Genomic DNA, 144,179 nt, shown 5'->3' on the forward strand with positions numbered 1-144,179 from the left:
AGCTAGACTCCAGTAGTATGTGAATCGAGAACTACCAGAAGTACTGGCAGGATTTCAAAGAGGCAGAGGAACTATGCTGGATCATGGAGAAAGCTTAGAGAGTTCCAGAAAAACATCTACTTCTGCTTCATTGACTATGCTAAAGCCTTCGATTGTGTGGATCATAACAAACTGTGGCAAGTTCTTAAAGAGATGGGAGTACCAGACCATCTTATTTGTCTCATGAGAAACCTATATGTGGGCCAAGAAGCAACAGTGAGAACTGGGCACGGAACCACTGATTGGTTCAAAATTGGGAAAGGAGTCTGGCAAGGCTGTATACTGTTGCCCTGCCTATTTAACTTATATGTAGAGCACATCATGAGAAAGGCAGGGCTAGATGAATCAAAAGTTGGAATTAAGATTGCCGGAAGAAATATCAACAACCTAAGATATGCAGATGATACCACTCTAATGACAGAAAGTGAAGAACTAAAGAGCCTCTTGTTGCGGGTGAAGAAGGAGAGTGCAAAAGTTGGGTTGAAACTTAACATTAAGAAAACCAAGATCATGGCATCCAGCCCTCTCAATTCTTGGCAAATGGGGAAGAAATGGAGGTAGTGACAGATTTTATTTTCCTGGGCTCCAAGATCACTGCAGATGGGGACTGTAGCCAAGAAATTAAAAGACGCTTGCTCCTCGGGACGAAAGCCATGGCAAATCTAGACAGCACACTAAAAAGCAGAAATATCAGCCTGTCAACAAAAGTGCGTATAGTCAAGGCTATGGTCTTCCCAGTTGCATTGTATGGCAGTGAAAGCTGGACCATAAAAAAGGCTGAGTGCCAAAGAATTGAGGCCTTTGAACTATGGTGCTGGAGAAGACTCCTGTGAGTCCCTTGGACTGCAAGGCGATCAAACTGGTCAGTCCTAGGGGAGATCAAACCTGACTGTTCTTTAGAAGGCCAGATCCTAAAGCTAAAACTCAAATACTTTGGCCACCTAATGAGAAGGAAGGACTCTCTGGAGAAGAGCCTAATGCTGGGAAAGATTGAGGGCAAGAGAAGAAGGGGACGACAGAGAATGAGGTGGCTGGATGGAGTCACTGAAGCAGTAGGCGTGAGCTTAAAAGGACTCCAGAAGATGGTAGAGGACAGGAAGGCCTGGAGGAACATTGTCCATAGGGTTGCGATGGGTCAGACACGACTTCGCAGCTAACAACAACAACAACAACAAAGTGTCCTAGTGGACAATCACTTAGATATGAGCCAGAGTGTGCTGCAGCTGCCAAAAAAGCCAACACAGTGCTAGGTTGCATTAACCTGCCTGAGCAGGGGCTTGGACTAGATGACTTCCAAGGTCTCTTCCAACATCATCATCATCATCATCATCATCATCATCATCATCATCATCATCATTATTATTATTAAACTTTTATTCATAAAACATGAAACTCAGTCAACTGAACACTCAAATTGACTGGCAGTAATGGTTGACACGGGTTGCTGCCAGCGTCCTAGGTATCAACCAGGTATCTCCTTAAAATGTAAGATGTTCCGAGAAACACAGTTTTTTGTAGCTTTGCTGGAGTTATTGCAGGAATATTGCAATTTCTTGATGTATTTTGCAAAGTTTTTGGACATAGTTCCCAGTGCCCCAATGACAATGGGTACTACTACTAGTAGTAGTCGTAGTAGTAGTAGTAGTAGTAGTACTTTTATTTTTGCTACCTAGAAATGAATGAAAGTGTCTCACCCAAAGAGAAAAAAAATAGAAAAAGGTATTTCCTATCTCATTGATCTAAATGGCCCAGAAACATCTTCCAGATAAAGATGCATCACACTATAGTCATTCAGTTCTTTCCTCCAGAACACCAGGGGTGTTATAAACTTAAATCCATCTTCTGCACATTTCTAATTTTGGTTATTTGCTTTATTTTGTTTCCATAATGTTAACAGCAGGACCAATGCAGGATGTTGGACCTAGTTTTGAGAGCGCTCCATTTAGGCCATGGAGCCCAACCTCCTGATCAATGTAGAAATTCAATCAAAGCATCCCAGATGGCTGCCTACCTTTAGTTGTATAGTAAAAAACAAACAAACCTAGCAACCCACATATTGTTTCAACCACCTTAAATCCAATCCCTGTCCAACGCCTATCTTTAATCCAAATTTTACTAAAACAGCATTGCCTCAACAACCTTCCTGAATATTAATAAAACTAACTGTGGGAAGGAGACTATTCCAAAGTTAGTGGAATGACTTCTGCATACCCACCACTATGGAGATTTTGGGGAGGGGGAAGAATCCACAAAATGTCCTTCCATCAAGTGCAAATTCAACAGGCAGATTCTACCTGGAGGAGGTGGTTCTGATTGTAACAAGGAGGTGTGTTTTATAGGTAATACCATCATCCTGAAATGAACCTAGAAGCCCACTGACAGCAATGCACCTCCTACAAAGTTAGTGTTTTACTGCAGTATTGCCTCTTACTCATGAGCAAGCAGGGAGATGCATTTTGATCAGCTCCTACTTCCGAATCATCCTTCAAGTATTTCCATATAGAGTGAATCCAAATGCAAGATGATAAAACTGTAAATTACTGTTGTGAAAGTGTAATGGAATATATTCGTGGCCTTGAGGAAAGACAAGGAGAGATGCTACCTAGGAAATAACCAGACAGAAGGATGGGAACATGCAATCACTTAATGGTCACAGAAATAAACCGTGAAAGGTCCTGCCTAGCAAGATTCTCTTTATGTAGCCTTACACTTAATTAGAATTAGTTCATCTAGTCCTGTTTGCTGTCTGATTTACCTAGGAGGACTGACATCAATCTTGCAAGCCTGAAAATGCCTGCCACTTTTAGCTGCCTAATTCATTCACTACGCCAAGAACCCTGATGGCACAATGGTTAGATTGCAGTATTGTAGGCTAACTCTGCCCAACTGACAGGAATTCAAGGTTGACTCAACTTTCCATCCTTCTGAAGTGGGTAAAATAGGGACGAGATTGTTGGGGGCAACATGCGGACTCTGCAAACCACTCAGAGTGTGCTGTAAAGCAGACATGTCAAACTCGCGACATCACATGACATCTCACAACGTATCGGGACGGTTTTGCCATTGCTAGCAATGGGGTGGGCGCAGCTTGTGGAAGACGCGTCCAGCCCACGGGCCAGCAGTTTGACACCCCTGCTGTAAAGCATTACAGAGTGGTATATAAGTCTAAGTGCTATTGCTATTAGGGCAGGTCCTTTCTCAGTTACTTTTTTTGGTAACTGTTAAGCTATTGTGAGCTCCTTATCCAGTCCTCTTGTCTGATGGTTTCCTTGGCAGCATTTCTCCTTCTCTTTCCACAAGACCACTAATGCATTCCATTATAGAAAGCCTCTAGAAAGGTCTAGGTGATGTATCCATCAAAGCTTGGCAAAGAGTCTCATGGCCACAGCCTCTACCTGTTCTGTAGCAGGAGCTATGAGATCAGTGGGACCCCCAGATTGTAAACTTGCTACTTCAGGAGTAGTGCGGATCTTGCCCTTTTCCTAGGCTGAGAGAAGCTGCATTGATGCCTAAGGTAGGACTAGAACTCACAATCTCCCAGTTTCTAGCTTGATGCTTTAACCACTATACTAGATTGCCCCCCCTCTGCACCCTTAAATTGCTTGGTTGCTTCCTAACCAAGTAGTAGCCATTCCTGCCCTACTTGGCTTTCCTAAGATCTGGTGAGGTCAGTTAACTACAGCCAGTCTTGTAACACAAAGGTAATTACAGGGGGGGGGGGAACGTAGCTGCCTATCTGCCTGAAGCATTATCGTATCTTTGGCTGTAGAAAATATCTAGTGTGTCTGTAAACCCTAAATGACTAGTTTTGTTAACTCCAAAGTTTTTACTGTTAAAATTGGTTTGTCTCTCTTTCTCTATACATACTTTATCTCTCTGTCTATACATGTTTGTCCGTGTGTGTGTGTGTCCATGCTTATTGTGTGTGGGTGTGCATATAGAGGGGTTAATTTGCAAGAATTTGTTCACATTTTCTGACATAATGCATTTTGGGAAACCAACTTGACGTGGGTGACCTGCACAGAGGCCAGATCAAAAGCAGAGATGGATACACCTTTCCACATATTAAGTGTTGGTAAGAGATGGTATTTAGCATCAGCTTTGTTGTCTTTATTATTGATACAGGTAACTAAGAACCAATTTTCAGAAAGGTTTCTATACATTTCCTTAATAGCTGCTTTATGCCTGATCGTTACTTGCTTTGTTTTTCATTCCTATTTTATGGCAACATCGCTAAGCCCCATCAGTATTCAAGTTAGCACTCTAAAATGAAACTATAAATTTCAATTTAGAAGAAATAAGCCCTTATTCGGGCTCATAAGTTTTAAATAACACATTACCGTGGGCTACATTAAGTTTGCATTTCTAATGTTATTTTATGCATTTGACAATAGATGTTCCACTCTGCACAGGAGTAAGGAGCAAATGCATGTGAAATGTAAGACTGCTTAAAATGTAGGAATTTATTAGAGCTGTCAGTCAGCAATGACAAGAGAGCTAAATTATTTCTGCAGATTTTTAGTGGATTTTTTTTGCAGTCTTTCCTATCTTGCTCTCAAGTTTCAGAAATATGCATAATTGGTTGTGTTTTAAATATTTATTCCCGTTTTGATGAAATTCTATCTGTTTTCGTAAAGAGAGAGAGAGGGAGAAATAAAAAAAACATTTTGAGAAGATGTCATTATGATGATTACAGTGAATTTATTGGTTTCAGTAGGCATTTCTCAATGGGTTGCTGGGTATGGAACAGTCTTGTCAGAGAAAACTAAATGGATGACATACAATTCATGTTCTTTATATCATGAACCCGTAAAGACTGAATGGAATTACCTAAGTTTATCTAGCACCAACTTTTAAGGAATATCTGAAGTAGGGCTATGGTGCTAGACAAGACATAGAGAAATGATATCAAATGAGACATGCATTTGATCAGCTATTGTTTTACTATAATTAGTAAAACAATAAGGTCAAGAATGCCTTTGGATAAGTACTAGCTAGTACTTATCCAAAGGCATTCTTGACCTTATTGTTTTACTAATTATAGTCAGCGATGTCTAACATCACCCTATTATTTTGTAGCAAAGCAAGAATAAAGAGTGCCTTTCCCCTAATCCTCCAGGAAAATAGAACACATTAACAGGTAGGCCTCGGCTTACAACCACCCTTGAGCCCAAAGTTTATGTCGCTAACTGAGACATTTGTTAAGTGAATTTTGCCCCATTTTACAACCGTTCTTGCCACGAAGTGTTAAGTGAATCTCTGCAGTTATTAGGTTAGTGACATGGTTGTTAAGTGAAAGTGGCTTCTCCATTGACATTGCTTATCAGAAGGTTGCAAAAGGTGATCACATGACTCCAGGACACTGCAACCCATCATAAGTACGAGTCGATTACCAAGTGTCCAAATTTTGATCATGTGACCATAGGGAGGCTGCAATGGTTGTAAGTGCGGAAAATGGTCATAAGTCACTTTTCCCAGTGCCGTTATAAATTTGAACAGTCACTAAATGAACTGTGGTAAGTTGAGGACCGCCTGTATTAATACCATCATTAGGTAAAGGTAAAGGTTCCCCCACACATGCATGCTAGTCGTTTCTGACTCTAGGGGCCAGTGCTCATCTCCATTTCAAAGCCGAAGAGCCAGCATTTGTCCGAGGATGTCTTCCGTGGTCATGTGGCCAGCATGACTAGATGCCAAAGGCGCACGGAACGCTGTTACCTTCCCACCGTAGTGGTCCCTATTATTACCTTATATGAAACTAATTCCGGACAGCATTGGTTCTCCTCCTCAACCCTTTACCATCAAGCTCCATTGTTCAGCTTCTTCTGCTAAGGATCTTGTACAATGTCAAGTGTCATCTATCATCATTTTAAATAATCATGTATTTAGATATTTTTAGATATCCATCTATTTTCAAGGGTCTTGATGGGGTCAGATGTATGTTAGTAGAGATTACTTACTACTTATTCATTAGATCTTCATCCTCTTTCATTTGCTTGTGATAGCACCTACATTGCTCCCTCCTTCTATGTTTATCCACAACAAAAGTGAAGTACGTTGGGCTGAGAGGAAGAGAATGGTCCCGAATCACTCACTAAACCTCCATGGTTCAGCCTAGATAAGAACTGAGATGTCCCTACTTTGGGTTCAACAACTTATACTATCCTGTCTCCGGTCAAATTCCTAATTTTTTGAGCTTGCGTATGGGAGGGCAAGGGTTGGGATGAGGGAGAAAAAGAGTACACATGGAATATCTATAAGATAAAGTTTTTTTAAAAGATTATTCTTTGGGGAAGGGTTACATTCATCTTACACAATTTATATGCATAATTTTGGTCAGAGACAGATCAACAAACCCAGAATCTTTTAGGGCCATGGATTAAGTCAGCTTGGACAGATCCATCTGCTCCCGTAAAATGTTTGATGATGGTCTTATTTTAAATCCCTAAATTTTATTACTGAATTTGTGGGTCCTCATGACTAGTGAGACTTGCTACAGAAGCAAAGGATTTGTAAGATTCATAACTGATATGGTGGGGATGGGGGAGGAGAAGAGATACCTAATGTTATTTAGCTTAATATAAATAAAAGTAAATACATACTAGAATTGCTGTTATTGTTTGCATTTTCATCTCCATATATTACAGCTTTCCCTTAAATCCAAAAAGATCTCTGCAGATGGCTTTGGTTCTAGCATTTCACACAGAGGGAAGATGTGCAGGTAGTTGGGTTTCCCTATATATATGCAGGAGATGATTGTAAATTATCATTATCAGAGAACCATACAGCCAACATTAACCTGGACTAGGTTACCTACGGAACTGTCTTCATCCCATTACATCAGCCTGCCCTACCCTGTCAGTCACAGGAGGTATATTGTAGACCCCGTCAGCCAAAGAATTCTAACTGGTGGGATCCATGAAGAGATCCTTCTCTGCCATTGGCCTCACCCTATGGAACACTTTCTCCACCCAGAGGCAAGGCAGGACCCCACAAGTCCAAAAACATGAAGAGCACACAGCCATGAGGCTGGTTTGCACCCTAAAAGCCATCCTCCCCAGCTTTTAATTAATCTTTAACATTGTTTGCCTGTTTTAAATTTTATACACTGTTTTCATGTTTTTAATATTTCATTTGTATACCACCCAGAGTCCCTCTGTGTGGGAACTAGGCAGTTTTAAAATTTGAATAAAATAAAAATAAAACAAAAACAAAAAAAACATCTAAGTCACATTGTTTTCATTTGCTAGGTTACAATTGAGTTATCTCTTTCACACCTACCCCTTTTAAATATGAAGATTAGACTGCCTTAGCATGATGGCTTTGGGTATCTAACAACAAACCACAAAACTAAAATAGTTAACTGGCAGCCAAGGTTAAAAAAAAACAACAACAACCCTGTGTCATGGGGTATAAATGTCAATCTGATCCCAAGCTGAGGAATACAGCCATATCTTCATGGTCTTATCAACAGGGTTGGACCAATCCTGATCTCCAGGTGGATGATGTTCCACAGGAGAGGTACTAGAACAAATATATCTATATAGATTGCAAGAGACCAGAGGTAATAATTGTCAGGAAGTCAAGTTTGGGGAATCCTGTGGATTTTGGAATACTATACTAATGAATAATAACTGTAATTGTAATTCAATCATAATTATATTGGGATGTGATGCTATTAAAATCCTATTACATGTTATTGAATATTATACAATGCAAATCAATAGCATCCAGATTCAGATGAGGTTTATACAGAACTGAGTTTGATTTTACACCACATTGTAAGAGTAGTTGTAGTATATTTGTTAAGAATTGCTTATAACTAAGCTCAGGATGACATAGTATAGTATAGGATACTATAATCAACTGTAAAGAAACAAAATAAACCAAGAACCTTTAGATTAAAAGGCCCATCTACAATTTCTGGTGGAAATCAGTTTAAACCAATTGGCACAAAAAAAGAATATAAATACTGAATGAATCTCAGATTGATTAAATTGTTTCAAATTCTCAGTATTCATATACTCCAAAATTTGGGGCATTCACTCATAGTCATATATGTACTTCTTCTGATAATAACAATGAATAATATTAATATAACCTAAATAAGTTCCAGAAATATTACTGTCATTCTTATTTTATTGCATTGTCTGCTTTCATTCTCTTATGCCTTTCTACATTATTAACAGCATCAAGATAGCAATGGCAGATCTGCTTCTTCCTCGCACAGCAGACAACATTCTGTATGGAAACTAATCTAAAAATAATCCCAAAGCATGCACGTAAAATTCAATTACAGAAGAAAAAGCTATTCGGTATGAAATTACAATGATTTATTCAGAGTTCTCTTGCCACGAATTGTTACAGAAATTTTATTTTTGCCAGTAAACTTCAGAAAAGCAGTCAACAGCATTGTTAATGGCCAGTATTTAAAACCTCTCACTCTTATAGTTTAAAAAGTCAAGTTAGTGTAAGCTACAGTCAGGAGTTGTCAAGTATACTTTTAAGCAATCACAGCTAATCAAAAATCTGTCCTGCAATAGATCAGGGGCTGACTTTTGCAGAGAAGGAAGAGACAGATGAGAGGTTTCTGTCTATCCTTGTCTGTATCAGCCACTAGGAAGCTGTTAACACAAACCGTATGCAGTCAAATGTGGTTGAATTACACAGGTATCAAGCATTCTTCCTCTTTGTTTGTTTTAATGTTTGACTGTGCACATCTCAAAAGTTCGAACCCACTGGGCATTGCCAAGAAGAGACTATGTAAATCAGCTACCCCCTGACAAAGGAACACAGTAATTCACTTTTTTGTTAAGCAATGTGTGATTACCATCCCAGTCTTTTGAACTCCAGCCAGCTTGCTCTTTTCCGTCAACTTCAAACAGGTGTTTTGTTGTTGCTAGGCCAGGAACACAGCTCTGTATTGGAGTCTTTTAAGTGCACTAGCTGCGCTGATGAATTTTGCCTCCAAATTTTCCTCAGGCAATGAACTGACTAGTCCAACATGCTCACAGCAATGCTAATCTTGCTCAGGGACATTTGCTGCAGCACACAAAAGGTGGTTTTTTTTCCCCTTCCATAATTTTTAACTGATACAATTTTCCCATTTTTCCTTCCTTCTGAGTGGGCTCCCTCTATCCTGATAAGCTCAAAACGAAATGCCAAGAGTTCACCCAGATAATGGGGGCATGGTGGGATTGAACAAGGGGAAAAATGGAAAGTAGAAAGCATAAAAGCCCACGGGGAAAATATGACAGACAAATTATCTTGGCTGGATCTTCTAAACCAGTGTTTCTCAACCTCAGTCACTTTAACATGTGGAACTTCAACTCCCAAAGTTTTGAGAGTTGAAAGTCACACATCTTAAAGTGGCTAAGGTTGAAAAACAGTGTTCTGGGGGAAAAAAAAGCTCTGTAAAGCTTCCAAAAGTCATCCAGTAAAAGGTGGGTTGATCCAATATTCCCTCAAATCAGATCTTTGAATGGAAGCATCTCGAGGTGTTTTGAGATGTTGAATTTAAAAAGTTGTCCTCAAATTATGACAGAGAATGACGTACCAACGAAAACAACATTTTTAGATGTGGGAAGAATCATTAATTCTTGCAGCTTTCCTACACACACACACAGTTCTTACACACACACACACACACACACACACACACAGAGAGAGAGAGAGAGAGAGAGAGAGAGAGAGAGAGAGAGAGAGAGAGAGAGAGAGAGAGAGAGAGAGAGAGAGAGAGAGAGAGAGAGAGAGAGAGAGAGAGAGAGAGGAGACCTGGGGTTAGGTTCCCAGGTTGTCTGGGAGCATTTGTCTGATACCTTTAATTTTTCCATAGATCCTTCCTTTTGGATTGCTTGACAGAATATTCTGTACAATTTCTCACACTTCTGCTAGAATTTGTTTAGGCAGATATGTTTGGAAGCACAGAAACACAGCGCAGATGAGAGAGTCAGGTTTGTTCTGATGAATCTTTAAAAAAAATAGCTAGCTGGCTTGCTTCTTTCTGGTGTTCTACTTTTTCTCAACTCCGCACCTACTTACCTTTTTTCTTCTTTGCACAATCAGCACACCATGCAAACTCCCAAAAGAAGTCTAACTTCGCCAATGATGAACCATGTTAATAGTCTTGCCGGCAAGATCTGAGTGGTCAGCAAGTGGTGGACATTTTAGTTTTTAGTTGGGAGCTTTCTGGTTAAAAATATATATTTTTTTAAGTTTTATTTTTCAAGTAAAAAAGAATATTCTAAGTACTGCTCCAGCACAAGTTCTTTGGAAGCCGATGATCTGTCCTTTTCTTATTCTTGCTATTTGGGCCTTGAAATAAATAAAACAGGAAATATTTCAAAACTGTACAGCAATGAAACCCTTCAAAATATCTAACTGTTGTTGTCTCCTTTTTTTGGGGTAGGATTTCTATCTTCTAAAGGATCTGCCATACCTAGTATTTTCATTCTATTCTGCCAAAAAAATGGAACAGCAGGTATTTTGATGTTTTTTCCATTACCGCCTAAAGCTCAATCTTATACAGAAACTCAAATCTGTTCAGATCAAATTTTGTTGCCTTCAGATCCTGACTTTCAAAGCCAAATCAGATCTTGTCATCACCAGATCTGGAACCAAAAATGAATATTGGATGCTATTCCCTTAATATTTATGTCCATTGTTTTAGTTTTGTTGTATGCTCCCCAGAGTCATTTACACATGAGATGGGTGGCTCTATAAATTAGATAAATAAAATAAAATAAAATAATAAAATAAAATAAAATATAGAAGTGTGTTTTTTTCTTTCCTCAAATCACAGAGGAAAATGTATATGAGAAATATTTTGTAGATCTTCAGCATCCAGGAAAATCTTGACTGGTATCTATCCATTTTCAGATCCCTTAAACTGAGGCTGAAATTAAGTAGTACCATCAAAGATAATTGCTGCTTTGGGGGGAATGTGCAAGGATGCTGAAGCCCTGGCTTTTCTTGAAACAACTCCATTTCCTAACCTTGCTTTTCTTGCCAGTCAAATAAAATACACCTCTTGCTAGCTTAATACAATTTGTAATATTCTCTCTGGGGGATCTGGGAGGAAAAAGCAAAGAATGCTGATCTAAATCTGGCTATTATATGCAATGCTGTCCAAGAATGTGTTTTCAAAAGCCATATTTAAATAGTGTCCATGTTAATTTAAACTGGAGTTGAGCAACTATATTGATTTGGATTACATTAATATTCATGATTTATTAATGCCTGCTGTGTGGAGATATATGTTTCAGTGTTGAATATTGTTAATAAGTAGAATTCACTTTTGCACAATAGATAAATTTCTGCCAACTGAAAACCTCATTTTATAAAATAATTTCTCTTTAGATCTTGTTTGAAAATGTTAACAAAAAACTGGGTGTAATGGTATTTGTCAGGAACTGCATGTAACAAATTAAAAATTCATTCAGAATTTAGGAATAAACTTGGAAGGTAACTTTTATTATTCGGACGATAACGTTTTACTCATCCCCTGTGCATTTTTCTTCTTTCTTCATCAGGCTTATATTCTTTCTTTTCTACAAGCCCTCAGAACAAGGTACATCATTCTTCCACCTAACTTTAATACCTGGGGAAAATTGAGAACTCTATATGCACCTCTGTCTGCTAAAACTGTCCTGTTTTAATTAAATGTTTTCCAAATTTTATTATAATAATTATGGGAGTAGGTTTTGACTTAAAGATAGCAACTATGCTATTGAGTCCAGAGTTAAAGAGATGTTTAAATCCAGGTTTCTTTGCTGTTTTCTTGTGTAGCCATGATATTCTCATGAGTTTCCTACAAAACAAAATTTGAAAAATATACTTTCTATCATGCTATCTCTACCATAAAGTCTTCCCCAACTGACAAATTCCAAACTTAGCCAGACCAAGGGCTGTGATAGGGGTAAGGAGTTTAAAAAGTCAAGGTGGCAGCCACAACTTCATGATTGAAGCCAAGCTCTTTTTATATCATGCAATGTACCCACACAGCCATGGCTGCCATCTTGACCTATTGATTACTTCTGTGGATATTCCTAATGCAGACAGCTTGGCATAAATTTAGGGGATTATTTAGTATCTATATAATTCTTTGGCTATTATTACAGAGGTAGATCTCAAGGTGCTCATCATCAGGATATATTTTATGTTAACTAACATTGTCTTTTTTATTGCTTTTATGAAAACATATATTTAAACAAAAAATACATATAAAAAACGAGACATAACATAATACAATACAATCAACAAAAATACAAAAAAAAATACTTAACTTCCATTATTCCTAATCTTTCTAATCATTTTCAGGTGACTTCCTCAAGTCCCCCCTATCTGCGTTTCTTCGTAAATCATCATTAGCAATTTCTATTTCATAATTTTAAATCATATTTAATATCTATCTATATTTAATTTCTTATCATTTAACAATCATTGTTTCATATTATCCTTAATACTAAACATTAAACTCTAAAACTACAACCTATAAATACTTCCAAGCCCATTTCAAACTAGTTGATATAACAATATTTCTTCAAATAGTCCTGCCATTCGTCCACCGTTGGTATTTCTTGTGTCTTCCAATTCTTGGCTATCAAAATTCTCGCCGCTGTTGTGGCATACAGAAAGAAAGTAACATCTTTTTTGGGAATTTCTTTTCCGACTATACCCAATAAGAAGGCTTCTGGTTTCTTAGTAAATGTGTTTTTCAAAACTTTCTTTAATTCATTATAAATCTTTTCCCAGAAGTCTTTTACTATGGGGCAAGTCCACCACATGTGGTAAAAGGTTCCTTCTACAGCTTTACATTTCCAGCATTTATTACCATATGTATGATAAATTTTTGCAAGTTTAACCAGTGTTAAATACCACCTATGCATCATCTTCATCATATTTTCTTTCAAAACATTGCATGCTGTAAACTTAACACCCTTTTTTCCACATCCTCTCCCAGTCCTCCATCATAATGTTATGCCCCACATCATTAGCCCAATCAATCATCACTGATTTCACTTGTTCATCTTCCGTGTGCCACTCCAGCAATAAATTATACATCTTGGAAAGATTCTTTGATTTTGTATCTAACAGTAATGTTTCCAACAGCATTTTCTTTTCTATCAAGGGTTCCTTGTTGTATTATAAAGGATTTGAGGGCATCATTTTGGCTTGGCTAATTCATGCAAAATCATTTCTTGCCCTATGGGTTATCATTATTGATGACTCTTGAATATACCAGGTCCCCTCCTGGTGTGGAAGGCTGGTCATGATAAACAATGTGTCTTTGAAGTACACATTTCTGTAACTCTTCGGCATTAAGAGGATTTTTTTAATAAATTCCAAGCATAATGATTCTGTTGTATGAAGTGTACCTATATAAAGACTTGCTGAGTTGTCATTCCAAATTTTTTGTATGGTGAAATTGCTTAAATTAGTGTTATGTGTTTATGTGTAAAGAAATGAATATATAACAACATGTAGCAGTTACCTCTTCCAAAGCTGGGTTTGTTTGGTTTTCCTGCTGGATTTTTTTAAACTTATGAAGGCTGTGGTATCACTGGTGCAGAAATAATCACTATTTGGGAAAGAGTAAAAGAATGAAAGCTTGGGCATTTCTAAGATTCTCTTATTGACTGTTTAGTAAATAAATCTTTGGCTTGAATTGCCATGTGTCAGAAAGAGCTTACTGAGTGAGCAAAAGGTGACAGGCGCTGAATGTGGGAACATCACAGGACAGCTGTTTGGTCTGGCAAAGGCCTCCATGTGCTTGTACTATATATCCAGAGCGGCCTTTTGGATTCCATGTACATAGTAACAATTAAAAGTACACAATGACTGAACAATGTTCACTGTGACAGACTGCAGGTTGGCTGCTTCCCATAACAGCCTCCCAGGCAGAGAGGAACAAAGAACTGGGGCCCATCTGTACTCTGGCGCTGAATGCCTCATGTTCCAAAGAGTGCTCTTTGTTCCTCCAAACGCCCCAGGAAGCTCTTCAACAAACAAAACTCAGAGGACCGGAGGAGTCCCATCATGACATTAATATGATAATATATTCAGAATGTCTCTGACAGATTTGACATAGAAATAGATTCTTTTTGATAATAAGTTGTCGGGTTGATTGGACAGAATTTGTTTGACTCTCAAATAATTATTGCAACTATTTTCATTGTCTTAGTGCTCCTTTGCCAAACTTCGTTCTTGATATATCAAAGCCCTAGTATACCCCCTGCTTTATGTACTGAATGCAGGAAGCATTGTGCAATGCTGGGCTGAACAGAAAATAGAGGGATGTTTATGGATCAATTTTATAGGGGCTACCACATCCCAATTGCTTTCTGGGACTCTTTCAAGATTCAAGAAGTTAGCATAGTCATTAACAATTGAGTGTCCTACAAAACTAGTAAAAAAGATTGAGGAATTTGTGATCCAAAACTTTTGGAAGATTTCCAGGTTTCTATTTTATCTAGCCTCTTGGAGTTTTAGACAAGACTAAAGTATAAGCAACTCATAATTTTGGTTCTGCATTGGTTGTTAGCAAACACATTTGGTTTTCAAGATTAAATATACCAGATAATCTACTGTAGTGAATGGTGAAATGATTTATCTAATCAAGATTCATACTGCTGCTCATTTAATGACCTTGAACTTGGACACTGGGTAAGGCATAAAAATCAAAATTCAGCTTGCACCCTTCCCCTCTTTTCCCCATACTTTTCCTGTCCTACATCTGAGAAAGAAAAAAAACCTAACTTTTTTCTTTCCAGTTGCATACCTCCCAATGATTCATAATTTGGTTTTGTTGCTAGAATGGTTTAATCAATCTGTGGTTTCAGATGCAAGGCTTGTTTTGTCCTTAACTAGAGTTAGTTAGTTAGTTAGTTAGGGACGCGGTGGCTCAGTGGGTTAGGACGCTGAACTTGTCGATCAGATGGTCGGCAGTTTGGCGGGTCAAATCTCAAGTGCCGCATAACAGAGTGAGCACCTGTTACTCGTCCCAGCTTCTGCCAACCTAGCAGTTCGAAAGCACATAAAAATGCAAGTAGAAAAATAGGGACCACTAGGGTGGGAAGGTAACAGCGTTCCATGCGCCTTTGGCATCTAGTCATGCCAGCCACATAACCACAGAGACGTCCTCGGACAAGCGTTGGCTCTTCAGCTTTGAAACAGAGATGAGCACCAGTCCCTAGAGTTGGAAACGACTAGCACGCATGTGCGGGGGAACCTTTACCTTTACCTTAGAGTTAGTTTAAAAATGAAGGGGTGTGGGGTGGGGATGGAATTCTTTGCAGGCAGTAGATGTGTCTGCATGGTTTGGTCAAAAAGGCAGCATGGTGGCTGCAATGGATGAATTTGAAATTCCAGCTGTTTTGTAGGTGCACCATTGTAGTCACCACTTGATTGTTTTGACCACATCCTCAAAACACTCTCACAATACAGGCTGAAAGAAAGAGAGGGAAGACCATGTAAACCAGGGGTGTCAAACTGCCGGCCCATGGGCCAGATGCACCAGGAAGAAACCACGCCCAGCCCATTACCGGCTATGATGAAAAAGCTCTGATACGTTGTGCGATGTCACATGACATCACGAGTTTGACATGTCTGATGTAAACACAAAGATAATTCACACATGAAAGAAATTCAGAATTTGTCATTGTGTGAGTTAGCTCACTGTTTCTGACCTTATGGGCTTTTTGGTTTGCTATCTCCAAATATCATTTTGACAATAGGCAAAGTACAAATGAATGTGCTTGTTTTAATCTAAATGCAGTTTGAAATATTGTACAATGTCCGTTCAATGACAATACAGACTTTATTAAATCCCTAGTATAAAGATGAAGGGCTACGTTCGGTTTGTTGTGCAAGTCTGATACAGGTACCAATAGAAGCTCATTGGTAATAAAACAGTACAAGCTGAAAACTTTCCAACCAGTGATCTTCCAAGTCCCCCTCATCTGCTTACTGCTAAGCTTGTAAGCCGCCCTGAGTCTTCGGAGAAGGGCGGGATATAAATGGAATTTTAAAAAAAATCTACTACTAAATGTATCGTAACTTAAGGAGTTTAAGTTTCAGTGTACACATTCACTACATACCCAATATCCATCATGCTATTTCCTTATATGGTTATGAAGTAGAATTTTAGGAGGATTTTTAGAGAAATCCCAATAATACATATTAAACCACATTTAGAGTAGAATCATTAAGACAGTAGGCAATAGGCTATTTATAGATTCAAGAGATGCTTGGACTTCCCAGCCACAGTTAAGGTAACAAAGTGCTAACAAGATAAGTGAACGTATTAATTGCAAAAATGTAGCCAGTCACTGAGAATGGATTAGAAATTTGTGGCCAATGCTGGGAACCGTGGCTTTAAAATAAACTAACCAATTTAAATACATTCAATGGGATATTGTTTCTATAAAAGCATCTGTTGCATAATGGAAAATACTCTCATTTATACTGCCCCTTACTAGAAATATTAATATTTTTAAAGCAATCCATGAGAGTAATTTTATTAATATATTACGACAAGAAATAATATTATTGACAATCAATTCCAAGTATAATAAATCAATCAGATAGAAGAATTAGTTTGCATAAATCTATAAAGGGAGACTGTACCTCATTCCTTTTGAGGCCCCAATTGCCTCCAGCATTATCAACCAATTTCTGCTCCAATATAAAGTGTCTTGGTCTCTGACCTAAATGAACCCCTTTGCAAGAAAGATTTTTTTTCTGCTAGTTACTAATGTTATACGTAAGAAAGGAATATGAGTTAAAACAATGAAATGAATGAGGTTGAAAAAGAGAAAGAAATATAATTCTGAATTTAATTTACACTATATCATTTACTGGGACGCAGTGGCTCAGTGGGTTAGGACGCTGAGCTTCTCGATCAGAAGGTCGGCAGATTGGGGGGTCGAATCCCGAGTGCTGCGTAGCAGAGTGAGCGCCTGTTACTCGTTCCAGCTTCTGCCAACCTAGCAGTTCGAAAGCACGTAAAAATGAAAGTAGAAAAATAGGAACCACTCCGGTGGGAAGGTAACAGCGTTCCGTGCACCTTTGGCATCTAGTCATGCCGGCCACATGACCACAGAGATGTCCTTGGACAAGCACTGGCTCTTCAGCTTTGAAACAGAGATGAGCACTGGCCCCTAGAGTTGGAAACGACTAGCACACATGTGCGGGGAAACCTTTACCTTTATATCATTTACTATATCTCTTCTTGTAAATGAGCCTTCTTTCCACCATGATCACATCAGTTCATATATTACCTTTTATTTCTTTTGTTAAACTTTTCACCTTTCTCTTTCTAAATATCTTACTGATTCCATGCAAGCCTGACTTTAGCAGCCTTCTCCTTCCTCTTGACCCATTCACTCTTCTTTCTTTTGAAATTTGATTCCTGTTCATTCTATATGCTCAAACTATGTGTGTGCTGCTTGCTTTTCTTGTTCAATACACATTCATTCAGTTTCATTCATTCTTGACGCTATATCTTTTTGTGCTCCATTTCCACTTCATTCAGCTTAGTGATATATTTGTCCTAACATTCCCAACTGTCACTTCCCTAACAGAAATTGAGCACAAACGTTCTCTAGTATACAGTGATTTCACTTTTCTTGGCATTCATTTCTCATCAGAGACCACATTCTATTTGCTATATTTAGAGTATTTGTGTAACTTCAAATTTATATATTGTGACAGAATGCTTATTAAAGCTAAGAGACATTTTAAGATACATAGATACCACTAATTTCTCATCCCAAATCATTTTTATTTTTAATTCCATTAACTTTTGCTAAAGCTCCTTGTTTAGCCCTTTTCATTCAGTTTGAAAACAATTTTGATTTGCTTTTCATCAAAATCACATGTTTCTGTCTCTTCTAGTCAGAGTTATCTCTGCTCTTGTATAGTTGCAAAAATTACTTGCCAATGATGTATATTTTTTCCAAAATATCTTACACTATATATTTTTCTCATTCTTATTTTTAAGCAATCATTGTCTTACAGTATATATGTTTTTCCTTATGCATGGCCCTTTGCATTTCACATTTCTACAAAATTGTGTGGGAATTGACCAACTGTATTAAAGATATTATTATATATACACATCATGGAATGTGTCCTGACATTTAAAGGCAAAACAAAACAAAGAATGGTTATCACCCTCTTGGAAATACCCAAGATTTTTTGCTAGTTTTCCAGTTGGCATGATTTAATAAGAACTTAACACTTTTAAGAAGGACTCTAACAGAATACTAACACATTTTACTTCATGTTGAACTTTTAAATACAAATATGATAGTGCTTGAACTCCTAGAGATTATTGTTTAATTCTAGGCAGGCTACAGTAAACCCTGCTTTCTAAGTAAAAGAGAAATATCTTTTCATGGTATTACAATGTTTCAAATAGAAATAATTTTCCTATTCTGCAAATCTTGCTTGTCAGAAGAGGGAAGGGCATTCATTCATAGGCTATACACCAACACACCACATCTTCTTTTGGGGAAACTAATTTCCCGTTTCTTCTATTGGCTGCTAAAATCAGTTTGTGGTGAAAGTAGAACCATATCTACCAGCTACCTTCATTTGACCTGGATACTCAGTTTTTGGAGAGTCATAACATTTGAAAAAATTGGCACTGTCAAATGCTTGACCTGTTTCTTGATTGTAGCAGGACACTGTGCTGATATAAAGCTACTGAAATATACAAAATATACAAAATGCAGAGGTGTGAAAAACTACAGTTGCCAGAAAGGTCAATCATCTGAAATAGATATCTCTATGCTCTAAACCCTTGGCAGTTTAGAGTTTAGAGTTTAGAGTTTTATTTGATTTATATACCGCCCTTCTCCTTGGTAGGGACTCAGGGCGGTTCACAGGGCATATATAAAAAAGACAATACAAAAATTAAAAAAGATTAAACCCATGCCCAATTAAAACAGTAATACAAATTTAAAAACAATTAAAAACCCATAATCCCCCATCAGGCCAGACCAGCTATTTCAAACAGGTGGGTCTTCAGGCCCCGACGGAAAGTTCGGAGGTCTGGTGTCATCCGGAGCTCCACCGGCAGTTGGTTCCATAATGCCGGAGCTCCCACAGAGAAGGCCATGAATTTCTATGGCCCATCCTTACTTCAGAGTTCTAGGATTATAAAATCTTAGAGGTGGGCTATATCACATTTTCTCATCAACAACAATTTGATTGCCTGTTCGCCTTTCATGGGAAACCATTCACTGTATATAAAACACCTGCTTCTGAATCTTGTTTAAGACTTTCAACCAGTGGTGAGATTCAGCCAGTTCTCACCACTTCGTTAGAAGTGGTAGCTAATTTTTTGTTGCCCAAGCCCAGAATGGACTTCTGGAAGCAGGATTCATACAGAGAACCAATTTATTCACATATTTAAATCCCACCACTACTTTCAACTCTTACACAAGCCATTGTAGGATGTTTTAAATGAAATATAAAAGAAATAAAATTGGTAGTGGTTGTTAACATTCATAAAGTATTACTATTTGTGTACTTGTGTGATTAAATATTTATCAAAATTCCTCCCAAAATTCATATATTCAGTCAGTTTCCATGAAGGTGATAATTTGCATTGCAGATCTCCTGGATTGATATTAACAAAGTTCTGACCCTAATTATCCAATTCCCATGTTTCAACTCTTATTCAGCAGGTTGCATAAATTACTAGGTAATCTCTGCCATTAATGTTTTCATTATAAATGCTGTAATTAGAATGATTAGAATTATATTTGTATTTGTATAATTCCTAACAAATTAAATCCTTGTTTATTTGGAAATACCCTAGCTTGTCCAATGAGGCACATGTATCCATAGGAAAATGGTGACAATGACAAGATGCCTTCAGGTGGGTCTTCTGTCCTACATGGTCTTCCATTTGAGAGTATTTTCTACTTTTGAGTCTATCTGAATTTTCTCCCTTATCCCATAATTGCTATATGCAAAAGGAGAATCCTATTTCCAACTGTTAATATTTACAGAAATCATATGATAATGCTGTACATAGGCTGAATATGCACAACACACTTAGTTTAGAACAGAAATGGGGAGTTGAAGATTGCACGATTTTAGCAAGTTATATGAACCATACAATCATAATGTAGGGGCATGATATGTAAACTGCAAAGGTCCAGACAACCATTAAATGACAGCAAAGAGATCTGGACTAGTGGTCATCAAGATATTTGAAGCCCTGATCTGGTAGTTCCAAATGAGATAATAGAATTTTGTGTTTTGCTAACCTGAGAACTTAGTGTGTTCTGTGTAGTGAATGGTGATTCATTAGTCATGAAAAAAGCCATTTTTGGTAGGTGTCCTTTTATGTCTGTGAGTGCTCTAAGAGGAGAAATAAAAGTCATGTTACAAAAAAATAAGCATTTCTGTTACTGGATTTCAAGCAGCATATACCTGTATGTGTTTATGTGTGTGTTCTAAATGTTGCTAAATGAGAACTCAAGGTTCACATATTGACCATGGGTGATATATTGTTTACTATATCTTGTGACATAACTGACCACTCTACATTATAATAAAGACAAGAAAAAGGTCTTTGTGGTCACTAACACAGGCCCAATTTTTTAAAAAATTATTTTTCGGATATATTTGCCATGCATCTCATGGTTCAGGCAACCCAATAAATAATTCTCAATGTCACCAGCTTTCACATTCATTTGCTTTCTCTGGTAGTTGTTTAGGCAGTTCCCAAGCTTCAGGACCTTGGAGAGAGATCATGAAATCAAATAGTGCCATTGAGAGGTCACAGGATTATAATTTTGAGTGTTTGGTGTGTTTACATGTATAATTTCATGAACTTATTTCCATATCCTTAAGGTTGAACAGTTATTACTATCTTCTTATTATCAGGGAGTGGATGGGCTGAAGAAGAATGGTTTGCTTAAGGCCACTTCAGAAAGATGTGAATAAGCAGTGGTGGGATTCAGCCAGTTCGCACCACTTCAGCAGAACCAGTAGTAGCTATTTTTTGTTGCCCAGGCCCAGAATGGACTTCCAGAAGCGCCATCCACACAGAGAACCAGTTGTTCACATATTTGGATCCCACCCCTGTGAATAAGGTACTGAGATATAAGACACTGTGCTTCATTGCTGCCTTGAACTCTTCAACATTTCTGTTGTTAGACTCTTCTGTTCTATTCTGTTCTTCACATAGAATAGAATGAGTTTCCTTTCCTCTCGAATGAATTTCCCCCAAAATCTGGATGTTTCCCACTCTGCTCTTGTTTAGAAGAACTGTGAAGACCTGACTGTCACATCCAGGCCTTTTGCAAGGGAGAGTGAATTCCTTCACTTCATTGCACTTGGCATCTTTTACGTTTATTTTGTATTGTAATTTCTTTGTTGTGAGTCATCTAGACAGTTGTTGTTGTTGTTGTTCATTATTTCCTGGACAGGCTACAAATAATACTGTACTTATATATTTATTTTGTTACTCTGGAGTTTACATATATCCCATGTCAATTTCTCTCTTAGTCTTTTTTAAATGCAGAGAGGATTGATAATATTCTTGCTACATTAACATGATATAAACTATGGCAAAGAGGTTATACAACTTGCATCTTTTGCATCCTTCATTACAACTCTGTTTGGCAGTTTGCAAAATAAGTTTTTATTAACTTGGTCATTTGTATTTCAAGGGGAGAGGGGGAGGAGGGGGAGGAAGAAGACAGGATGGTTGTTATGTCAGAGATAGTTTTTCCCACCCATGCCTGGGGAATTCTGGAAGTTGAATGACAGGGGAATTCTGTGAATTGATGTCCAACCATCTTAAATATGCCTCTCTTCCTTCTCCTCCTCTGGAAGAAAAGGAAAAGGAACAACAGAAACATCTTTAATGCCACCTTTGCCTTCCCTTCACAGGGAAACCTGTTTCTGCTGCTTCCAGCAGCAACTCAATATTGTTTGTTGCTGTGTGACTGTGGCACAATGTGTTATGCATTAGTGTTTAAGAGGATATTGCTCCCCATGATTGCCCTCTCTCCAGAGGATGACAAACTGCATTAGTCTGAATTACCAAATTCAAACTTTATGGGCAGCCATTCTCCCTGCAAAGGCTTTAGCATTTTTATGTCATAATCCATCTATTATCCTCTTCCTCACATGCTTTATAATGATTAAGTTATTGAAAAAAAATCTCAACAGATGTCACCTGAAGATGAATGTTAGTGGGCCAATCGGTATCAAGCCTAGTATCAGTATATTGCTCAGCTTCACTAAAAATGTCAGGAAGAGAACAGTGGGGTTCATTTCACTATTGGCTGCTTTCATAATAATTCTAGCTGGGCTTTCTCTGGAGTGACAGTGTGTAGAAAAGCTGCAAGTTCCTACTTTCCTGCCTTGTTGAGTTTGCATGCAGAGTAAGGCATCCAAACTTCATACCATTTTAAAAAGATTGCTTATCACTACAGCTTAATCCTGAACTTTTTTTCATTTTGCAAAGAAAGAAGTGGAATCAGCGGTCAATAGCAATCTCACCTCCGCTTTGCTGCCCCTTCTATAAAAGCAAAAAAAAAAATGATGGAGGGAAGAACCCAACAAAGAAACTCCCAGGCTCTATACTCTATGAGGTTTATAAGCTTTGACATTTCTCTGCAATGTAACTATAAACTTGATCATAGAAGCAGCCACCTCATTCTCTTGCTCATGATAGTGTCTCTCTGTGTCTCTCTCCCCTCTCTTAGTTAGAGAGGTTGAGTGAGTAGCAGAGATAGATGCGAGTCAGCCCTGATTTGATTTGAAGTGGAGATTCACAAATTCAGGAGGATGTGATTCGATTCGTGTTTGCACTTCTAGTGCATTTAAGCCATTTAGAGATGTGATGTTTGATAAGGAAAAAATATCCAGAGGCTGTAATCCTTGTTTGCTCTTGAAAGTAGCTTCAGGCTACTTCACCAGGCTATTTTCAAGAATATCTCTTTGAGATATCTCTTTTACTTCTTTCAAAGCAGAGATAGCCTGGAGGAAAAAGAGGAAGAACCTAAGCTGTGCATGTAGAAAGAGCCATGGTGGCGCAATAGTTACTATAGAATGCAGTTTTGCAGACTAATTCTAGTTAGCCTGCTAGTTCGGCAGTTGAAGTCTTGTGGGCTCAAGGTTGACTCAGCTTTCCATCCTTCCGAGGTCAGTAAAATGAGGTCCCAGATTGTTGGAGGCAATAGGCAGAATCTGTAAACTGCTTAGAGAGGGCTATAAAGCACTACGTAGTGGTATATAAGTCAACAAACAAACAAATAAATGTAAATAGTATTTTTCCCACTCATTTTTCAGGTGGGAAGACAAGCTTCTTAAGAACTATGATTGACTTAATTTATGGGGTGGTGAGGATCATGTCTTTAGTCCCTAGGCTTCGAGGAATGCCCAGAAGGATGGCATAGTTGGCTGACAAGTTGGCTTCTCCTGGGAAGATTTTGATGGAAGACCAGATTGCCTTTTCTGTGCAGGGCTTGGTTGTTCTTGCTGGCAGCATTGTGTCTTAGAAGAGGCATAAGAAGCAGATTAGGTCAGTGAAATGAACCACCACAGAGAGAAACAGCCCATTGAGAAAGAAACTGGCACAGACATAAGGGCATTCAGAATCTTGTCTTCTCTTATTCTTAAAGTCAGTAAGCATTTAAGCCAGCACCTGTATATGATAGTTTAGTATCCATTATGCACTTATTGCCAAGTAAGTTAAAGCTACATCACCATGTAGAATTTAAAATAAGATTGACCCAAAAATCCTTTTTAGAAATCAACCTGAACCCTATATTCAAAGTGCTGAGAGTTGTTATGAGTTCTTAGTTGGGCAGCAGGATGAAAACAGAAGTGTAATATTCCATTAGCACAAAAGAAAGCAAAGTTAACACTTCTTGCTAGCTATCTTCGAGAAAATAAGAACTGGAGAGAATGAAAACCAAAGCAATCTTACTGTAGCTTTGTCATAAATTTATTAATTATGTCAAACTCTGAGAGCACTCACACTGCTCACTCCCACCATTGTTCTTTATTGTATTTTCTTTCCTGTAGAAAACTTAAAGTCTACAAAATTTCAAAATGGCATGATGTGTTTCAAGGCCATTTGATTTGATTTGCTGTACCAAAGTGAGTTTCTGTTTTGGTTTGTGGATCTGTTTTGATCAAAGCTTCTTTCAACAGAAACATTTTTCTAAAGTTTTTCACCAACCCAGTGATCACTGCTCCTAAAAGCTTCTTTGCTTCCTGTAGATGGCTTAGTCCAATTCCTTCTAGTAATATTCTTAAATCAAGGATGAACAATCTGAAGACCCACTATTGTGGGTGATCCTTAAGCCCTTTTTTATCCCTACCCAGGATACCTCCACCTACAGCAGACATGTCAAACACAAGGCCCGGGGGCCGGATCCGGCCCACAACGTGGTTTCATGTGGCCCGCGAAGCCACCCTGGAAATAGTGAGGGACCGGCCCCCACTGCCTTGGCCCTGGCCCAGAGACTCTCCTTGTACAAGAAACCCCCAGATCTGTCCCACTCCTGCCCAGGCCCCCATAGGCACCCTTGATGCGAACGATGTAGAGCTGGCCACGCCCACCCAGTAGGACATACGCACTCTAGCCACGCCCACCCAGCAGGCCACGCCCACCCTGGCCACACCCACCCAGCCCCTTGAGGGCAACCGCAATGCTGATGTGGCCCTCAATGAAATTGAGTTTGACACCCCTGACCTACAGGATACCTCCACCTACCATTGGAGAAATTCTGCAATTGGTTTAATCAAATTTGGTTTGAAAATCCAGGTATGTTAAACTGCCAGCCCACAGGCCTGATGTGTCACTCCGAAACCACACCCACCCCATTGGCGGCAACGGGGAAAAAGTCGCAATGCGTCACACAACATCACGTGATGTTTCAAGTTTGACATGCCTAATCTAATCTAATTAATTTTGGAAAAATTATATAGCCACCTACTCACTCACAGCAACTCTAGGAGACATACAGAAAATAAAAACACAATGTAGAAGGAATAAAAATAATAAATAATAATAAATTAATAATATGGGCATAATATGAAGTGTGACATAATCATCATTTTCTAAATGAAAAAGTAGGAAGTCTTTCTATTTCAAGCTGGAAATAATAATAAAAAAGGATTCTATACTAACTGAGCAGTTGAATCTCCAAACCTATGAGGAAATTGTGAATAAACCTAATTTAAAAAGAAACCTGAAACAGAAAGACACGTTGCAGAATCACATGTAGCAATTTTAAAACTGGTCATGCCAACTTCCCAAAGCAGAACCTACCAGGTTGCATCATAGCTGAATACCCCTGAAACCCTACATTGTTTTTGTGCTGGGGTTTTATTTGGTATCTTAATCCTTGATTTTTCTTTTGGATTTATTCATAAATATTTATTTTTGCCACAACTGAAAGTTTTATATTAGCACAGTGGTTCTCTTTTCTTCACCTTGGACACCTTTTAAATATCTTTTGTGGCCCCTAAGACTTAACTCTTTAAGACTTTAACTCAGTATGTAAATCATAACATTTCTTCAAGCCTTTGAAGACTCCCTGTGCTGACATTGCAGCCCGCCAGGGGTCTGCAGACCATAGATTGGGAACCACTGTGTTAGCATATTTAATTTTGTAATTAATGTTGGTACTTACCTTTAAAGCCCTACATGGCCTAGGCCTGGGATATTTGCAGGACCGTCTACTGCCGGGAATGACTTCCCATTGCCCAGTGTGCTCACACAGGGAGGGCCTCCTCAGGGTGCCGTCGGCTAGACAATGTCGGCTGGCGACACCCAGGGGGAGGGCCTTCTCTGTGGGAGCGCCAGCCCTGTGGAACCAACTTCCTCTTGAGCTCCGGATGGCCCCGGATCTCCGATCCTTTCGCCGTGGCCTTAAAACATTTCTTTTCCATCAGGCTGACCTGGACTGACAGGGATTTTTAAAATGTTTTTAACTTATTATTGGGGCTGCTAGTTTAATTATTTTTAAAAACTTTTGTATTATTGTATTTTTATTGTTGTTAGCCACCCTGAGTCCTTTGGGAGATAGGGTGGCATATAAGTCCCAAAAATAAATAAATAAATTGGTTTTCATAGACCTGACAAAATGCCACAGACTTGATTTTCTTAACAAGAAACTAGTTAGAGCAAAATAGTTTCTCCTGCCCCCCTTATTTAAGAGATCTCAAAGTTTGCAGTTTCTACAGATCTGCTACCTTGGATTCTGAAATTCAACTGGCAGGAGTCCATAAGTTGCTAGATATTTCATGTTGTTCTCTATTAATGCTGCTAATTAAAGAGGAAAAGCTGGAAGGTCCACGTTAAACACAAAGCACTGGTATACCTGGGGTTATTCACCACTTACCACCCTCTCCTTTCTTCTGAAGCAGAAATGAATAGCCTATAGACTGCAAGCTGCATATAATCCCCCAGAGTCCCATTTGTGGCTCTAAGAGTCCTCAGAACTACCTCTGAGTAGGAAGATTTTTGGAACACGTTTGCATTTTAGTTGATGAATTTAATGGGGAAAATAAATGGTTTAAGCACCCACTGAACGTATTAAAATTCTGGTGCTGTGTACTGCCAAATTTGGGGTAGGCTTTAAATCCTTCCTAAGATAATCCAAGATGCAGATTTGATATAGCCCCCTAAACTGAAACAATTTTCCACCAAAAAGAATCTTTTAAATGCAGGTGGGATGAGTCCTACCGATCATTTTCACTCTTGCTGACCTTTGTTTGTTGAAAATATAATAAATTAACTGATGTTCTCCCCACAGTTGACCACTAGGAAAGTAAGAAAAGAAAAGAAAAAAAGAAGCCATGTAATCAATACCCTACCCAAATTGGTGCTGGTCCAAGAACCTTTGTCTCTCACATAAAGCTAGGGCATCCTCCATATTTGTAGATGTCCATGTGCAATTTTCAGGGCATTTGCATAAAATAAAATAAATTCAAGCATGTACAATGGGATGATTTTTTTTCCTAAAATCCTACTGAGAGTTCTAAAGGTGTGACAATAGTATTAATTTTGTATCCAGGCATTTCTCTTAAAACTTCCAGTCTTGCTTGTAGACTGCTGCAACAGTTGAGATAAGGAGAAAAAAAAGTAAGAATTTCTAAATAGAATTCCAGTAGAGTCACCAACCAATATGACTTTATTGTGCTTTTCTGTAACAATAAGACCAAAGACAAATGAACAGTCTTTCATCTGCTAGATGCTGAGGAAGTAGCTAAACCTCATGATCCTCTAGATGTGCCCTAAGGAGATGTTTCTCTTTGGTGTAACTGTATAATAGATAATAGCAGCATTGTACTGCTGTAGGGAAGACTCGGTTCATTCAGCTGAAGATGACTGAATATTAAAAATAACTTCAAGTGACTGGTGGGAAGGGTAAGTTTTATGACCAGGAGGGTTGATCTATCATCACTGAGAACTTTTATTCCAAAGCTTTCCTAAATAATATAAAAGCACGTTGCTGAGAGATAGTAAGTCTCCAATTTAGTATTTTAAGGCAATTAACCGACAAAAGATAAGATATTAGCACTAGTTTATTCCAGTTATATTCTCTGCCATCCTCAGAAATGCCTGTGCTGAATCATTTTAGAAAGGTCCACCACTGCAAATTTTGCTGTGATTACTTAACTAAGTTTTCATAATTTCTGCATTTGTTTTATTATACATTAGGTGGAAAATAAAACTCCAAAAAGTTTGTTGTTTTTGTAAAAATAGGCCAGCCCGAGATGTACTTGCTGGACAGATGCTGGCAAGATGATGCCTGATATTGAAACATAAAAATAGCATGTACAAATTTGCATCTTCTTTTATCCTTGCTCTTTTGGGGGGAGAGGCCATATACACATACACAGAGAGACAAAATATAGAATAACAGTTGAAAGGGACCTTGGAGGTCTTCTAGTCCAACCTGCTGCCCAAACAGAAGATCCTATGTCCATACATAAATATAATAGTGATATTCAAAAATCACTTACAATAGTGCTCAGTAAAATATCAGATTACTAGTATTATTATGAATAGGCCTGATCAATCCCATGATTTCATAATTCTTGCCAAGCGTTCATGCATATAGCAATTTGTATTTGATTTCATTTCTGTATTGTGTTTTACTTATTTTTATGATTGTTTGCTGACCAGACTCAATGGTTTGAGATAGGCAGTTATACAGATTGAACAAACAAACAAACAAACAAATAAATTGCTGCTTCTAATCTATAAAACCATACATGTGTATGGCACCTACTCACTTTTAGAATTGCCTTCTTATGCATAGAAATGGCCTACCCTATTCATCCATTGTACATATATTACCAGTATCTCTTAATGTTCCTCAAGTACTGAAGTAAAAGTAATGGAGGCTTGTATAAGTTTATTATTATTATTATTATTATTATTATTGTTGTTGTTGTTGTTGTTGTTGTTGTTGTTGTTGTTGTTGTTGTTGTTGTTATTCATCACACAGTCAGCCAGATGTTCAGAGTGAGTTTGGCATTTTTGTCTATTTATTATTATTGTTGTTGTTAATGTTGTTGTCGCTGTCATCATCATCATTATCATTATTATTATTGTTGTTGTTGTTGTTGTTGTTGTTATTATTGTTGTTGTTATTATTATTATTATTATTATTATTATTATTATTATTATTATTATTATTATTCATCGCACAGTCAGCCAGATGTTCAGAGTGAGTTTGGCATTTTTGTCTATTTATTATTATTGTTGTTGTTAATGTTGTTGTCGCTGTCATCATCATCATTATCATCATCATCATTATCATTATCATCATTTTTAGTGCCCATATTTTGAAACAGTCTCTATCTGGAAATTAGACTGCCATCCTCATTGTTGGCTTTCCAGAACTAATAAAAGTGGGCTTGTTCTATGAAGTCTGTGAATGAATGGCAACTGCTCTACCTATTGTATTATGAGAATTTGGGCTTGTCTTTTGGATTTTTAAAAATATGTAAACCATGAAGCATTGTTTTTTAAGCCCAGCATCATCTAAACATGCTAAATAAATAAATATCATTCTATGTCTGAAGAAAATGATTGGAAACTGACCAAAGAGAGAAGCAACCTAGAATTAAGGAGAAGCTTCCTAACAGTGAGGACAATTAACCAGTGGAACAGCTTGCCTCAGAAATCTTGGGCACTCCATCACTGGAGGTTTTTTAAGAAGAGACTAGACAGTCACTTGTCTGAAATGGTATAGGTTCTCCTGCTCGAACAGGGGGCTAGACTAGAAGACCTCCAAGGTCCCTTCCAGCTCTATTTTATTCTAAAATACACTGTCAGACAATCAGTGAATCTAGATTAAGAGTTTCCACTTCAAGTCCTTATACAACAATTATCGCTACAAAAAAATTGCTTCTTTTCATTCATTCATTCATGCATGCCTACATACATACATTTTATTTCAGCACAACCTGACAGCTGACCAATTCTGCTTTTTCTTACAGCACTGTTCTGGGAAAGGCTACTTGTAACTTAAAGTTATGGGATATCTGGGACTGTGTAGACTTTCATCTCAGATATGAAGCCTACAAATTACTTGCTGTAAGTTCCATACACAACAAGTTGACTGCCTTTAATTAATGTAAGGTTAATATGAAGAAACTTGTCTTTATTCTGAAAGACTAAATTTCATATTTTGGTACTGCAAAAATAGAATCCTAAACCAGTTGAAATAAGAGGGGAACTTTTTTTAAAAAAAGAACATTAAATAACCAGAGACAACCATGTATATTAATCAGAATTTGGGCTTTATTTATTTGTTTAGTTATTCAATTACTATAGTCGCCCATATTAAGTGGCTTAATATATTGCCAAACAAAATGTTTGTTTGTTTGTTTGTTTATTTATTTATTTATTTATTTATTTATTTGTTTGTTTATTTATTTGTTTATTTATTTATTTATTTATTTATTTATTTATTTTGTCAGCTATGTCACTATCTGAAATGACTTGTAATATTGTCAAATAGTCTGCAATGGGAAGAAATAATTTATTCCTCTCTGCTGGTAGAAAGACTTAGTATTTTTTCAAAAACTTTGCCTCTGTCAGCCTGTGATCTTTTTCCCTATGTGTCACAATCTCAGGGAATGAGTTCAAGAAACAGATATACTTTATCCTACCAAGGAGGTTTTATTTGTTCTGGCTTCAGAGTCATCTAAAGAAACTCTGTGAGAGAAATACCCATTTCCACGCATGCCATAGATTTCATCTGGCCTCTTGGATATACAGGCTGTCCCCAGATTAAGAACTAGTTCCTTTCCTAAATCTGTCTTTAACTTGAATTTGTATGTGAATCGGAATTCATGCTTACAGGCTGCTTATTACTAAAAATGACAGACAGCACATTCTTCTCTCCAAAAGACAAACTGCTGAAGCCACACAGTGTTTTTATGAATCACTAAAAACAGGCTGTATAATAAAAATGTGTGACTTCAGTGGTTCATAAAACACTGCACGGCTTCAGCAGTTCATCAGCTCAAGGAAGGACAGCTCTGCCCACCAATTTTAGCAATAAACAGCCTGTTTATAACTCAAGGTTCTCCTTAAGTTGGACATTCTTAACCCAGGGACTTTCTGGATATCAGAATTCTGGAAAAAAAAGAATCATTATTTTGTGGATCAGAGTTACCCAGCAGTATTGATTTAACAAAATTTAATGAAAATTGAGAAGCAATTATTGTGACTCACATTCTCAATCTCTTTTAGGACAAACTGGATGCTATCTTCAGAAGCATTTTAAATGGTTCATCAAAATCTGTAAAAAATGAAACAATGGCTCACTTGCCATTATTGTGATATTTTCTCTGATATCAGATCCCCATCCCATCCCAATTTACAATGCTTTCTTTAAACTATTCATTATCCTTGTCACTGGAGATAATACTAATTTAGTTTATCAAAAACATCAATAGAGTACCCTGTGGATTTTTATTATTGTCAAGAAATTAATGAAAATTGACTCAACAACATAATATTCAACATTTTTTAATATTTAGACAATGCTACAAATCTATGAAATAAGAATTAAATGTTACTGTTTTACACAGTTGAATTTGGTTCTTTAAATGTTTTATAAGCAGATTAGATTTCCAAAGCAGAATGCTTGTAAAGAAATAAATACAAGGGTTTCTTAATCTATTCCTTGATATATTTAGCCTCTGTATCAGAAATACATACAAACATATATCACCATTATGCTAAATGCATTGTACTTTGTTCATATGTGTGCTGAGACAGAAGGGATGAAATTTAAAAACCTGTAATTAACAAACTAGTCAGTCATTCGCTTAGGAAGGATGGAGCAGAAGAAACTAAATGCAGCTCCTGAAGACCTTTTGTTAATATTACTTCATTGCAATTACCGGTACCAATTTTCTAACTGGTTTCCATGCTTTCCTGGTAGATGGACATTGTTTATCTGGTTCTTTATTTAATGATTAATGTGTATGCCAAAGCTGATTTCTTTCTCTGCATATTTACTGACTGGTTTATTATTTATTTATCGGATTAGTTTGCCACACCCTTAAAGTTCTCTATACGTAAGCAAGTATAAAAGCAATTTAAGTAAAAGGATGTGGCATAATAACTTGCCTAATACCTATATTACGGCTCAATAGAGTCTGTATGTCTGCATATCTTATTGCTAACTCTTTTTCTAAATCTTACATTTTATTAATCCTACTTGTTTACCAATTATTGTTGATATATTGGTATATTATGTTTTGTGAACTAGCGTACACTTGGTTTTAAGAAATGAAATAATGGTATACAAATAGACTAGTCAAACAGCTAGGACTGATGCATTCTTAAAAGCTATAGCTATAGCTGTAATATGATTTATAAGCATAGCAAGGTATATACTTAATTGTGGTAACAAAAGCAAATTGTGTATTTTTTTAGTAATACTGAAACACAAAATAATATTTAGTTACCCATATTCACATTGGCTAATGTAGATTAAGAATGCAGTGCTTCCGTCCAATATTACCAACTGTATCTTTTTGTTTAAGAATGGAAAATAATTATTTTCCTGATTGAGAATAAAATGGAATGCTAATAACTTCTGTGTGCGTTTGTGTGAATGTGTGTGTAAATTGAAATAACTGTAGCAAAGGGGGAAAAAATAACGAGCAAAATTACCTATCTGAAAACTATTCAGTTATAAAAGCAAACAATTTTCAGATTGCCTTTGGATAGCCCGTTTGATTTTCCTTTTCTATACAGCAAAAAAAAAAATCCAGATAGGCCTAAATGACAATAAACTCAAAATCATTTCCCTGACCCCCAAATCTGATTTTCAATCTATATCTGCCATTTAAATAGGAAAATAGAAGGTTGGTGTAACATAAGATAAACTGTGCTTCTCTGCAGACTCCTGAAATAGAAAGAAGCTAAGTCTTATTTTAGCCAAAGGCATAAGAAATAGATAAAAGAAAGATAAAAGCTTTCAGAAGGTGGACAGTAATGAATATAAGACAGAATAAATACAAAGAAAGGGGAATGCCAAAATAACGAGTAACTTTTTCAGAAAAAAACAAAAAGCATAGCAATTTTTTTTTAAAAAAATCCTCACTCTACTTTTCTTCAAAAAAAGCAAAAAAAAGAAAAGAAAAATCATATCATGCTCTTTCATTCTTAATAAAGCATTTAAAAGAATTGCTCTATGCTCTCTGACTCTTACAGGGAATGTTTTACCTTTGACATAAAGTCCTACAGTAGTGAGTTGTTGTGTTTAATAAGATGCAGGGTCATTTCCTCTAGGCTATTTACTGGACCTCTCCAGCTTCAAAATGTGATTGTTCCCTCAGAAGTGCCTAAAGCTGATTATTAACCATGATTCATAAATTCTTCAGAAGATGATCAAGTTAAGTTTATAAATTCTGGCTGTGACAGAATAGTCTCCTCCTGAATTTGTAAATTCTCAGAACAGCTAGAAGCTTTCAGAAAAAACATTTGGTTTGGTTTTCCTAATATTGTTTATTATTTGGGGGGATTAGTAACAGGAAAAACAAGAAAACAAATATTCTGTAGAAATAAGTAATGTTTAATAAATACAAACATAGGGTTTAAAGTATGACACATATGAAGATTCTAATTTCTCTTATTAGGCTCAGAGATTTAAAGCAAGCTTTTTGAAGAACAGAAATGCAGTAAACAAAATAATAAAAAATAATAAAGAAACAGATACGAATGATGGGTGGGAGAACTATGTTCTTCGTTAAAGGCTAGCAGATATACTTTATAATAAAGGTACACTTAGACAACTAATTCAACACACATCCAATGAGGTGCACAAAATATTGTGGGTAAATGAATGAATGAACCTTTTATTGTAAAAGTACAACCATGTATACATTCAGATTGGCTGAGCCTCCCTTTGTGCCCCCACCCCCCAACTTACGGTGACACAAACCCTCTATCTTATTACACCATGTGAACTAAATTTGCTTAGTCCTGATAGCCAAACTCTAATTTACCTCAGTAAGGTGGCCCATGAGTGATGCAATCCTTGTAGCTTTAATATGGAACAAATTAAGGAACATAATTGGTAGATTTCTTGACAGTGGAAAAAATATTCTTCAATAACTGGGATACAGATAGAGGTTAGAGAAAAGATGGATTTTGACAGATATATGGATCCATATGTTTACCCATTTGTCAAACCCTGATCCTAATTATCCATATCTGTTTCTTTCTTATTTTGTTTACTGCACTTCTGTTCTTAAAGAAGCTTGCTTCAGATCTTTGAGCCCAATAATAGAAGTCAGAATGTGCTTGTTACTATCCCCCACAATATTCAGGTTTATTTATTTTTTAATTATTTTTGTCTGTTCACCAAGTAAACAACCTTCATTTTCTCAAAGTTGATGTATACAACATGATTCTACAGAGGTAGGGCTCCTTAGATTTACTGAGATCTGTAATGAAACTACTACTTTTTCTTTAGGTAACAGTGCTGGTGTAGTTTTAGAGGCTATGTTTAGAAGAGGATGTTGTAATATCCCAGTATTAAGTTGATTTTTGTAATTAAAATATTTATTTCAACTGATGGTTTAACTCATTTTTTACTTCCTCAGTTGGATAGGTATATCTGATAGACCATATAATGTGTTGTGCACATTAACCTTATTTACCTGAGATCACCTAAAGAATACATTTTATTTTGTTGTTTTGTACTACTAAATTTTAAGAAAAAATAGTAACTAAGAATAGATAATAATAAACAAGTAGGGATGCCTTGATGAAACTTTTAGTTCCCTCCTTTGTCTTGAACAATTAATTCTTAGTTTCACATATGCTTAATTTGATAAAATGAACTTTAAGTTAAAGTCTTCACCTTCATGCATTGCACAAACATGTTGCTTGAATAAGGTAACTTATACATTCAAATATTAAAATACAGTATATATTAAGTCTTGATGGATTTTCCTACATCTCATGAAAATTCATGGAAAAACAATTTCAGAATTTAAAGATGCATATAAAAAGAAAAGTCAGTCTGCTGCAAACATTTGTTTTTAAATTCTAGCAATATCTTAATACCAACTGAAGTTGTAACTCCAGGAACATTATCATTACTGTAATGGAAGAAATAGAAAATAAACTAAATTGGTAGCCACTGTTTGTATTATCTGTTACTTTTCTCTCCCTTTCTCTTGGTAAGAGTGTTTCTATATATACATTAGCTTTTGCTTTCCTCTATCTTCATGGCATTACCCAAAGATGGATACTTTCCCCAATATATAGTAAGACCAGTTGTAACTTCCATTATATTTTCAAAATACTATTGAGGCTTTAAAGCATGATCAGAAGCCACTATCAATATTTGGAATTCTGGTTTGTGTTATTTTAATTCTCCTAGGCTAATATGTTCAATATATTCAGGCAGGAGGAATTAAAACTCAGAATCCCAGTGTATTAAAAAAAAGGATGTGGGAGATTTGTGAGTATGCTAGGTATTCCATTATGTTGGAAGGTATCACTAAAAGCTGGGCCTCTGACATCATGTTTAGCCTTGAAAGAAATAGAAAGTTAAAAAGAAAGCAAATTCTGTAAAAAGGGCTTTCTATGATTAGCTAGTTAAATTATATTTCTGCTTTTATGGATGGCACAGTTTAGATTCTTATAACTTCTGGGCTACACATCAAATTGAAGAGAGTCAAGATTTACCTTTCTTTGATATATTTTTATAACTTCAGCTAAAAGTAAAATTATACAGATTGATAATAGCTAATGAACTAAAGAGATTGTTTTCCAAAGGTTATTGTGTCATATCAAAAACAGCTGTATTAGCTAGGAAAATTACATTGGTGCATTGAAGAAAAAATGACCAATTCTTAGCCTATAAAATTTCTAAAGAATTAAAAAGCTGATCAGACAATGCCAGAAAAATTTTCTTGACCATAACAATTTCTTAATATCAGATCTTAACTAGTTAAAATTTGACATAATTTGAGTTCCCATTTTCTACATAATTTTGATGCATTTGAACTCAATGCCACTTGATTACTTAGCATCTTGTATACTTCATAGTTTGAGAATTAAGTGCTTTAATTAGAACATCTCTATTAAAAACATTTTGTTTGAAGTGAATGAAATGAATAAATCTTTCTCTATATGGAATGTCAAAGAATAATTGATGTCACAGTTGTTTAGATGAATATGGATTTTTTGAAATAAGTTCATACACTAAGTCAGACATGTCAAACACAAGGCCCGGGGGCCGGATCCGGCCCGCAAAGTGGTTTCATGTGGCCCGTGAAGCCATCCTGGAAACAGTGAGGGAATGGCCCCCGCAATGGCCCCTGCTGCCTTGGCCCTGGCCCAGAGACTGTCCTTCTGCCAGAGACCCTCAGATCTGTCCCACTCCTGCCCAGGCTCCCATAGGCACCCTTGATGCGAACAATGTAGAGCTGGCCATGCCTACCCAGTAGGCCATATGCACTCTAGCCACGCCCACCCAGTAGGCCACGCCTACCCTGGCCATACCCACCCGGCCCCCTGAGGGCAACCGCAATGCTGACGCGGCCCTCAATGAAATTGAGTTTGACACCCCTGCACTAAGTTTAAATATATTTCTAATTTGCCTGGATGTGTAGACATTTTAATCTGGAATATAGTAGGGGTGGAGATTGAAAAAGAAATTATAAGAAACAACTATTTATCCTTGACTTATTTCACAATATCTACAAGTTAACTAGCTATTACACTAATATCTGTCACTATGATTCTAATATATCATATATTATATTCAGACAAGTAACATTTCTTAGACAGGTGACTGAATGCAGAGCCAACTATAATACACCATATGAGCAATGTAGAAAGTGCTCCTAAATATTAAAAGTTATTCTGAATGCTATTGGAACCATGGAGTGGTTGGTTAAGTTTTTTTTTTTTTTTTTTTTTGATGGAATGAATGTCCCTCCCAAAGGTTGAAATCTTGTTAATCAATCACTTCTTTCTATCCTTCCTATTCCTGAAATGGAATTGCTCAGTAAGTAAGAGAGACTTGTGGGCCTCTCCTGTATCTAGGAAGTAAGTCTAGCAGCACCTGATTTTTATGATAGTTGATCTTCACAATGACAGATACAGCCAGCATTAGTCTTCTGAAAACAAAAAGATCCATCAGGTATTTTTATCATCTGATTCCTTAATGAAAATGGAATTTAGTCTTGAAGCCTTTTAAATGATGTGAGATAAAAAATAAGCAATTTTAGAAAAACTTGACAAACTTCCTTTATTTCACTTTATATAGATTCTGACTTTCCAATAGACTTGACTAATATTTCTTTTGTATTACAAAAGGCTGTATTAGCAGCTCATCTTTTTAGCAGTGCAATAAGAAAAAATGGATGCGGCACAGAGGGAGGGCAACATGGATAATTTTATCTTGAAGTCCCTTGATGAGGCAATCACATAGCAAGCAGTCAGGATATCATAAAAGTGCTGTTTTCATAATACCTGCCTTGCTTTCAAGTGATTTCCTAATCATGATTTCAGAAACAACTATTTATCCTTGGCTTACTTGACAATACTCCAGAAAGACCTAAGGGATAACAAATGATCATGAACACATATATGTCTTCAGCAAAACAACCAAATCAGCAGAGGTCTTAATGCTCCATGCAACTGCACAACAGGAAATATTTTCACCCACAGCCAGTGAGCAAAATTGCATGCTCCTGTACTGCCCCTTCTGTTTTATTAGCTTCCAAATAATAATATCCTCTTTCTGGATAAAGAGTCCCAAGATGCTGTCTCACTCACATTAAATCCTTCTATAGATCCAAATGCAGTCATATTATTCATAGCACCAATGCAGACAATATAAAAAAATATTGATATGATTCTCATAATTTAAGGATATCCTTCCTTGTTACAGTGATCCTTACATAAAAGGAACACAGAGTCACTAGATTTCTCCCCCAAAACTGGATTTCAGCACAAGTTATGCCTTCTGGTTTGCATTTTAGTGACAACAGATTCACTTTCAGGAATTGACGTTCATCCCATTCAATATTTTTAAGAAATAGAAAACAACATACAAAATCTGGATTTCAACACAGGTTATGCCTTCTGCTTTGCATTTAGTGACAACAGATTCACTTTCAAGCATTCAGTATTTTTAGCATATAGAAAACAAATAAGATATAAAATCAGGAAAAAATAAAATGATACTGTATGTTTCTTTGAATGTGTATTATTTTTAGTGTTCAGAAATATAAACTCCAGGCTAATAAGTACCAAAAAGGACTATTACAGAATATATATTATTTCTTTCTCTTCCCAAAGAGACACAAAATTTCTCCATGATATAAAGTGACATCTTATGTGTATAGTGAGACTCTTTATTGGTATAAAAGGCAGAAACATTACTTCTCAAAATCTACTTTTATTTCCTCACTTTAAAGTTACACATCCTATCTCCCACAAAAAAAAAAAAAAAACATTTGTTGACAACTAAGTACATTTGGAGAGTACTGGAAAAAAATTAGAAAACATCATAATTATCATTTAGATCAGGGTATAAAAAGAATCTAAAGAAGCGCATTTATGATAGAATAAAGTATATGTATTGTATTGGAGGCATTTACAAAGAAATCAGGGGGAAACTATCATCAAATCCTCTCAAACAATTGCTCCATCTCCGCAGTCATATGTTCCAACTCTGGGTGAAGTTCATGCAAATAACCCATTAAATTTAGAAGGATTTTAGAGAATCCATTGTCTTGCTTTAATGCCAGTCTCCTTGATTGCCCATTGGCTGTTATTTTTTCTGTTTCTTGTTAGCTCTTTTTTGCAGCTCTGTTTTGATGTGAACTGACTTTGGAGGGTCAGGCAGGTTAAATGCCGTTTGATTAAAATCAGAATCCTGCACAACTACTGTTTCATAGTTTGCTTTGGCTGGCCTCTTCATCTGGGAATTTCGGAAGATGCCGTTAGCTTTAAGAAAGCAGCCTTTTCCTTGCCATGGTTTAAAAAGAAACAAAGAGCAGGACAGAATGGAGAGCTGCATTGTCTCTGTTTTGCTGGCAATAGGTCTGCCACTGTTTATCAAGCCAAGGCAAATCCAATTAGCCTGTGGCCTGCCTCCCAACCTTATTAACCTGCTCAGCTGTGAGAGACTCAACAGCCCCTGCCAATATCTCATTTCTCCTGTGGCTGATAAGATCAGCTCAAGATATTCAATGGGGTTTTCCTTTTCACTTCAGCTTCATCCTAGTCACACTGGCATCTTAAGCAGAGCGGCTGGGCCTTCTTATTTTCCTCTCATTTACTACATGAAATAGGACAGCAGCTCCAAGGCCTGTGTTAGTGTTGTAGGAACAAACGCTGATCAGGCCTTCATACCGTTTGACAGGATGGGCTGATTTTCCTTATCATGGGCTGCCCACAAAGGGCCAGGCCAGGCCTGGATTATTAGCATTCCTTGGTGAAACGCGTCAGGCCCTATTTCTGTCAGACAGACAGATTGAGCCTTTCACTCAGGCTTGCGAATGAGTGACACATGGCCTGGCTGGGAGGACAACATTGTTATTTGAGTTAAGAAATCAATTTGTATCAAATGTACACTGTAATTTATTTGTTGGCTTTGAAGGGAACCTGGCTGAGATAAATGTGAATGGGCTACTTTTTTTCCCTTACACCCCTCTGCTGAGCTGATAAAGTTCTTGTGAAGCTCTAGATAGTTCCAGTCAGAGTCAAAGTGACAAAAACGTTTAAAGTTGCACAGTGATCTTTAAATCTCAAAAAGAACACCTTGTTGGACATGATAGAACATTTTTCTACCTTTCCCCTCTATCTGTCAGAAAACTGCTGTGACACATTGCTTTGGTATTTTTGCTGACATTTTCTTTATCAAGCCCATCTGTTTGTGGTCAAAAGATGCTTATTCCTATATTCTTCACTCGGCTGCAGCTTCTGTATTGCCCAAAAAAGAAGCAAAAAAATAAGTTGTTCTGACTAGCAATAAGGATGGCACAGTTGCTAAAATAGTGGTAATTTTTAAATATTCCAGGATTCTTGCTTTTGAGTTTTTTTTAAAAGTTATTTGACAAGTGTATTTGTTTCTCTGATACAGTGAATTGTTATTTGGGAAATCGTATCAAGCACTTACATTGAACTTAAGATTGGGGATTTATCATAGACCACTGTGCTTTTTTTAAGAGCATCCTTTTTAACTTTCTGAAATTCTGAATTCAACCCATTTTCAAGACATTTAAAGGTTTTAAAAGAGAGAACAGTTTTATCTTCTGTTTGACCTACAAAAATGAGAGAAGGAAGTAAAATGCTTTATAGAAAACATAGTTTATGGTTGTTAAGATACAATTAGAGTAAATTTAATATATATGTTTTAGCATACCGTATTTTCCGGCATATAAGATGACTTTTTAACCCATGAAAATCTTCTCAAAAGTTGAGGGGTCATCTTATATGCCCAGTCGTCTTATACGCCGGAAAATAGTACATAAATCAATCGAGCGTCCCCGTTCTTGCAAAGCAACTTCAAGCCTCCTTAGTCCAGCCCCCCCTCCAACGTGACTCTCCCTTCCCACCCCCAAGAGCCTCTAAGCCCCTTCCCCTCCCCCTTGCAAACACCAGACCCCGGGAGTGGCAGGAAGCCCCTCCCCCTCGCCCAAGCGGCATCTGAGCATAAGCAGAGCGTGCCCTGCTACCCGCTATCTCTCCCGGAAGTCTGGACAATGGTACTTGGTGGCCTGGCACCCCTCTCGCCCGCAGACCACGCAGCGGCCCTTGCCAGCCGGCCTCGTCATGGATGCCCCAAGCCCGGCTATCCAGCATGTCTTCCGGGCCCGCCTGACTGACCGCCTCCTGGGCGGGGCTCGGCTCCAGACATGGTGGCTGCTCCGTCTGCAAATGTGCTCTCAAAGCCAGATTGCGCTCAGTTGTGCAGGCTGCCGAAAGGCGGGGACTCAGAGTTCCCACGGTGGTTGCAGCTTCTGGCGTGCCGTTTGTAGAGTCTGGCCTGGAAGAGTGCGTCATGTGAATGCAGCTCTTGCGTTTATTCCAAAGGGTGGGTGGAAGGAAAAGACCCTTTGGGTTTCAAAAGGGAGGCTTTGCACCATCTGCATCAGACGGGGCTGAATCGGGCTTGTGTCAGACACTTGGCAACTGGCATGTAAGAATTTTCCGGCGTATAAGACGAAAAATCTTGAAAATCTTCTCAAAAGTCGGGGGTCGTCTTATATGCTGAGTCGTCTTATACGCCGGAAAATACGGTATATGCTTTTCTATATGTTAATTGATACTGACTGTATTTGGTTTCCCTATCAAAATAATTCCTGATCCTATGTCTATTTTATGTAGTATCAATAACTGTAATTCAAATGCCATAAAAAAGTAAAAACTGCATTTTGGACTTTAGGAACATATGTGCAGTTATATCTCTGTAACGAAGAAATGCCAGCAAAACTGTAGCCAAGGGCAAAATATCTTGTTGAAATTTCAGGGCAATAATTCCATTTTTTTCCCTCTACTTTTTTCTGCTATTTTCACAAATGTATCAATGTAATGTGTCATGTAAATAACTGAATAACATTTACTGCAAATGCAACTAGTTTTATTTCTCTTGTTAAGCATTTACAACATACCAAATATTCCCAGTTCTGTTTAGAATGTGGAAGTCAGACTAAAGCCATTCATGCAAAGTGCAGAACATCCTTCCACATGAGGAAAATGCTGCAGTCATGTAAATCACACTAGAACATTGATCACCCATCAATAAAGTGCAAAACCTTTCCATACAGGGCAAGCTTTTTCCTATAATAGAAAGCTTTCAATGAGTGTGAATCTTGATGTGCAGAATTCAGGACAAATGCTTGCATTTTCATGTATAATTCTACACATGAAGGCTTCTCCATTGAAGACTATCATGGTGTATGTATGAACAAGAAATATCACAGTGAGACTTGCAAAGGGATAGGCGCTGATCACCACTGCCCACATAATTAGATTTATATAGGCCCACATTGTCTGAGCAGAGTCTCAGCTGTCTATGATTTGAGAAACTGATGGATACATATGATATAAGGAGAGCCCTGGTTGGTACAGTGGTTAGAATGCAGTATTGCAGGCTAACTCTGTCCACAGCCTGGAGTTCGATCCTGACACAGGCTCAAGGTTGACTCAGGCTTCCAATCTTCTGAGGTCAGTAAAACGAGGACCCTGATTGCTGAGAGCAATATGGTGACATAGTAAACCCCTCAGAGCACTATGAAGCGGTATGTAAGTGCTATAGCTATATAAATGTTTTCCACTTCTGAACTTGATACATTAGTAATTTTTATCTCTTGACAGAAGGGCTATGTGAATCATTTGGAGAGTCACTTCATGAAGTAACCAGAACACATTTTGAAGATGATGTTCTCTTCCAAATCTTTTGTGCAGTTTATTTATTTATTTATTTATTTATTTATTTAGATTTATATACCGCCCTTTCCCGAAGGACTCAGGGCGGTTTACAGGGCATTTAAAAGAAAGTCAATACAAACGTTAAAACAAATTAAAAAAGATTAAATAGAACCCTGAGAAAATTAAAACCCAGTTAAAATAAAATTAAAAAATTCTCAGCCTGGGCCAGAGAGCTCGAAGAGCCAGGTCTTCAGGTCCCGGCGGAATGAACGGAGGTTGGGGGCAGTCCTAAGCTCCGCAGGCAGCTGGTTCCACAGGGCAGGCGCGCCCCTGGGTGTTACCCGCTGGCAGTCTTTAACCGGCGGCACCCTGAGGAGACCCTCCCTGTGGGAGAGCACTGGACGAAGGGAACTTGATGCTGGCAGCAGGTGTTCCCTCAAACATCCCAGACCCTCACCATTTAGGGCTTTATAGGTCATCACCAGCACCTTGAATCTCACCCGAAGGGCAACTGGAAGCCAATGCAGCTCGCAGAGTAGAGGTGTTACATGGGAGTATCGGGAGACCCCCATCACAACTCGCGCAGCTGCATTCTGCACCAGCTGAAGCCTCCGGGTGGTCCTCAAGGGCAGCCCCATGTAGAAAGCGTTGCAGTAGTCTAAACGGGAGGTCACAAGCACATGAGTGACTGTGCGTAGGGCATCTCGGTCCAGGTAGGGTCGCAACTGGCGCACCAGGCGAACCTGGGCAAAAGCCCCCCTGGTCACGGCTCCTATATGGTCTTCAAAAGTGAGCTGCGAATCCAGAAGGACGCCCAAGTTGCGAGCCCTATCAACGGGGGGGTAACACCTCACCCCCCATCGTTAGAGATGGAATAGTCTGGTTAACCCGAGATGCCGGTATGCACAGCCACTCAGTCTTGGCAGGATTGAGACGAAGTCTGTTTCTCCCCATCCAGACCCGGACCGCTTCCAGGCAACGGGACATCACGGCGAGGGCATCGCTGGGTTGGTTTGGGGTGGAGAAAAAAAGTTGGGTATCATCAGCATACTGATGATACCCCACCCCAAAACCACGAATGATCTCGCCCAGCGGCTTCATATAGATGTTGAACAGGAGGGGCGAGAGAACCGACCCCTGAGGAACTCCACAAACAAGAGGCCTCGGGGCGGACCTCTGCCCTCCCGTCAACACCGACTGCGAGCGGCCCAGGAGATAGGAGGAGAACCACCGCAAAACAGTGCCTCCCACTCCCAACCCCCTGAGACGCCGCAGTAGGATACCATGGTCGATGGTATCAAAAGCCGCTGAGTTGCATTGAGGACCTCTCAAATTCCATTCTAGAATATGCATGGTGACACATGCAGTACATTTGAAGTCTTTAAAGTTGTTGAGCCTTCCATACAATGTAGTGCTTCAATATTTTGAGAAGCAGATTTTCAGGACTGCTTCAAACATTTGCGTAGTGTTCCTCTGAGAGAGTTGTATAGCCCAACTTGATTGACTTCAAATATATTTCATGTATAGTATTTTTCCCATTTTCATGACATTTGTGGGGGGGAGGGAGGGAAGAAAGCCTAGTATTTTCTATATTTTGTAACACACCAATTTTATTTTATTTTTGTCAATCAGCACTCAGCTTTGTCTTCTTTTCTTTTTCTTTTTTTCTTTTTAAAAAGATTTTATTCCTGTTTTAAGATGGTAGTATTGTCAGAAAAGTCTTTATTGTAATTATTATACTCTTCTCCATTGTTTTTTTTTAAAAAAAGCTCTCCAACATTGTATTATTCTAGGGAATACTTAACTGCCATTCCTTTCCTCACTCCAAAAATCCTAAAAAGACATTTGCTCTGGAGTATCGCAGGGAGAATTAGTACCCATGAGTCTACATTCAATGTCAAGCTTCCAATAATTTCAGATATACAGTATTATAGCTAAAAGTCAAACAATTCCAGATAGCATGTGGCTATAATTCCAGGAGTTCTAAGGAAAGATTAGGGGAAAGGAAGCAACTGAATGTGACTGAGACTTCCATTTATGTCCATTTCATTTTCCCTTCATTCCTTATTGTTGGAGAAGTAAAAATTGAACAGAACAGAAAATTACCACCCAGTTAGGTTTCAGCTCATCTTAAAACAAATGCAAGATAGCCAATGAAAGCATTCAGAAAAAATAGCTGAATCATCTTTATATCTTTGCATTTTGTGTGGAAGTTCCAAAAGTTGTTTCTTCATAGTTATTTTTTTTCTTCTTTTTTTGACACATTTTCATCTCCAGTGTTAAATGATTAACTGCACAAGGAAACTCCTTTTATTTTCCAAATGGTCACACACATTCTTCTTTAGGCATAAAGAAAATGCACAATTATCCATTTTGCATGTTTCCCTGGATCTGAAAAACAGCAATTATTACTATTCAGTATTTTAGCATTTGATGTTTCTTGATATGGAAAATCTCTATCAGAGTGAAAGGATCCCACTATAAAGAGACAATGGGTGTTAGTGAAGGAATAGAAAGTGGACTATTTATCATAGAAATGGGCATTAACTAGTTCTGAAAAATGAAAAAGGGAATTTACTCAACTCAGTTTTAATTATAATGAAGTTAATAGATACAAAGCAAAGCGTTCATGTATAATCACAAAAAAGCTTGTCTTCTACTTTCCCAAAGATGCATACTGAAGGAAAATCCATAATTTCAGCCACAGGCATAGGCTTGTAGTATTAAGTAGTACAGAATGTACTATTCTCAGCATTGGATTAAACTCAGTTGAAACTACTGGATAACAGCAGGCCATCCAATCTTCTTCTGATTAAATGTGTGTTACATTGTGTGACTGTAAAGTAGTATTTCCAATCTGTTAGGAAAGCAGTAAAGGTTTGGCTGCGGTCAAAGAAATACAGATTGATGCCTGAATCAAAACACCATTAGAGGATATGAATAAATGATAATAAATTAGAAGCTACATGATTGACTTGAGAGGAGGGGGATGTGGAGAGATTTTTAGATTTGAGAGATTGAGTATACTTCTCTTATGTGGCTGTATGTTAGAGCTGTAAAAAGGTTTGAAAAGACATTTACCGTATTTCCCGGCGTATAAGACTACTTTTTAACCCATGAATATCTTCTCAAAAGTCAGGGGTCGTCTTATACGCCGGGTGCTGAAAATTTAGGGACAGGGCTGGCTGGAAAACCTGGAGCGGATCTCCCATTTAGTCTGTGCAGGGAAAGCGGGACCAATTGGAGAAGAAGCTGCAGTCTGTGATTTTTTACAGGCTGGGGTCTGGGCGTCTTTCCTTCTAAAGTTGAAGAGCAGCTGTAGTATATCCCAACTTGAAAGGCAGGCGGGGAAGGCAGCAGCCAGAGCAGCGGCTTAGCTCTAAGGACACATTTGACTCAGGAACTGGGTGGGCTGGCTGGAAAACCTGGAGCGGATCTCCCATTAGGTCTTTTTTTTTAAATCCCATTTATATCCCGTCCTTCTCCGAAGACTCAGGGTGGCTTACAATTTAAAGCACAAATCAATGTGCTTAGCAATAGCCTTCATTCTGTGTATATGCCTGTTTATTAGGGCTTTCACCACCTCCCCAAGCAGCATTATTACAAAGTCAGCTTATTGCCCCCAACAATCTGGGTCCTCATTTTACCTACCTTGGAAGGATGGAAAGCTGAGTCAACCTTGAGCCTGGTGGGATGCAAACCTGCACTAATTGCAGGCAGCTGGTGTTACTTAAGGCTCTGCGCAGGGAAAGCTTTAGAGTGAATTAGGAAAAGTGAAAAAGTGAATTAGGAAAATAGGGAATGGTTGCTGCAATTGGGTATGTGTAGTTTAACGAAGAGAAGGGTGAGGGGTGACATGATAGCAGTGATCCAATATCTCAGGGGCTGCCACAAAGCAGAGGGAGCCAAGCTATTCTCCAAAGCACCTGAAAGCAGGACAAGAAGCAATGGATGGAAACTAGTCAAGGAGAGAAGCAACCTAGAACTAAGGAGAAACTTCCTGACAGTTAGAACAATTAACCAGTGGAACAACCTGCCTCCAGAAGCGGTGAATGCTCCAACACTGGAAGTTTTTAAGAAGAGACTGGACAGCCATTTGTCTGAAATGGTATAGGGTTTCCTGCCTTAGCAGGGGGTTGGACTAGATGACCTCCAAGGTCCCCTCCAAATTATTATTATTATTATTATTATTATTATTATTATTATTATTATTATTATTATTATTATTATTATTATTATTATTATTATTATTATAGTTTAATCCACTTGCACTGTTTTATGTTTACATGTTTGATGACAAACAGCCTTAGGTTTATAAGTGACAGTTTTCCTACTAAGCACCTGCAAGTCATAAGCATTTGAATTAAAATTACCATATTAAAATCAAATCTGATGTTTTTTAATTTTTATTTGGTGTGCGTTGGAAGAGGGGTAGTCTTATACGGCGAGTATAGCCCAAACCCTATAATTTAACAGGAAATGTAGGGGGTCGTCTTATACGCCCAGTCGTCTTATACGCCAGAAAATATGGTAAGTTCAAATGATATTCAGTTGAAACCCCTTTAAATTAGAACCTTTGAATTGCTTCTAAAGTTTTAAACATCATTTGGAGACTCAGTGGACTTTCTTATGCTATTTTCAACACATGCTGCCCCCCAAATGAGGAAACTGTTGGCAATTTTATGCCTCCCTATTACAACTTATGGTTGAATGTAACTGATGTAAATACGTAAGTTGCAGCATTTATGTACAGATAGTCCTCAATCCATGACAGTAATGCAGTTTGCCGATTATAGTCATAGGTCATGATAGTTGTTAAACAAGGCAACCGTATGATTACTTAATGACAATGATTTTTGGTCTCCCTGATGGCAATCATTAATTGACTGCATGAGTTGTTAAGCAAAGCATGGGAGGCCTCAGGGCTGGAAGAAACTCTGGGAGATCTAGTACAGGCCTGCCCCAGGCCTCCCCTACCACCTGAGTTACCTTGTTCTCCATTTCCTGCCCCTCAGGATCCTCACTCTGAAAATGGTGCCTGCTTCCAGAATAGAGCCACACAGCCTAGGGAAGCCAAGGGACAGAGAGGTCTAACATTCTCCCTCAGGAAGTTTCAGAGGAAAGTGATGCGAGGTGAAGAAGAGGGAGTGGGGCTTGGTGAGGTGAGAAACAGGCAACCAGTGGAGGTGGGGGAAGTAGGTTCAATCCCTGCTGGGACCTGGTGAGGCAGGATGGGAGAGAAATACGTGGGTGGGCCATGGCAGCGTCCATATGGTTGGTCCTAAGGGCAAATTACTGCAGGAACCCTGCAGCAGCTGTAACTTTGAAACCAGGCTGTCAGTAGCTTTTTTTTTTTTTGAGGTGGGGTGGGGTCCATTGTAATTTTGAACAGTCACTAAGTGACCAGTCATAAGTCAAGGATTATCTATTATGACATCATTTGCCCTCCTTAGTCCTCCTGGGGATGATCATATGAATGGCTGTAATATATTGATTGGTGAGATAGGTTAAGTTAAAAAAAAACAACCCTTAGTGTAAGAACGACAGTAGAAATGAATATTAAGTTCTTCTATATTAAAACTCTGAGAAACAAGATAATAATAACATCACTGGAAGCATCTTCGTTATACCAGATTGAAATTAGAATTAATGAAAGTTTAGATGTTTGCTATCAACCTTTGCAAATCAAGATATTAACATTAATTATTGCAGTGCGGCTTGTGGTTGTTGTTGGGTTTTTTTTTTAATCTGAGTGCCTGTTTCGTGATGTTTATATTCTTTGGGTAAACAAATAGGCAAGAAGTGGGGCTTTCTTATTGTAGAGTGAAGTTTTCATTAAAAAAAATTGAATGGGCTGTCAGTAGATGAACCTAGGAGGCTTTTTAAGGTTTTGCTCAGTGCTGAGAAAGGAAAAAGGCTGGCAATTTGAGGTTATTCTGCTAAGAGAAAGTCTAGCCAGATTTGTGTAGGGTTGAGGTGCTGGCCTAGAAACCGTGAATTCTAACCCCACTTTAGGCATGGAAAACACTCTGGTGACTTTGGGTCAGTCACTTTCTCTCACCCCAAGTCACCTCTCAGATTTATTGGTGTGGGGAAGACAGGAGGAAGAAGAAGTATTACTATGTTTGCCACCTTGATTGTATATTTAAAAAGTGGAATAAAAATCTGAGCAAAAAAAAAGAGGAGAGAGAGATGAAAGCAGGGATCCTTGGTGCTGCTCTGAGCCTGCTTGTTTTCTTGCAGATGTTTCATTACTCAGACTAGGTAAGATCATCGGAATTCCAATTCTCCAATACCTGGGATTAGCAATAGCCCACAAACTCACAGCCAAACTCTGTCAGGAATTATCTGGAACCAAAGACAAGATACGGAAGGATGAAAGAATGTAATCTACAACATCAACTGTAACCATTGCAACCAATTCTACATGGGACAAATATCACATCAATTAAAAACCAGGATCCACAAATTTCGGCTGGCAATCAAATGCCATGATCCCAAATCCTTAATCTCTACACACACTGACACCAAACAACACCAGTTCAATGGGAGCAACACAAAAATCGTCGATCACACTACCACCCACCATGCTTGTGAGTTCATCGAAGCCTGACACTCCTCAAACCATTTCATCAACAGACACATTGACCTACAACCAGTCTATGAACCCCTCAGAATCCAAATCGGCCACACAGTACCGACCCTCAAGCCCCCCTCTTTTCCCACCAGCAGTTCACCTCCAAATGACCCTGACCAGATGTAACCTCCCCATCACAAGCTTGGAGAACAAACCTTCACCTTCATATTTAAGAATCATTACCAAGGCAAAGGCTGAAAGGCTGATACATTTTTTTTCCAGAGCAATGAAGTAATATTCAGAAGTTGCTAAGGCAGACACCTCCCTAATCCACTATGAAGGGGGTATATACTACAGTAGGCTTCCAAAATTCTGTTGTTATAGCCAATCTCAATAAAACTAGATTTAGCTTTCATGTTTATTTTAGCTTTCATGTTTATTTTTGCAAAGTATTATTAAAAATGTGTTACAAAATCAATTTAACTATACCTTATAATGGTTTTTGTTTGTTTGTTTGTTTAAAGTAGAGCCTATATGAGTGGCTTGATGGGGGAACTATTTGGCATTTTAAAACTGTTACAGTAGAGAAACATCAGAAAGACTCATTAGTGGACTACATTGTAAGATGGGCCTCAACACAGTAACAAGCTGAAGAGTAGAAGCAGCAAACAGAAAAAAAGGAAAGAAAAACAACTTTGAAATTGTGTACTGATTAATATGCTCAAGTAGTTTCCAGTGCCTGTTACAAAAAAAGTTAATTAAAGAGTTTACGTTTTATCATGCACAGTAAAGAACTCCTGACAGGCATTGTAATAATATGAAATGCTTCAGTTTCCAGTAGAGTTTAATTTAGAGCAACAACAAAGGGAAGAGATGGGAAATAAAACAATTGAAATGTTGCAAACAGACTGACTTAAACTCAAGGGAAGCCTTTCAGAGAATTGTTCTGTGCTAGCAAAGCAGCCTCCCTCATACTCGGGGGATATTTTTTTTCCTATTTTGTTTTCAGGTTGAAATGTTTATAGGATAGAGTTTATATCCTATGTAAGTAATTGGCTAGCATATTGTAGAGCTGATAATGTAAATTAAAGAATTTCCAGATATGCTAGTACAATATGGTGACCTATGTAGTAGGGATAAAAATCAATACCTGCCCAAGATGTTGTCAATCATTTTTTTAAGAACTTGGCTCTGATCCAATTGGATTTTGTTCATATAATCCTCAAATAAGCACAGATCACATGATCTGCTGTCCATCAGGGAGAGAAGGACAGATGAAACTCATCCTTTCAGCGTCCTGAACAATTCATCGGCATACTGTGAATTTATTTGAGATGGTAACACAATTATTCACATCCTTGGAATATGGACTGTGGAAAGAAGTTTAAGATGAATTTTCCCCCACATTTCATAAAATTGAATGTGATATCTCTTTTATGGCAACATACAAGCATCTATGTAAAATATCCCTGTCATATATTACATTAAGCGTTAAGTGGAAAGTATCTGTCCCTTCCGCTCTCATGAACACAACGTTTACTCTAAGCATAGGCCCTAAACGTGGCTACAGACTGTCTAAATTAGACTGGTAACTCTGCAATGAATAATGATAGAGAAATGATAGGCAGACATACAAACACACCTTTGCACTTGGACCAATTTCACATGTGTTACAAATCCCTTTTTGAATAATGATAGCATAAATTGAGACTTGAAGGAGCTCATTAATTTATCATTTAAATACTTCTCCCAAAGGCAGTGACATGGTGGAAAGCACCTGCTAATCTTTTAAGAAGAACCTTTTGCTTCATTATTGGTATGCTATAGTAGTTGAGTATAAGAAAAGATTTCAATTTAAATTATGTTTTAGTTATTGAGCATCCTGACTGGCCTTGAACAAATTACCATTCAGTTTTTACAGGCTTGTTGGGAGGATAAAGTGGAATATTTATATTATGCATTGTTTTAATTGTGCATTTTTAACACTTATGTAAAAAGACATTGTTCTGGCTAACCAAAAGATTCTCATAGTATGGGATGCTTTTTTAAAGCTCTATCTGTCTGTTTTAAAGTGTAGTTTTAACTTACAACCAGTATTAATTCTACATTTGCTCTGGTTTTCTGTTTTGTTCTTGTTTTTTTTTTATTTTAAGAAATATTCCTACAGTCTTTATTTCTGGCCTGTTCAACTTTATGCTCAAGTTTATTGTTCATGTATGTATATATACACACAGTAGCATTTATCACTGGCTCAAAAGATTGACATCTAATAATTTACTGGAGGCTTTGTTTACAAATATTCAGCTAGACCACTGCTAGGGCTTTGAAAGCAAAGTTCCCTAATCTTAAAATTAAAAGGAAAAAAAATCCTTTAAGATCTTCCTATCTCAGGGCAGAGTGTTTGCTTCCTCCACCCCCAGGCGATTCACTAGCAGCTTTCACATTGACACACATGATTGAGTTGCCTATGGGCACCCAGGCTTCCATTGCTTCCATAATTCAATATGTTTAAAAAATAATGTGAAAGAAAGAAAGAAAGGAAGAAAGAAAGGAAGAAAGAAAGAAAGAAAGAAAGAAAAAGAAAGAAAGAAAGAAAGAAAGAAAGAAAGAAAGAAAGAAAGAAAGAAAGAAAGAAAGAAAGAAAGAAAGAAAGAAAGAAAGAAAGAAAGAAAGAAAGAAAGATGGGTGAAAATATTTAGCCAACATCATGTAAACTTTATCAAAATCTATTTGTGCTCTACGAAATATTTTTTTGCATATTTGCTACTAAATGCTATCTATTTCATGGGTTGTTACTTATAAACACCAGAATGTATGCTTACCTCATAAACAAGTTTATCCAACTTCCAATTTATCAGTGTTAAAAAAATTAATTGCCCCTTAGATGCAATAAATGCTTGTACTGCTTTTAGCAGTTATAATTGCAACCCACACTACTTATACTTGGTTTCAGTTTTTCACATTACTGTACAGGAATTTTATTCATTCCTCCATTGCAAACTGTTTCAATTTAGTAACATTTGAGACTTTTCTAACATTAATGACTCACTTCCGATCCTGCCACCAAGTGCCTAGGGCAGGGGTAGGCAACCTTGGCTCTTTTATGACTCGTGGACTTCAACTCCCAGAATTCCTGAGCCAGCTGTGCAAAATTCATGCTTCCATCAGTTATATCAAACTGTGCAGGTCCCAAGGCAATGAAGCACTGCCAAACCTTGGCACTATCCTATCCATTTTTGGATCTTTTCTCCAGTGAGTTGAGATTAGATCTGCAATAGAGGCAAAGAGCCTTGGTGGAGCAGTGGGCTAATGCCTCCTTAAGTAACACCAGCTGCCTGCAATTAGTGCAGGTTCGCATCCCACCAGGCTCAAGGTTGACTCAGCCTTCCATCCTTCCGAGGTAGGTAAAATGAGGACCCAGATTGTTGGGGGCAATTAAGCTGACTTTGCAATAATGCCGCTTGGGGGGTGGTGAAAGCCCTAATAAGCAGGCATATACATAGAATGAAGGCTACTGCTAAGCTTGTAAGCCGCCCTGAGTCTTCGGAGAAGGGCGGGATATAAATGGAATTAATAATAATAATAATAATAATAATAATAGTGGATTTCTCCAGCTTGTGGTCTGCTTCTAGCATCAGTTGCATTTTCAAAGGGAGCTTCATATAGAGCATGTTGTAGTAGTCCATTTGTGTGGTGATGAAGGTGTGAGTTACAATTACCAAGCCTTTCTGGCTATGGGCTATATCTTTAGCATATTTAATTTCAATATCTTCAGTCAGCAAGGGGAGGCGATGGGTTTTTTTTGCATGCAACCTAATACCACGCATGTGCAAATGAAGCTTCACATGCTCCCCCACCCCTTGTGCGGCCTGGTTTCCAACAGGCCATGGACCAGTACCAGGTTAGGGACCACTGTGCTAAAACATTTAGCCCAATTTTTCTTAACATTTGTAGGTGAATTATTTTTATTTTTTATTTTAATTCCATTTATATCCCGCCCTTCTCCGAAGACTCAGGGCGGCTTACAAGCTTAGCAGTAGCCTTCATTCGATGTATATGCCTGCTTATTAGGGCTTTCATACACCCCCCAAGCAGCATTATTACAAAGTCAGCTTAATTGCCCCCAACAATCTGGGTCCTCATTTTACCTACCTCGGAAGGATGGAAGGCTGAGTCAACCTTGAGCCTGGTGGGATGCGAACCTGCACTAATTGCAGGCAGCTGGTGTTACTTAAGGAGGCATTAGCCCACTGCTGACTTGGCATGCTCAGCAACATGGCCATCATTCCCCACCCACCCCCGCAAAAAAATGTTCCATCAAATACCTCTGAGAATAATGCAACATCATTACCAAAGTATTCTTGTCTTCATTTTGAAAGAGATTGGGAGCAAAGCCATTAATTTCAGCTGAGTTGCCACTTTAAATGTTTAAATGAAAAGACAAGGATGATCAACCCCACATTAAGGGTAAATGCATACCCTGAATGCTTACTTTTCTCTTCCCCCAAAGCAATGAATAATCTTGCAGCCTACATTTTGTTTAGGAGAGAAATAATGCTACTAAGAAAGGGCAATATAATCTGTAGTTAAAATGTGTTCCTGCAATGCAAGGGATGATCCTGTAGAACAGGGGTCCCCACTCCCTGGTCTGTGGACCAGTACCGGGCCGTGGCATGCCAGCAACCAGGCTTTACAAACAAACAAAGTCACATCCGTGGAATGTAGGAAACACACAAAACCACGCACCTTCTGGTCTGCAGAAAAACCTCTCTCCATAGAACCGGTCCCTGGTGCCCAAAAGACTGGGGACCTCTGCTGTAGAAGAGGATCTCATAAATAATGTCAGAGAATTATTTTAAAAAAAAAAGAATAGAAAGAACCAATTATTTCAGTGTTTTTTGAGATCATGAAAAGGGTAGTGTTCAAATCTATATTTCAGTATTGTCATTTTTTTTAATCTGTTTTTAACTTTTGTATCTTTGTTTTTTAATCACCCTGTAAACCGCCCTGAGTTCTTCGGGAAAGGGCGGTATATAAATGTAATAAAATAAATAAATAAATAAATAAATAAATTTTCTATCCTGTACATTATTGCATCAATAACTGAAAGCAAATGTTATCGTATTTATTTATACTTGTGTTATTTCTGCAGAAATTATTTTTTGACCAATCAAATCCCGCCATATACATTTTTTCTACTTTCAAATGGTACAAGAAAATACCTTGTCGAAACTGGGGGGACAATATACAAATTCTACTATTCCACAATACATTATGCATAGACAAATGGACAAAGTGATAGATAGCCTGATATCAACCATCAATCGACACATCAAAATTAACCTTATTTACACACCACTCAAGAGACAGTAAAAAAGCTAAGAAGGAAGCAAAAAGACCAGAACACATGTCTCCAGCAGCCAATGCCTAGTTAAGCAGGCATTAATATCACACAAGCAACAGAAAACAATACCCTAATCAAGGAAATACGAAGGAGAGAACCACACTTCCACCAACACTGTTTATATACAGTAGCAGGGCAAGCTACTATATATAAACAGTGCACTTATACAAACTAAAGATGTTACCTACTTGGGTAATGAAGCTCTGCAAGCAATCAAGTTTATAGAACGCCAGGATTCTAGAACACATGTACACATACGCGCAAAATGAGAGAGAAGGGGGAAGGATGGCTCATTTTTACAATTGAACTAACTAAATAAAATAAATTAAAAAACAAGAATGACCCTAGAATGCGGTTGTTGTTGTTGTTTTCCTGGTAACTACACATAGAGTATTTTGTATTATCTGAACTTTTGGTTTTAAAAAAGAGACTATCTTGAAATAAAATTATCAAAACTGCTTTGAATTTGGTTATTAGCTATTGCATATAAATCAGGAGTATAGTCACAATTTCAGTTCAAGTTAATTTTCTGTAGAGATTCATTTAAGTAGGCTTTAAAAATAGTAACTAGCTTTCTTTCATTTCACCAAGATAATAAACTCTGTTAAAGACAGATGTCACTTGATCTAACTTCCTCCAGACACCAACCAGACTCTTTAAATCCTGTATCAATTGAAGTTTTGAGCTAGCTCTCCCGCTTCAAGTATATTTGGTAATCATGCTTGGAGGTTACCAATATATGCTTCACAGTTTAAAAGTCATTTCAATTCAAGTTGGACACAAGTGACCCATCAACTAAAGTTGATAATTGGTACTCCTGGCCTTTACTTCAATATTTGAGACCAAATACAGATCACTTTCCAAAAAGCACTCTTAAAATAAGTTTGAATCACATTTAAAATAATTTAACTCATTATTGATGTTTACTTGTTGCTGATGTGTTGCTTAAGTGTAATTTTATGTGCCTAATTATAAGATATTTACCCAATTTTATAGGCAATGTACTCTTAATCTCTCTCTTACGTAAAGATGTTCAGAATTTCATTTTCATTTTACGTATACCACATTGTATTAAAAATAGAAAACAAAAATTAGAAAATAGTGGAGACCTTTAATATTTAACATGCTGTGAGTATGGTTTTTGAGGAACCAATCTTCATCCCTGTTCCACACAATTCCGTTCCTCACAATTATTCTGGAAACAGAGCCAGAACTTACCGGTATGTCTGCAGGAGATGAGGAAATATATAGTTCATGATCTGCAGAAAAAACTTTTTCTATAAAGTTCCTTTTCATCCTAAAATAATAGCTCCAGAGTTTGAAAAAAAATCCATGCATATCTTGAGTTTTTCTTAAGTTCCCACTACTTGGTGTCGCTGCGGTGACATTTGCATTCTTATAAGAAGCACCACCTCCTTTCCCCAATGAACACTACACCTCTGAAAAGAAACCTGGAAAATGTTTGTCCAGAAAAGACACAGTTAAGAAAGAGAGAGAGATTTTGCTTCATATGTTTGTCAGTAGCAGAATAAAGGACTCTTCCCGGAAAAGTCCTATTTATGAATTAGGATTATAAAACTAAAACTTTGGGCAATGTAAGTTTAAATCTTGTATCAATTAAAGTTTTAACCTAGCTCTCCCACTTCCAGTAGATCTCTTGCCTCATGAAAGTGAATTGGCCTGCATGACACAATCCAGTCTGAGGAAAAGGGACCTCAGCAGACATGATGAAGAGAAGTAAGATTAAGCATTCCTCTCTTTGTGACTCACATGGTTAGGGCGCTCGGTTGACAAGCAGCAAGCCTGTGTTTGAGACCCGAATGCTGCCATGGGACAGGGTGAGCTGTTGTGTGTTGCTCCAGCTCCTGCTAGGGACATGAAAGGAGCCCACAACTGGACTTATCCCAGTAAACAGCGATGCCACTGGCTAGTCCTCTCAACCCTCTTATACGGGCATGAGGAGGAATTTGCGCAGTATATGTTTGATAAAGTCACTCAAATTAATTCCTAGTTGGATGCTGGCTTTTTGCAGATCCAAAGGAGATGCCTGGAGACAAGTCTTGCCCAATTATCTGAGAACCCATTGGAACTGAGGAAGTGGGCAGGATCCTTGGGACTGTAAACTCAGTCACCTGTTCTTTAGATCCATGCTTCTCCTAGTTTGTTGAAGTGGCTTGGGGGAATGTGGTGGTGGTGGTTAATTTTTTGAGTGAAGGTGTTGTTCTTTTACCTCTTAACAAAGCCTTGGTTCCCCTATCCTCAAGAAATCATTTATTTATTTATTTTTTTATTTTTATTACATTTATATCCCGCCCTTCTCCGAAGACTCAGGGCGGCTTACAAGCTTAGCAGTAGCCTTCATTCTATGTATATGCCTGCTTGTTAGGGCTTTCACACACACCCCAAGCGGCATTATTACAAAGTCAGCTTAATTGCCCCCAACAATCTGGGTCCTCATTTTACCTACCTCGGAAGGATGGAAGGCTGAGTCAACCTTGAGCCTGGTGGGATGCGAACCTGCAATAATTGCAGGCAGCTGGTGTTACTTAAGGAGGCATTAGCCCACTGAATTAGCTCACTGAATTCCACTACCCTGGACAATGTTTGTCCAGTATCTCACCTCCCTTTCTTGGCATAGATGGTAAAGAAGGTGGCTGCACTTTTAAATGATCTCTGAATTCTTTTTAATCAGCTTTCACACCTGGGTATGGAATGAAAATGCATTGGTCATACTTTTAGATGACCGCTGGCATAAGTGGGATGTACTAGTGCATCCATCCTAGCCCTATTTGATCTCTCGGCACTCAACAATGGTATCCTTCCATATTGGATCAGAGGACTGGGGATGGGCAGTATGGTATTGTGCTGGGTTACCCCCTTACTTCAGTGCAGGGAGGAGAAGTCCCATTCTTGGCCCTTTCTATGTGGAGTGCCACAGGGTTTGGTGCTTCTTTTTGGTGCCTCTAGTTTTTTTTTTATTTAAAAAGTTTTACAATACATTTTGACTTTAATCCCCCCCTCCCCCACCCCTCTCCCTCTCCCCCACTCCCTCCTCCCCCCCCCGACTTCCCAGAGCTAAATACAGGGCATAAAATCAAAAAACAAACATAAACACCCCTATGTTATCAACAATAAACTATAAATTCTATCTCTCTCTAGCTCATATAAAATGAGTACAAACAATATTAATATTACAAATAAAGTAGGAAAGAAAAAGAGGAAAACAGAAAAAGATCTTTACTCAAAATAAATTTTCTTAATCCCAGTCCTTATTCATATTAATTTCAAAAAAAAAAAGAAAAGAAAAAAAAAACTTTCACCTGCTATTTGCATTCTCCCACCTTTCTCTAATTTCCAAACAAATTCTCAGTTACGCACCAAAAGCGCTTATCTCTGTTAATCTTAATAATCTCCAACCAAACTAAACTATAATCAAAAATAGTTCTTGCATGTATCACGCCAAATGTCTCACAGTTCCAAATCATCCTTAAGTTCAAATAAAAGTTCAGATAAAAAGAGTATATACAAAAAAAAAAAATTAGGCAATCTCTAAGACAACTTGTTGTTAATTAGGAGCTTACATACCCACTCTTAGTTCAACACATACTTTAAGTCCATAACCCTAATATACTTTTCTAGCAAGCAAATAACATCAATCTTAAATTGTGTAAAATATTAAAAAAAGAAAAAAAAAACTTTCTTTCTCCTCTATAATAATTTTACTCCATTGACATTCTAATCTAAAAATTTAATCAGCAATCTTAACGCCCCAAAACTTTTGGAGCACCTCTGTCATGACCCCCAAAACTTCTTTAGACCGCTCTCCTCCTACATCTTCACTGTAAGCACACTTTGAAGATTCCATAACTTTCTGCTGGTCTTGCTCTCGCTCTCGTCTCGCTCTTCTTAGGGCGGCACGCGTCATCTTCTGGCCTCCTGCAGCAACCAATGAAACTGTAGCTTGATCCCCTCCAACACCATTGTCCTCTGTCTGTCTATCTGCAACATCTTGAAACTTTCCCACACCATATCCTTTTGCAGCTTCCAAAAATGATAGGGGGGTTGCTTTTAACACATTACTATAAAAATCACGTGCCTGAGCCACAGTAACCAAACAATGTCTTTTACCTTCGTACGTCGCCATCAACCCAACTGGAATCTCCCATCTGAACTTAATATCACGTTTCTTAAGTTCCTGTACTAGAAATGCAAAATCTTTCCTTCTCCTTAGGATCTTCGGAGGGATCTCTTTTAAAACCAAAACTTCTTGCTCAGCCACTACCAAATTAGTATCATAAGCAGCTTGAATGACTTCATCTCTAATTACTCTCTTTGTAAAATAGAGCACCACATCTCTGGGTAACTTCCTCTGTCTTGCAATCCATGAATTTACACGAAAAACTTTGTCCATATTTCCCTCAATTTCAGATGCTGACTGGCCCAGTACCCCTTCCAGAGCCTCAGAAATCAGCTGCTTTAAATCTTCTTTACCATTCTCCTTTAAACCCCTAATTCTAATAGCATACTGCATCTGATTATACTGAACAAGGCTCAATTCTTCGTCCACTTTATCCCTTATATTTTCATTTTCTAATACCTTTGCTTCTAATATAGAGTTCTTTTGACTGAGATCCTCCACTTTTATATCCAGCTGTAGCACACATTCAGCTACGGATTCAACCATAGACAAGATGTCCACCCTCATTGCTCTCAGCTTCTCTTCCATCTTCTTCTCCAATTTCTCCATTTTCTCCTCCAATTTCTCCTCCAGCTTTTTCAACTTTTCATCCATCATATCAGACATCAGTTGTGCATGCTTTCCAAGAGCGTCTTGTAAATCCTTAAGCGTCAATACCGGGGGAGATGCAGGAGGAAGCAAAGCTTGCAGTGAGGTCTCTTGCACCAGGGAAGACCCCGCATTCCGAAGAGCTTTAGAAGTTTTAGCCGCCATCTTCCCCCACTTTCACTTATTACGCACTTTCACTTTAAAGCTATAAAATCCATTGAGCTAGAGAGTAAAAATAAAGAGTCCACTTCACCTTGACCTCCTGTACCGCTCTGCCTGCATCTTGATAATCAAAAGTATTTCCTTTTGGCAGGGGTGGTTGCTAACGCCTGGCTCTGCTCCAAGAATCCCAGAGCAGAGGCGCTGCGCAGCTCGGAGCAACCCAGGCTTCGGGGGGGCTCATCCTTCAGCCGCCCAAGCTCTCAGCTCAGGCAGCCCCGGAGAGCTCAACCCCTACCTGGGGCCTCACCCCCTCCTCTTCTCCCGAGGAGGGGGCTTCAAATCCATCTAAACAGCTGATCGGCGCTGTTTACGATGGAAAAACACAGCTGCGGAGCGGGCAGCTCGAAAACGGCTGTCTTTCGACGTCGCGTCGCCACCGGAAGTCGGTGCCTCTAGTTTTTAACATGAAACTGCTGGGTGAGCTCATCCATCCCATGTTGTGAGATATCATCAGTATGCAGATGCTACTCAAATATATTTCTCCATCCCTGGAGAAATTAAGTGATGCTTTGAACAGGATGTTATCCCTGGAGGCTGGAAGGGTCTCGATGGGGGGAAAAAAGGCTTCAGCTGAACCCTGGTAAGACTGAGTGGCTTTGGATTTCGGTGCCCACTGGTTCCACTACTATGGCATCTTTGGTCCTGGATGGGGTTGCATTGCTCCACTCAAACCCAGTGGGCAAACTGGGGTTCTCCTGGAGCAGGGCTTTTCAACAGGTGGTACGTGTACCACCTGTGGTATATTAGCATGTGTCAGGTGTTATGTGGAAAGCCAAGGCCCAGCCAAGTGTAGTGGGAGAGGGGGTGAGCCAGCGCAGTGCAGGACTTACTCTGAGAAAATCCTCCAGAGCTGCAGAGTGGCTGGGGTGAGGCAAAGGCCCCAGGCTCACTTTCCAGCTGGGAGGCTATACCTTTAAGAGAAAAGAAAAAAATAGACCAGAGGAAACAAACCTCCAGCTGCTGATGCTCTGGCTACTGGAGAGGAGATGTTTAATGGCAGAAGTGAAATGCTGTTTCAGCTGAACAACAAACTGGGAGAATGGAAGGATTCTTATGTCCTTTTGTGATTTTGAAGTTCTGGGATTTGTGCAATGTGATCTTAAGGAGTGTTTGGCAATTTCTATTTGGCTGATGTCTCGTGTTAGATTCTATTGCTCTGCTATTGTTAGCTGTAAGTTGTGCTGAAAGGGATTTTGAAGTCTTTTTCTCCTGAATGGATTTTGCCTATAGCATTCCTTTACTTATGAATGGAGCCATTTGGGGAGGCTGCCTTAGCTGGCAGCCAGTACTTATTACATTTTTTTTCTTCCTTAAGTGCCGGCCGCCAGCTCCTTAACTTTCCTTTCTAGCCAGTAGCTAATTCTTAAAGGGGAATGCACCTTTTTAAGCTAGTTCCCTCAGCAGCTTGTCTTTTCTGTCTCTGTCACATGACCCTGGGCGTGCTGCAATGGTCATAAGTGTGAAAAATAGTCATAAGTCATTTCAGTGCAATTGCAACTTTGAACAGGTTTTTTTGGTCATCAAGTTTTTGACACCTTGCTAGGTGGTACTCGAATATTGCATATCCTAAAAGTGGTACAATCAGTGAAAAGGTTGAAAAACCCTGTCCTAGAGTCACAATTCCTACTCAAGGAGCAGGTGGCTGTCATGATTTGAAGGAACTTTGTGTGTGGCAGTTGCACCCATTCTTAAATCAACAGGCCCTGCTTTCATTCACACATACCCTAATAAATTGGACTACTGAAATGCATAAAATGTACAAAATGTAGCAGCCTGGACAATTATATGTCCTCCTAGAACAATGCATGTTACACCTAACCTACATTGGCTGCCAGTTTGCTTGTACCTCCACTTCAAGGTACTGCTTTTAACCTTTTAACCTTTACAATCCTTCATGACATGGGGCTGGGCTATCTGAGGGATTGCCTCTCCTCTGCTATATCAGCCCACCCCATTAGATCTTGCAGGTTCCACCAGCTAGGGACCTACATTTGGTGGGTCCCAGGAGATGTGTCTTCTCTGGCAAGGCACCTGACTTATGGAACCCCCAAATTAGATTAGCTCTATCCCATTTGATATTCCAAAAGGATCTGGTTACATTATCAGTTCTGAGGTTCCCAGGTTACTAGAAACTTGCTAAGATGACTGTATTGTTGAGATGGGCATTTTAATTCCTCTTGTCACTTGAAGTTTGTATCTTTGTTTTTCATATTTATTAATATGGATTTTTACATATTATATCAGTTTTTAATTATTGTTTTACCTCATTGTATGCTGCCCAGAGTCACATTTGATGAAATGGTCAGTTATATAAATTTGATAAATAAATAAGTAAATAAGAAAATAAATAAATGCATTGAACAATACAGCAGCATTAGTTCAAACAAAGCTTGGGGGAACATGTTATGTGGCACATAAAGTAGAATATTTGTTGATATTAGGAGCAGTGTGTTGCTGACACTGCTATCAACTGTTTTTCAGGACTCTAAAACCTCTGATTGGGAGGTATGTTATACATTCTAGACAGGATGGAAAAGAAATGCTATGAGAAACTAACAGCCTATGATAAAGAGGATGAGGTTGTCAGGGTCACTTGTAGTGGCATTTGGACATACCTGGCACAATGTGGGAATTAGTCAAGACAGAGAATTAAAATTCCTGTGAAAAGTAAACGTACCCTGCTTATTTAAATATTTGATTTTCAATGCATTTCACTTCCCCCAAATCTAAACCATCCTAGATGGCATTTAGAAATAAAATAAAGTAAATAACTAAACATAAAAACAAAAATTAAATGCATAAGATCTCTGTCCTCAATCAAAAACTTCAGGAGCCAAGAGGTTTCTGGAATAATAACTTGAATTGTCTTTCTTGTGAAATATTAATAAAGGACAGATGGCCTGCTAAAAGGAAATATTAGAAATATATATATATTTATATACTGATATCAAAGCATATTATATATCTCCTCCATGAGCTTTTTATCTCACATCTGGAAATAAACCAGTCATTTTATGTGGAAGAGATGAAAATCACAACGTTTCCATGGATTGGAGGAAGTATACTAAGAATGAGTATACAGTGTCAAGTATTGATGCCTGAGATTACTTACCTTCTTTGATTTTTATTGTAATCATTGTGAGTGTTCATTTCTTCTCCTTTAGGCCTGTGAATAGAGGTTACCATATTTCTGTTCAACTTATGGAAACTATTGAGATAATAGAACATGGGGAAACAGATGTTTTAAAGAAAGCATATAAATTCTTCAGTTGAAAGATGGCAACTGTTTGTTGTAGATCAGAACAACAAAACACCCTGTGTTAATTTTTTCCTCTTACAAATTTAGGGAGCCTGAAAAGTCTGAATAGTGTTAAAAATTATACTTTGGAAGCTTAAAAAGAAAGGAATCAATTTCTAGGGACCATTGTGGCAATAACTACTGTGTGCTCCCAGTAATGTTGTTTACATCCAGCTAAGTGTGTAATCTGACATTTCCAAGGTGGCCATCTCTGGAGTCATGAGATTGGTCATATCTGCCCATCTGAACCCGTTGTCTCTCCAGTGTCAGAATTCAGATAATAGAAAGATAGGAGAGAAGGGAAGATGGGTAGAGAAAAAACATGCCAAAGAGGAACTCAACTCATTTCTTACATCTCCAAATGTCAGCAGAAACTCAGCAGATCCTCAATCCACCCCCATGATCAAATAAGATTGCCCTGACTCTAAATTAGCAATAATAGTAACTCTGTGACCTTCTATTACGGTGTGTGTGTGTGTGTGTGTGTGTGTGTGTCAAACTCACAATGTCATGTGATGTGTCACGACATATCATGACTTTTTTTCCATTGCTGGCAATGGGGTGGGCATGGTTTCTGTATGACACATCTGGCCCGCGGGCCAGTAGTTTGACACCCCTGTTCTAGCATCTAGCATATAATTTCTTATTCACTTTAAAGAAGAGAAACCGTGGGATTAAACAGTTATGAACATCACTGAAACCAGGTTGAGTAAGTAACGCTTAGAGATGTTTTGAATGAAGATCAGATTTGGAGAATTTGGCTCACCTTCATTTTGATAGCCAACATTCTGAGAACATTCTATATGTATTTGGCAAAAATTGAAATCCAGCATCTGTATTTGACAATATCTTATTCAAGTAGCAATATATTTGACAGTATCTGACAGTTAACATGTAACAGCTGTCAACATTTACCAGTATCTGGCAGGTGACATGAAGAAGCAGTGAGTATTCCGTTCTGAATGAAGATAAACGCAAATAATTCAATTTAATTTAATTAAAATAATAGTTCTTTGTATTTAAGCAAAGTCTTTCTGTATTATATCAAAAGTCTATTTCAGCAGTTTCTCTTCACTGTATCCAGAATGGGTTAGTTTCCCGATTTCTAATTGCTTATTTTTATATTGAAAATGGGAGAATGTATATTTTTAAAAAACAATATTGCCAATATTCTGAAATGTTGTGAAAATTTCCTAATGATGTGAAGTGACAATCCAATCTGCCTCCAATGCAGATCTAGAACTCTGAAAATGACCTGATTCCCTAAAGGTTATGTAGAGTTAATCTGATTTGGTTTGGTCCCTTGATTGGAGACAGATTCAGAAAACAAGAGATCTGCTCTCACATACTCTTGCATGGGGGAAAAAATAAATCTCTATCTGTAGTTTTTTTTTTAAATTAAAATGAAAGAGAATTTGTATAAAGGAAGATCATGATAAGGAAATTACATGATTAAAAGTGCAGTTAACAATAATTATAAGGAAGAGATGCCATTTGCAGGAAAATCAATGCAGGACTGTTGTTGTTTTGCTATTCTCTTGCAATCTGTATTTGTCTTCTTCTAAAATGTGGGCTATTGTGAGATGGAATGTGAAGATAAAGAAGCAAAAATGATTTCTACTGGAAGGTGTACGTGCACAGTAAATTTTGTGCAAATAGAATGGATGAGGATGGTAGGAGTAATTATTCTCCTCCCTGAATAACATGGACCCAACTCTCAGAGGTTGAAGGCAAGGAAAACATAAGAGTCCCTGTCTTTTCTATTAAAGGAAACTGTTGTTGATCCAATCAGCTTATATAACATCACTATAGACTTGTTCAACATAACAATGAGGAGAAAAATGTGGCACAGGAGAAATCTCCTGGATCTCTTCACCATTCCAGAATTCTACGATTGCAGTGAACTCTGCTTGTTTGATCACATGTTTATTCTCTTTGGATAGTTTACCTGTCAGACAATGAAATCAATATTTCCTCTCACATTGCCCTGTGCTACGTTTACCTATTTTACCAGGGAAGCTTATTTTCTCCCTTTGTGGTATAGCTGCTGTACTACCACCATTAATAGCATGCCCAGGTTTGAGCGATATATTGGCTCCCACACTTATCATCTATCTATCACTGATGTTTTCTGACATACCCATAGCCACATTGGAAAGGAAAAATGACCTCTTTTCAATGATGCTTTTCACAAGCTTGAGAATAAGATACGTTTCATCTATCAACGCTGCTAACATTGGATGTTGCTGCTTTGACATTACGTAGGCTGGAGGAAGAGGATTGGAATGACTTGGGACACCAACTGAGCTATTATAATTGTATTCCTTAGCATGCCACATGAACCCAAAGACAGAGTTTGCATAGATTGAAATGTGGGGTAGATGTTCTGCTGCAGCCTGCCCACAAGGGCCTGATCTGGGCTTGCTGTGAAGGGCAGGTTCCTCCATGCTACCTATCCTGTGTTTTAAAAAAGGGTTGTGTTGAAACCCAAGCAGCTGATATAGTTCTAATATTATATTCTTACAGAGAGGATACAGGTGACAGCCCTTCTGGTAATTTTTTTTTTCTGGAGCAAACTAGTAGTTAAATCAAAGACATTTTTGTGATGTCTGAGGCCAGTCTATTTGAACTGTATGTACTCTGTCAGATGAAATAAATCCTACCTAAACCTAAGCAGCAGTGGGACTTCCTTTAAACTTCTGAGGAGGTGGAAAGAAAATCCTTGAGAAGCTCAAGACTTCAACAGAAAAATCCACCAAATGAATCCATTTCACTTTTTTTTAAGTTGTAGCTTAGCATTCCATTAAAGTCTAATGATAAGTCCTTGACACTTTAGTTTTACTTATTTACTTGTATCATTAGTATAAGATATTTTCATTTTTGTAATAATCTGTACAAATAAGTGATTGATTACATATCTACCAAATTCAAATGAGAACATTTAGATATCCACATAAAACTGCTGTATATCAGCAATATGCAAAACCTATTTTTAAAAGTATTGCTCCATAGAAGCAGCAACTAGAATAAATCAAAGGGTGTTTATGTGTTCCAATGGGGAAAATCATGCATTGGATTGGCATTGGATTGTATTCAATGTTAATTATTATTCATCAGTGATGACCAACTCTTGAATGCAGTATGCAGTATAAACTACCGGTAAGATGCGCAAGATCTTCTAACAGGATTTAATAGCTGCATGAAATATTGTGTCTTCAAGTGTGATCTTAACATTGTTGCATTAAATAAAAAGAAGGTTGAGAAAAAGACATAGTTATGAAAGTTATTTCTAGTTTCTGTGCATCAGGTTCAGAGGTGCATAATTGTTCATGTGTTTTCTCCCTGTCTCTTGCTCTGAGAATTATTTTCTGAGTTGTGCCTCTGCAAGTCCCCTCAGGCACCTTGCCACATTTTGCTTTTCAGCAATATGTGTTTCTTTGAAATACTGTCAAGAGATCTATAGACTTTAACTATGGAGTTCACCTTGCCAAAGCAACCACAGAATTTCAGGTAATGGGTTTTTTTTTCTGGCCATCTGCTATATAGCTAAAAGCAACAAAACCCAGAATAATGCAGAAGTGTTATTCTCAAAATGAAGCTAAGAATCAGGTCATTTACAACCAAGCTAACTTATAGAACAACTATCATTGTGTAAAGTAAGGGCAACATGTTTTTGTCTCTACTTAGCAGATAACTTAAAAAATATGTTATAATTGTATGTTATCTGCAATACTTTTTAAGTCTATCCTGTGTCCTACAAATCCATCAGGGCTAGAGAAAGAGAAGGTGGGAAAACATGTCTCATATTACTTATTTTTGCTTTTTTTAAGATGGAGAACTAGCTTTGCCTTTTGGAAAATTACTGCAAAGAAATGGAAAGAACAGTTCTATTCAAAGATAAGTTTTAAGTAAATTTTGTGGGCTTTTTTAAAAAAATGTGTAACTTTAAAGTGATCAACATGGTGCTAAACAAGATTAGTTAGGTACATGTTGAAACATCCTGTATGCACAGAATATAAAACATCATAATCCCTTTCTAGTTGGATACCTCAGGCAGCTTGTGAGCAGTGGAAAATAATAAGCAAGCCAAATATTTTATCATCAAGTCTGATCACTTTTGCTCCATTCGTTTAAATGTTTTCACTATTCCTGAGCTTTTAAAGACATTAGATAAACCACTAGGCACAGCCTGAAGCATACCCTGTCCCTTAAACACTATTTCATAAGTATTGGTCAGAGTACAGTAATTGTGAAATATGCTCTTGAAATATGGTTATTATCAATCTATTGAGGTGGAAATTCAGTGCTAGCTGCAAGCAAGAACACAAAGGTCTTGTTCGCTTTTCAAATGTGGAAATGAAAGCTTGCCAGATGATATGGCCCGTTAGACACTGGAAGCTCAAGAAACTTGGCAATCATTCTTACCTTCACTTTGAATCAATGGAATTATCAAAAATCCCATTTTCCTATTACAAATTATAGATCCAATGAAAAACTATGGCTCGTATCCTTTAAGTCCACAGTTTTCCTGTACACCGGAATTCATTGTTTTCCTACGTGGCCCTGTGTTTGGGTCAGGATTTCCTTTAAAATGAAATGTTCAAATATTTTTCTGTACAGTATAAAAGAAAATATTTCTTAAGTATCTACGTCTTCTCCGCAAAAATAGTTGTGAAAGAGATGTTTTAAGGGAAACTGTATTGAAGTAACTTATTGAAGGAAAGTAGGCAAAAAAACCCTGCATAACCAGTGACAAAACCAAAAATGTAATCTGTATAATTCAGTACAACCCAAAGAACAATTCATTTTGTAACTGTCTTTAGAGCTGATCATAACATCTCTGCAACTAATGCCTTTAAAAAAGCATCATCTGAATGCTGACCTTGGGTTGAGATGAGAAATAGGGTCGACCTCAGTATGAAGACAAATAGAACTACTGTTCATGCTAAAAGTCATTGATTTTCTCATAGATAGATAGATAGATAGATAGATAGATAGATAGATAGATAGATAGATAGATAGATAGATAGATAGATGATAGACAGACAGACAGATCCTTGATTTGATATGGTTAGCACTAATATCGTGTCTTTGCTTTGCTATTGCCTGAGATGGAAAAAAATTAGTCTGATAAACAGTAATTCTATATATCTTGGAGTACTTGGACTTGTATACAGTATTTCTGATTGTCCAGAGCACTCTGAGACTCCATAAAACAGTACTGATGGTGGGTCAATTTTATAAACTGTATTTTGCCAATGGGGAAAGCTGACACTATGAAAATAGTGTCTTGCCCCAAGCACCCTAATTGGTTCACAGGTTAACTTTGGATAAGGATTTCTGGTTAAAAATGCTGCTATACTATGCTAACTCTCATTAGTATACAGAGCACACATTTGTTTCTTTCCTCAAAAAGAAATTGGGATTGCATATACAGAAGAATGCTTGTTTCCCCCAAAACATAACTGTGATTTCAATTTACCAGTTCTTTATTATTTAAAGTGGGGTCCCGCTTGAATGTTTATTAGGCAGAGCCTCTTGTCTCTATTAACAAGCCGTAAACTGGTTCCTTTTGTGAGAAGCAGCAGGAGACAGAAATTTTTGGCATCCTATTGCACTTTGCTGAGGAGAGTGTTCAACATCTTAGTACAAAAGACAAAGCAAAAGCTTTTCACTGTAGCACCAACCACAATATCTGCTTGCAACCCACAAAGAATGAAGAGCATTACAACTCAGATAACAAAACACCACGGAATGTATTTTGATTTAGGGGATTTCTGTGGGAATTAGCAATTTCTGTTTAAGAGTATAATGCTGCCTCTTTAGCATAATTAATGCCCTTTGGATATTCTCCTGTTTGCTGTGTGAAATTGTATGTGTATAAAACATTTTAGTTGTCAACACTGAAAAATAATCATTTGTATGCTATAGGGGAAATGAGGTGCAGGCTGCAAGCTGTCTGTCCCAGACAGTTTTTTTTGTTGTGTTTTGTTTTCAACCATAGACTTCAACTAACTTTCTAAATAACCCAAAGAATCCATTGACATTACTATCGGACAACTTTACAAGAAAATAACTACAGTAAGGGGAAAAGTATTTGTGCAATGTGATTTACTTTTTCAATGGAAATAACTCCCTGCTTTTCATGGAATTAGAATAGGGTTTTTAGAGGTTTTTTTGTCTTTAATCTTCAAATTAAGATGTGAATGCCCAGGCAAGATTTCTTAGGAATTTTTTAGGGAAACACAATAGATGGTCAATGTTATACAGTAGAGTGGGGCTTAGGAAGGGTGAGGAAACTTGTTCATTTTTTAAATTGATTCTCAGCCTAATCTACTTCCCTTGATGCTTGTAGGGTTAAAATACATGAACACTTCTTTAAGAAGGAGCTCTTTCAAAGAAAGACTGCCACTTTGGTATAGTGGTTAAGAATGTGGCTAGAACCAAGGGATTGTGAGTTCTAGTCCAGCTGGGTGATCTTGGGCCAGTCACCTTCTCTCAACCCTGGGAAGAAGGCAATGACAAATCACTTCTGACATCTTGCCAAGAAAATTGCAAGGACCTGTCCAGGAAATTGCCAGGAGTTAACACTGATTCAAAGGTGCATGTACACTGGTGAGATTCAGCCGATTCATACCACATCAGCAGGACCGGATTTTCCCAGGCCCAGAACAGACTTCTGGAAGCGGCATCCACACAGAGAACCAGTTGTTCACATATTTGAATCCCACCACTGTGCGGGTATACACACACACACACACACACACACACACACACTTCAGAACAAAGCAATCAGAAATTTAACTAAGCCCAAAGATCTTTAACTTGTACTCATCCGGTTTTAGCAGCAAACTAGTTTTCAGAGTCACATTCACCCCACATTGGTCTGGAGCAGACATGTCAAGCACAAGGCCCACAGGCCAAATGTAGCCTGCAACTTGGTTTCATGTGGCCCACAAAGCCATCCTGGAAAAAGTAAGGGAATGGACCCTGTTATGTACTGGACTCATAAGTAATACTATGTGGGTTGCTGGAGCAGCTAACAGCTCTCCAGCAACCCAGACTACAAGTCTCCAGCGCTACAATTGGCTATCCCTAGGCGGCAATGGTTGTTTCAAACCTATTGGCTGCTGCCTAGGGGCGAGACTATATATTGCAGCTATTTGTAGCCATTTGCTCAGTACAGATTCTGCACGAAATTAAAACATGAGTTTCCCTGTACTCAGTTACCTTGTCTTCATTCCTGCACCAAAGAACCTGCTATTTAACACTGGCAATGAGTGTTAAAAAAAAGAGTTGAAGTCTATGAGGGGAAGGCACTGCATGGTGGAGGGAAAAGGCATTTTCTCCCCCCCCCCTCTCTCAAGGTCAGCTAGCAAGCTATGCTAGTGACCTCGTGCTCAGTGGACTCATTCCCTGAGCCTGGAAAGCAGGATTCGGAAAGAAACGCAGGAACCAGCTAAGAAAGAATGCCGAAGGTCGGGAAACTGGGAATTCGATGTGAAGCACCCGGAGGAATGGCCATCATATTTATCCCAGGTAGAGAACTACCTCAGGGCTAATCAGATCACGGAAGAAGGACTGAAGGCCGCAATGCTACTCTGCATGTGCAGCCCAGCAGCCTTTGATTTGGCTGAGAACCTTTTCGCGCCAACACCAATTGAAGCGGTCTCCTACGTAGACCTCAAAAAGAAGCTAACCGGACATTTCTAGCCCAAGATGTCCGAAATGGCTTGGTGGTTTAAGTTTGACCAAAGAGTGCAGCAACTGGGCGAATCAGTTTCAGAATTCATAGCGGGCCTGAGGCAGGCCGCGCACCGTTGCAAATTTTCAAATTTACAAGAGCGACTATGAGACCAGCTCGTCTGCAGTCTATGGGACCGAATGCTTCAGCAGAGACTCTTTGCTAGACCAAACTTAACATTTTCTGAAGCACAAGATGAAGTGATGGCCAATGAAGCTGCCAGGGGTGCAGTTCAAACAGTACAGCCCGCCAAAACGACAAAGTTTGTAGAAACGGTCCACCTTGAGGACGCCAAACGCACCGAAGAATCTTCCAAGGAAGAAGAACCTGAAATCAACAGACTCCAAAAGCAACCCAACGCGCAACACCACAACAGCCAGCAGCGAGAGGACAGTTACAAGGCAGTTCTCTTACCGAGATGTAAGGGGTGCGGCAGCAACCATTTTTGTGCCAATTGCAGATTCCGATCAGCCACGTGCAGAGCTTGTGGAAGGACAGGCCACATCACAGTGGTTTGCAGAGCCTGACAGAGAGACCGGCCACCCAAACACCAGTCAGAAGAACCGACTAGGAGAGGTACTGGGGCCCAGGGTCCAGTTAGTGTGGGGTTTTTTAGAAGCCGTAGAAGTGTGTGCCGCACCGGGGCTCGGTGCCCCCTCAAACCCAAACTTAAGCTCATGGTAGAGCTACAAGGAGTTCCATGTAAAATGGAATTGGACTCTGGCTCTGCAGTCTCAATTATTTCTCAGGACACTTTTAACTTTGTGTGTAGACGCAGTAACAATTGGGCCAAACTAAGACCCTCAGATATAATGGTAACTGACTTTCAAAATGCTCACATTAAAGTTAAGGGAGAAGCCACTTTGACAGTAAAATTTAAGGGGTTTTGGGGGCACCTGGATGTAATAGTAGTAGGGGGTCAGAGAACAGGTCTCATTGGACTCAATTGGTTTGATGCCTTAGGTATTCAGATTACTGGTATAAACCAGACACAAACTGCAGACGTCGCGTCAGTATGCAAAGACTATGCAGATGTTTTTGATTCAACCCTAGGAACATACACAGGCCCGCCTATCTCATTTAAGCTAGATCCCAACGTAGTTTCAATCAGGGTTAAGCCTCGTAGGGTCCTCTTTGCCTTAAAACATAAAATTGATTCAGAAATTGATAAGCTTGTAGAACAGGGCGTATTAAAGCCTGGTGATGGTGGGGAGTGGGAAACTCCTATCATCACTCCACTTAAAGCCAACGGGGAAATTCACATTTGCGCTGACTATAAAAGCACTCTAAATAAAGCCGTCAAACAACACGCGTACCCAGTCCCAATGGTCAACCACATTTTAGCCTCCTTGCAAGGGGGTACTATTTTTGCTAAACTTGATTTAGCACAGGCCTATTAGCAATTGCTGGTTGATGAGGCCACAGTGGCAGCTCAGATTATTGTGACTCACAGGGGGGCTTTCAAAGTTAAATGCTTACAGTTTGGAGTCAGTGTCGCACCAGGCATTTTCCAGGTTATTATGGAGAATACACTTAACGGTATTCAGGGCATCTGCCCTTATTTTGATGATGTTCTCATCACAGGGGAATCCCCAGAAGTGTTAGCCAGTAGGCTCTGGGAGGTTTTGCAGAGGCTTCGCGAAGCAGGCCTCAAAATAAAAAAAAAGCAAGTGTAGTATTGGGGTTCCTTCAACAGAATTCCTGGGTTTCCAAATTGATGCTAACAGCATTCACCCTGCTGATTCTAAAGTGAAGGCCATTAAAATGGCCCCTAGGCCCAAATCCAAAGGAGAGCTACAAGCATTCTTGGGCCTCCTAAACTTCTACCACACATTTCTACCTCATAAGGCCGCACTAGCAGAACCCCTCCACAGGCTTCTAGATAAGAAAGCTCCATGGAAATGGACTAACTTACATGAAAAAAGTTTCCAGGACTTAAAAGCACTATTGTCAGAAAAGTCCACTGTAACTAATACAAAGAGTCTAACCTGTATGTCTTGCATGTGATGCATCTCCCTATGGGGTGGGGGCAGTTTTAAGCCATGTAGAAAAAAGGGAACACAAGTTCCTATAGCATTTTACTCTAGGACATTGTCCTCTGCTGAGTGAAACTATGCTCAGATTGACAAAAAGGCACTAGCCATAGTTGCTGGAAATAGAAAATTCCATGACTATTTGCTGTATATGGCAGGGACTTCACGATCTTTACAGACCACAAACCTCTGTTGGGACTTTTCACAATAGACAAACAAACCCCCACATACTTTATCCAAGAATGCTGAGATGGTCTATTTTTCTATCTGCATACACTTTTAAATTGATTCACAAATCGGGCAAAGAAATGGGCCATGCTGATGGCCTCAGCAGACTACCACCGCCACTAATGGAACCAGATCCAGCTCCAGCTGCTAGAATACTGTCCATACAGGACATACCTGAATTTCCCCTCCATGTGGGGGACATTGCTGCTGAAACTGTCACAGATAAAATACTTAGTAGAGTATTGTCATGGGTATACACGAGCTGGTTGGATAAAAGCCCAGGTTCTGAATTTCAAAACTATTTTGTCAGGAGGCATGAGTTATCTGCTCACAAGGGGTGCATATTATGGGGAAACAGAGTCATAATTCCCACTTCCCTAAGAAACAGGGTTTCACAGTCATTACATGAAGGCCACCCAGGCATTGTCAGAATAAAAGCTTTAGCTAGAAGCTACCTTTGGTGGCCTGGCCTTGATAAGGACATTGAGGCACAAGTCCATGGTTGTTATACATGCCAGCAATCTAGGCCTGAAATGCCACAGGCTCAAGTTCACAGATGGGAGGAAATGCACACTCCCTGGTCTAAGATTCACATAGACTACGCTGGGCCCTTTCAGGGACAGTTTTTCCTTATAGTTGTGGATAGCCACTCCAAATGGCTGGAAGTAATTCCAGTTCCTAACATGACTACTGCTAGGACCATCCAGGTGCTGGGAAAACTCTTTGCTACACATGAGCTGCCAGATGTCTTAGCTTCTGACAATGGGGCCCAATTCACTGCTGCTGAATTTCAGGGCTTCCTTAGAGCTAATCTCATCAGACATACAACATCTGCGCCTTTTCATCCATTTTCTAATGGTCAAGCTGAACGCATGGTGAGGACAATGAAGGAATTACTCAAGCACATTGTCACAGGGGACTGGCATCACAGATTGGCAGATTTTCTACTCTGCCAGCATTCCACACCCTGCATTGCTACAGGCCAAAGTCCTGCAGAACTACGTTGGGGGAGGTGTTTGATCACTAAACTGGACAGGTTGCATCCAGATAGAGTGGCAGCAGAAGCCTCTTGACCAAAACCCCCGAAGGGGCTGCACATGGGTGATTGGGTTTGGGCCAGGGACTATGGTCATGGGAATCTGTGGGTTCCTGGTCAAATTAACAAAGCATCCGGACCCCTGTTTTATGAAGTGGGGTTGGAGGGAGGGCGAGTTGTCAGACAACACATTTATCAACTCAGGAAACGGTTTCCAGAATGGCCACTAAATGAGGACTGGATCATAAGTCCCTCCCAAGGTCCTCAAACTTGCGGCCAAGCCAGTCCTCACATGTACTCTCAGGAGTTTTCCTTCATAACTGAGGTGGAAATGGGGAGTCCTGGAATGCAACATGGATCCCCTGAAGGAAAAAGCCATCAGAACTTCAGCAACCGCTGAGCCTACCCTGCTGATCAGTCTGACTCTGGGGTGGGCCAACCTGGAGAGGCCAGCCAGAGAGCATCTAATCCCCTTGACTCAGGAGCACAAAGGGACACAAGTCTACCCAGTCCACTGGGTAAGCTGGTAGACCACAAAGTGATGGGGACTCCGAGACGTTCCACTAGGGCACACAAGCTTCCTTCATATCTTGCTGACTACGTTGTAAAATAAAGAGCTATAATATTGTGTATTGCTGTATGCCACTATACTACAGAAACTAGTGCTATGTTGTAACTGTCTAAGTATGCTAGCCATGAAGCCTATTCATTCAGATGTTGTTTAATCAAATTGTAACCTATTGGGGTTTTTTTGTTCTATTACTTTTATTTTAGTCAGTTTTGATAATGGGTCTTGATAATTGCATTAAGACTAACTTATGTTAATATTGTCTGATCTAAGAGGGGAGGGGTGTTATGTACTGGGCTCATAAGTAATACCACGTGGGTTGCTGGAGCAGCTAACGGCTCTCCAGCAACCCAGACTACAATTCTCCTATGCTACAATTGGCTACCTCCAGGCAGCAATGGTTGATTCAAACCTATTGGCTGCCGCCTAGGGGCTAGACTATATATTGCAGCTAGTTGCAACCATTCCCCCAGTACAGTCACTGCACGAAATGAAATATGAGTTTCCCTGTACTCAGCTACCTCGTCTTCATTCCTGCACCAAAGAACCCGCTATTTAACAGCCCCCACTGCCTTGGCCCCAGCCCAGGCCATCCAGGAGCCAATGTACAATTTTGTGGTGGCCATCTATGCTGAAATGCATTCAGTCTTAGCTCCACAAGGCTGTCTGGAAACAGCGAGGGACTGGTCCCTGCCACGTCAGCCCCACCCCCTGGGCGTGCACTGGGGAGGTGTCACCCTTTGTGAGGAATGAAGAAATGCACCATTGCCTGGAAGTGGCCAGCAAATGGCCTTCGCCTACTTCACATATCCAGCTTGATGGGCTCTGGGGGAGGGGTTTTGGCAGGCAGCAGGGTGCTCTCCTCACAGCGCCGAGAGGCTGAGCTGGGTGGCATGAATCTAAAAAGAAGTGCAATGCTGCCTAGACCCCAGCTTCCCCAGTTTCAGCAGGCAGAAAGGTACAAAGCTGGTGAGCTTTGCACTGCCCGGCTCAGCCTCTCGGAACTGTGAGGAGAGCACCCCACTGCCTGCCGAAACTGGACAGGCTGGGAGCTGGGTGGTGTCGCGCTTCTTTTCGGATTCACACTGCCTGGCTCAGCCTTTCAGCACTGTGAGAAGAGCACCTTGCCACCTGCCAAAACCAGGCAGACTGGGGGCTGGACGGCATTGTGCAGGTAATGTCAACTCTCATGTTGCTCATGGTGTCCCCTCCCCCAAAGCCCACCAACCCAGATATGTGAAGTAGGTGAGGGCCATGTGCTGGCCACTTCCAGGCGATGGTGCATTTCTTCATTCCTCACGAAGGGTGACACCTCCCCAGCTGCGTTTTTTGCCTGTTTTTCTCCCTCCCTCATCTCAAATATTTTCCCACCACTCTGTTGGAAGGAAGGAAGGAAGGAAGGAAGGAAGGAAGGAAGGAAGGAAGGAAGGAAGGAAGGAAGGAAGGAAGGAAGGAAGGAAGGAAGGAAAGAAGGGGAGGAAAGGGAGGAGAGGGAGGAGAGGGAGGGTCTGAGGGTCCTACCTTAGTCCTGCCCTGCTGCCCTTTCACCATCTCCTTGCTCCCTCCTCCTGGCCTATCCTGGGGGTCTCCTATCCTATTGCTAAGGAAGCTTTGGATACAAAGCCGGGTCTCCTCGCATGGAGAGGGAGTAGGCCTTCCTCTGACGTTGCCCTCATACCCATCATGAGCAACCCGGCTAAGGAGAGTAAGCACAGCAGCAGTAGCCTTGAGGAGGAGGTAAGTGCAGCTGGGCACCCCTTTGGGGAAGTGGGGCTGGGCTTAGTGCTGCAGGTGCTTGAGGGCCGGGCTGGGCATTTAACCTCTGCTGCCCAGGGATCCGGGCAGCCTACGGCACCGTCCAGCCCCCCCCCTCATATGGCTTGAGAGGAACAGTGAGGCTGCTCCAGTAGACCATGCCTTGGCACTTGCCCCGGTCCCACCCTCTTCTGCCAGACCCTCAGATATGTCCTACTCCTGTCCAGGCCCCCATAAGCACCCTTGACCTGAATGATGTAGAGCTGGCCATGCCTACCCATTAGGCCACGCCAAGTCCAGCCACGCCCAGCCAGTAGGCTGCGCCCACCCTGGCCATACCCCCACCTCCACCCCCACCCCGAGGGCAACCGCAATGCTGATGTGGCCCTCAATGAAATTGAGTTTGACACCCCTGGTCTAGAGGGCCTCTTCAACCCCTGAAGCAATTATGAATAAATAAATGGGCTGCAGGAGAAAGACAAAACTGACCAAAACTCACAAAGCCATTCAGCTGACATCTTTTCATAAATCAAGACCCATGTTGTAATATTATAATAATAAAAAAAAACCCAAGTATAATCCAAGACAGATACACACTATTCTTTATTTTCATGGAAAGGAGTTTTTCACTTCATTAGTTCTATAGTACTCCCATAAAAAAAGAAATAATAATAATAATTCAAGTATTTGCTACATAGTCCTAATATATTCTTACATATTTCTTAAATAAAGTTTGGTCTGCATGCTTTTGATTAAGTGTTGCTCTTTTGTAAATATTCTGTTTTATTTGCAACATGCTCGTTTATCAATACTGTATATGTACAGTATTTAAAATGAATAACAGTTTCCTGGTGATTTTGTTAATTATTTTATTGTTCTTAAATTAATTTTAGACTACTGGTAAAGGTATATCTTAAATGACGTACAGGAGCTTCAAAGGAGAAAGTAGTTACAAAAGAAGGGTGATTTTTCCTCCACTCGGTACAAAATCTAATTCTCCGTTACTGTAAATCTGTGGAGTTCAAATATTGTATTAGCAGCAGAGTATTGTAGGGATAGGGGATAATCCCTAGAGAATTTTCTGAGTCAAGAAATTCACTTTGGCACTTTGTAACAGTTATTAAAAAAAAAGGACTTCTGCCAAAAAAAAAGCACAAACTGACCGACTTCTCATTTCTTTACTTAGAAAAGATAAGAATGTTTTTTCATTGATCACATGCCTGCAAATGCATACAATTAGAAATTTCAAATTCTTGGATCAGTACAGTGGATGTTTAGGGTTTCCCTAATGTCAAAACTATATTTATTATTATATACATCTCTTTTAAAAAATGTAAGAGTATCTATCCTTACCATTTGAGTGAGAGAAGAAATTATTCTGTTTCTATCATGATCCAGTCAGCTTTCAGGAAAATGGCATCCAAAATTGGATCAAAAAAGGTAAATGCAACAGTTCAGTCCCTTTTTCATGTGGCACCTATAAAAGAGAGGCAAGGCTTCAAAAACAATTATGCTATTTTGACTTTCTTAAACCTCTCTGTAAATTTCCCTGTACTGAATTGCAGCTTGGAATCCAGTTCGAAAGGTTGAAAGACATTTCTTGCTCCACACTGCCCCAGTGGGAAAAAAATATCCCTCCTCCATCTTGTGCAAGACAAAATTGCTCCCAAACAATGGGTTATCAGAAAGAGCAGGAATTCTTTCACACACAGCCATGAAATACACGGTGGCCTGAAACCCCATACTATAGCAGCACATTGCATTGTAGAATGTAAGCCCATGTTCTTCTGATGCCAAGCAGTTAAGAATAAGAAGGACGAGGTCACAGCTAGCCCTTAGAGGTTTGGAAAACTCATAAAACAAGCAAAGGAACAGTCACATTTTGATTCTGTGTGGGGATAAGGTGAGGCAGAGAGAATCTCTGACAAGTATAACTGCAGGAATCCCTATGGTGTCTGTTCCCTGACCTGATCTACTCTAGGGGCTGATATCAGTTCTGAAAATGTATAGCAGTGTTCCAACATCTCAGGGGCTGCCACAGAGAAGAGGGAATCAAGCTATTCTCCAAAGCACCTGAAGGCAGAACAAGAAGCAACGGATGGAAACTAACCAAAGAGAGAAGCAGCCTAGAAATATGGAGAAATTTCCTGACAGTTAGAACAATTAATCAGTGGAACAACCTGCCTCCAGAAGCTGTGAATGCTCCAACACTGGAAGTTTTTAAGAAGAGACTGGACAGCCATTGGTCTGAAATGGGATAGGGTTTCCTGCTTGAGAAGGGGGTTGGACTAGATTACCTCCAAGGTCCCTTCCAACTTTTGTTGTTGTTCTTGTTGTTCTTGTTATTATTATTATTAACTTCAGACTTTTTCATTGGATAGGCATCAAACATTTATTTGCTCTTTTAAATCTTCAGGATCAACTTCTATATTTTTTTTATATTTAAGAAGGCTAATTCCTTGAGACAACGTGACTCCTGAACAGTGCAACCATCACAACCCTCTGCCTCTTATCTCAAACCTGCCAGACCACCTTCAAAAGGCATGGATTTTCCAAAAATCGGACTTGAGCAGCACATAAATTCAATCAGAATGAAAGAAGGCCTCAATGTTTATTATACCAGGTACCCAGTATATATGGCTTTCCCCCTTTACCAATAACATTGATACTGCAGGCCAGAGTTGGGGTGGAAGCTAGAGACCTCTTCACAAGTAGCTGCCAGGAATAGTGGACAATTTCACATAGACACAACAGGGCCTGTTTGCAAGACTGGCCAAAAGACTCTGCTAGCTGTGTATCCTGTGATGATATATCTCTCCACTCCATTTCAGGAAGCTTTCTGAAAATACAGGTGGGGATGTTTATGTTTTTGCCAATTGTGACTGCATTCTTCTTTGAGGATTGTTTGTTTACTTTATGAAATATCTGGGAATGTGCACAGAAGATTCTCTGGAGGTGCCTTTTCATGCACTTCATGGAATGAAAGGTATTACTTGGTTCCCTTGCAGCCAATAGTATTAGGGAGGTCTGTTCATTTCATGGGCAGATACTATGGCTGTTTTTTGAAATGGAGTTTTTTAGGTGTTCTTTGTGTTTAGCTCTCTTTTTTTTAAGAAGGCTTATACCGGTATATGCCGAATGGATCATACTTCCAACCCTGAAGATACAAGTTCAGCAACATTTTCACTTAAGAATCTAAATATATAAAGTAGAAAGAAGTACTTAGAAGTCCTTGTTCCTGGTCAACTCTCAGCATAAATCTGAAGAAGAGGTTACCTCATAATCGTCTGCAACCAGTAGAGGTATGTGTAAAATCATACATAGCGTAAGAGTGATAAGATTTTTGCTCATATAGCTTAGTAAAAAAAAATCTCTCTTTTTCATTTATTTGCTCTAATTCGGCAATGTCTCAAAAACAAGCCATTTCTGATTAGACTCTCTGTACAGCTATTCTTTTTCAGATGGAAAGTACTATGCAAGCTTTCACATTTTCAGACAAGCAATTTTAAATAGGCATAAAGGTTTGCAAGGAGAAAGAAAAGCAGAGGTGAAGATGTCTGATAGCACAAAAGAAACAAAAACACCCTTGGTATCTTCCATATGTGATATCTTACCAGATTGACAAAATGTTGCAATTCATTTAAGTATTTATAGCATGCCCTGCTTCAACTATATCTCTTGAATTATTTGAGTCCTAGAGGTGCCATCACTGGAGATTATTATAATAGTGTTTGAGACAGAAGTGTCTTTCCTTTTTCCTACCAGAAGACCTTATAAATGGGGAGGGGGACCTAGACCATCCTGCGTGGCTTCAAAAGGAAGATTTGATATCTAAAAATATTGACCCCTTGAAATGAAGGGGAACCTGTTGATCTTGAAAGCCCTTCACAGCACAGGACCAGGTTAGTTGAGGGACCACCTCTCCATTATTTCATCTGCCCATCCCACCAGATCCAGCCGAGAAGGCATATTACAGGTTCTGTCAAATGTTGGGAGCTACATTTAGTGGGCCCTAGGCAGTGGGCCTTCCCTGCAATGATGCCCATGTTGTGGAATCTTCTCCCTCTTGATATGAGGTTGACCTCATCTCTTCTGAGCTTCTGAAGGTCCTGCAAGCATTGTATTAGCCAGCCTGGGCAACTCAGGGAACAAATGAGCTAGGAAGGTGGCGCCACTGTTTCTAACATCCCTTCATCTACTTTTTACTTTAGCTCAGGGTTTTTTTAAATAATTTTTGATGTTTGAATTGTTACTAATTGTAATGATTTTAGGTATTTAGTGATTGTTTTAACATGTTGTAAGTCAATGTTCTATGAGATGAGGGGTACTATGCAAAAGAGGAAGGGAAGGCGATGAAAAAGAGAGAGAAATCTAATACAACTCATTTTAGGGAAGTTCCATTGTGTTTCAGATCTTTCAATGGAGATCCATTTTTTTAAAAAAATAGAATTGGGAAAGATTTTCTCTGTATTATATAACTGGACCCCTTTCCTTGTACTAAAAATAAAATTCCTCAGGACTCCATGGTGAAAACAACTTAAACATATGTAGGTTTTGCAATTTTGAGTTCACACTGACATTTCTCTTTGGTTTTGCGCTTCAATTTCGGGTGAGCTGAAAAGCAATATATACAGTATATATCCATTTTGAAAGCATACTTGAGAACTTGAGGAACTGTACTTGACTTGTAGTGATTGGCAGCACATTAAATAGAGCTTTGTGTCAGCATTGGAGTGGATTCGAAAAAAGGAGGACTTTAACTTACGAACTGCAGACTTTCTGACTCCAACTTAACTCCTTATTTCATTTTGCAATATTAATTGGAGGAAAGTTTATGTCTACAACACTGATAAGACAAAGCACAATGCATACTTACAGTCACGTTGGTCCAGGAAGATTCTGGGCAAAATAAAAATATGAAAACAAATAATTAAAGGGGGGAAACCCAGTCTCAAGTTATTTCAAAAAGAACTAAGGAGATTACATAACCTACAAATTATAGGTTTTATGGAAATAACATAGCTAACTACTTTATATTAATTCCCCATGCTGGTTTGCATATTGTGAATTTTAGCAGCTTTTAATTGGTTAGGTATTCCTATTAAGTCTAATAACAGAATACAGAATGTTTTGCTAGACATAAATAAATGGATCCTGATTTTATTTGTTTTGGATCATACTGAGGAAGAGTTAACACAGGAGCTACAACTTCAATTGTTTAAATTGCTGATTCAAATTCCATCCCATTTACTGAGGATTTCTCCTACATCAATGGGAATTCTTCACAGATGCACATTCTTCAAAAGCCTGAACATGACATGGAAAATGTGTTTCCTTTTTTTTTACAAATTTTATTGATTTTCTAATATTACATTCACATATTTGAAAAGCAACATGGTGGCTGGGTAGTCATAATTCAATTACATACAGATATCTTTAGTACAAATTTCAAATTGCTACCATAAACATTTCCTCTCTTTTTCCCTTCATATATACTGTCTATTTGTAAATGTAAAGACAAGTTTTATCCTACCAATCACATAGCAAATAACTTTCTTACATATATCCATAGTTTTTAATTTAAACATATTCTAATTTTTTTAACATACAATCTTTTAGACAATCAATGACCTAATAGATTTTTCAATTTTAATTTCCACTAACATTTAGATTTAACGTTTGATATTTATCATTCCCAAGATTTTTAGTATACTCCCAATTCATCTATCACCATTCTTCACAAAATGTAATATTCAAAGTACACATCCTATTTACTTAACTTCTCACTCTCTATGTCAACAAATGAAGGATACAATATGATATCCTTCCTTTTTGCTAGTTTTCAGGTTTTTTTTAAGTAATAATCAAAATTTCTTTTTATTTCAATATTTAATACTTCCTCTCTTCCTCTTTGTATCTGCTATCTCTTGCTTAAAGTGATAATTTGTGTTTCCAACAATCAGAGGCATTCCAGAGATTTGATCATTCAGCCAGGAAGATAGAAACAGGAACTTTCATTTCGGGAGTGATTATACAGGCAAATAGAGCACGTAGTCTGCCCTTCCATCCTGCCCCTCTTTCACTAATCCCAAAGGCCTCAGCAGTAAGGAACAGGTTCCCACGTGGCAGAAGCCAGTATCCAATCCTGAGATCATTCACACCTTCCTTTCCTCACTCTGACCCCTGCTTCACCTCAGCCCTAGGGACAACCGTTGTTAACATCTCAGCACGTTTATATCCCACTGGACTGTCTCCATCACCACCACCATTTTCTCTGTAGGCAGCAAAACAACCTTACCTTTCCCAAACTGGTCTCATAAAAAGGTGGCTACTTGTCAGCTGCCTTCAGACTCCTACCTGCTCCCCTATGACTCCTTCTCCCCGTGACCTCTGTGTCCCATGATCTCATAATAGTTTTCAAGGGCTTGGAAGAAGGGCCAGCTGACTAAAACTAGGGAGTTTTAATTTTAATTTTCAGTTTGGCTGGTTGGAGTTTTAATTTTTATCCTCACCATAAAATAAATGATGGAGAAGAAACTGTGAATATTGGGAGAAAGGGACTGTCTGATGCTCTTGGCTCTTTTCATTATAAGACACCTGGCAAGATAGAAGATTGGGGCTTAGCTATGGGGATGTTCCTCTGGATTTAAGAATGGGGGATAATAGGCTGGGATCTCCCTGGGATTTCCCTGTGCCCCTATTGGTCCCAAGATTTTAAAAAGAGTGGCATCCTGTTTTTGCAAAATAATATGACTCCCATGCTTTTCAGAGTCTGTGCTAGAGGCTTCTTGGAAGGCTGCTTAATATTGACCAGAATTGTGGTGTTTTTTTTAAATTTACCCATAAGAATACCCCAACAGTATTATCTGAAACATCTATATTGCTTCTCTTTTTGAGAAGAGCCTTTAATTTCATCACAGATGATTAACTTATTTCTATACCTTCTTGAAGAGAAATGAAACACCTATGAGGTTTGATAAACCTGACAGGATCAGTCATACAGTAGATGCATATGGCACGTACCATCTTGTATGATAGTGATTCTCAATCTTATGTTCCCCCAGACACTGCATCAAACATCTTGGGTCTGACCAAGGAGGAAAACAAAAAGAAGCTTTTACAAAAAAAAAAGAAGGATACTGATATGTTTATCTGTGTGCTGCATCAGTGTATGCCATTAGTGTGATGATGTTATTATCCTGTGGAAGTCTGATACATTGCATTGTATCAAGATCCAAAAAAACCCTAAGGTTTTCTTATAATAATGTAATAATAATTGTTGTTGCTCTAACTGTACACATAAGAAATAATTTTGTCATGGGAGAAAAATTCACTTTTACCAGTGAGAAACTTCTAGTTGCTTTACAATCAAACAAATCAAACAAACCCCAAAGACTCCCTAACTGCTTACCCTGGAATAACTCAGTAAAATCATATTTGCATTTTTCTCAGTCAAAAGAAAACACTATGCATCTCCAATTTAACAGAAGTCCAGATTGCAGTTCATGGCCAACCACAACTCTGTTCACCTACCAACCTACCTACCTACTCACCTACCCACCCTCCTACTCATCAAGCACCCCAAGTCCCATTCTCTCTCTACTGCTCAATACAGCAAAATAAGGTAATAGGATTAAATTGCCATTCCTAGCAATTATTTGGGGGAATTGCTGCCCCTTCCTTAGCCCCTACTTATATTCCTCTTGTGACTACACTCGACAAAGTAGTCTACTTCAACACACTCAACTAGAAACTGATTGCTCCCTTCTCCTGTACCACCCCTCTTTTCTGCTGTTCTCCCCGTGATGAATTTTACAAGGTGAGTCACATCTCACCTCCCACCCCAGATCCTTCTGCAGATCCCAGTGATATCCATGCTTCTGTTTGAGAAACATTGTTCTATTGTCAATGTCATGATAAGAGCAAGGACATAGAGAAACTAGCAGATTGTCTGTCAAGGGATTTGGCCCCTAGGAAGCAAATGTAAAATGCTTGGATTAGATTTCAGTAATGCTCCAAATCTCCAGTGCCCCATTCACAAAGTAAGCATCTAGAGATTATTCTTAACCTTAGCACACTGGGAATAACAGTGCTGGGAGTGTTTAGCAGCTGTCATCATTCTCCTACTGTTTCTAGGCTGTTCAGTGGTGCCACAGTTTATGTGCTTCTATAAAAAATGTTGGAAACTTCTCTATTAATTATAATAATTCCCAGCGTAGACCAGAAGTGCCTAAAATCTCATTCTATCATGCAACAGGGCAATCTAATTTATTTCTAAACTACCAGTGGCAATCTTTTGGAGAAAAATCACAGAATCAAAATACTTACGTGCTCAGTTCAATATGTCATGTAAAACACTAAACTAAAACACGAGTGCACCAATTTCTTCCCCATTTGAAGATATAAATCAGCCTAAGGAGAGGATCATGTGCTGTCTACACAGCACCAAATGGTACTAGCTTTGAAATAATGATAGGCACAAGTCATGTAACTAATTCTTTTAGATAAAGGCAAGCAATCTTTCTGTAGTGAGATAGTTCTCTCTTTTGGGGGCATATGTATTTTTCCCCCAGACTTGAAAAGCCAAAAGTACATGGTGGTGATAGGGTAATGCATCTCCAGAACAAATATTTGGTAGCAGGTGGCAGGTTCTTTTTCAAAAGTCTATACTTATAAAAGGTAAACGTTCCCCTGCACATGTGTGCTAGTCGTTTCTAACTCTAGGGGCCGGTGCTCATCTCCGTTTCAAAGCCGAAGAGCCAGCGCTTGTCCGAGGATGTCTCCGTGGTCATGTGGCCGGCATGACTAGACGCCAAAGGCTCACGTAACGCTGTTACCTTCCCACCATAGTGGTCCCTATTTTTCTACTTGCATTTTTACGTGCTTTCGAACTGCTAGGTTGGCAGAAGCTGGGACGAGTAACAGGCGCTCACACAGGCACTTGGGATTCGACCCGCCAAACTGCCGAACCTCTGATCGACAAGCTCAGCGTCCTAACCCACTGAGCTTTTTTACACAGGGCTTTTTTTGTCATAGAACACACTGGCACCTTTTTTCAATGGATTTTCCACAGTTGCGTTCTTTTCCTATTGTTGCCCATCCTATCCTCATTTGCTTTTGAAAATGCCCCGCTGACGTTATGGTGCAAGCTGGGTCCCCTCCGGCACTGTCTGCCTCCTGTAGGAGGAGCCATGAGGAACCAAAGCACCACAGCCAGAGCGTGGCTTGATTGTCTGGGTCGGATCATGTGGTGGTGGTGGGAGACACGTAAACATGGAGGCCATCTTTGATGAGAGGGTGAGTAAGCCTTTTGCCTTCCCTTACAGAAGGTGGGGTGTGAGGTTAAAAAGAGATGAAGCGAGAGGAAAGAAAGACGGCTGGCGTGGAAGCTTGCCCAACAGCAAAACTTTGCTGTTTCAGTTCCTTGGGTAGCTCAAAGGCTGGGATGTCTTTTTAGCCTTTTATACTTTATATTCAAACTGCAGAGGGGAAGAATAAGAATAAAGCCAATGTCTTGTGATTTGGATGCATTATTATTAATAATGATATATATTGATTATATATTGGTCAGATGTAAAGGTAGACCTACAGTATGAGGTTTAATCAGATCTATTTATTAAATTGGGTTTAACTTAAAGGTAAATTAAAAGTAATCTGTTCACTGACAAAGGTTCAACTTTAATTTGTTTCAAGTCAATATCTATATTAAACTCCAAAATGCAAATTTTTCCACCTTGTTTGACAACTTCTTAAAAATAATTCAATCTTTTACAAGCAACCAAATTTTGTTTTATTGGGCCAATTTCATTCCACATAGAAAGCTGACATTTCCACTCATTAAACTAAATGGGTATGCCAGTGGTAAATGTCCCAAAAGATTAATAAAATGCCTTCTTTTAATTTAAAGCCACACAGTGCATGGTAACATTAATAGTATTAACTTACCTTGAACAAATCTTTTAGTCTTTTAGATACACTAAAAATTGAAGGGTTTTTTTTTCAACTACAAAGGTAAACCTTGTTGGGTAGGCAAGGCGGGTTGTATGACGTGTGTGAGTTTCGGCACCTTTTTTTTTTTACAAAAAAAGCACTGCTTATACAAGTTCTAAGAGAGATTTGCTGTACTTACTGTATGTTAGATACACAGATCACACAGTATGAATGGCTCATGGGCCATTAAAAATGGGATGGGGTGGGAGTGGGTGGGAGACTTATGCTCCCTACACACTACAGGTTTTCTAATCAAGTTACCCATTAGATGTACTAATCAAGATTGACCAGTTAATTATGTAATGATGTTTTTAAGTCGTTATTTTAAATTGCTCCAAACTTCTGTCCTTCATATGTTTTAGTAACAATTTTAATAAGTTATCATTTTTATTAAAATATTACAAATGATCTCTTCTTCCCATACAGGTAGTCCTCAGGTTACGACCACAATTGAGACAAAATCTATGTTGCTGAGTGAACCATTTGTTGAGTGAGTTTTGCCCCATTTTACAACTTTTCTTGCCACAGTTGTTAAGTGAATCATTGCATTTATAAAGTTAGCAACATGGTTGTTAAGTGAATCTGGATTCCCCATTAACTTTCCTTGTCAGAAGGCCAGAAAAGACCTGTTGTAAGTCACCTCTTATCTACAAAAAAATCCTAATGAAAAAAAAAACAACAACAGATAATTTACAAGGTCACATTATACAAAAGTTTGAATGACTTCAGTAAAAACAGTTTTTAAAACAAAACAAAACAAAATACTCAAAAAGCTGGACAAAATTTAATATTAAGGCTATGCCTGCCAGATGAAGGACACAAGGACAAATAGGAAATATGTCTTTCTATTACTGGATGTTTGGTAACTCTAAGTGATTTGTATTCATTGTAAGGCAAACATATTGTAAGGCAAACATATGATTGTATTCATTGTTCTCAGTGCTTCAATTGCATATTGTCCTTCAACTATTTTTCAGGAAAGGTGAGATGGAAGGATGAGAGTAACCTCAGATTCATTTTAAAAGGTAATAATATATGTATGGGGGTCTTAGTCATCCAAGTGAAAATGATGAGAAAGGGAATAGAAAGTATTTGACAGACATCATAATAAGCAGCCATGAATAGCCTTTGAGATTTGTCTAATCTTCCTTTACAGTTATCTAACTTGGTGGCCAACATTACACTTTTTGGAAGTATAATTCACTTAACTATGGCGCCAGCTTTATCCTCTTTCATGAAAGTTCATTTGCTTCTCAATGCCACTGTATCCCTTCCAGTTTTCTGACTGTGGTCTCCTACTTGAACCAAGGATACAGTTTAGAAGGAAGCAATGAAAAAAATGTGCAGATGTTTGCAGCACCATTTTGAAACAGGGGCCTCTCATCTTTTGGAGGTACTAGACGCATCTGCAATTATGGGGGAATTTTATTTAAAATGGCTGCTGTGGTGGGTTGGTGAAAAATAATTGAACAGAAGAAAAAGTCTGTGTTGCGTCATCCTCTAGCCTCCTAGGACGTCATCTCCCATCTCCCCTTTTCTCTATCTATACAGGATCCAGAATCATGAAAAAACATTAGCATTGAATGAAATAAATATATAAAATCTAGTAGGATGTGAAGCTGATGTGTACCGAGAAACCTGACTGCTGGCACATTGGGCGCATAATGAAGCCTCTGGTTTTAGAAATTGTACTAAAATCCTGAAACAACATGAGGATCGCTTAGCAATATGGATAAAACCTACATATTAGCAAAACAGTATCACAAAAGAAGACCTTTGTTAAGGTATTTTTTTATAATTTAAACTATATAATATATTGGGGTATTTGGTGAGACCAAAAGGGCATGCCCTTAAGACTGGTTCTTTTATCAAATGAGGTTCATAATAAGAAAAATGAAAAGAGAAGGAACTCGGGCTTAATGCTGATGGTGATGGAGTTCTCTCTCTCTCTCTCTCTCTCTCTCTCTCTCTCTCTCTCTCTCTCTCTCTCTCTCTCTCTCTCTCTCTCTGTTTGTGTGTGTGTGTGTGTGTGTGTGTGTGTTTACACATGCTGTAATGAAACATTCCCTTCAGAAATCCTGCAGAGGAACTCACATCTACTGTAAACCTAGAATGAAAAGTTTAAATGAGATTTCTAATGATTTCTGGCCTCTCTGAGAACTAGAAAAATGACAATGATTCAATCTAAGAGTCTTTTAGCCCCAGAAAACTAGGGAGAGAATGTGTTCTGCTGCCTTGACAGGCTAACGCTAAAGTCTGTAGATTTTCTTCCTTCTGCGAACATCCATTCTAAACATTGCTAATCATGTCAACACATTTGTTCCTCATGTCAGCTAATGGAGGATTTCAGGAATTGATCTTGATTCAAGTTGAAAGAGGAAAGGTGGAAGAAATGTTGATAAAATTCTCAAAGGATTTGTTTGTTTTCTTCCAGGTTGCTGTTGGCAAGTAATTTCATTGAGCAAAATTCCCAGAGATGCTTTAAAAATGCCTTAATGTTTTCCCTAGTTTTTCTGCCCTGACTTAATGATTCCTGGTAGACATCTTTTTAAATAAATTCTGACAATCTCTGTGGCCACTAGCAAATAAAGGCCATCACATGTATAGGAGGAAGTTAATTAAATTATGAGCTTAGACTGTACTCTGAAGCCTATAATATGCACTCTGAGGAAACAGCTAAATAATTGGCTGTCGCATTTTAGGAAGGTTTCATCTAATCAAATGATATCTTAATGCTTGCTTCTGCCCTGTCTTGACACACATTAATCACATTAATCCTGGTTTTCAATGGAATTCAGGCTTGTTTAACTGAGCTCTCCAAATAAGCATTCTTTTGAATGCATAAACCAGAGAAGAATAGGGATGTACACTTCAGTTTTAATTTACACATACTTATAAAGTATTTTATTTCATCTGATTTCAGAAAAAAAAACCATTTCAAATGATTGGAAAATCTTGCTGCTTCCTAAGAGAAGTTGCTTCTACACATGAACAATTATTCTTTACCTTTTTTTCTGTGGGTAACTATCCCTAATAAATGTGTGAATGTGTGAATGTGTGTGTGTGTGTGTTCGGGTCAGTCTTTCTTCCTGATAACTACTTGGGTAAGCCCATGCAGTTTTCTTGTCAACATTTTTCCAGAAATAGTTTGCTATCATTTTCTTCCTAAGGCTGAAAAGGGGTGGCTAGCACAAAGTCCTGCTGGCTTCTTCTCCAAAACAGGACTAAAACTCATGGTCTGCATCACTGTTCGGTGTGGTGGTTGCAGTGCCTCAGATAGAAAGTCCATACACAGAGTGGTAAGGAGAGCTGAGAAGATTATAGGAAGCCTGCTTCCCATTATTCAGGACACTGCTTATAAGTGCTAAGTGCTTAGAGCTCAAAGCATTGTTAGAGACCCCACACACCCACTTCATGTTCTGTTTCTGTTGTTACCCTCTGGGAGGAGGTTTCAAAGTATTTCTAGTAGGACTACCAGATTCTGTAACAACTTTGTTCCCTGTGCCATCCATCCGGTAAACTCACAAAATTCAATTTTCTCACCATGTATAAGTATACAACCAGACTATACGGTGTTGTTTCTCTGGGCCACATATGTGTGTGTATGAGGGGACATGCATATTTTGTTTTATTTTATTATTTATTTTATTTTATTTAATTTATCATGTTTAAAATGTGATTTCGTGGTATACAGCTCTCAGAGAGTAACCACCTCCAATAATCACTACATGTTTATGTAGTGATTATTGGAGGTGGTTAGTCTCTGAGAGCTGTATACCACGAAATCACATTTTAATGTATGCTGATTAGTGTACATTTAAAGTGAGTTCTGTTCATCTTCTGCCTGTTTGAAGTCTATTTTTTCCATTATACTGATCATGCATACTTTATCAATGAGCTTAAGCACCCTATATTTGGTGCTTCATTTATTACTGTACTTAATAAATACCAGGGCTTTTTTGTCATAGAACGCTCAGAACGGAGTTCCAGTACCTTTTTTGGATGGAACCTTGTAGGGTAGGCAAGGCGGGTTGTATGACATGTGTGAGTTCTGGCACCTTTTTCTTTTACAAAAAAAACCACTGATAAATACACATTACAGATCTTACAATGCCTGTTTACAAATTTCAGGTCATGGAATAGTTTGTTCTGGAAGTTTACTTTGAGCCAAATTTTCAACGGTTTATCCAAAGAGATAAACACAAGCTTGATAAATACTTGACTTCCATCTGTTCAAGGAGGTTGTGGCAATTTCAGACTGCATTTGGCATTGAACATTGCAAACATTTCTTCCACAATGCCCTTTTTGAAACATAAATATGCTAGCAATCCGGTAATGAAGTGCTATGTAACATCTGTCAGTACCTGTCTAAAGTCTTAAGGACAGGATTATAGAGGAAGATATTCCACATCTGGTTGAAATGAGGTGTGTCATTTGTGGGGTTTCAAAGATTGCATTTATTTTGTCACTGTAAGCTTTCTTTTCTTTTTTTAGCAAGAGCAGAATTTTTTTTAAAAAAGGAAAGTTTCACTGAAGAAATGATTTAATTATGTTTGTCATATAGATCCAGAATGCTATTAATAGGGCTCAGTTTCACATGGGCAGCCAAGTTAATTATAAGAACATAAACAATACTCTTGCTGGATCAGAACACTGGCCAATAGCCTGTTCTCACAGTGGCCAACCAATGGCACAAGGATGCCCACTAGTGTCCCAGAAGGTGGCCTACAGAGATGACTACACTACCAAAAGTCTAGTAGTCACTGGAAGTTAGGTCAGCCAAACTGGTAACTAGCACTGTATCTCATGGTAGCAAATGCCAACGTTTAATTACATGATGTGCAAACACATATTTCCTTTTGTATCACCTGATCATTCCAGGATTCAATTTCATTGGGTGATTTCATGATTCTAATATTTTAAGAAAGGGAAAATATCTTCCACTTTTCCACCGTGTCTACAACATGTACACCTCAATCATATCCTATCTTATTTGCCTCCTTTCTTGATTAAAATGCCCCAAATGTTACAACCTTTCCTTGTAGGGAGGCTGCTCAAGTCCCTGGTCATCTTAGTTGCCCTCTTCTGAAACAACAGTATACTCTTTTGAAGGGCAGCAACTAAATATTCCAGATATGGTCCTACTACTGATTATATATATGTGGGTATTTTATTGGCATCTATATTTTCAATATTTCTCCACTTTGTAAATCAGTTGCAGCCAAAGTGACAAAGAATTATGTGAGACATTAAAGGCAGACAATCTCTTTATGTCATAAGTTTTCATTAACCAGAATAATTAATTAGTATTATCACAAACAGTAACATTTGCTTTATACACAGAACACTCCTTAGAAAGAGAATCTTTTAATACTGTAATTATGGTTAAACTTGAAAGAGCCTTTAGCTTCTTCAATTCATGTCACATTTTTTCTCCAGAAACTTCAGAACAATATACTTATACTTGTTTATTCTTTTCAGTGCAACAGAATTTAAAAAGAATAGAAAGAGATTGGGAGTCTACCTGTTTATCTGTCTTTCTATCAGCATGGTAATTGTCAGTTACTTCTTTGTTACAGACACTACCATAATTCTGCACATTCACAAAGTACAGTAAATAAACAATTTCTATTTGAAATGCAATCAAATACAAACAGAAAATTACAAATAAATCAATGAAATGATCAAGGCATGATGAGTTTTGCAAAAGATGTAACAAAATTTTGCCACATGCAAAGAAACTGAATTGTATTGCTCTGAAAAAAAAATAGCTGCATGCAAACTAGGTCAGAATTATCTGGGTACTTTGCATAATTGGGAGTTTTTTAAAAAGGGGCCCAATAAAAGGTGTAATAGGGTTGATGGGTACTGCACCACAAAGACATAATCTTAGCTCAAATGAGACTTTTTGTTTTTTCCCTCTAGAACAATTGTATTAAAATATGGTATTCAGAGTCTGAGAATGATTGTTTGATAAAATATTGTCAGATTAAGGCAGTGGATTACTGAAAAATATGTTTTGGGGAAAGACACAGTGATCCAGCTGAGGTATGTAGCACATTGCTTAAATATAATTATCACTTCATTGTAGCCTCAATCTATTTCAAGATCCTCCCTCCTCTCTCCTGGTCTTGTGACCAGTGTGAAGTGTTTGCAGCCAGCCCAATGACCACATAGACACACACAACCAAACATAATTCAATGGGATAGCAGAAACAGGTGCAACGTATTACACAGATGAAACCATACATAACTCCTAAAGGCTACGCCTGCTCAAGGGGTTGGAAAGAATTCCAGAAAAAAATGTTCTGTTGGTTTTCCATATTGTGGAGGGAGTTCTGCTCTTACAACCATGTTGTAAGGATGATAGATGACAAAAGACCATGAACTTTCCAGCAACCCCACCTAAAAAGTGGGTCTGCTGCTTTCATGTTCTCTGCTTATCTTTGCAGATTGGCTAAGAACTTTCGTTCATCAAGAAGCATCCTTTTTACTTGAAAAAAGGATTTCTATTTTAATTATATAATCTTTAGTATATTTTTCTGGAGTCCTTTTTATTTTTCTTTCTGTTGACTATAATTTTCAATTGATTTTAATTGTTGTTAAACTGCCCTGAGCTTAACATAACATATAATATATCCAAATTAAATAGATTGTAAGGGTGGGATATAATTTTGATGTCAAATAAAAGAAAATCAATAGTTAGTGTGCCTCCCTGTTGTGTATCTATAAATAATGGAGAGGATATCAAAATTCAGAGCAATAAATAATTTCTGCTATTTTAATAAAAACTAAATAACAGAAGAAAAAGTTTAAATATTAAATAATGTAGGAGTAAGAATGTAGGGACACGGTGGCTCAGTGGGTTAGGACGCTGAGCTTGTCGATCAGAAGGTTGGCAGTTTGGAAGGTCAAATCCCAAGTGCCGTGTAGCAGAGTGAGCGCCTATTACTCGTCCCAGCTTCTGCCAACCTAGCAGTTCGAAAGCACGTAAAAATGCAAGTAGAAAAATTGGGACCACTACGGTGGGAAGGTAACAGCGTTCCATGCGCCTTTGGTGTCTAGTCATGCCGGCCACATGACCATGGAGACGTCCTCGGACAAGCACTGGCTCTTCGGCTTTGAAACGGAGATGAGCACCAGCTCCTAGAGTCGGAAATGACTAGCACGCATGTGCAGAGGAACCTTTACCTTTACCTAAGAAGGAAAATACCTTTTCCACTAAAATATGATGTCACTTCAAAGTCTTCATCTTTGTGCAATTGTTAGACAATACTAATTCAGATTTGATAAACAGCACATTAGCAAATTCATTGTTGCAAATCTGATATAGTTTTTTCTTTCCAATGTTGTAAGATTATGGTGCTCTTAATTGTGCCCCATGTTCAAAAGTTCCTTAATTTTTGATTTCATGATAAATTCTAAATCCTAGGGATAGAGCCAAGAAGAAGATAATGTATCTTAAACACACATCAGTTGCAGAGTCATATTAGTAACCTAGTTGCTGTGTCTATCAACAATATAGCAACAATATAGCAATAAAGGGACAAGTGCAAACAAAGAGAATCAATTTTCAAACTCACAAGTTACATCCCCCAAAACAAGATTGTTGTAAGCAACCTTTCTCTGAGATAGCCAAAATATACAGAGCTTTTTTTTTCTTCTTTGTGTTATGTAAACTTCATTTTAAAATTGTAGGAAAGTAATGTAATGTAATGCAAAATAGTCCTCCACTGGTTTAACAACGAGATAGCCATCATTTAAGTCAAGCACTTTCTGAGCATAATATCTGACTGGTCCCAGACTCACTCATCTATGTTGAAATTAACATGTTATGTAAGAAAAGTAAAAAAAAAAGAAGAAGAAGAAGAAGAAGAAGAAGAAGAAGAAGAAGAAGAAGAAGAAGAAGAAGAAGAAGAAGAAGAAGAAGAAGACATGATAACTATAATTTTTTTAAAAAATTACTCTGATATCATAAGATTTATAGGATTAAATTTGTTTCCTACCCATAGCCCAAGTTTTCTCAGTGGGACCTACAGGTAGATTCCTCTTTAAAGGAATATATATAATTAATAAATGTTTATTTCAGTGTCCTTTTTTTAGCATTAGACTGAATGGCTGTCTCTGACCAATCATATAAAAATTAAGTTCAGAGCAGAATGCTTTTTTATTTTATTTTTTTATTTTAATTCCATTTATATCCCGCCCTTCTCCGAAGACTCAGGGCGGCTTACAAGCTTAGCAGTAGCCTTCATTCTATGTATATGCCTGCTTATTAGGGCTTTCACACACACCCCCAAGCGGCATTATTACAAAGTCAGCTTAATTGCCCCCAACAATCTGGGTCCTCATTTTACCTACCTCGGAAGGATGGAAGGCTGAGTCAACCTTGAGCCTGGTGGGATGCGAACCTGCACTAATTGCAGGCAGCTGGTGTTACTTAAGGAGGCATTAGCCCACTGCTCCACCAAGGCTCTTATTTTATTAAAATAGACTTGAAATTACCCCAAGCTTGCTTGTTTTCAACAATAATTGTCTCTGGATCTTTCTGAAGCAGTTTCTGAACTGGCCTGAGGGTGGAATGAAAGGCAGTCCAATATAAGAATAATAGAAATAATACCGATGAGCTATTGCAAGGAGGAATACTTTGTTGTTGTTACTAGAAGTGTGCGCTGGCCATATGATTCAATCCAGTGCTCCTTACATGATAGCAAATATTTTGATTTAGATACAGTTCCAAAAAAATAATAATCTTCAAATGGTTTTCTATTCCTATTCAGAATCATTCAACATCTTGTATTCAGCAGGTCTGAGAGAGGCAGTCATCAGTAATTTATTTCTTTGAACTATATATTTGCATGCATTCACTTATTTAGTGGCTCAGAGCATCTTATATACAGTACATACAATTAAAATAGCAAAACTACAATTGAAATATGCCTTAAAACATGACTGAGACAATATATTATAAAATGAATAATTTGGGAAAACAGTAGAGTGAGTGAAAACAAAATAATTAAATGGTCTTGGTAGATAAATATGTCCTTAGACCACTTTTAAAGGGTAACAAGGAAGGTGCTTTACTTGTTTCACAGCATGGGTCCCACTAAAAAAAAAAACAACCAAAAAACCACTGAATCCATGGCAGCATTCACAAAAGATGTCCTCTTGACAACAGTGGGGCCCACCAGACTGTACAGAAGAAGGCAGCTTTATAAGACTTCTCCATATAAACTTATTCAGCCATCAAGACATTGCTAGTCACCACGTTCGAGGGCATTGCACTGGTTTAGCTGCCTTTTCTGTTAGGAAGCCCTTTATGACCGGCAGACTCAGGAAACAAGATCTTTATTGCCAGTAGGATATTGTAACAGAATCCTGAAAGCTTGCCAAAGTAATTCTCCAACTCAATGAATACACACCATAATTAAGCCAGTTATTCTGAGTCTCTTTGTCATGTTTTTCTAGACTCAGGAATCTTTTCTGTAATGGCCCTACTTCCTCATATAATAGTCAGACTCCCTCTTCCCTTTTTCCAGGATCTGTTAGATATTCAATCACATCCAGTGGAAAAAGTTTCCGTGCTTGGGTAACAGAAGCCTCTTCTGACCACTAAACATATCAATCAGAGACATGTGAAATAATGGCGAGCTTTACAGCTTCACAAAGGAGTTTCATAGAAGTGATTGGCGTGAAGCATCATCCAAGCAAAGCATTCTTTGAAACTATGTGCATGACTTGTATTGATCCGTCTTCTTTTTAGCCCATCCTTATCTGTTATTCACTAAGCATTCCAATTGGAAAACCCTCAACAGCCTAGAATAGGGAAGAGCTGTGCTGTGCACAAAAGGCAGTATAGCTAGGGCACTGCCTTCTTTGTACCACAACAGCCTCGGAGGAAGAACCAGCAAGCAGAGCTGATGAACCATTCTGTGTGATTATTTCATCTGACACTCACTCAACTCCATTCTACTCCTGTCATAACATTTATATGAAGTACCTATCTTCTATGCATACTATGAGAAGACGTAATGCCTCCTGTTTGGGGTTTGGTTATTTCACAGATACCCTGATGTTCCCCCATGTGTCCCAAATAGCCCAGCTTGACATTTAGAATTTGGCTAATCCCAAAGCCCGTTTTTTTTTTAGTTGCTATGGTTAAACAACTCAGAAATCTTTGCTAATGCACTGGGAATGGCCCAAAGTATCCAGCTGATTTTGATTTACCATCTGCCCACATTTGATACTTTGGAGTGCAAATGGATGGAACAGACTTAGAAACTAATTCAACAGATAAGCAGCCACCACTGGCCATAGCTGTAATATTCATTTAAAAACTGGAAATATGGAGATTTAACATTAGATTGTTCTATTTCAGTTGGATGGACAGAAGCTACTAAAAAGCTAACCTTTTGTCTTCATTGTCGAAGATAAAGCCAGAAAGAATTTCATCTTCTGAAGTTACGATGCCTGAATAATATGCATTTTATTGGACAGTTGGTGGCAGCATTTGCTTCTTTCTTTTGCATATCATAGGTTTCCAACCTAAAGTCTTGGGAAGAAAAAACTGCAAGCAGACATCAGGTAGAACATTTATAGCAATATGCTTATATTAATTAAGCAATATAAGAGTGCTATGAGAACTATGTCTTCCCACATAGTCCTCATATCATGTTTGCTTCCCAAACTAGCATCAACAGAGCAGAAACTGGATAAATACTGAGAAAAGAGAAATTATAAAGTAAAAATCCTCATGCATGATCCAGGTCTGTTCATATTACATGGAATGAATATTGCTGCAGAAGCTGCCACATCACTGGAATTATATGTGTGCCAGGCCTTTACAAAAGTGCTATAAAAAGAAATGCTTCCATTAAAAACAGATGAACTGGTTTCACTTTGGACTCATTGATAATGAGCTGTGGACATCCTGTTTAGGTGAATGCAGGAATTTGGAATGCATTAATAGCAGCATCCTGACTCAAACTTAACTAACCAATGGGTGATATCAGCAATTATCTATGCTAAATTTTTATATATTCTCTAATTCAGAGACTAGCAAAATGTAATTGTACTGCAAGACACCTGTAGCATGCAGGACCCAGGATCTGTGGCCAAATGGACAATTTTTGGTGGTACAGTTATTCAGATTTTTCTCCCTCCAAAAATCAGGTACATAATCAAATCAGAAGCCCAAAGAAAAAAAAATCAATTTTGATTTCCACATTAAAATGCTGTCCAAAGCTTCAAAATAGCCCCAAATCCAGTCACAGGATAGCTAATGCTGGCAGTACTGTTTTGATTACAACAGCTTGTAGAAGCTTACCACTCTGGTTATCACCTTAAAAATCTAATAAAGGGGGAGAAAGGATTGAAAAAATGTCTGTGTCATAAGGGAGTATACTAGGGCACTTGTGAAATTCAACAGGCTAAAATGTGGCTCTTGATGCCTGAAGCGTTGGCCATCCCTCTCTAGCTGTTCAGTTTACAATGATGTACCCTGATACATCATTCATTTTCACATGCATTTTGTGTTTGGTCTGCATATCCTCCACTCTCTTCACCTACTGAAGTACAATATGAGTGAAGCAGCTATTAATGGAATCTGGGTTAAAATTCATACATGTAATCTTCTCATAATGAGGTTATATAATAATGAGTATATAATGTAAGAAAACACTGTGCATAGAGGATCATGTCATGACTGCTTCTAAGTATCCTTGTTTCTGACCCAATTGGTTTCTAAGATGAAATGTCTCTGCATTGAATTTTTCATTTCCAGCCCTTCTCTTCGCCACCCGCCACCCCCAATGCTGTTAAACATACTAGATACTTTCATTAAAGATTTTATTAATGGAATTTTCTATGCACTAGAGAAAGACTCCAAAACAGTTGTAAAGTGCATAGTGGGTGGGGGAAAGAAACCCTTCATCAGAACTCTCTTTAGGCTGTTCAGGAACTAGATGTGAAAACTTCTGCTTCAGTTAAAAAATAAAATAAAATTATGCATTGCTGGACTTGTTTTTAAAAGAAAAATCAAGGGAAAATCTAGTTATTCAGGAAAAGAAAAATCATATATATGTGGGGGAGAGGAGATAGAAAATGTTTCTGTCAGATTTCAAATCAGCAAAGTTACTTTTTATGAAGTATCTCATAATTCCTCCACTAGTTTAGCAATACTTAAAAAAAAGGTATGAAACCTATTACAGTAAGTGATAACTGTTGCTTCAGCTGAGGGGTGTTCCTTTTCTTTCAAAATAGCCAATTAAATGTTTGGGTTAGCCTGTAAACAAGCACAAAAGCAGATAAGAGTATTTCAGATGATATAAAAGGAAACGGCTATGATCAAACCACAGCAGGAAAATACACGTGGAGATTAAATTTGCTATGGGAGGAAGCTGAATAAAGGCTGACACATCTGTTTCAAAAAAATAGTTGCAACTAGGCAGTGCAAATAAGTCCTAGATCACGTAAGATAGGAAGACTTATAAAATAAGATAGGAAGACTTATAAAAGAATGTAGCTTTCACAGCTGTATTCTTTTAGCTCAGAAATAAGTCTCATTGATTTTAATGATCATTTCTCCCAAATGAGCATAAAATCACATTCTAAACTGATCAAAACTATTCTTGGACTTAACTGCTTCTTTGATTATTTTAACATTTCTGATTCGTAGAGTTTAAAAATAATAATTAGTGGATGAACTGTTACTGTAAAAGGCCTTTGTCATCTATGTTCCTTAGACACAGAATGCTTCTCCCCTCCTTTACTCATAATTTATCCTCAATATCAACAAAAAAATGATACACATTTTTCTTCAAAACTGTATTTTTAGTACCTATGTAAATGAATTCATCTATAAATTAAAGTAATTGGTTAATCAGCTCAAGCATGTTATTAATAATTGAGCAAGTCCTTTAATCAACTGGCCGCTGTAATTTGCCCTCCAAGGTCTGTAAAATCAATATAGCATTTGTGTTATTACACAGCCCAAAGACCATTCTTTTTAGGTCGCGATGGCTTGCCAATAATACAAAATGATTGGTTGATGTCTCATAAGTGTATCTAATGGCAGAAGAAGCTTTCTAACCTCTGAGTATCTCTCTCTAGAATTTGTGTAACTGATACTATTCATTTAGGGAGATAGGGATAAAACCAATCAACCAAACAATATTAATGGCTATTTTGCAGGTAGAACTGGGCACAACAGTAGGAATTCTAAGCCAATTGTAGTCAACATGCTTTTTTTGTGTTTTACAGACTTGTACATCAAGGGTCCCCACACCCCAGGCCATGGGCCACTACTGGTCCATGGCCTATGAGGAACTAGACCACACAGCTGGAGATGAGTGATAGATGAGCAAGCAAAATCAAAAGCATCCCCCCCCAGTACATGGAAAATTTGTCTTCCACAAAATCAGTCCCTGGTACCAAAAGGGTTGGGGGCCACTGTTGTACAGGGTTAATGGTTTTGCCATTTCTTACAGGTGTGTATTTGTATCGACTTTGCTATGAACACCAACTGGAGTCAGAAGATATGATGAAAACTGATGAATTTCACAACACATGTAATATTGCATAATACAGGCATATAAACAACATTCAAAAGAGATAATAAAAAGCTAAAAGGAAACAATAACATTAGAATACCCTTTCATTAGCAATCAACACTCAGAAGCAGGTGAGAAGGGCGGTATAGAAATAGTATTAAATAAATAAATAAATAAATAATACCAGAAGTAACATCAAATAAGAAAGCAATAAAAAAATATGCTAGTCAAAGAACTACCAACTTAAATAATAATCAAGCAGTAAACAACAGCCTAATCAAGGAAGTGCCAAAGGAAAACATCACCTCCTGCCAACACTGAGAGGGCAAGCTAAGGTACGGTATATAAAAGTGAGCAAACTCTACTCCCCTCCAGCATTGAAGATATTATGTGATCAGGTAAGAAAATATCTGCAAGCATATAACCAAGCTAAGAGAGCACCAAGGACTGCACATTATATGTTGTAGCATGGTTAGTATCTGAAAGCAGACACGTGTAAAATTATCCTGGGCATTTATGCAAACATTAGTGAGATGTGGCTGCTATGAATGTCTCTGTAATATAGACTTTGAAGTGGCATATGCTCTGTTGTTTTGTGTGTGTCCAGGGTCACATAGCCATTGTCTCTCCAGGTAGGGAATCTTCCTGTATTGGCCTTCAAAGACAGCTGAGGGATCAGCATGACATCAGCATAAAGGCCCTCTAGTGGTTAGGTATGTCAAGTTTAGTTAAACATGTCATCTGGGAGGCAGAGTACCTGTTGGATTCACTGACACTAAAGATTGGGCACCTAGCTAGATTCAGTTTGTGCTCTTTTTCTGCTACATGTTGCTTAATGAGTGCTTTTTCCTGATCCTATCCATACTGAGTAGACGACCTGGAGAGAAGCCCAAGGCTGAGAACTTGGTTGCCACTATCATTTTCCATGTGGACTGAAAATTATCCCTCATAGATAATGGGACAAAGCCAAGGGGAAAATATCTGCAGAAGCAGATATGCTTAAAATTAACTTCTGGGTCTACTGTTCAAAAATATCCTTCAATATATCCAATGTTAAAATATTTTGCTCCATTTTATATACATAAATCAAATTTAATTGTTCTTCTTCTTTAATTGTAATCTTTACTTACTTCTGCTTCTCTCTAGTATCCAACCTTCAAGTCTCATCTTATTGTGCTTTTTAAAAAAGAGAATTCAGAATAAAAGCATTTTACCATAGCAGGGATTATTTCTAATTAATTCCAAATTATTATTTCAAATTCATCTGGAGCCTTAGACTATTTGTAACTTTCCTAAATCAAAATTGTAATCACCCTTTTGCTGTTTATTCAAAAAAGAAATTAAGTCTGGAACTGAAACATTGATTGTCTTTAGTCTTGTATATATATATTTCAATTTCCTTATCCCTTTTCCTTGATTAAAGCTTTTTATTCACAAACACCCATGTTCTTTAATAAGATTGTTCTTTTTAATTCTTTATTATAATAAATTATACTTAATAGAAGGAAATTTGGCCAATCAAAGTCCCAATAGATAAGCTGTTTATTTGTGAGCAATTTATATATATTGAATTCTTTGTTTCTAGTCTCAGCTGTTTAAATCTGTTTTTGTTGTAATTGTTCTAACCAGGGATTATATACACCATTCACATATTATTAACAATGATAAATTAGAACTCTAAAATGGACGCTCTATAAAGTATAGTGTGGGTGTATTCTCTTGCCACAAACAAATCATCCTCATTTATTTTTGCCCTGTATTCCAGATTTATTAAGATTATATTATGAATACTCCCATTCTAAACAATCTAACCCCTTTTCTATATTAAAAACAAAACATTATATAATTCTTGTAAGTATTTTTAATTGGATTATATAGTCAGTAAATTCTTAATATTTATTGACAGCCTATTATCTAAATCTATGTATGTCTCTTACATTGAATCTAATATTTGGCTCTAGTATTATAATTATTTCTTATTTAGGAAAAGATTGTTTTTTCATTTTATCTGTTCAGCTTCTTTATTAATAGTTTTAATAATATTTCATTAAAGAGACTGTATTTTTCAGTAATTGCATTTGTTCCTGGGGCATTTATAAAATTCTGTTGGTTGAATGAAGTTCATTCACTGCACTAAATCTTTACAAGAAGATCTGAAGTTATGAGGAACATTCATTTTACCTGTTGTTTCTTTAGAAATTTTTAATAAAATAACTAAGAATCAAACTATTATGATTTATATATAGGCTATGCTATTTATAAGGTTATTTGATCCTTATCTATTTTATGGGGTTTCTCATCTTCTTTCTCAATTGAACCTTGGAAGCTTCCCATACATTAATTGAATTATTACGTAAATAATTGAGAATATTCTTTTAATCTGTAGGTTAAATGACACATCATTTCATAATCTCTTGGCCTCCCTTCATGGGCCCTAGTTAGTAGAGCAAGCAAGATAAGCAAAACCTTTTCTCAGAGCCCTGCAAGAAGACTGATAATCTGCTAAGTTCAGACTAGCAACGTGGAAAAGAGAATGGAAGGCAAGATTATTTATTTGTATGTAATTACATAATGATCTAGGCTAGCCACATTAATAATATAAATATATACCTGAATGAGACTTATAGTGGGTGTCAGATCACCTGGTACTCAGGTTTTCTTTTTCCTCAACCATTTCTAAGGCAACCTCCTTTGGGGTGTGCAAGGTTAAAATCTTTCTGCTTCAAAATGAACTTGCCTTGTGAGCTGGAAAGAGAGCAAGTTCATGTCAAATTTTTCTCTTCTGAATCTACAGCTCTGCCTCTGATATCAAATGGAGAAAAGTAAATAATCCTATGAGATTCTGGAATGCCGCCACGCCCTTACCATGCATACCACACTGTGCTTTTAATGAGAAACCAGTTTGGACAGGAGAGACGCTCCACGAAGTAGCGGCGGAATTACAGACAGATCGGCCTATTTTCAGCCTTCTGTTTTGGTTCAGCGCTGTGTGTTTCTGCATTTGTCTACAACGCACAAACAAATACAAAATGTATTCCATATGCATCCAAATTTAGGAACTGATTTTAATACTTTATGCATAATACATTGGTTTAATCAATTTCCCTCCAAATATGCATTTTCAACACTTTTATCTTGAAATGTGCATTTTATATGTGTGTGTGTATATATCTATATCTATATCTATATCTATATCTATCTATCATCTATCTATCTATCTATCTATCTATCTATCTATCTATCTATCTATCTATCATCTATCTATCTATCTATCTATCTATCTATCTATCTATCTATCTATCTATCTATCTATCTATCTATCTATCTACAGTATCTATCTATCTATCTATCTATCTATCTATCTATCTATCTATCTATCTATCTATCTATCTATCTATCTATACACACACACACACACACACACACACACACACACACACACACACAGAGACACACAACTGTGTCCAAGAGGTATAGATCTAGTTGGTTCAGATGGGAAGGAGAAACGGAAAAAAAATATTATGCCATGCAAAATCATAGCTGCTGAATTCATAGAGCCTAAGAGAGATAGGAATAGAAATTCCCTTACAGAAATACTTATGTTTAAACTTAGAACAAGCTTTTTTTGTTATATAATTTTAATGTCATCTTGATTGTTTAATCTGTATATGTTTTTGTGTTTTTCTTTAATTTACAATAACAGGTTACTTTACTATATATTTGTACCAGTACTAAAGAAAGTCAGAAGTCAATCACTCACCCACCCCCTTTTTTGGAGGATGTGTGTTTGTGTGTGTGTGTCACTTTAACTTTTTTCTTTTTTAAATACTACCTGGAATTAAAGGGTAAATGTTCCAAATGCTTGCCTGTTTTTTTTTTCAGGTGACAGTGAATATATTGTCAAGTAGAAAATCATAATTATCCTCAGAAAAGGGACAGTTCGATCTGACATAAACCTAGCAATTTCTTCACTGAGGAGATTCCTTATCAGGACTACCTGCAAGAAGCAGGACAGCTTTGAAAATCAAGTGTTTGTTTTCTTTTTTCTTTTTTAAAGTAACAGTGGCAAGAAGGGAGAGAGAAAAAGCTTTGCTTATTCTGGGTGCCTGTGTGTGTCCGTGGGCGTATGTTTGAGTGTGTATATACGTATGTTCTGTGTGGTTCTGAGCAGGCTTCAGAACTGTTATTTTTGTTATTATTGACAAAGTTGCCTTGTGATGGATGCCCAGAAGGGGGTCTCCGCTGAAATTATGATATAGAAACTGAATCTAATTATTTTGGTAATACAGGAGAGCAGAGTATGAAAACAGAAGTGCTGACTATTGAACTGGTTGGTTATAATAACGGCTTGTTATTTACACCTTATATTTTTACTATGGAAAGTGTGCCCTATGGAAGATGAATGCACACACACCCAGGCGAATTAAAATCTCTGGTTTCTTTGCAGTTCTCTCCTTTATACTGTTTGGAGTTAATTTATATGAGTTAAAGTGCGATAGTTTTAATAGTTTATGATTGTTCGCATAAGGTAGATTATGATTGTTTGTATTCTTATACCCTGTACTTAGTTCTGGGAAGTCGGGGAGGGGGGAGTGGGAGGGAGGGGCTGGGGAGGGTTGGGGAGTGGGAAGGGGGTGGGAGGGGAGGGGGTTGGGAGGGGTTTTGTTTTGTTTTGTTAAAGATAAAATGTATTGTAAAACTTTTCAATAAAAAAAACACCAAATAAATGAAAAGCATACTTTATGATATAGAATTCCCCAAGCCTTCTAACTAACACAGAGATAATATCTTCAAAAATGAGGCTTCTTAAAATGAATGTTATTTTACAAGTGAACAAATCAGCACCCTTGCATAAATCATTCATTTCCAGGGTTGGGGTTTTTTTGTTTTGTTTTTTTTAAAGAAAATGTTACATTTTCATACTCAGAACCATGTGCCTAGTCCCGTGAAGAAATGAAAAGAATAGAGATGGAGACATTCCAAGATCAGAACTCTGTAAAATACATAGTTAAAACCAGAATACATCTGCCTACATGCATTCATACTTGTAATATATGTGCCAATTATAATTACCAGTGCATCTTTTTATTGAAAAATAATACCTTGCCAGCAATTGGCTGAGATGCTTTGATGCTATAAATTGCTTGCATATTTTCTTTCTAGTCAGGTTCAACTAATAGCATAAGGGGTAAATAAAAAACAAAACAGTACATATATTGTGAGTTGAATGAATTTGGTAGAGTAAAGAAAACAGAGTGCCTCCTTTTATTTAAAAACATTTGCAAAATTTGACGGCATTGGTCGCGCTGGTGAATGATCTCTGGCGGGCCCGAGATAGAGGTTATTCCTCTGTGCTGGTCCTATTAGATCTATCAGCGGCTTTTGATACCATCGACCATGGTATCTTACTGCGTCGTCTTGAGGGGCTGGGAGTGGGAGGCACCGTTCTGTGGTGGTTCTCCTCCTACCTCTCGGACCGTTCGCAGACGGTGTTGGCAGGAGGGCAGAGGTCAAGCCCTAGGCCTCTTAATTGTGGAGTGCCTCAGGGTTCGGTGCTCTCGCCCCTCCTGTTCAACATCTATATGAAGCTGCTGGGAGAGATCATCCGTAGCTTCGGGGTGAAATATCATCAATATGCTGATGATACCCAGCTATTCATCTCCACCCCGAACCAACCCAGTGATGCCCTTGATGTGATGTCCCGTTGTCTGGAAGCGGTACAGATTTGGATGGGAGAAAACAGGCTTCGACTCAACCCGGCCAAGACTGAGTGGCTGTACATACCGTCATCTCGTTTAGTCCAAGAGGTTCCATCTCTGACTATAGGAGGAGAGATGTTACCTCCCATTGATAGAGCACGCAATCTGGGCGTCCTCCTAGATTCACGACTCAGTTTTGAAGATCACATTGGAGCCGTGGCTAGGGGGGCATTTGCACAGATTCGTCTTATATACCAATTGCGCCCCTTTTTGGACCGAGATGCCCTACGTACAATCACCCACGCACTCGTTACCTCCCGTATTGATTACTGTAATGCTCTCTACATGGGGCTGCCCTTGAAGACCACCCAAAGGCTTCAGCTGGTGCAGAATGCAGCTGCACGGGTTGTGATGGGAGCTCCCCGATACTCCCATATTACACCCCTCCTGCGTGAGCTGCATTGGCTACCAGTTGCCCTCCGGGTGAGATTTAAGGTGCTGGTACTTACCTTTAAAGCCCTACATGGCTTAGGTCCGGGATACTTGCAGGACCATCTGCTGCCGGGAACAAATTCCCATCGTCCAGTACGCTCATACAGAGAAGGCCTCCTCAGGGTACCGTCAGCTAGGCAATGTCGGCTGGCGACCCCCAGGGGGAGGGCTTTCTCTGTGGGAGCGCCAACCCTATGGAATCAGCTCCCCCCTGAGCTTCGGATGGCCCAAAACCTCCAATCCTTTCGCCGCGGCCTCAAAACACACCTGTTCCACCAGGCTGACCTAGACTGACAGGCATTTTAATTAATTTATATTTAGTATTTTTAATTCATTTTTTAAATTCTCTAATTTTTTATTGCACTGATGTTCTCAATTTCATTTTATCTTGATTTATGTACTTATTATATGTTTTGTTGTTAGCCGCCCTGAGTCCTTCGGGAGATAGGGCGGGATATAAATCCCATCAATAAATAAATAAATAAATAAATAAATAAAATTCACTGGTTTATTTGTCATTGCCTCAGCAGATGGTAGTACTTGACTGACCTTGGGTAGTCATGGAAGCTAAGCAGGATTAGGCCTGGATATGCCTTGGGTGGGAGGCCTCCCTGGAAGACAGGGGCTGTAGATTAGGCTGGAAGTCAAAAGAATATCTTTATAAAAGGCAGTGGCAAATGGCTTCCATACTGTCATTAAAAAAACCCTATATAGACTTAACCATGATAATGAAGAATCAAGCTTAACTCAAACCAGACTTTATTTTGCTTTATGCTTTAGGTAAAATTAATGGAATTTTTGTTAGAGCTCCTGTACCTGGATAAGTTTAATCTTGGTGGATCAAAAGAGGATTCAGAGACAATGGTATCCAAAAAAAAAGCAAATCAGATGAATGGCACCATCTCGGATGTGTCAATATTTCAAACCAGTAAGCTTGGTTTTGTCATTTTGTTTTAAACAACATCAAGATTTAGAGTATAGATGTGAAGGGAAATAAGGGGCTTCTATTAGTGGTACCTAATCTGTCATCTTTAGGGCAAATCATTGTATCACAGCACTGGAACCTGATGGCAACTTGTTCCACAAGTAGCAGGACTGAATAGACATAAAGTTAATATAAAACATTACAAGGGTATAAGTGAAATTGGCCTATGTCATAAAGAAATATACCTACACATTACTTAGCCAGGGAGATTGACTTGAGGGGGGGATAGAAGCCAAGGCTTGAAGAGAAGAATGAACTGGATAAGGCAGGACTGAAGGTTCAAACCAGGATCAAGTAGGCACGTCTTTTCCAGAGACATTTATTGCTGTGGCCATTTTCAAGAGAACAGGGAAAGCTGGATGGTTTAAGCATGTACTGTGTTTACATGACATCTTTAATGTAACTGTTCCACCCTTATGTATGAACTCTTCCTTTTGAATTCAATAACTAAAATGTTTGAAGTTCCCTTGGCCCTGAATAAAATTATTAGTATGGTTATTGTTTTTCTAACGCAGACAGTAAAGTAAGTTGCTCCTGTCTGTAGGTAGTCAAAGGTTGAGTAGTTTATCTGTCTGCACAACCACTACCTCACTGGCTGTAAAATAGGCAAAAGGATTATTTAAAGTGAATTGTAAAAGAGCAGAAAGGGATCTTGCTTGAAAGATTTCTGAGAGCCAAATCAGGACACTTTTTGTCATAAAACAGGAGCTCTATTCGTAATTAGAAAATTATGAATTATTCTGGAATGTATTAAACAAGAGCTAGGTTGCTTCTTTATGGGTTTGTTTAAGGTTTATACGCTCTCCTTTTTTAAAAACACAATCAATGCAATAAAGACTTATTTATGAAAAACTGGATGTCCATGGTAGACATAGATAATATATACTAAAATATATTAGTATTAGTGGTATACTAAATGGTAATATATACTAAAAATGTTCATTATTTGATTTGGAAATTCCTAATAGATTTATACATCTTTAATGAGTGAATCTGACTGTGATTGTGCTATTCGTACTCCCAACTTCAAACTGTACTAAGTTGTTGTTTAAAGTTGTACATGCTGCAGCTTTTTCTTCTTTTGTAATGGGCAGATGCTGTTTTTAATTTCTTATTGAACTAAACACAAATAGTACATTCTATTCTAAAATCTTTGGATTACTTGTGGAAAGAAACCTCCTGGCGCAGAGTGATTCCTATAAGAGCTGAAACTTCATCATGTGGTCTCAGTATATTAGAACCTGGCAGAATCTATAAAAAATAGACCTAAGAGTTATAGTGATGATAAAAAAGCTATAGCTATGTCATCTGCTATTCTTTCATTGCAAGAAAGCAACAATAGCTTACAGATGCTAAGTACAGGATGTGTTTTCTTTTTGAAGCCAAAATAATTACCCACGCATCATTTTTTCATTAAGTTTGCACTAATTTTCTGTGATTCCATAAGTTGAACATGAGCTTGCCACCATATTTTGCTGGGCGAAAATCAAAAGTAAGACCATTTACAAATCTTTGAGTTTTGTTTATTGCATTTCAAATAGCACAGTTTAGTGGCAATTAAAAAAAGTAAAGCTTTATCCTCACTTTCCAGAATTTGCAATAATTTAAACATTTGAAAGCATTCAACAGAAAACAGTTGAATTGTGGGAGGAAGGGGTTGTTCTGTCTTTGGCTGTTTGTTTTGCATATTTGTTTGTTGTCAAGCAATAACATTTAATTGCCGGCGAGTGAGATGTAGAGTTTTCAGATATTTGAAATGTCCAGCCTGTTTGACATCATGGCTGTGGTTGTCTGAGGGGAGGGTGCTGTTGGTTGGCGGGACATTGTAGCACCATCTGCTGTTGTAGACCCCTCAATGGTTGTTCGATGGGCGGGGGTTGCTGTTGTCTGCTCTGGACTTTGGCTGTAGGGAATGGTGGCGCCCTCTACTGCTGATCCACTAACAGTCATGTTAGTCTCAAAGGCTGTGGTGCCTCCCTCACTTGTGGGCCCCTCAGTGGCTGCTTGGTACTCAGGGGTGGTGACCAGTCTCCATGGGATTGTTGTTCCCCAATTGGCTGTTTCCCTCCCATCTTCTGCAGCACCCCAATCTGCTGCAAGGCCGCTATCAGCTGATTTAGGCTCAGAGGTTGCTGCCCCTCCTTCTGTGGGGGCTGCCACACCGCCCACTGCTGAGGGGGCCCTAGTTCCTCTTCTTCTGTGGGACTGGAGGCCCTAGCAGGGAATAAAAAAACTTGACATTTGTAGTCTAAAAAAAACCTGCAGAGACATTAAGAAATTAAGAATGGGGGAAAGCTTTTTGTCCCTTTGCAGAATCATAGAGTGTTTATTTAATTATAGCATAGCTATTGAGGATTTCATTGTTGCATTGTTTATAATTTATAATGCATATATATGTGTGTGTGTATGTATATGTATATGTATAATATGTATATGTATATGTATATGTATATGTGTGTGTATATATAAAGGTAAAGGTTCCCCTGCACATGTGTGCTAGTCATTTCCAACTCTAGGGACCGGTGCTCATCTCCGTTTCAAAGCCGAAGAGTCAGCGCTTGTCCGAGGATGTCTTCGTGGTCATGTGGCCAGCATGACTAGACGCCAAAGGCGCACGGAATGCTTGTTGCCTTCCCACTGTAGTGGTCCCTATTTTTCTACTTGCATTTTTACGTGCTTTCGAATTGCTAGGTTGGCAGAAGCTGGGACGAGTAACAGGCGCTCAATCTGTTATGCGGCACTTGGGATTCGACCCGCCAAACTGCCGACCTTCCGATCGACAAGCTCAGCATCCTAACCCACTGAGCCACTGCGTCCCTTGTGTGTGTGTGTATACATAGATATAGATATAGATATAGATATAGATATAGATATAGATATAGATATAGATATAGATATAGATATAGATATAGATATAGATATAGATATAGATATAGATATAGATATAGATATAGATATAGATATAGATATAGATATAGATATAGATATAGATATAGATATAGATATAGATATAGATATAGATACACACACACACACATATTTGTCTAGGTTCTAGGAGTAAATCATGCCCTGGTCAAGGAAGATGAGAGAAACAATGCTACTGTGAAAGGGAGCTACTGAGGAGCCTGCTACCAATGAGAGCATTTGGGGAATTCCTTGAAAGGAAGGAACAACCAAGATCAGGCTGGTGTTCTTTGCTAGGCTTCTCTCCTGCCAGGAAGCACAAGAAGACCTATCATCTATGGGGATGGTGCTACAGACTCTGAGCAGCTGAGTCTGGACATCCTTGACATTTTCCACAATGCTTGAAATCAGTACTAGGTTGAACATATTAAACTGCTGCCAGATCCAGTTACCTAGCATTCCCAGAGAAATAACCAGGGTTGTCTGTTGCTGGTGCTAATTCTAGCCAGGTAATGTTTGAGAACTTTCCAGTTTCAGAAGACTCCAAATTCCCACTAGTATTGCTTTGGCAATGGTATTACATTCATTCATTAATAGGAAACTTCTAATGTACATTTCATTTATATTGGTTTTAAATATAGAGGTCGTGTAATTACGGCAAATGTCAACATTTAACTCATGTACACAGAGGGTGAATTTGTATAGAAAAGTATAGCGAAAAATGCATCCTACGAATGTATTAGAAATATGTACAACAGAACTGAAAAAGTGACTTATGACTATTTTTCACAATTATGACCATTGCAGCATCACTAAGGTCATGTGATCAAAATTTGGGTCCTTGGAAACTGCCTCATATGACCCAGGATAGTTTCAGTGTCCCGGGGTCACGTGATCCCCTTTTGCGACCTTCTGACAAACAAAGTCAATGGCGAAGCCAGAGTCACTTATGAACCGTGTTACTAATTTAACAACTGCAGTGTTTCACTTACCAACTGTGGCAAGAAAACTCATAAAATGGGCCAAAGTCACTTAACAAATTTCTGACTTAGCAACACAAATTTTGGGCTCAGTTGTGGTCATATGTTGAGGACTGCCTGTATGTTTGATAGGTTTTTGAGAGTTCGTCTAAAACAAAACTTCTAAAGAATTTGAAAAGTGAGCCAATTGTTAAGTTAAATGAAGGTTGTAGTGTTAAGTCAAGGACTACCTATGTTATAGGAAGACTATAGAAAAATACAGCATGGCTAATGAAGAAGTCTTGGCTTCCAATATCAGCTTTCATTTTGCATTTTAAAATGAAAATGCTATCTATATTTGGCAGTGAAGATGTCTAGGCAAAGGGCATAAATGATGGTTGCTGAGATGTCAGAAACAAGACACATTTTAATAATGGATGGCTAGTAGTGCTCTGAACATCAGAGTGATTACACTTCTGACAAAACCAAAATAAATAAAAACAGACATTTTGTAAATTTGTATAAATATGACAGGCTGCGGGATTCAACTTGTTTGTTTTTATTATTTGGGTATGGAGCCATATTTATGTTTTGAGCAGGGAATGTACATAGCCCTAACTATCAATAATCAGTATAATATTAAGTAACATTATCTAAGTTAAAGCATACAAGCATCAAACAAACAATTAGCTAACAAGAAAATTGTACCAGCAGCTCTTTCTCCCTCCATTCTTCCCTCAGTGATATAACACTCCTATCTTTTCAAAAGCATACATGCATTAATCTTGTGGTAAGTAATAAATTTGCTCTGTGCTAAGAATATAAAATAATACAATGGTGTAATTTATCTTCTAAATTAGATATGTGTGATGTTACTCTTACCACTTTGTTAGGATACTAGAATTTCAAAGTTGGATCATGTTTGTTTTCACATCGGTCAGCCCTTCTAAACCACTCAAAGCAATGCATGTACCCATTTTTAAAAACTGCTTAGCTTAAATCTGATGCCAAAAATAAGATATAAATACCATTTTGACTTCTGATATTATGCAGATGCAAAATGTCGAAAGTAAAATAATCCAAACTTCCACAGTGCTAAACATTTATTATGGTCGGAAAGCGCGTATGTACTCATAAATATGCATGTGAGATGGTTTAAAGGTTGTATTTTAGGTGTCAGAAACTTGCTGCCATTAAATTATATGCAACCAATGCTTGCCAAGTTATTTGAATAATATAAGGGTACTTACAATTCTGGACAAGTGCCCATTTTAACACGCACTGTATTTTATTTAATAAGATCATTTCAAAAACTGCAGGACATTGTAGAAAAACACACCTCAAATTCAAAACAAAATAAATTAACAATGTGACTGATTAAGCACCCAGAAGAACTGAATCAGTCACATATACCACGCTTAGAAGACAACTGAGGGGGAAAAAAGAGTAACAATAGTTCTGTCCCTTTAGATAGGGAATTACCCGATGAATGTATTGCAATAGAAGTTATATTCTGCTGATGCTATTACATATATGTGTAAACATGTAAGCATATGTGTGTATATTTGTGTGTGTGTTTATATACTCTGGAGCACTTGAGGGCAATCTCAATTTTTCTCCTTGTCCAGAGAGAAATTCTGAAGAGCTGGTCTACTCACCAGCACTTCATTCCAATGTGTTCATTGCCTCTGTTTTTAGCAAAGATGTCTTAATGTCACCATTTCTTTCCTGGAAATCCCATGATGAGAGAATCATGGCATTCAATCAACATCTGCTAAATGTTCAGATTTGGAAGGATTTTTTTTTTAACATTAGCATTTTACCATTTGGTGAAAAAGAAAATGTGTGTTCTCAACTGCCATGTCTCCCTTGTATTAATATAACTGGGTGGTACACTTTTTTAAACTTTTAACATTGAGCTTTCTCTTCAGTAAAATAAAAATTGGCATCCAGTCATATTCTCTTTAGCAACAGTTTGTTGCATGATTTCTCAAAATTCTAAATGCACATCTGGGCATCTGGGGGGGGAAAGATATAGTTGCTTTAAAAAAGTTTTGGACAGCTGCCACATTTACATCTCTTGATCAGAAGATTGGCAGTTTGGCGGGTCGAATCCCGAGTGCTGCGTAGCAGAGTGAGCGCCTGTTACTTGTCCCAGCTTCTGCCAACCTAGCAATTCGAAAGCACGTAAAAATGCAAGTAGAAAAATACGGACCACTACGGTGGGAAGGTAACAGCACTCCGTGCGCCTTTGGTGTCTAGTCATGCCAGCCACATGACCATGGAGACGTCCTCAGACAAGCGCCAGCTCTTCGGCTTTGAAACGGAGATGAGCACCGACCCCTAGAGCCAGAAACAGCTAGCACGCATGTGCGGGGGAACCTGTACCTTTACCTATAGTCCAAGGAACAGTTTGGAATCAAACCCGAATATCTGAGCAAAAGCCTACTGTATATTTTTGCAAACTGGATGGTAGGTGAAGGTGGGCACAGATTATGAGCACTGGAATTAGGGAGCCAGGTTTATTGTAGTTTCTCCCTGATGGTCCCCGAACAGAGGAACTTTAAAACAAGCACCACTTTTCTACCTTTAGAGTAGTTTTAACTGGTATTTAGTATGAAAAGCTTTGGATGTGTGTATTAACTAATTCCATGAGACAAAACTTGTCCATGCAGTTCCTAAAGGAGCCCGTGTCTTTTGGCATCTTCCCAAACCATAATAATCAGCTGTATTATAAACACACATCACTATTTCTTCCTCTAATAGTAAGCATTGTCTTGTTTGCCATCCCATTGTGATAAGAGCTTTATTGTTGTACATATAATCAGTCATTGTTTGTGCTAGGATTTGGAAAGCTCCTATTTAAGTGAAAAGCATTTATGAAGGTTAGCATTAAAAAAAACAACATTGAATTGCTGCTGCTTCAAACGGCAGCAACTGGCACATTGATTTATCCAAAGAAACACAATGCTTTCCTGAGCAAACGTTATGCCTCATTTGACCTTGGCAGCAAATACTAACCCAGAGTTGAAAATGTGAGATTTTTTAAAAAATAAATATTTACCGTAGCTCCTTTAAATCTTTTGGTAAACTAACAGGGCTGTCAACTTCAGTCTGATGATTAAACGTCTATCATGTCATTCCTCAGAACCAGATCAGAAAACAAAGTCTTAATATTAGAGCTGCCTTGTCTAACTACTGGAACTTCTTTCCTCATCTCTTTTGTCCCACTGATTTTATCCTTTCTGATCAGGAAGAGTTGGGTGGCCAGTTCAGAGAGTGTTACACAGCATCACCCTGATTTTCTGCCATGATTGTTGCAACAAAGGTAGTAGGACCCATGTGTGGAATAACTCAGATGCTTCATCCTAGCATAAGATTAATTGTCCCTTTGCAGATTTCCAGACCATAACGCACAAGGAATTTTCTTCCCCTTATTCCACAATCTGTTCCAGGTGTGTGAGAGAGCTATCTCAGAACAACACTACAGTTCATAGGAAGGCTCATAGTGAATGGGGCAGGATGACAAGATGGAGACATAAACTCTCTAAAGGAGGAGCAGGAAACTAGCAGGCAGGACCATCGCTGGGGGAGGGTGAGTTTCAACAAAGGAGGCCTGGCTTGAATAAAGCTGCACTAAAAGTGCCATTAAAAACTGCACTTCTTCCAGCATATCGAAAGATACAAACTGAGGAGGGGAGAGGAATATACTTGTCACTGATTCTCATATTTACAGTCTGCACATCAACCTTCCCAAGCCGGTGTCATTCAAATGTGTTAGGTTGCAATCCTCATCATTCCAAACAAGTATCACCAGACTGGCCAGACAACGTGGAATGGGACTATGACATTTCTACAAACTGGAAATGTCTGCATTAACTAACCCCTCCCCCCCCCATGCTTTCAGTGAAAATGGCAAGTAGTAAGAGCACTTTACAGCCCGATTTATTTCCCTTTAGTTTTAAAATGAGTGAAATCAATTAGCAAGAATATTGTACTAGATCTAAATAGTGCCCGTTCTGGACTGTGTTATGGAAATGCAAGTACAGTAATAACACTGGATTATCTCCATCCTCCTCCTCCTCCTCCTCCTCTTCCAGTGGTGTCTCTTGAATACATATATGCACAACTACATACAGCATCTAAATATGTCAGTGTCAGGTTACAGTGTGTCCTCAACTTGGGATTGAAGTTTCCATTGCTAAGCAAAGCAGATAGGTGAGATGTGCCTGATTTTACAACCTTTTTGCCCCTGATGTTAAATAAGACTGGCGATTCTAGTCCCACCTTTGGCACAAAGCCAGCTGGGTGGCCTTAGCCGGTCACTTTCTCTCAGTCTTAGGAAGGAGGCAATGGCAAACCACTCCTGACAAATCTTGCCACAAAAACGGCAGAGGCTTAAGGTGTTAAGTTTCAGAGAAAAGAGATTCGGTTTCTTCCACCCTCAGCCATGGAAGGTCCTTGTGTGGTTTTTGGACCAGTTCTCTCAGCCCAACCTACCCAGCAGGGGAAGTTTGGAGGAAATATACTGTAGGTGGAGGAAATATAGGAAAAGAAAGGAACACTGGACTCACCCTTTAGCTCATCTTTCATTATCTGTGAAAGAAATAATCCTATGGTAATATGAAGCCCATCTTGTTATTATATGAGAAGACAGAATAGAAATCTTAGGCAATAAAAATGTAATGGAAGAGGAATCACAAATCAGATGTCAGGCACATAGTATGAAGTTTGCCAACACAGGCAAATGAATGTAGTAAAATAAAATTACCAACCAAGGACAATGGGGCCAGATGAACACACAGGATGCTGCCTCACAGTCCTGAGGTCCAGTTTCCAGTCCTTCCTCCAGATTATTTTGATCCAAGCAAGTTATCCTGTTCAGTCCTGGGAACGTTGGCTGGAACCACCACAACTGTAGAAAGACAGCCAGTTAGTCTTTGGAATCTAAAAACCAGGAGCTCGGTAGCACCTCTCCCGACTCTTAGGATTTATGAGGTTTCAGCTGTCATGGCAGACTCCTGATTTTAGATGAATGGGAGTGAATGAATAAGAATTCGAAGGCTATCATTGCTCTCACAGTAATCGGAACCCTCAGCCCCTTATTGCCATGGCTCCAAATGGGTTATTAGGGGGCGGATACGTTGATGCTTTTTGTAATTATGCCATTGCTTTGCAGCCCATGGTTTTTTTTTCCTGACCTTCCTTCCCAAAAGTGTCTCTCAGCTTATGCTTTCCCCTTCTTGCTGTTTTCCTTTTATAACACCATCTCTCTTTTCAAAAATCTCTCAAAGAGCATGCTATGGCATGTGAAGCCACTTAAATGCTGTACTTATCAGGCATTTGCTTCCATCCCATGTTCTCGTCTTTCTTTCATTTGTTTTTCTGCACATACATGCGCATTCACAAACCCCACATCTTGTACCTGCACTAACATGATCATTTATCTACAGTGATGGTTGTCCAAAGAATGGCAATTAGGAATATGCACAAGGAGGAATAATTAACGCTTGGCAGACTTTTTGCAACAACAGGAAAAAGTAGTTGCCCCTTCAGAAAGAGGCATTTTCTTCTTTCTGAACTGCCTCACCAAGCACCTAGTCCTTAGTAACATTAACACACTGAATGAATCTGAGTGGTTCCAGGATACTACAATATCTCCATCATTTGAGCCCCACACAGCAAGCATTGTTAGCATTTAGATTTGCAGACAGTGAGGTGGTCAAAAAAGTCAAGATGGCTGTAGTGGCCATGTGACTTAAGCCCACTATTAATGTTTGATATTGATATAACTCACTTGGGGTACAATCAGAAGGAATTTAAAACCGAGTGGTTTACAAATACTGATTTTATTAATTTTTATTTGATATTTAAATAATTACATGCATCTGTTCTTAAAATAACAATAAATTCTGGTGATACTACTATCATATTCAGAGTTTATATAGATTTCTAGTTATTTTGTTTAATGATAGTTTTATAATTAATTAAATAAATTAAATAATGAAGTTCAAACTGAACAGTTTACTGATATTTTATTCTTTTATGCAGGACATTTCTCCTTTTCTTCTTTCTTCTTTTTTGTAGTTATTTATTCTGGTTCCTTCCCCCCACATAAATGTTTTCATAAATTAAGATGGAAATAACATTTCTATCACACCATTGTGGAAGCCATCTTGACTGTTTTGACCCCCACCCATCCTCAAATTTGTTGGGAGTGAAGGATATTGTTCTCAGTCAGTACATTAAAGGCAACCCATCCAATATAATCATTTTCAGATGACATTTCAAGAAGACCAAAATCCAGTCTTCTTTTGTAGGATGGAGGTTCAGCCTGTTTTGTTTCACTCATTTTCTGGATTCTAAAGCTGAAAAAAAGCCTCCTATATACCTAACAGCTCTACCAAAATTCCCGTATTGTCAGAGACCTTTTCCTGAAGAAAGATAAGAACAATTCTTTCACTGAATGTTTGAAAGATGTTAGACATGACACATGCCAGACCTGTAATTGGCTCAAAGATTGGTCAGTTATGTTCATTTGATCTGCTTTAGGCTCCTTAGCTTTACATTCCAGTAAAGTTATTAGTCAATGTAATTGTTTATTTTTTGCCAGAAAAACAAACGATAGAGCACTCAACTCTGGAACTGACTAAACCATCCCTTTGTTTTGTTTGACTTGCAAAGTACTCTATAGACTGAAAAATTATTCTATAATGGATGAGGAATCTGCTAGAAATTTTGCCCCAGACAACTTTAATTTGTTGGCACAATGAAAACTATCATGGAACAAGACCACCAGGAGTGCTCTAAAGAGAGCAGAGAAAATAAATCAAGACATTTATCCACTGTGTGGTACATGGCATATGTGCTTTTTCCAGAAGATAGATAGATAGATAGATAGATAGATAGATAGATAGATAGATAGATAGATAGATAGATAGATAGATAGGTAGATAGATAGATAGATGATAGATAGATAGACAGACAGAGACAGAGACAGAGACAAAGAGAGATGAGAGAGTGAGATGAGGGAGAGAGATGAGAGACAGACAGACAGACAGAGATGAAAGAGATGAGAGAGAGAAGAGAAATGATATTGATGGAGATAGCAAGAAATGATAGAGATGGAGATATAAAAAGTTTTCAAAAGAGAAATGTAACAGAGATGATTAGAGAGATAATTTTCAGAAGATACAGATGTGTGTGTGTGAGAGAGAGAGAGAGGGAGGGAGGAGGGAAGAGAGAGAGATTTTTTTTTTCAGGATCTTGCTCATTTTTGAAAGCAACTCTCAACTGCCAACCAGCTAGTATTTCACAGGTCTATCTTGTAAAGTTTTATTCTGTAAATGTTGCCATATGACAAGATTAGTGATTCTTCCCAGTTCTCTATGGTATCTTGCTGGGGCCTGTCCAGGTTTTCCCTTTGAACTTACCCTGACTCTGTTCCATTATTGTCTTGGTTCTATTTTTTTCCCCTGTAATTCTCCAAAGGAAGGCAACTTAGCACCCTATAATTCCCATAAGCCTCAGCCAATGGTTGGAAATTAACATGGTTAGAGTCATCTGGAGAGAACCTGATGGTCTCCATCCAAAAGCCTTAATCAGAACCAGACGTGAATTTGACTGGAGCTTGGTCGAAAACACCCCATGTTTCTGGATCCTGGCAGCAGGAGTTAGCAGAAGCAAGGAAAAGCAATAGCTGCAACTTCAATCAAACAGCATTAGGGGCTGAACTGGACTGCAGGGCCATAAAGAAGTATTCAGACTCAGTTGCTTGACAACATTTGAACATGCAGGACTGCTTGTTTTCATTGGTTTTTTGCCCATCTGGTAAAATAAGACATAATTGGTTGCACTTCAGGTCCCTTTAATCAAACAATGTCATCTGTAGGGATCCAGGAAGTATGCCTTCTCTGGAATGATATACAGGTGAAACTTGAAAAATTAGAATATCGTGCAAAAGTTCATTTCTTTCAGTAATGCAACTTAAAAGGGGAAAGTAGTATATGAGATAGACTCATTGCATGCAAAGCAAGATAGTTCAAGCCGTGATTTGTCATAATTGTGATGATTATGGCTTACAGCTCATGAAAAACCCCAAATCCACAATCTCAGTAAATTAGAATATTGTGAAAAGGTGCAATATTCTAGGCTCAAAGTGTCCCACTCTAATCAGCTAATTAAGCCATGACAACTGCAAAGGGTTCCTGAGCCTTTAAATGGTCTCTCAGTCTGGTTCAGTAGGAATCACAATCATGAGGAAGACTGCTGACCTGACAGTTGTGCAGAAAACCATCATTGACACCCTCCATAAGGAGGGAAAGCCTCAAAAGGTAATTGCAAAAGAAGTTGGATGTTCCCAAAGTGCTTTATCAAAACACATTAATAGAAAGTTATGTGGAAGGGAAAAGTGTGGAAGAAAAAGGTGCACAAGCAGCAGGGATGACCGCAGCCTGGAGAGGATTGTCAGGAAAAGGCCATTCAAAAGTGTTGGGGACTTTCACAAGGAGTGGACTGAGGCTGGAGTCAGTGCATCAAGAGCCACCACACAGAGACAGATCCTGGACATGGGCTTCAAATGTCGTATTCCTCTTGTCAAGCCGCTCCTGAACAACAAACAACGTCAGAAGCATCTTACCTGGGCTAAAGAAAACCAGACCTGGTCTGTTGCTCAGTGGTCCAAAGTCATCTTTTCTGATGAGAACAACTTTTGCATCTCATTTGGAAACCAAGGACCCAGAGTCTGGAGGAAGAATGGAGAGGCACACACTGCAAGATGCTTGAAGTCCAGTGTGAAGTTTCCACAGTCTGTGTTGATTTGGGGAGCCATGTCATCTGCTGGTGCTGGTCCACTGTGCTTCATTAAGTCCAGGGTCAATGCAGCCGTCTACCAGGAGATTTTGGAGCACTTCATGCTTCCTTCCGCAGACGAGCCTTATGGGGATGCTGACTTCATTTTCCAGCAGGACTTGGCACCTGCTCACACTGCCAAAAGCACCAAAACCTGGTTCAATGACCATGGGATTACTGTGCTTGATTGGCCAGCAAACTCGCCTGACCTGAACCCCATAGAGAATCTATGGGGCATTGCCAAGAGAAAGATGAGAGACATGAGACCGAACAATGCAGAAGAGCTGAAGGCCGCTATTGAAGCATCCTGGTCTTCCATAATACCTCAGCAGTGCCACAGGCTGATAGCTTCCATGCCACGCCGCATCGAGGCAGTAATTGCTGCAAAAGGGGCCCAAACCAAGTACTGAGTACATATGCATGCTTATACTTTTCAGAGGTCCGATATTGTTCTATGTACACTCCTTGTTTTATTGATTGCATGTAATATTCTAATTTACTAAGATTGTGGATTTGGGGTTTTCATGAGCTATAAGCCATAATCATCACAATTATGACAAATCACGGCTTGAACTATCTTGCTTTGCATGTAATGAGTCTATCTCAATATATTAATTTCCCCTTTTAAGTTGTATTACTGAAATAAATGAACTTTTGCACGATATTCTAATTTTTCGAGTTTCACCTGTACCTTTGGAATGATATCTGCCCCCCACACAAGAAATCCATGTGGCTCCCACCTTAATGAAGTGCTGGAGGCCTTTAAAACATGCCTGTTCTCCCAGACCTTTGACTAAGGTGATAGTGGAACCCCATCAATGTTGTATGTTATACGGAGTATTGATGTCTGGACAATTTTAATTTTAATGGCCAAAGCCATTCTGGAGTCGGGCAGCTTCCAAGTCTAATAAACAAACAAATCAATATGAGGGTGCAGGGAAAGAAGAAGGATCATCTGTTTAAGGCTTGGTACTCAGATTCACAGTTTGCTTTTTACATATAGGAGACTTAAAAAGAAGCTAATGATCACACTCTGTCATAGGTTGTATCATTCTTCCTGTACTACTGGTAGCTGAGAGGATTTAAGTCTGAGCAATCACATTTTGTGAGTAGCCATTCTTGGGCCAGGAATTTACTACTGACTATGACAATAGATCAACTTTCCCTGATAGATTTTGCCCTAAAATTGGGATAGTCCATATGCCACAGTGCTAAAGAATGGTGTACAGAATAAATTGCAGGGGAAAAAAATAACCTTGATCCTAGGGCTCAGTTCCTTTGAGGAAGGTCACCACTTTGAGAAGCAGAGCACAAAATTTTCACGCAAAGAGAGCCTTGGTTCTTTCTTTACTAAAGACTAGGAAAGTCCTGGGCTAAAGGGCACACAGCACTGCTGCCAGTCAGAGCAGTTGAACTGGAACAAGGAAGGTGAATCTTAATCTAGTTAAAATCAAACCAACCAACGAGCAAATTATTTGCTAATATGGCTGCCAAGATCTCCCAGAAAGTAAGTGCTTCTTAACAAGATTATTTTTGAATACTTGAAGGAGGAATAAGATTTCCAGGAAATTTTCAGCAAAAGGCATATTGAAATATTGTTTTCCTTAAACAAAATGCACCATGTTTATTTAAATCATCATTTAGAAACACACTCCAAATCCCAGCTGCTTTTAGAAGAGAAGTCAATTTTTCCTAGATTCAAAATTGCTCTTCTACACTGTTATAGGTGAGCCAAACTGCTGTTTAAAACATAGGGTAGTATTTGCTGCTATGCTGCAAACCTATCAAAGTGAGAAGCAATTCTTTGATATTTCACTTGCCTTAATTAAAATTCTGTTCTGTCACCCTCCTTTCAGCCCCTTGACTCAACTGTTTGAGCATGCTTGGCAGGTACTGTGACAAAGAAACGCTGACAAAATTTTAATAAAAAATGACTGAATTATAAAGGAGATAAAGGAATAAAGTTGTATCTTGTGATGTATGTATTTGAATGGAGACGGAACAGGCTTCCCATTTGTATCACTCATATTGCTTTGAGATATATCCAGAGGAGATCATCTGTCTGTGGGTTTTATTTTATTTAGAAAAAATAAAAAGCAGTCTGCATTTGAAACAGTTGCAGCAGAACTGGCGAAACCCAGTTTTTAATCTGGCGTAATCTGTAAACCTGTATCAGAGGAACAGACAAAACCAACAGAAGAAAACAACTAGAAGAAAAAAAAAGAGAACAGGGTAGGACAATAGAAACAACTATCCTGCCAGAGGCAAATCTGTCAAAGAGCCATTCTTGACATTTCGCTTGTTCCAGTTCTTTGCAGGGGTAAACATCTGGGATGGGAATATTCCTATTCATGGTGGGTCTCCCTCCCCCCCTTTCCAAATTCTACATATGATTATGAAATTGCAGGAGCACTGATGCATCTGACTTCATTCCAAGAGAATGACACAGGAAAAGCTGGGTTCATTATAATGATGTACCTGGTGCCTATTGATCAAGCCCCTCTGCATTAGGCGTATCTTTCAGTGCTAACAGATATTGACAGTGGCCAACCTTATAAAGCTTTTGTTAAGGGGAGATCAAATGTGATGGCTTCAGCACAGATTTGGTACATGAAGACTGTTGCTGCTGCTGCTACTCTTTCATAAATGATCAAATTATGTTATCTACTTTGTGGCTCAACTCCATGCCTTTCTTAGATTGCTCCTACAGTAATATTGTCAGCTCTGATTGACAGCAACTCTCCAAGCCCTTGATACAGCCCTTTCCCAGGTGTTTTTCTTGGGGACAGAGTCAACCTGACATCACCTGTTTATTTGTTTATTTTTATATCCCATTATCAGTCCAGAGTGAGATGCAGTGGCTCAGTGGGTTAGGATGCTGAGCTTGTCAATCAGATGGTTGGCAGTTTGGCGGGTCAAATCCTGAGTGCCGCGTAACAGAGTGAGCACCTGTTACTCGTCCCAGCTTCTGCAAACCTAGCAGTTCGAAAGCATGTAAAAATGCAAGTAGAAAAATAGGGACCACTGCGGTGGGAAGGTAACAGCATTCCGTGCGCCTTTAGCATCTAGTCATGCCGGCCACATGACCACGGAGACATCCTCGGACAAGCGCTGGCTCTTTGGCTTTGAAACGGAGATGAGCACCGGCCCCTAGAGTCGGAAACGACTAGCACACATGTGTGGGGGAACCTTTACCTTTACTTTTCAGTCCAGATCATGTACATAAAAAGCAATTTAAAATATATTAAGTAGAATCCATTAAAAACCATAAATATAAAATAAATGCTAAACAAAAGAAGTAAGACAACATTCATTATTAAAAAAATAAAAAGCAATTGAAGAGGAAGCCTGGTCCTGGAGCAATCATTATTCTGCTCATCAGAACATAATCGCATCATCTTTCTTTTTTTCACTTTAAAGAGGGTTCAGCCATACTTCCCTCCAAAGAAAATTCCATAAGAAATTGGACATTGGGTTAGTGGAGGTGAGAAGTCCCTACTCCTGGGCCTGGGCCAGGGCATCTGGGGTGGAGAGTGTCAAACATTGGAAAGATGCGGGTGAAGCCACACAATTGCAGCCATTATCTTGACTTCTTTAACAGCTATTCTGTGGATACCCCTACCCCTAGCAATTGCGCTATAAGCAGAATCCACCAGTGGGACAACAACCAGGATTTCCCCTGCTGATCTTATCACAGTTGGAAGGTTGTCTAATAGAAATCCAATTTTCCTTCTAAATTGTGTGGGGAAGTTAAACTGAAAGTTTTCACGAAGGGTATGGGAGATAATCCTGAAAGAAAGTAAAACTCTATGTAAAAAAATTGAAAGCAGAAGGCAATTGGTCCCTAATTCCTCTGGCAGAGAAGGCTAATTCCTCTGGCAGAGAAGAGGAGAACAATATTGGGCATTGCTTTCCCCACTACGATTCCATCACCAGGTCTGATTCTGGGACATTGTCTCTGTTTACAGAGGGAAAAGAATTTAATTTATCCATTTGCCTGCTATTTGTTTTTATCAGGTGCTTTGCTCAGGAAAAGATTGTCCATTTTTCATTGCCTTGCAGAAATAAAAATAAGGACATTTTTTTCCTCTTGCCACCATCAGAAATGGTACTGTATGTATGCACGTGCATTAAAAGAAATAAAACCAGCAAACAAACAAGCAAGCTGACAAAGTAGGGCCTGATGTGTCAAACAATAAAGCCATAAAGCAGCTAACAACCATAGCAAGTGATAGTTTCCTCTTCATCATCCATAATTGATCTTCTGAAATTTTCAATAGTGAGCAGTTGATGTTTGTGGGGATATGTATGGAGGTATCTTGGCCATTGCTTGAGACCATCCAGCACATTTTGCCAATCCCTGCCAGAGAACATTAGCTGACTTCAATATACCCATACTTGGAATAAAATCAGGACTTTTCTAAAAATAGAATAACATTTCCCAAAAGCTGTAGAAAGAAGAGCAAGATTTGCTAAATAGGGTCCGATAGTTACAGCAAGATGATATTGAACTGGAAATGATATGCTGAACAGTAATCTCATAAACTGCATCTATGTGCTACTTGATTGGTTTATTGAACTGCAATAACTGTGTCTAAGTACATACATGGAAACAGGTTATTAAGTTGGATAATGTGCATTAGCATAATAATAAAAGGGACCTTTGTTTGCATGCATGTTTAATCAATCCAATCTGGATGTTGCATCCTCAACATCTGTAATAAAAAAAATATTTTAATGTCTGGCTACTATTGATAAAAGAAATTAAATATAAAATTTATGTTTTGACAACCAAGCGTGATGGAGAAAAGTTGACATATAAAAATGGGATAGAAGAGAAATTCCTCTTTCCCTTAGCAGTAATACAGCTTACACTGGAATGTTTCATTTGTCGGCATTCATCAGAAGATATAATATAAGCTAGTTAGAGTCACAGTATTCCTGTCTATGGTTGAATCAAATGGGAGACATTCCTACATGCTCATATATGAACAAAATTGACAGTGAAGTGTTTTGATAATGCTTGAATGCAATAGGGCATGGGTTGGAAAGTCAGTTTGGTGTAGTGGTTAAGGCATCAGGCTAGAAACTGGGTGACTGTGAGTTCTAGTCCCATAAAGCCATCTGGGTGATCTTGGACAAGTCACTTTCTCTCAGCCCTAAGAAGGAGACAATTGTAAACCATTTCTGAAAAACCTTGCCAAGAAAGGGACTTGTCCACACAGTCTCTCAGAATTGGCCACAATTAAATGAAAGAAAAGAAGAAAAAAGACAAATTGAGAGCCCAGCAGATAGGACCGGGATATTTGCAGGACCGTCTGCTGCCGGGAATGACTTCCCATCGCCCAGTGCGCTCACACAGAGAGGGCCTCCTCAGGGTGCCGTCAGCTAGACAATGTCGGCTGGCGACCCCCAGGGGGAGGGCCTTCTCTGTGGGAGCGCCAGCCCTGTGGAACCAATTCCCCCTTGAGCTCCGGATGGCCCCGGATCTCCGGTCCTTTCGCCACAGCCTTAAAACTTTCCTTTTTCATCAGGCTGACCTGGACTGATGACAGGGTTTTTTAAAATGTTTTTTTTTAATTTTTAATTGTTTAGTTTAACTTATTTATTGGGGCTGTTTATTTAATTTCTTTTAACTTTTGTATTGTTGTTTTTATTGTTGTTAGCCGCCCTGAGTCCTTCGGGAGATAGGGCGGCATATAAGTCCCAAAAATAAATAAATAAATATTGTGTGAGAGTCAGAAGAATCAGGGATTTGGGAAAGGAACCTGAGAAACTCCAGTATAAGAGGTATCTTAGAGCCCCAGAGAATAAAACTGTATAAGGTTTGACCTGGTGGGATGAGTAGAAATGGAGAATAACAAATGGGATGTGTTTCGGATAATGAACAGCTGGAGAAGTAAGAACGATTAGGGTTACCCATAGATGTTATCTGCAATTTATGAGAGTATGTTGAGAGTAAAGAAGATGACCTTGACAGAGATATATGAGCTTCATTACCAAAGTGATGAGGAAAAATTAAGTCCACAACTGGCAGGCAGCATTTGAAAGTGGCTCCGACAAACACCAGCCTAATTCATAAGTCTGTAAGAAAAGGGAGGAGACTTGCAACATTCTGGTAATATAACCAGTCCCAATGAAAGTAGTTTTAGCCTTCATGTGAAGTTGATTTCTTGGTCAGGTCTATCTAGTGGGGCTGATAAAATGTGAGGAACGAAAGCATTCCATAGTTCATGCTCCTGTTGGAGGGTTATCTGCTGTGGGGAATGTGGCTTGAACATGCATTGGCTTCCCCATGAGCTTCAATTCTGTGTTCCACCTTGTATGGACATACATGTGTTACAGTTCAGGAGCAGGCTGTAAATGTTAAAACAGCCAAATACAATTTAAAAATTCTGTGCAGTAAAATCTCAATTAAATTAACCACCTACCTCTGTTGTTGAGTCTGAACATAGCAAATTTTATTTTAGCTATTGTACAGATAATTTCAGAGTGCTTATCTTAAAAAACATAAATATTATTTGTCTGAATGGTCAGGCACTCTACCCACTGAGGACTGAATTAGTTGGAAGTACAAGTTTTGCAAAATCTACCTCCAAGGAAGACAAGTTCTAAGATTTCAGTTTCATCAAAGACACAAGGTCATCTGGTGTGTGAAAAGGGTGTCTCGTCACATCTCCCATTCATGACTATAGAGGGAAAAGTACAGAAGTGTGCTCTAGGGAAGACCAGAAAGATTTGGAATAGACCAGCTGGTATAATTATTAGGCAAGTGACATTTTCATGTTTTATTATAGACAATATAGTCTTGAGGAAGCTACAAATTTTTTTTAGAGTACTGTATTCTAGTCTTTGTTTAAATGGAGCAGCTTCCTGGCTATAATTGTGCACCATTTAGATTAAAAGGGGAGGACCTCTAAAGGAGATAAATTGTTTTTGAGCCAGTAAGATATTATTAAATGCCAAGTTCTGGTTTCTTTGCTAGGTCATCCAGTCTAAGTAGTGAGCTGAAGTCCACAACTCACTAGACTGAAGTCCTAAAACTGCCAAGTTTGAGAAACACTGCATTAGACAAAATTTGGGGAGGTCAAATGTATATATCATATTTCCATTTCCGTGGTGGCACAGTGATTAGAATGAAGTACTGCAGGCTATTTCTGCTAACTGACAGCTGCCAGCAGTTCAGAGGTTTGATTCTCACTGGTTCAAGGTTGACTCAGCCTTCCATCCTTCTGAGGTCAGTAAAATGAGAACCCAAATTGTTGGGGGCAATATGCTGACTTTGTAAACCACTTAGAGAGGGCTGTAAAGCATTGTGAAGCAGTATATAAGTCTAAGCGCTATTACTATTTAACTATATGTCATTTTTCTACCAGAGGCCTACAAGTTATCATAACAGAATTATTACAGCCATCATAATAGTTCCATGAATTATGATGAACATTAACCAATTAACAGCTGAATAAATTTCTCAGGTATTAAGAACCAGTTAATAGAAGAAGTAAAAAATAAAAAATAGAACATTGCATATTAGCAGGCTGATGGAAGTTCATTATTTTATTTCAATGAGCTACAAAGCTGGAATGCAAAACTAACTATGTTCTTATGATTACAGCTTTGGTAAAATCATTAGATTTTGTATTTGCACCTTAAGTATTAATAAAATATGTAATAAGATTGCTTTTTGGTATGAACTGTAATCATGTCACAAGAATTAAATGGATTACATTTAAAATATGTATGCCTCAAATTTGTCTCTGTAATATTGCTTAGATGAATACCTAAACTGAACTACAGCAGATTTATTTTTTTATCATTCTTATACTTTCTTGTACAGGAAGAAGAAAATACTCTGTAGCATTAAAATGCAATGACATGTTGGGACTCTTTACAAATGAAACTAAGAAAAATATCATCAGTCTTAGACAGGAGGTGCTTCGTCGGTTGTTTCTACGTAAATAAAAACATAATAACTGAGACATTTTTCCCAACTTCGTTTTTTTTAGTTTTCTGTGAGAAATGAAAGAAGTGAAGAATGAGCAAAGCAACAATTCCTTTTGTCTGCCAACCTGAAGACCACCAGGTTATTGTCAATTAGAGAAATTGGTCCAGAGCAAAGTATCTCCCTTCTTCTGGCTTATCTTCATGAAGCAACAAAGCCAGAGCAAAGCAATTCAATTAAAAGAATGTGCATTAAAAATACAATAACTGACTTGCTTCATATAAATGATTTGGGATTGATGTCTTGTACTTTTCAATAACACAGCTCAATTACCCTGCCTTCCTGGAGGCTCTTACCCATCCCCAAGCTTTTCCAGACACAGATTTTGGTCACTTATCAGAAATTTATTAGAGACACTAGGAAAAAGAAGGGTAACCTGCAATTTACAAGATGCAATAGGATTCGATCGATGTGCACTTTGTGCTACAAGATCTGCATTCAGACAGTTGGATGGATCATTTTAGGCACGTTATCAAAGACTTTACACAAAGGCTGGATGATGTCATTCCTTTATTCCTGTGGTTGTACAGTTTTAAACAGTCTACAGGGACCCTTGCCTGTAATCCTACCTGAGAATAAATCTCACTGAATACAATGTGGCTTTCAGTATTGCACTGTCAGAAAAAAAGATAACAATAGCTAGCATTATTTTCAGGTACTATATAACTCCGTGTATTATAGAAATGAGAGCCAGTTTGGTGCAATGGATTCATCATCAGGCTAGACATCTGGAGTCTGTGAATTCTAGTGCTGTTTGGACACAAAGCCAGCTGGGTGACCTTCGGCCAGTCACTTTCTCTCTCACCCCTAGGAAGGAGGTAATGGCAAACCACTTCAGAAAAACCTTGTCAAGAAAACTGCAGGGACTGGATGCCACTAAGAAGACGAGACTAACTTGAAGGAACAAAATCATTGTGCTATACAGTATGTATACACGGTCTTTTAAAGTACATATACCTATACATACATACAGATAAATCCGAAGGACATTACCTTATACTGAAGTTGCCCAAGAGTATTGGTGACAAGTTCTTATTCTTTCTGAATTTCCCTTGAAGCTGGTGGATACAGCAGAGATAGCAGCAAGATCCATATTCTCTCTCTGTCTCTGTCTGTCTGTCACACTGTCTGTCTGTCTGCCACTCTGTCTCTGTCTCTGTCTGTCTGTCTGTCTGTCTGTCTCTCTCTCTCTCTCTTCAAATTCTCATTTTCTTTTTCTTCTCAGCATTGCATCCTTTTTTTCACTGAGAAGTTATTTTCCTTTGGCTTACCTCTATCTTGTCACTTATTACTTGCCCTCTGACTGGAGTTCCTTAATGGTTGGTTCTCTTACTAGAGTTATTTTGTTCAACTGAATCACATAGGAAAGCATCTTCATTCTGCTTGGTGGGTACAGTTGCCTTTTTTTTTAACCTGACAGCAAATAAATGTTGCAAAAGTGGGCAGAAATTCAAGAAAGGCTTATTTTGTTTCATTATGCTACAAAAGATGTCACCTATTTAAGTGTGCCTTATTTTTGTTAAAAGTAAATATGCATTCTATCTGGCACAAGAAAAAACAAGAAGCTTTTTTTAGTAGATGTTCTGCTTTAAAAAGGTAATTTATTATATGAAAATTATGCCATAAATTATATCATGCACCATGTCTACAGTACAATTTAGATTCAAAGTATAGCATGGAGATATGTTTCTATTCAAAAAGCTTAATCTGATCATCACCATTCAATTGCAGACTAATTGTCTAAATCTACACATTTTAACATAATTTTATGTAATGTATGCATGTTTCCGCATAGCTGTTTTGTTTTGGGTTTTTTTTAAAAAAAAGATGCTCTTTTATGAATATTTGAATAGAAAACTGCATCACATGATTTGGATACAGCACGGAGACGGCATTGGTCGTGCTGGTGGATGATCTCTGGCGGACCCGAGACAGGGGTTATTCCTCTGTCCTGGTCCTTTTAGACCTCTCAGCGGCTTTTGATACCATCGACCATGGTATCTTGCTGTGATGTCTTGAGGGGTTGGGAGTGGGAGGCACCGTTTTGCGGTGATTCTCCTCCTACCTCTCAGGCCGTTCACAGACGGTGTTGGCAGGAGGGCAGAGGTCAACCCCTAGGCCCCTTAGATGTGGGGTGCCTCAGGGGTCGGTACTCTCGCCCCTCCTGTTCAACATCTATATGAAGCCGCTGGGTGAGATCATCCATGGTTTCGGGGTGAGGTATCATCAATATGCTGATGATACCCAGCTTTTTATCTCCACCCCGAACCAACCCAATGATGCCCTCGATGTGATGTCCCGTTGCCTGGAAGCGGTACGGATTTGGATGGGGAAGAACAGGCTCCAGCTCAACCCGGCCAAGACTGAGTGGCTTTACGTACCGGCATCTCGACTTATCTAAGAAGTTCCATCTTTGGTTATGGGAGGAGAGGTGTTACCTCCCGTTGATAGGGCACGCAATTTAGGTGTCCTCCTGGACTCACGACTCAGTTTTGAAGATCATATTGGAGTCGTGGCCAGGGGGGCATTTGCCCAGGTTTGCCTGGTGCGCCAGTTGTGCCCCTATCTGGACCAAGATGCCCTACGTACGGTCACTCATGCACTCGTTACCTCCCAGATAGACTACTGCAATGCTCTCTACATGGGGCTGCCCTTGAAGACCACCCGGAGGCTCCAGCTAGTGCAGAATGCGGCCGCGCGGGTAGTGATGGGAACATCCCAATACTCCCATATTACACCCCTCCTGCGTGTGCTGCATTGGTTACCGGTTGTCTTCTGGGTGAGATTTAAGGTGCTGGTACTTACCTTTAAAGCCCTACATGGCCTAGGCCCGGGATATTTGCAGGACCAACTGCTGCCAGGGACGACTTCCCATCGCCCAGTGCGTTCACACAGATAGGGCCTCCTCAGGGTGCCATTGGGTAGACAATGTCAGCTGGCAACCCCCAGGGGGAGGGCCTTCTCTGTGGGAGTGCCAGCACTGTGGAACCAACTCCCCCTTGAGCTCCTGATAGCCCCGGATCTCCGGTCCTTTCGCCGCGACCTCAAAACTTTCCTTTTTTATCAGGCTGACCTGGACTGATGACGGGTTTTTAAAATATTTAAAATTTTTAATTGTTTAGTTAATTTATTTTGGGCCTGTTTATTTAATTTCTCTTAACTTTTGTATTGTTGTTTTTATTGTTGTTAGCCGCCCTGAGTCCTTCGGGAGATAGGGCGGCATATAAGTCCCAAAAATAAATAAATAAATAAATAAATAAATAAAAGGTGAACCCAATGAAATGATTCTTCTGATCTTATATAATTTGTTTTGGTCCTCTTAAAAATGTGACCAAACTTAAATTCTTCCCTATCCCTATTCATACTAGATGAGACTTCCTTCCTTCTTGAAAAAAAAATAATAATGAATGTAGTATCACATTTTGGGGATTTAAGTCAAGAACCCCAAGACCCCTGTATGATCAGTAATGTGTTCCTAGCATTCACCAAGACTCAACTGCAAATACTGTTGATAAATCAGCTGAGTTTGAGAGAAGAGGAATACAAATGAATGTGCATTTTAAAAGTCCTGGAATTGATTGGGGATTATGAACCTTAGTGGATCAAAGGGAGTTTGAATTCTTTGAACTTAGACTTGTCTGTCTAGCATAAATGCATGATCATGTGAACTGCCCCAAATACCCTTGGATGTAAAGGATGGATATAAAAAGCTGTGTTGTTTTTTTTACCACAACCTTAGGTTGCAATTCTGTACCTAGCTCCCTATATCTATTTATTGTAAAGACTGAAACGTGCATACCAAATCTAGACTTGCAGGAATACATAGTTATATTCAGAAAAGAAAATTAAAACAAGAGAGGTTTATGGGTGTACAGATCACAGGTAATCCCGACCAATAAATGTCTATATCAGTTAATCGCCAGAAATACATCTTTAATTTGTATGTCCTTCCTGTTGCCCTTCTTATGCATAAGCTCAAAGGAACAGTAGTTTTAGCACTATGCATGTTAAGGGGAATTTCTGTTTTGTCTCAAAATCTCCCTCTTGCTGCTGAAGTCTTTTTATTTGCTTATGCTGACGTTTCCCTTTGCATGAAGAGAGATCCCATAATCCTGGAGATCAAAGAGCCGTGCAAGTTTATTGATTGATTTCCTTGTGTCATAGGTTAGAGTGTACTGTCAAACAAGAGGGATATTAAGAAATTGAAAGAGTTACAAATATGAGAACAGGGGAGTAAAGGGCATATACTCAAGGAGCTATTTAACTCTGCTGTAAGTCAAAATGAGTTTGATATATAACCACTGTAGTTTGCTAAGAACTTGAAAAGGAAAAGGAAACGGTGCACAAGGATGTTTCATTATCATATTTTAAAATGGAATTTGCTATTATTTTCCCCTCCAAAAATAGCTAAAGCCATGGAAATGTTAACTTTCTGCTGAAAACAGGCAATATATATGGGATAAGGTGGGTGATATTTAGAAGTAAGTGACAGAGATTCAGTATTGGAATGTTCAAAGAATCTAATTATTTTTCTCTCTGCAACTATTTATTCAGTCCTACTAACACTCAGCAATTGCTACTAGAGGGTGACTTTTCATATGAGCTAATATAAGTAAGGGAGTTACTACCCACATATTGTTTTTAAAAATATTAAAATTGGTGGGAGCATTCCTCTTTCCCCTTTGTATATGTGAGTAATATTTCTGTGAACACAGCAAGCAGAGCAGTGCTAGAGTTTTCATTAATGCTGATTAAATCATATTTCTCTTGTTTGTGCCTTTCCAGATCATTGGGACTATGAATGAAATTGATGAGAGCTCTGGCCCAAAGCAATTACTGTATTGCGGCAGGAACATTCATGGACCACAGCAAACTTCATGGATATGCCCAGTTATTTTCCTGGCTGGAACTACTAGAAATTTGCCTCTGTTGCACCTTTCCAGAAAGATATAAATATTATTAAATAAAAGATTTCCTGACTCCAAAATCTCCATTACATATTTCCCCATCTAGGAATTGATATGATTGACATGGCAAACTATCAAGAACTTGATTCAATCTGATTGCAGTTGAACCTTGAGATGTAAGTATTCCAAGTTGCTTCTTATTGAGTTTGGGGGCCCCTCTAGAATTCTGCTCCTCGTCATCTTAGAGGCTTCTGTACTAATGTTGAAACTCTTAGGGAAGAATAAAGAAAAAATTTTAGCAACAGCTTCTGGTCACCCTGTCCCCCATTGTTGCCAGATAAATTTTTTGGAGGAGAAATTGTGCTAGGATATAATCTGGCATGTATGTTGAGGAACACAAGCAGTTTAGCTGTATCATAGTCAATCCTCTTTGTGCTAGCACCGTGGTGGCAAACCTATGGCACGGGTGCCACAGGTGGCACGCAAAGCCCTCTCTGTGGGCACGCATGCCATCACCCCAGTCCTAGGCCTTCAGTGTGGTTTTATAAAACCTTTTTGCTTTAGGCCTCCACTGCCATGTGCAAAAAAAAAAAGGTTCACTCAATCAATCAATTTCAACTTCTCACAGGAAAAAAAAAGATCTCAGAAATTTGGAATTGATTGATTGAACTTTTTAGTCCCACCCAGTCTGCCGTTACCACTGCAGCCATGCCCACCAAATGGGCCATACCCACCCAATGGGCCACGCCCAACCAGTGGGCCATGCCCACCCAGCACCCAGCAATACATAAGTGGGTTTTGGGTTGCAGTTTGGGCACTTGGTCTCTAAAAGTTTTGCCATCACTGTGCTAGCACTTATTCAGAATAAAGCAGACTTAGAGACACAGTCAGGCTTGAGGGGGAAAAAACAATTATTTCTCATTTTTCTTTAAAAAGTACTCTACTTTTCCTTAAGAGCATTTCCAAATTCCTAGGCAGTATCTGCTTGTCTCCAGATTGGGATCCTCTTGGAAAAAACTGAGGTGTTTATTATTTAAGAAGGTTCTCTAGTTTTAAAATCCATTGCACATTTAACAAGTGCAGCATCAGATTTAGAGTTCAAACTCCTCTACTGAACAATGGTTAGATTGGCCTCTATATAAATGAACGCAAAAAGCCAGTTGCTATTCAAATACAGACACTGCAGAGGCCTTGGAAAATAAATTTAGGAGGGATAAGAGTTGAAACAACAAACAGGTCTAATTAATGCTGGATAAATCTATTAGTACATTTGTATTAATTCTGACTATTGTACTGCAATATCTGAAGGATACCACATTTGGGTAGCCAACATTAGTCTGGAATTTTGCCAATGAAGGTTCAAGAGTTTTATGAACTGCAAAGCACTTAACTTTCTACTAATGTACATTCTTTCCAGATGAGGTGCAGCAACAGTCTACATATAACGGACATTGTGCTATTTTTACTCCTCATGAACTTTTATAGTAATTGTTGGATTTGTCTCATTCTCATATCCGTATTTGATGTCATAAGTAAATGGTCAGAAAATTCTTCCTAAAACTAACTACAGGCCTAACAATTAGCTGACATAGAGCTCCTGCACTATAATCAGAGAGAATCCTAACAACTTTTGTGACATTTCAAAGTCTCTTGGGAATACTTCTCTTAGATCTTATGTGGCAGCAACTGTGGGGATAACATATTTCTTTGCATCTGCCCTACCTCAAGCAAGAAGGGATAAGAGTTTTATATATGCATTGCAGAAAGCAATGTGTGTCTTTATTCTACTTCTGACTCTGCACAAATCACTTCCCTGATTCAAACCTAAGAGACATTTCACTGCAGCCAATCAGTATGGTTGCTAATGGGAATGCCAATTGGGCCAGAAACAATCTAGAACTCAACTGTTTGATGTATGTCTCGCCGGACCACTTTTCTACTCTTGTTTCTTAAGGATTCCAGTTCTACCGTTAGTACTTGTTACAAGGAATTGTAGATTGAACTGGAAGCTTTGATCAAGTCATTCCCCAACAGCTGGATTCTGGGAATAGCACATAGTCAGTCTTAATGTCCCCATTTACTATAATGAACAAAATGCTGGGCCTTATTATCTCTGGGAACTAAAAAGTTAGCAAGATGCCACATGACTAACTCTCAAATTTCATAATTCTGGGTTAAGCCTGCCAGGCCCTACTCATTGCAAGGGCTGGAACCACTTAGATAAGTTCAGAAGAAATCTCAGGCATTTATTGAAGGAAGATAGGGATCCATAACCAAAGATTTTCAGCAGATGCTATCATTCATGAACAAGAAGTCATGTTTAAACCCTCTTGCATGTCTTTTACTTTCCTACCTGTGTCATTTCTCTTATACAAGATTCTTTGAATACCTTCATTGCCATCGTAGCTTTGTTGCTACTACTCCTGGGAATTCATATTTGCCAGTATTAAAAAAAGTTTCATCAGAAATACAGTATGTCCTCTTAAAGGAAGCAATGCTTAATACAACCCTGTTTCCCCCCAAAATAGACTTAACCAGAAAATAAGTCCTAGCATGACTTTTCAGGATGCTCGTAATACCTACCCCCAAAATAAGCCCTGGTTAAGATTGTCAGCCAGACAGACACATTTAGTACCTTATTTCCCCCCAAAATAAGATCTAACCAGAAAATAGCATCTTTTGGAATAAAAATAAAGACCCGGTCTTATGAGGGCAGTTCAGAAATCAATCCATTTGGTTATCAATGACAGATACTTGCAGTCACAGGGATTTTATTATACACATTAGAAAACTACAACATTACATTACTTTTCAACATAATCGCCATTCAAATTGAGGCACTTGTCATAATATCATGAACCAACACCACACCAGAAGTGGTGCCATAGAAAATCCCACCAAATGTGAAGATGCCAAAGGAGTACTGCTAGTGAATTTCATGTGGCTTGGTTTGGCCATCAATTCAGAAGTCTACTATGAAACTCAGACAAGCCATCCATAACAAGCATCAGGGCATGCCGACCTCCAGTGTGGTGTTGGTTCCGGTGTGGTGTGCTCGCCCAGACACCACTAGATGCACCCAAGAACTTTTGAAGCATTTCCTTTGGGATGTTTTTGATCATCCCTTCCCCCTATACCCCAGATTTGGCACCAAGCGACTAGAACTAAGGAATTTCAACCTTGTAAGATGTTGTGACAAGTGCCTCAATTTGAATGGTGATTATGTTGGAAAGTAATGTAGTGTTGCAGTTTTCTAATGTGTATAATAAAAGTGCTGTATCTGCAAGTGTCTGTCATTGATAACCAAATGGGAGTTTATTTCCAAATTGCCCTTGTATTTTCGGGAAAACATGGAATTAATATAATTGAAAACATTATATGGCTTGCTAGTAGATAGGGTATACAAGTACACTCTAAAAGCCATAGGTTATAAAAAGTATGGGGAAATAGAGATATTATTTCTAAAGCTGAACTCTTGCTCCCCATAACATAAATGATGCGAGACTGGGAAAGAATGGAAGAGATAGCAGATATAAACCATCAAGAGATATTGAGAAGGATAACTGATAACGTCTCAAATAAATGTCAGCTTGGCCCCAGAGGGAGGGAAAAAAACTAGGAAGAAGTATATTGCATCATTCAAAGAGACTCTGCATTAATTAGCCCACTAAAAGTAAGAGTGGGAAATATACCCCAAAGTGATGCTGTATCCCAGGACTAGAAAGAGATTCACCCATAACTGTCATAATACTTGTTTGTTTTGTTTTTTTGTTTTGTTTTGTTTTGTTTTGTTTTGTTTTGTGTTTTGTTTTGTTTTGTGTTTTGTTTTGTTTTGTTTTGTTTTGTTTTGTTTTGTTTTGGAAAGAAAAGAAAAGGAGACCAAAGAGGAACTGAGGGAGCAAATGGAAACTTTAATGAGATTTCTTTCTACTCTTCAAATGCTTATTCAAGCATGAAGAGTGACTGTGTAGATGAGTTGATGGCCAAGTCCAGTTTGTTTCTGCAGAAGATCTCAAATAAGCCAATCCCTTGGCTTCCTTTGACTTCTGAGCTCAGGGCCAAAGTAAATATCGTTCAAAACATATAGTATTACCATAAGTGGATCATAACATTTCAGAGATGACCAATAGATTTCCTGATTATTGTAATTCAGACCAGATCTCGAATCCCCAGAAATAGGTCACCTTCTGGTTTGAATAGCAGGAACAAGAAGAAATCTTATTTAAATGCCTGCAAGGAAAGGAGAACCATCTTTCTCCCAGCCCTACCCCTTAGTGTACCCTGACAAATTCTGTCAGCCCAAGATGTTGCTAGCTGTAGATAACTAAGAACAGTTAAGATGGGACAATTTTCTTTCATTGAATGTAAAAAAGAGAATAATTTTACCCTCACTATGCTGTAGCAAAGAACATTCAGTAGCAAATGACAGATTTAAGGCCTCCAATTTATTTATATTTGGGGTGAGTTGTGAGATCTTCATTAGTCTTTCTATTAATGGAAGATTCTCGATAATTCAAGTCACTGTCAACACTTAGTGACCACATAGATAGATTTTCTCCATGATGATCTGTTCCTAACCTGGTCCTTCAGCTCTTCCCAAGTATCCCTATCACTATTATAACTGACCCAGTTCAGTTTGTGGGTGTTCATCCTTTTCTTCTTTTTCCTTCCACCTTTCCCAGCACTAAAGCCTTCACCAGAGAGCTAGGTCTTGGCATAAGGTGTGTAAAGTAGGATAGGTTCTCAAAGTAGGATTATTGTTATTATTTATTAAATTTATATGACACTCATCTTGTGGTTTGAGGGACTCTGGGTGGCTTACAATATGATATAACATATGAATATAAATATAAAACATATGAATATAAATATAAAAAAGTAATTACAACAAACTAAAAAACCATGGGTTTGGAGCAGTGGCTTTTCTCTTACTGCATTAGCCACTTCCGGTCAAAAGTGTCTCCTTCAGGGCCCCATGACAACCAGCATAGCTATGTTTAAGGCATTTCCTGATGGTCAGGAGAGAGGGGAAAGATCTCACCTCCTGTAGCAAATGTTCCAAACGGTCAGGACCATGGCAGAAAAGCCTCTTCTCCTGAACCTTACCAGCTGCAATTCCTGGAGGTCTGCAGTAAATCTCTTCAGCCAGCATGAGTGGCATGGGTCAATCCCATTGGGGTAAGAAGGCTCCTCAGATATCCTAGAGTCCTAGACCAATGTCATAGAGGGCTTTGAAGATAATGACCAACACCTTGAATTGGACTTGGAAGTTGATGGGCAGCCAGTGCAGCTTGCATAACAATACTGTTATATGTGTCACAAAAGGCCTCCAAAACTGGCTGCACTGCTGCATTCTGGATCAATTCTGAGTAGTCTTCAAGGACAGTCTCACATAGGAAGCATCACAATAATCCAAATGGAAGATGACCAGGACATGCAGGAATGAGCACAGATGCTCAAGATCCAGAAAAGGGTGCATGCAGTTGGCTCACAATCCAAAGCTGTGCAAGGAGTCTCTTAGCCACGACTGCCGCCTGCTCTTTGAGCAGGAGTTGTGAGTATAAAAGTACCCCCATGTTGCACATTGGATCTGTGTAGGGTAGCGCCACCCTATCAAGAACCAAAAGGAATAAACCTATGGATCCCAAGGCTCCATGTATCCACAACCACTCTGTCTTGCCAAGGTTCATTTGTAGCCTGTTGTTCCTCATCCAGCCTCAATGAAGATTCTCAAAGGAGTTAACAAACCACAACAATCTAATTAAAATGTAATTAAAAGCACAGTTAAAGTGTAGCAAAAATGCACAATTCAAATGCCCATAATATGTTTAGCTGATATGTTTGGAGTTTAAGGACTTCCCATCTGAGTGATCTTTGGGAGCATAGATGGGGAGATATGCTTGCTGAATTGGATGACAGGGCCTCTATAAGGGCCTCTTCCCTTTGGCTTTACTACTGCTGATTTGGTGATTGTTAAGCAAACAAAAGGTCTGCCTCGCACTGCTTCACACTCAGGCACATTGCGTGTGATTTCAGGGATAGTCTGGAGGTCTCTGCTGAGAATGTGGAATGTTGTCACCACTACAACAGTAGAACTTTGGCAAATCTTTTCTGCAGCTTTGGAAAGGGATCAAATTTGTGCTCACCAAGTGAGTTTGCAGGCACTGATTTGCTGCCAATCCAACCTAGGGGGATTCGCCTAGCCAGATTTCACCTCGACAGAGCAAAAGCAAATTGAATTCAGATGAGCAGGCCCCAGCAGTCGGTCTCTTCTGGTGTTACAGAAGAACTTCCTTCCGAGCTTATATGATCACACAACTGAGCTCTCTCCTTTGGCATCACTATAGTTAATACACCCAGAATAATAAACAGATGGCCCTTTTCTATGAATATGTAGTGGACAGCTGGCAGAAATGTACCCTTTTTTCAGAGCTAGTATTTTTAATTTTTGTTATCATGCCAAACATCCTATATCTGGAAATCATATTAGCTCCACTAAATAATCTTGGGGCCAGCCATATGTTTTGCTGATGGAAATGTTTCACGTGATAATGATGTTTTTATAGTAACAGTATTGGCTTGGACAATTGAAAAAGTCTAATTCTTGCCCCAATGCTTTCTTTCTTTCTTTCTTTCTTTCTTTCTTTCTTTCTTTCTTTCTTTCTTTCTTTCTTTCTTTCTTTCTTTCTTTCTTTCTTTCTTTCTTTCTTTCTTTCTTTCTTTCTTTCTTTCTTTTTCTTTCTTTCAAGACCTAAAACAAAGCTTAGTGACAAGAATTTAAATCATTCCAGCTCAACCATGCTGCTTCTAAAAAGGTTTTGAATAATGGAGCTTCTTTTCTCCCAGGAGCTGCTTTTAACTTTTAAATGAAGCATGACTAAATTTGAGCAAAGAAGATTTGATGTTTCCAATTAGTTCAGAGAGTTGAAATGGGTTCTGATCTTATCGCAGTCAGTGCTGAGAATGGGAGCCACAACATGATACAGTTTCACACTGGTAAAAAATTCAGGGAGGGAAAACTCCCCTTAGTGACTTAATATATAATTGTGAATTCAGGCTTTCTTTTTCCCCAAGAACATCCTGTTCATAATTATACAGCAATGCAAGATAGTTTGGCTACACATTTGCCAGACAATTAGTTAGCAATATATATAATAATCTCCTTTAAAAGCCTATCAGCACCAGCTCCACAATCTTTGTGGCCTTTGGGCAAGGCTTTGTTTATCTATCTATCTATCTATCTATCTATCTATCTATCTATCTATCTATCTATCTATCTATCTATCTATCTATAATCTATCTACTTACTTACTTACTTACTTACTTACTTACTTACTTACTTACTTACTTACTTACTTACTTATTTACAATAGCAAATCACAGATCCCCTCTGCATCTTCTGGCCATCTTAATTCTCCACACATACTGAAAATGACATTAGAGGAAAAAGGAAACCTAGAGGCCAGGGAGCAGGACCATTCTATCCAGTCTCTAAAGACAGTCCTGACAGAGTTCTAAAATGAAATTCAATAAAGTGGGACAGAGTTGAATTAAATGTCAGCATAATAATTGTTCAGAATAGCTAAATTGTTGAGTGCCGCTTTAACTATATTAACTATTCTTTGTATGGGGTTTCTAGATCACTACATTTTTTTAAAAAAAAAGTATGAAGAGTATCTTTCTGTGGTGTTGTGTGTGTGTGTGTGTGTGTGTGTGTGTGTATAAAAACACTTAAGAATGAACAACATGTGTAAAACAATGCAACACAAATGCATTCATGCAGGAGCACTTAAAATCAACATCAATAGATATTCATATACAGACTTACTTCCCAGATGCTTAAAGTTCAGTGCATCAAAATCATAGGTAGAGCTAAAAGAAAATTTTGCAGAATTGCCAAACAGCAAAAAAGATTAAAATTTCAACTTTTAAAAAATGTTTCAAAGCATCTCAGTCTGGGGCAACCAGAAAGAAAGTTTCTTGATCTAGTTGAAACCCTTCATGTGATTTTTCTAGACCTAGAAATAACTTTTTGAACATTTTTTAACATTTAAAGTGGTTTATAAACTCCTACTGATTAATTTTAAAGAAAAAAAATCCAAAGATAACACTATGCTTGACCCCTATCTAAAGGTTTTAATATGAAGAGCATACTTAATTAAAAATAATGAAATAAAATGTATTTCTGATAGGAGCCAGTATAGGTTATTTTATTTATTCTAGAAAAAGCTATATGAAAATTTATGATTGTTTAAATCATAGAAGCATTTAATGAAAAAATAAGAAAAAAAATCCTTTTCATTAAACTGTCTCACTAGTTCTATTGAATAGTAAATTCCACTTATTTTTGCAAATGAAAAATGATCCCACTAATAGGAAAGTAAGTAAAACTAATCTAAACTCAGACTGTTCCCTCAGGAAAAAAAAGCACAGAATCTAATCTCTTTTTTTTAAAACCTTACCTATGCTACCTACTTTATTTTTTGATCCTCTTTTATTAGCCTGTCTGAAAAATGCTGATTTTTCTCCAATATCAACATACAGTATAACATTCTTCCCCCAGTGAAATTGATCATTCGTATGAACTCTACAAAGTGTTTAATGATGGCATTGTAGCAAAAAAAAAAAAGTCAGCTGCAGATGAGTCACATCTATCCCATGGAAAAAGTAAAGGTGCATTAAAAATCAATATTTTATGGATCATTGCATTGCATCGGATCTTGTTGAATGGGTTTCCCCAAAATGTTAGGATCATCTCCTCAGCAGTATCTGCCACTGGTTAACATTTGTTGTTTTGGGGAACCATTCATAAATGAAAATACCAGCTTACACAGTGATCTTTAGGCCATAATATCAAAGATAATTTACACAGCAGTGTCTAAGATTTATCCATCCATAGGCAAACCCACAAGAATATTCTAAGGTTACAAATGGGGGTGGGGGGAGAATTGGCACTAGACTATTTAGATTTGATTCACAGAAGTTTTCAAAACTTCCTGGGATCACTTGTATGCTTGCAGATTGATACCCTTTCCCAACCCCTCTGTATGAATATTGTTTGCCTTTGAAAATCCACACAGATGAGGTGTGGTTAGCAGCAACCACAGTCTCCAACCCTACTATAAGTTTATGCACATAAGAGGAAGCTATGCTCCCTCCACAGCATTGGCTTTCCATGGTGCATTATGTTGAAAGAAAACAATGGGATCTCCTACACATGAAGACAACAATCCCAAATTAAAGTCCCTCTTTCTATTACAAGAAAACAGTTTTATTTGATAGACAGCCCTTCTCAATTTTAAATCAAAAGTGGGGTAAAAGGTTTTGCTTACTTATCAACCACCCTTGGAAACAGCTAGTTGAAGCATGGCTATCCATACAAAATGTGTATTTAACATACAAACAGCCCCACACACAAAAAAACTTTACCTTATCAAACATGAGTAGAACATATGAGACTAATTATATCAATATGATAAGATTCCAAATCAGACCATTTCCATATGGAAGTTAAGTAGAGAATTAGACCCTGTGTATTAGTGGAGGAAACATGATAGTAATATATCAGTGTGTTTAATTCTGAAGATGCACCTGGAAGAAATTATAAATATAAAGCTGTGTGATACAGATGTGCATGTGCATTTAGCAATCCAATGGAGTAGATGTTAAAGTCAGTGAATCAGCCAATATTTTTTTAAAAAAAAGATAATTGAATTCATGTTGGTAGTAATGAATGCTCCCTCTTCCGCTTTGCAAATAGCATTTTCTAAAAATGTTTGTATCTGTGGGCCATTCCCTCAGTTTATTAGACCTTTCATCACATTTATTTTTCTTATCTATAAGTTTGGGTGCTGTGTAAAATTAGAAGCAATTCTGCTTCGTATTTCATACAATACGTGATAAAAGGGATGGACTGGAAATGTCATGACACTTCATGTGGTTGTCTTTGTGTCCAATGGGGGGGGCTTCTCCTTTTTTTTTTTTTACCAACAGTCCCCCTAGAACAATGTTAACAGCAGCAGCAGTAGCAACATTCATTGACCTGCCACTTTTCTAATAATGTTCAAAGACACTCTCAAGAGCAATATGTGTCACAGCCATTCTGTAAAACAATACTAACTGAGCAGTATGTGCTGCTACTTGCAATTTTACCACCACTTGAGGTAGCATCAAGATTTTTTTGAGTTAAGTAAAGGGAATGAAGACATCTCTTATTGTGAAAGCTTTCTCCTTTCTGAAAATGGTAAGATTTTGATTCCCAATCTGCAAAAGAAAATACCTCACCAATCTCAAAAAGGTTTACTGTCCTTCTTTCCAATGTTGAAGGAGGTAGTGAGGCCTAACTGGTAGTGAGTCTAACTGGCTTGTGGGATAAACTCAGACACTGAGCCCAAATTATCATTGTTAAGTCGTGGGCTCTGGTGAGCAGGAATGAAGACACATGCCTGAGTACAGAGAAACTCATTCTTTTATTCTTGCTGGAACTGTACTTGAGCTTGGGCTGCACCCGGCCACACTATATAGCCTAGCTCTACGGAAGCAACCAATAGGATTGAACCCGTGCTTGCCACCAGGGGCTGATCAATTGCAGGACCGGAGACGGCCTGTCTGGGTTGCTGGGGAGCTCTTAGATCTCCAGCAACGCACGCGGTGTGGTACCACAAGCCCAATACGTAACAATCATGCTGATGATAAACCAAGGCTGTACCTTTCAGAATGCAAATGGGGAGCTAAGGTCCTTCCTTTTTTTAATTCTTGCACTTAGAAAGCCAACTCATCCTCCATGGGGAAGATTCTATAAAGCCATCTATTACAGTGGCCATACTCTTCTCACTATCTGAAGGGATAAAGGCCACATTGGTATGCTGAGTTAAAATGTAGGCTACATTATGTATGAATACACCTTATAGATCGTATGCATTTATCTTTTCTTACCATTATTTTACTCTTTTATGTTTTAGAAAATAGTAGTAATCTCTGTACCTTAATTTTAGAAAATGAACTCTGGAAGTCATTGTTATTGTTATTTTCCATTATAAGAACAGTGATAGAAGAGAACCACTGAGTTAAACGAATTGCTATGTAAGAGCACAACGCAGAATCTCTAGAGAAATGGTAGTAAACTGATAATATGGCTGATCTTGGACATGGGATCATTTCTACTATTTACTGTACACTGCATATTCTGTAATATTTGGCTGCTCTATCTTCAGTAAACAAAACTTCCATGCCATGAACGTGTTTATCTTTTATTTTCTCATACTGTGCTGTCTAAAATAATCTCCAATCATAGCTGCTTTGACTTTCAAGAGACTAGGAACTTGGGAAGCAAAAGGATGGCTTTCTTAATGATGAAATAAATTCACAGAATTTCCATAAATACCAATAAAGAGAAAATGTGCCTAGTGAAAATTTTACCCCATTAGGTTGGACAAGTGAAAGAACCTTTGCCTTTAAGAGCCCACAAAGGTACCAGGATAATGCATTAAGTATAAACTGTTTAGAATGAAATTGAAAAACAAAACATACCCAAATGAAAGCTGCAACAGGGGGAAGAAAAATATAATTTAAGACATAGAATAACGAGAACAATTTCCATCCATGAAATATCCTCTGATAACTCACAAATGGTAAAGCCATGAATTTATGCATAAGATAGAATTCACAAAGAGATAATTCATATTCAGATCTCATGGTCCTCCATCGCAGAGCCCTCTGTTTATATGTAGATAGTCTTATGAGAAAATGACACTAGGCACTACTGAAATTATGAGACAGCAAGTCAAGCCTGAAGATAATAATTACTTAGTTCACACAAGCACAGTGAGACTCTTCAGTTCACGATCTTCATGCCCTATGCTAGGCAAATGTACCATGTGAAAGCAGTAAATTAAAAAGACATCATGCCTTCCCCCCATTCTTCCAAAACACTTAATGAACTAATAAAGGCTTGACAAAGGCTGGAAGAGGAAAAGGAAGGTGAAGGCTGGCTGGAAAAAAAGAGAGGATGGTGAGCAATTTAATTTGCACTGAAGTAAACAGGGAAGGACTTGCATTCCTGTAAACACATTCCTCTCAGTTCAGAACAGAAATGGATTGACAGTGGGATCTTATTATGCAACACAGAAAGAAGCCCCGTTGAAGGTAATTGTCAGAATCATATGTCAGGAGGTAAAGGTAAAGGTTTCTCTTGTCCAGTCATGTCTGACTCTAGAGGGTAG

The 144,179-nt window shown here is 38.5% G+C and overlaps 1 long non-coding RNA gene across 1 annotated transcript; it reads right to left on the bottom strand.

Annotated features, from left to right (window-relative positions):
- Positions 1–43,281: 43,281 nt before the first annotated feature.
- LOC308664992 lies at positions 43,282–101,959 on the bottom strand. The gene is made up of 5 exons (XR_014025795.1): positions 101,771–101,959; positions 80,496–80,518; positions 76,973–77,096; positions 62,070–62,123; positions 43,282–44,359 (listed from the first exon to the last, which is right to left on the bottom strand). It is a non-coding gene; the product is annotated as an uncharacterized lncRNA (long non-coding RNA).
- Between the last annotated feature and the right edge of the window lie 42,220 nt (positions 101,960–144,179).

Source organism: Vipera berus (genome assembly GCF_964194415.1).
Source record: "Vipera berus genome assembly, chromosome: 3".
NCBI classification, from domain to species: Eukaryota; Metazoa; Chordata; class Lepidosauria; order Squamata; family Viperidae; genus Vipera; species Vipera berus.